This window comes from Amphibalanus amphitrite, unplaced genomic scaffold, assembly GCF_019059575.1.
Source record: "Amphibalanus amphitrite isolate SeventyFive unplaced genomic scaffold, NRLGWU_Aamphi_draft 000279F_arrow, whole genome shotgun sequence".
NCBI lineage: Eukaryota > Metazoa > Arthropoda > Thecostraca > Balanomorpha > Balanidae > Amphibalanus > Amphibalanus amphitrite.
Window position 1 is genome coordinate 367,991 of NW_024881774.1, and position 120,347 is coordinate 488,337.

The window sequence follows — 120,347 nt, forward strand, 5'->3', positions numbered from 1 at the left end:
ACACACTTACACAGAGGGCCTTATCGGGCCCTGCGGCGTCGGTGAGATAGGCAATCAGTTTCGTGGCCCGTATTGTGCTGCTGCAAGCTGGATCGTTTCAGACTGAGAGGGTGTAAAAAAAAAAAAATGCAGCGAGACGACGGCTGCCAACTATACATACTACACTGCCTACTATAGTTTATTTGCAGTATATACTATGGATACTCATATACTATGGATACACACGCATGGTATAGGTTACGCCGGTGACGTTCACTGCCAGCTGAGCTGGCTGTGTTCCCATGGACAGTCGGGGGCCAGGGGTGCCTTATCCCGGCCCGTCGCTCACGTCCCTTGGCCAGTCGCTCTGCGAGTGTGCCGTATCGTCATCGGCCAGTCGGCGCCGCGTGCTATCACGAACCAATTGACCACGGCCATCCTCCGGGCAACGGGAGATGACGCAACTAAATCGGACCATCAATCTGATGCGTACTGTGCGGCTCTTCGGCCGTAGAAAGTTACATGCATGCTTGGCAAAATGTGTGAATAAAGACATTCATTTCATAATATTTATTTTTTCTCTTCGCGAGGACTGGAAATGTTAAAGAGAGATTGAAATGTGAAAAGTTTGTTTTTGCAACGTAAGTCCAAACTTTTTGACTAGAAGAAAACGTTAGTTCATGACTATTGGTCTCAGCCAACTTCGCCCTAGTGGGGGGGGGGGGGCTTATGTTACCACCCACCTCTAACTCAAAAACTAAGAGGGCTAGAAAGACGCGGTAAAAAGCAGTCGATAGCTCTCAATGCGTACGTTTGAAAGTATTTCAGTCATTTTTCATCTTAGAGCAATATGGAGTCACTGGAGGTCATCAAAGGTCAAAATTTGCCAAATGTCATTATATTTCTCAGAAAACATGCATTTATCCCAGGAACTATGATAGCTAGAAAAACGCATGGAAAAGCAATCGATAGCTTTCGAACTCTACTTTTGATAAAGTCATAATAAAAATTGACCTTAGGTCAACGGTTTAGCCTCCAGAGGGCGTAAACTCCAAAAATAGCTGTTTTTACGAAATGTGTTTTTTGACAATAACTTTTGACTTAAAAAAAGCCACAACATTTATATTGCCAGAATCGTGTTCCTCTCGCCGAGACGCGTCGCATGAACTATAATTTGACTTTGAAAGGTCAACTTGAAAATTTGACCTCAGGTCAAGGTCATGACCTGACCGGAAAAGGTCATGTTGCATATCATTCGATGCGTCTCAACAAGACAAACATAATGAGACCATCCCCAGCGTCCTATTTCTTTCCAATCGAGAGTTATTGGCAACAATCTGTAGCCTCAATGACCTCGGGTGACCAATTTCTAGAGGCTATCAGCAAAAAAGACACCTCGGTCGTCACGGGTGGTCCAAATCATTGTGATTCTGAAATACTTGGACTGTTCCTATGCGTACGCACGGATCTAGAGGCATTTTCGTTTTTCTCCATTGATTTATAATGATAAGGTCACGCCACTGACCTGACCTTACGTCACGGATATAAAAAATCCGAGATATACAAATTGTAGGCGCCCATAACATCATGCAATCCACCAAGTTTAAAACCTTTCTGACAAACATTGCAGGCTAGACACGATTGCAAACTTTTTTAGGCTTGGTCAGTTAACTTAACCTGGTGACCTGACCTGACATGACCTGGGGTCAAAAATTTCACAAATTGTCCAAAATTGATGTACAAAAAGCTACCCTAAGCGGCGCGGCGCTACAGGCGCCGCGGTTTTTTATTCACACGCAAAAAACGCGACAGGGTGGTAACATATGCCCCCCCCCCACTGGGGCGAAGGTTAAGATAGCGTGATGGTGATTCGAATACCGTTTAGGATAGTTACGAATGTCAGCATTACCGTGCTGACTGCTGAACATACTTTTGTTCATATAGTCTTAAGTTTTCTGTAATAGTTTGTTTTCATCGAATGGGGCACATGTCACTCAATCCAGAATTTGCCACATCTGTTAAGATTTGTTGGAATTTGTGCATGCCGCCGGCTTGCTCGGTCATGTACCGGGGCCCCACCAAAATTTGCAATTAAGCTCACAATTAACCCTCGCCCCGTTCGGGGGGAGTATTTTGGCCCCCTTGTGGTTTTTCCTGAATAGCAAGAAAACGGTGGCGCGCAGCGTCGCAAAATTTTCGATACCTTCCCGGGCATCAATTTGACACCTTAACACTAAATTTCAAGTCTTAGCTCACCATATGTCAGGAGTTATTGAGGTCAAACTGAGGTCATGTTCGAGCGAAAATGAGCAAAAAACATTAAGTCTTGAAACGTTCACAAAAGCTACAGTTAGCAAGCCATTTCAAAGTTTTTTTTGTGTGGTCATGTGGAGTAAAGACGGCGCTACAAAACTGTTATCCCAGATTTTCCAATTTTGTGATTTGACCCTCAAAATTAAAAAAAAAAATGTTTTTTTTAATATGAAAAAGGAAAAATTACTCAAGTTTTTTTTTAATATAAAACCCCGTACTATATAAGATATTCCCTGTGCTCTTCTATCTACATGCCAAATTTTAGATCGATACCTCCTTGTTTGGCGAAGTTGTAGCAAAAAAACTTCAAAATGATGACATCAAATTTTTTAACTCAATTTTTAGGTAGTAATTCTAGACCACGTGCGCATAACAAAGACCAACATTAGCCTCCCCGTGACGAGCTGCATCGAATCGATACTCATTTTATGAAAAATATTAATGTGACGTCATCGGTTTGACCTAGGTCAACGAAATTGGGTCACAAGGTAGTTCCCTGATAGGGCTATCCAACACCGTTTGCCGCTTGTCGCTATGTTGCGTGGTTCTCGAGATCTTAGGGGGGGGGGGGCAAATTGCCCCCCCCTGCAGGGCGCGCTGCTCGGCAGACCCCAGCGGGGCGCGGGTCCCTTAAATAAAAAATCGGAAAAAATGACCCACCTGCATTTTAACCCTATTCCTGGGGGGGCCTCAGGAGCCCCCCCCCTGAGGTTTTTTGGTTATTTCTCCCAAACGCGTTGAGCTAGGAAGCTCAAATTTTCTGACTTTTCCTAAAAGGCTTCTACGCAACATGTCTGAAAATTTTGAGTTGATCTGACCTCAGGTCAGGTCACCAGAGGCGGTTTGGTGACCCTACCTCAGAAAAGTTTGCAATCACGCCAGAGCTAGAGTTTTTGACCGATCAATTTCTTCTCTTCAGGCTTTAGTTAGGGTACCAGTATGTGCAATTTGTATATCTCGGAATTTTGATATCGGTGACCTAAGGTCAGGTCAATTTCGCGACCTCCCCATTATAAGTCAATGGGGGAAAAATCAACTCCCTGTTTTTACCACTAAAACGGGTCGGAATGGCCCCATATACCATACATGACTTCATATACGATCAACCTTCACTACCTTGAGGTCTGTTTTGCTGTTGGGCAGCTGTGAGGTCATTTGACGTCATCAAAGGTCACCAAAGGTTTTTGGCCAATAACTCCGTACAGGAACAAGATACAGACGCGTGGATGGTCTCATTGTGCTCAGTTCGTCAAGACGCATCGAATGATATACATGATGACCTCGAGGTCACGTGACCTGAGGTCAACCTTTGACCTTGACCTTTCGAGGTCAACATATATATCATTCGATGCGGATTGACGAGAGGATCACGATGATGCCCTTAGTTTGTTCATGTCTTGACTAATTCGAAAGTTATTCGAGAAAAACTCTCCATATCTAGCGCCGCCATTTTGACTTTTTCGACCCCTGTGACGTCATCTTTGACCTGACCTGAAAATGACCTTTGTAAAAATTGTAGACCTTGTCCATGCGTATCCGATGCCGTTTACCGCTTGTCGCTATCTTGCTTCGTTCTCGAGATCTCAGGGGGGGGGGGCCGAATCGGCCCCCCCCGCCAGTTTCTTGTCCCGGCGGAGCCCGCCAGGAATAGGGTTAAGACTTCTTTCATTTGCGACCATTTGCAAAGCCGTGCTATGCACCGTTTTTCCGAAAAAGGTACACTGTGAATTTTGAGGGTTTTTGATTTTTTAACCCGCGCCCTGGTGGGTGGGGGGGGGGGGGCTATTTTTTGCCCCCCTCCAGACTTTTCGATATATCTCCAGAACCGCTGCGCCGATCGTCACCAAACTTTCAGTACCCTCCTGGACATCAATTTTACACATTGTGACCAAAAATTTTTCCAAAGGCTTTGATAGGTTGGCCGGAAATGACGTCAGAGTGACGTAATGTTCTGCCGTTTTCGACCCAAAAAAGGGTTTCGCGGGAAGAGCTGGGGCATTCCACGATAGATCGTACCACTTTTTTCCAATTTGACACCCTCATCTCTCGGATTTTAACGATAATTGGTCTAAGGGGTTATCAGGGGCTCTGAATCCTCCTGTAACAATTTCAGGCTCATCAGATGAGTAGTTTTTGAGTTATAGTGTTTTGGATCTTGCGTTGCAACGCCAAGTTTGGCGGGCTGCAACTCTAAGACGGATAATCCAAATGCCATATGCTATACGGCATTGAACTTGCATTGAAACAAAGAATAATATGCATTTTTAAAATTTTTAAATATAAACTATTTTTGATATATAACACCTCGAGTTCCCTTTCATTTGCATTTTTATGCCTTTGGGACCAAATTTTTTTGAATTTTTATTTGCTTAAAAACATTTTTGATTCATTATTAAGTAGTATGCAAAAAATTAGGAAGGTGTTCTTTCTATAAATGTACTTATTTTACGTCACCGTAATGGTCTCGAATAGTGATTTCGGAAGAGAGCCTACAAATGGCGTGGTAAAGCTGCCTAGTGACATCACTGATTACTGAAAGTTCAATTGAAGTCATTTTTGCCTCACTTTTGCATTGTTGACCTTGAGTGACGTCATTTGTTCGTCACTAGGGTCATAAGAGTTTTTCGTCAATAACTCTCGATCAAATTGAGCTAGAGTGACGGGAAAGCTACCAATGGACTCGGGAAGACCTTGCAAATCGAATGATGTGCAATATGATCTCATTCACCCAGCTTCGTGGCCTGACCCGACTGTTAACCATCTCTGTAGCGGCGCTGTTTGTCCAGCGCCGCGCTGGTTGGCTTTGCCGCGGACTCGGGGCGGTCACGTGATGCCCGGGGGCTGGCTGCCGGCTGGGCCGCCCGGTCGGGGCGCGGAGCCAAATGCACGGCAGTGTGCTGACCCGAGGTCAGCGACTTAAGCTGACCTCACGAGAACAAACAGTATACCATTCGACGCGCCGGAGCTAGGCAAACACAAAGATGCTAAAATCGCGGCTCTGCGACCATTTGTTGCTAAGTTATCTACCAAAAACCGGACCCGTAATTTGGGTCACTTGAAATGACCTCAGGGGTCACCAATGAACCCGAGACCTTAAAATGTGGTATCATTCGATGCATCTTGTAACGGCACACATGCTCGTTTTTTCCGCAAGCTTCTAGCTCCATTAGAGGCGAAACGGTGAGCTGGGGTCGTACCGACCCCCCGGAAACCCATTTTGTATACATTTAAATGAGGAACTTATAGAAAGAACACCTTTCTAATTTTTTGCATGTCGATTTTAAATGACCCGAGGTTTATTTTGAAGAAATAAAAATGGCAAAAATTTTGGTCCCAAGGGCCATTATAGACAATTTTAAAAAATACTACGACTTTTTTCAATATGTAAGGCTTTTCTTTCCAATTCTAAAAATACTGTATTAATCTTTGATTCATCGTTAGTTCAAAGCTGTTTACCGTTTGTTGCTTGCTTAGCTCGTTTTTGAGTTACAGCTCATCAAACTCACCCTTACAATCTGAAGTTGAAAAAATATTATGCAATGTAACTCAAAAAGTTTTCATCTGAGAAGTCTAATATTTTGGCAGGTGTTTTTGGAGCCTATGATTACCCCTTATACCAATTTTCATTCAAATCTGAGAGATGAGGGTGACGGGCCTGGTACGATCTATCGTGGAATGCCCCAGCTGTCAGGCCTATAGCTTTGCAAATACAGAAAAACGATAAAGACATAAAAGCTGTAGAATTCACACTTCACAGGGCTACTGTTGTGAAGTATATCAAATTAAGAGTTCTGTCATGCAGCTGTCACGCGCACGTATATATTTGTAATTGTGTGCTAGAAGACAAGAATACGGGGGATGTGCTTTGGAAGTTAACCCGCGCACCGACGGGGGTCTGCGCCAACTTCGTACCGACGGGGGGGGGGGGGGCGGATGACCGCCCCCCCCTGAGATCTCGAGAACGAAGCAAGATAGCGACAAGCGGTAAACGGCATCGGATACGCACGGCCAAGATCTACAATTTTTACAGAGGTCATTTTCAGGTCAGGTCAAAGATGACGTCACAGGGGTCGAAAAAGTCAAAATGGCGGCGCTAGATATGGAGAGAGTTTTTCTCGAATAACTTTCGAATTAGTCAAGATAGGAACAAACTAAGGGCATCATCGTGATCCTCTCGTCAATCCGCATCGAATGATATATATGTTGACCTCGAAAGGTCAAGGTCAAAGGTTGACCTCAGGTCACGTGACCTCGAGGTCATCATGTATATCATTCGATGCGTCTTGACGAGCTGAACACAATGAGACCATCCACGCGTCTGTATCTTGTTCCTGTACGGAGTTATTGGCCAAAAACCTTTGGTGACCTTTGATGACGTCACATGACCTCACAGCTGCCCAACAGCAAAACAGACCTCAAGGTAGTGAAGGTTGATCGTATATGAAGTCATGTATGGTATATGGGGCCATTCCGACCCGTTTTAGTGGTAAAAACAGGGTGTTGATTTTTCCCCCATTGACTTATAATGGGGAGGTCGCGAAATTGACCTGACCTTAGGTCACCGATATCAAAATTCTGAGATATACAAATTGTAGCTACTAATGACCGAATAATATCCTGTGAGTTTCAAAGGCCTCCAACATCTACTGTAGCTCTGGCACGGTGACAAAGTTGCAAAAAAGTGACTTGAGGTTGGGTCATTCAAAGTGACCTGGTGACCTGACCTTAAAAGGTAGGAGGTTCAAACTTGCATACCATGTGTAAAATTGATGAGGTTATAGTCATACCAAATTTCGCGGCGCTACGCGCCGCGGTTTTCCCGCTATTCGCGAAAAACCTCAGGGGGGGGCGGATATCCGCCCCCCCCGTCGGTGCGCGGGTTAAACACTGTTAACAATGCATTGATTATGCAACATATTATTGTTTATTTCTTATGAATAAACTCTCACTGTCATCTTAAAGCGCGTTAATGATCAGTGTAGAAAGCTTTCTAACATAAATAAACAATAATATTACTTAAAAACGGAGAGGATATCATGAAAAATTCTGCAAATCCAATGCAACTGGTGATCCCTCCGCTGCGAAGCGGGGATCGCATTGAAGAGTGGGAGACGGCATTTAGGGCAGCAACGTCTTCTTATCTGCTAGCCGAGAAGGTAGAAAAGTTTGTCGTAGGTCTCCTCCCAGCATTTGTGAATAGAAGGCCAGCCGAGGTTGCTCTAGTTAGAGAACTTGTGGCTACTGAAACGAGTTTGGACGGTGCCTTCGAAAGTCTAAGGACCTTGGACCCTCCAGTTGATAAGTTTTCGGCTATGCAAGTGTTATGCCGCACCAACTGGATGAAAGGCGAGCAAGTGGACGATTTTTTCTATGGCCTTAAAAGAGAAGCCAGACGTGCTGAAGCAGACCTCGACTTCGTGTGCTCCATCCTGTGCTCTCAACTACCCAAAGAGGTCCAAGGCAAAACCAAATGCTGGTTGGCGGAAAACACCGTGACCGATGAATCCGCAAGAAGTTTGCTGGTCAATGTGAAGGCATGGATGGTTGAGCGCGGCATACCACTGGATATCGGGTTTCACGGAACGGGATGCAGCTCTCCATCCGAAGTGCCACAGAGAGTGCTCACCTGTAATGGCGGGAATGAGCTCAGCCAGCACCCGACGTCGCGTCCACAGAGTGCAACGTCAGCAGGAGCAGACTCACCGCTGGCTGATGAGTCTGTCGCTCGAGTAGACATCAAAGAGTAAAAAAAGAAGTACCAACAGTCACGATCGGCAACAGGGACATTCAAGGGCAAGTGTTACATCTGTGGAGGCAACCATCTGATGAAATCGTGCTCAGCAAAAAGATATCCACGCTGCGGAGAAAAGGGGCATGATCTGTTCCACTGCACTGCCTCAAAAGTAAGTCAGAGCGCGGAAACGGATTTTGTGAATCGAGCGGATGATTCGTGCCAGACTAGTACAAGCTGCGCCGTGCTCCTGCCTGTTAAACTAGACGGTCACGATGCTTCTGCTCTGATAGATTCTGGCGGGGGCCCTCCGTGATTGACAAGGGGTCTCTTCTTAAGCTGAACCTTCTCAGAAAGATTAGACGAACCAAAGACAGGCATGTACTAGGGGTAGGAAACGTACAAGTGCCCATATATGGTCATGCGAACTTGTCTGTGACATTAGCTGACGGTCGGGTCGAAGCGTCAGAGTTCACGGTGATTGACTCGTATGATGAGACCATCCTACTGGGGCGTACCTTTCTGTGCAAGTTTCCGTCTCTAGAGTTCGACTGGGCCGGTCATCGCATCCGTCTGGGAGAAACATGGTACGATACTAGCATCATGTAAAGCGGGGGAGAAGTGAATGGTAGGGTTGATGTGGCACGTTTGGAGCAGCACGACCACATTGACGCTAGCCAGGCGTTTGACATAAATCCGCGTCTATCGGATGACGAGAAACAGAGAATGCACAAGCTGCTCTCAGCATATGGCTCTGTCTGGGCGACCAACCCTAAAAAACCGGCCTTATGCAACATGGGCAAACATAAAATTGAAACAGGAGACGCCAGGCCGGTAAAACAAAAGATGCGGCGGATGTCCCCTAGCGATACTCAAGAGATCAATAGGCAGGTCGAGGAGATGCTGGCCAACGGCGTTTGCCGTCCATCAGACTCGCCGTGGAGCAGTAGCGTAATTTTAGTGCGGAAACGAGACGGCACACAGCGGTTTGTAGTCGATTACAGACAGTTAAATAGTGTCACGAAAAAAGACGCGTACCCTCTCCCGAATGCAAAGGACCTCTTTGACAAGATGCATAACAGTAAGGTATTTTCTTTCATGGACTGCGCCAGTGCCTACTGGAGCATTGAAATGGACGAAAGCGATCGCTACAAGACAGCGTTTTCCGTTCCGAGGGCCCAGTATGAGATGAACGTCATGGCTTTTGGACTATGTAATAGCCAGAGCACATACCAGAGAACGATCGACAGCATTTTGAAGGGCGTAGAAGCTACAGTAGCGTACATTGACGACGTCTGTTGTTACTCTTCTGACTTCGAACAGCATCTTGTGGACTTGGAACAAACCCTGAAGCGCCTGCAGTCCGCCAACTTGCAGCTCCGAACAGATAAGTGTCGCTTCGGTTACGGAAGCGGCGCATTCCTGGGACACACCGTCTCGGTTGAAGGGTGTTCCCCTCTTCCCGAGAACGTTGAAGCTATTCAAGACTGTGCTAGACCGACCAGCAAGAAAGAGCTTCAGAGGTTCTTGGGTATGTTGAACTACTACAGGTCATTCATACCCCGCATGGCTGAGATCGCCTCGCCGCTGTATGCGCTCACCGGCGCGAACGCACGCTGGTCATGGTCAGAAGAATGTGAGAAGAGTTTCTGCACTCTAAGGGACATCCTGATCTCCGAAATGGTGCTGGCCTTCCCGCAGTGGGACAAATCGTTTTTTTATAGAGGTTGACGGGTCCGGGTCCGGTGTGGGAGCCATTCTCTCACAGGAAGACAGCTCGGGGAGACTTCGCCCGATCGCTTATTATTCATCTGGCCTCACCGCTACCCAGCGGAATTACTCGGCATCCGAGATCGAATGTTGGGCCCTGATATCCGCTACTAGGAAGTGGGAGGTATATGTGAGCGCAGCACCGGAGGTGATTCTCATAAGCGATCACAATCCGCTCACCTGGTTAAGACAACAGCGAGACCCACGCCGGAAGTTCGCGAGATGGATAGCCGAACTGGAATGTCTCAACTACACTGTGGTGTATCGCAAGGGCAAGGATCACGCTGCGCCTGACTTCCTCAGCAGGATCGACTCGGAGGTGGACAGGGTAGTGAACGATGATGTCGAACATTTTGAAAGACATGTTTATCCTGTTAGAGGTGCTAACACGCTCGACAGCATCAAAGCAGGACAGCAAGAGGACTCTAGCATAGCCTATGCCGCTCATCAGTTACGTACCGAAGGCAAAGTAACTAAGGGTCGATATAAATCTTATGGTGGCATGAGGCTGGAGAACGGCGTCCTAAAACGTAAGGGACAAATCGTGGTGCCAAACAGCATGCGTGGGACAGTTTTTGAAATGGAACACTCCGTGCACCATGCCGGTGTGCACAAAACATATTTGCTTATCCGGGAACACTTTTTCTGGATCGGAATGTTTAAATACATACAAACCATGTGCATGGCATGCGATACCTGTCAGAAGAGCAAACGAACTTACGCACCGAAACAGACGATGCAAGAGTACGAAACAGGCGATGTGTCACCTCGGTCAAGCATAGCCCTCGACATAGCCACCATGCCCAGGGCGCCAGACGGCAGCCGTTACCTTCTGGTCATTGTAGACATGTTTTCCCGCTACGTTGAGCTCGTTCCGCTCAAGGACCAGTCGGCAGAAAGCATATGTAACGCAGTAAGGTCCGAATGGATTCACAGACATGGGCCACCACTCCGCATCATTACTGATCAAGGGAAAAATGTAGATGGTCAGATGATGAGCCAGCTGTGCGAATCCTTTGGCATTGAGAAACGGAGATCGTCACCGTACCACCCAGAGGGGGACGGTCTCGCGGAACGCACTATCCAGACTGTGAAACAGCTATTGAGGTGCAAGCTGCAAAGTCAGCAAATGGTAACAGATCAGTGGCCTGCTTTGCTTAGTGAAGTGCGAAGTATTTATAACTCGCTGCCTAGCAACTCAACAAAATATGAACCCAACGAACTCATGTTCGGCGTGAGCGTTCGGACACCGGTGGGGGGCGGCCGGGCCAGGGACGGCATAGTCGCCGAGCAGAGCTTCAGCCCTGAAACCCACTCTGAGGAAACACAGTTCAGGCTGACGGAACTGCACAGTCAGGCAAAGAAAAACTCTTCAGCGGCACATGCCTCTTCTAAGTTTTACTACGACCAGGGGAAGAAGGATAGCGATGTTAGGGCGGGTGATTACGTGTATCTGCGCAAAGAGGTTAGAAACTCCTCTTTGGACCCTGTGTATGATGGGCCATTCCTGGTTAGCAGCAGACGTGGTGCAAATGTGCTCTTAAATATGCAAAGTGGGGAGCAAGTGGTGCATTTGAACCGCTGTAAAAAGTGTGTAAACCGGGAACAGTTTCCTGACGCGCCGCCTGTACCGACAGCCCCATCCGTAGCCGGCTCCTCTTCCGGCTCGAACGTTGGAACTGAGGACCGCTCCACTCAGGATCCTGGTCCCGTTCGTCGAGATGAAGAAGAGGTGTCACGGGGGGTGTTGCTGCACTGCCCACCCTCCTCTGTGGTCCGTCCGGAGGTCATGAGCGAGCTGGGCGACACGGCTGACTACCAGGTGGCTGCGGGGCGTCGGTACCCTACTCGCGCTCGCAGGCGACCACAATTCCTGCGGCTGTAATCTCCTTGTGGAGTGAGGTGTTCGAAGCTCGATGAAAGTAGCGCAGGGTTGAACGTTCTCAATGCTGTTGCGACGTGTGTTTTGGCGACGGGGTGATGTTGTGAAGTATATCAAATTAAGAGTTCTGTCATGCAGCTGTCACGCGCACGTATATATTTGTAATTGTGTGCTAGAAGACAAGAATACGGGGGATGTGCTTTGGAAGTTAAACACTGTTAACAATGCATTGATTATGCAACATATTATTGTTTATTTCTTATGAATAAACTCTCACTGTCATCTTAAAGCGCGTTAATGATCAGTGTAGAAAGCTTTCTAACACTACAAAACTGCTATCTCGGATTTTTGAAATGTTTGGATTTTGACCCCAAAAAATCAAAAAATAGGTTTTTTGAATATAATAGCCGAAAAATCCAAAACGTTTTTTGAATTTCGCAAAAACCGGAATATATGTGATAGTCCTTACCCCCTTCTATCCACATACCAAATTTGAGATTGATACCTCTTTTTTTTGCTGAAGTTATAGCGAAAAAACTTTAAAATTGATGACGTCAAATTTTCAAACTCAATTTTTAGCGATTCTAGACCCCGTAGCGCAAAACAAAGACCACCATTAGACTCCCCGTGACGAGCTGCATCGAATCAATACCCATTTTATGCAAAACTATCAACTTTAAGATTTGACCTTTTTTGACCTGACCTTGACCTGACCTTCACCTGAAAATGACCTAAGCCGTACCTGATAGTCTTATAACCAACACCATTGGGTTGGAAATGAAAAATTGGCCATAAAACATGCATCGCACAACCTTAGTACCCAAAGTTAGGTTCATGTGACCTGACCTGTGACCCTTGGTGACCTGACCTGTGACCTGACCTGGTATTGTCAGTGACCTCTTATAGCAACATATGTACTAGGCAACTGACGCCCTATTGCTGATTCTTGACAAAATGCGTTTTCTTCGGTGTTATAGCGCATTCCCTAGAAGACCCGTGAACGGTGAAACATTTCATTTTTGATCTGACCTGTGACGTCATCGGTGACCCCGAGGTCAATGAAATTTGGTTTCCTTCAACAAATTTGACAGGCCTTTCGAACGCCGTTTGAATTTTGCGGATCCGTCCAGTAGTTTCGGAGATACGAGGGGGGGGGGGGCAAAAAATAGCCCCCCCCACCAGGTCGCGTTATAAACAGACCCCAAGTTAAGCGGGGGTTAAGGGACAAGGGTCCCTTAAATAAAAAATCGAAAAATGACCCACCAGCATTTTAAGGCGTTCTTTCATTTGGGACCATTTGCAACGCCGTGCAATGCACCGTTTTTCCGGAAAAAGGTACACTGTCATTTTTTAGTTTTTTTTTAATTTTGGGGGTTTCCGTTCTTTTGATGGAATTTTAAGAGTCGTGACTAGCGTGGTCGAGTTGACCTATAACCCAGTTTTTATGGCTAATGCTATAGCTCAACGTTGCAAATTATGTTGTGTTGGATGTTGGCTAACTTCCATTGACCAAAACACGAGGATAAATCGTAATAAACCGTTCGTGGCAAGAACAGCTGATCTTTTCCCGGCTGGGAAAAGATCACTGGATCTTTTCCCGACCGGTACAAGATTAACCGTTTTTGAATATATGGAAGTAAAGAATTGAAGAATTTATAGCAACTAATACCTAATAGTGTGTAAGAAATAAAATTATGCATGGGTCTGCCGGGAAGATGAAAATTATCAGCACTCGTGCCATCGTTTCACTCGGGACAACGGTCATCCAATTCGCCGGTGAAAATTAGCTCCCGATCTAATAACGGATTGCAAAACTCGATAACGGGTACGGTAATTCTATGCCGCCGATGGGATTCGAACCCCGAACCCGTGATCTCAATCTTGTTAGAGAGGTCAAAAGTCATTTTCACGTGCGATCTTCCCGCTTTGCAAATCAAAGTTCTCATATCGATAGAAAACCCTGCATCGATAGTACAGTCCACAGCAGAAGTAATGTGGGGTTTCAGTCATGACCCATGACTCATGGGTATGTTCTGCTTCTGAAGCTTAGGAACGATTAGCCAGATTACAATGAAACTTTGAATGTAGCTTATATGTATCGTCACCCTTGCAGCTGCAGCTTTAGCTATTGACATCTTCTTTTCGATCACTATATATTACTGAACGGCTCTGGGAAAGAAAAATGGAAACCGAGGTCTTTGAAAAATTGTAGGCACGAGGCGTAGCCGAGTGCCGGAGATTTTTTGAAGACCGAGGTTTCCATTTTTCATCCCAGAGCAAGTTCAGTAAGATATTTCCCATACGTCGTTTAATATCTATTCAGAAACTCAGAATTTAATTATTGAAATCACATTTTTTAAGATTTTTATCAAAAAATCACCAGAACTGTAGGTCATCAACCCGTGCCGGAAAACAGTGCAGGAAAGATCACGTGCAAATGTTTCCCGCACGGCTAGGATAATGCTAAAGGGATATCTCGGCGCATGGGAATCCCCGCATTAAACAATCGCCAGTCAAAGTCAACCGTTGAGATTGGTAAAACCCTACATTACTTTAGCGGTGGGCTGTACTTTTAGATCGATCATACCAAATATTTAAGCCACCAATGACGTCATCAACGTGTCCGAGCATTGTGGGTAATCTCACGTAAATGTTATATGCATTCGTTCCCTAATAATGCATGAACCTTGTTTGTTTACAACAGAAAGCGACAGAAAGCAACGCGGCTCCACACACACTGACACTGTTGCCGATTGAGTTTCCTGAAAATTGGCACAGTAGTAGTACCTATGTAAATGTGCCAAGGATTTTTTCCCAACAGGTTCTTCATTCTATTCAGTTTTCCGTTTCTCGATGGTGAGGGTGTGAAGGGACATCTATATTCCAATTTCCAAGAAATGGTCATCCAATGCTGATGCCAGTTGGGCAAACTAGATCTTTGGAATCAAAATATGGAGGCATCAAAAGATTGATTCCTTTTGGGCATAAATGCAGACCATTTCTAACTTACCAATCACATAAAAATAAGAGAGTGTTTCAAGAAGGAGCATGCCTGATCTTGAACAGAAATGCTGGAACTATCTCCTAAGCAAAATAATATTGCTCCTATCATAACAATTTGAATTCTATAGTTAGTGAAAGGCAATCAAGGAATTGATTCACTTTAAACAGATAATCATAATATTGATTCCCCATCAGCTGGCTAATCATTATTTTGATTCACAGGTAATGTTAACAGATAGGCAACAATAACTTGCAGGAATACAGCATTTATCTTGTTATTATTCTCATTTAGTGGTATCCTCAGCACCACAACAGATACCTATAGCATTGTTGTACTTAACCTTCACTACATTTGATAACAATTCACAATTTTAACATGTCAAGAATACAAAAACTGAAGCAACAGGTAAAAACCATATAATGAATATAAAAGCACTACAACAATGATAATTAGGGGTTTGAAAATTTCATTTTGCCATTTTACACAAATACTGATTGTTTAGTATGCAATTCATGATACAGAAATAACATACAGTGTGATTTCCTCAAAACAGCTTTTACGTCATGGACAGTGGCTCTGTCTTTTTCCCATTCACAAGGCCAAAGGGACAATTTCTTAGTTTTGAGGTAACACTTTTTGCAAACCTACCACATTTTTCTACCTTTTTAAAGAAAAATCTCACCGTCATGGGCCTTTTTTCAACCGTAACGATACATTTGAAGTCAAAAGTGTACCCAAATGAATCAAAAAATTGATTCCATGCCCATATTTGGTCATGGCTCCTCCCACCAGAATCAAATTATTGATGCCTCCATATTTTGATTCCAAAAGTCTAGTTTGCCCAACTGATGCCCACTGGACACCCCACAATCCAATGGGGTGTTAAAGGGCACACAATCTATTTGTTGAAATGTTTTGCATATTCTGTCACAAAATATGTGAAGTTCATTCACCATTAATGGCCTTTTTAGGGACGATGGTGAAAACAGGGCGCCTGGGGCGATTTGATCAAGGTTCGTAATATTCACACGTGACGTTTAGCATCTAGAAGGCCCGTGGAGGGGAGAAGTCCCATATGTCACGTGACTAAAATTCCCTCCGGCGCCCTGTTTTCACCGGCGTCCCTTTTTAGCCAGTTACATGTAATACAGTCTACGCTTCTCAGTTCTCAGGGAAACTATGAGGCGAACGTCAAAAAATGGATTGGTCAATAAATGGACTTTTGATGACCATATATGGGCATAAATGCAGCCCCCGCTACTAAGGGTGGAAAACGGTATAACAAGCCGGTACTTGCGGTATCGTGTCCACTTATTGGAGAGAAAAGGGCCAAAAGGCTTCCATTTTTCACTAGGAATTGGTGTGATTTGAGTAAATTCGGCGAATTGACTCGAAAATGGCGATACGAAAACGGCTATTCTGCAGGTTCTGGGCGTCGCAATCAGCTGGCCATTCAATAAATGGATTGGTTTTATGAAAGAAAATTGTTAAAAGATTTAATTTAATTACAATAAACAAAAATATTTAATTCTAAAATAATAACTTAACTACAATTAGAAAAACCATAAACAAAATAATAAAAATAATGACATTTTTAAACCACCGTACTGCTTACATTTTTTTGGCGCGTCTGTTTCAATCCGCCATATTTGCCAAACACGGTTTGACCTTGCGTTGTAACTCTGCGATTTAGAGCCGCCAGTTAATTATGCACCGGTTGAGTGTAGGCCTTGTGTGGTTAAAAAACATTCTTATGCCTTATTTTTTCATTTGAATGCTAAAATTCATTGAAAAGATGAAGTTGTCTGATTTTATGACCATATATGGTCATCGCCCCGCCCACTCCAGCCGCTGATTGGCTAATCCATTTTTTGTTTGGCTCCTCGTAGTTTCCCCAACTGTTCTGGAAAATGTGCTCACCTTGTCAACTCACCTTGTCGGGTTCCATCCACTACCACCAGTCGGCAAGGAAAAGGCTCGATGGATGGAAGGACAGGAGGAACCCTGCTTCATATGGCGTGCCAGTTGACAACCTCAGGATACATCGTCGTAACATACACGCACATAACTGGAGTGTTGCGCCACCATTTAGACTAACATTGACTACATCGTGTTTTTACAATAGAATAGCAAATAGTAAAAAAGTGTTCATCAATGATCATACAACTTACATATACTTGACAAGTCTATCCGGAATAGCTCCTACTAATCCATGTTTAAATGACTGAAGGTCTGGGGCATTAACCCGCGCCCCACTGGGGGGGGGGCTATTTATAGCCCCCCCCCCTCCCGTTTTTCTGCAATAACTTCCAAACCGCTTGACGTATCGACGCCAAACTTTCAGTACCTTTGGCTGCATCAATTTGACACCTTGTGTCAAAATTTGAACTTCGTAGCTACCATAGGTCGGCCGGAAATGACGTCAGAGTGACGTCATGTTCGGCCGATTTCGACGCAAAACATCGAACCACTGCAATCGCTCCCAAGGGCTCAGTTTTTAAGCTAGATCCAATTTCTTTGCATGAGAGGACTCAGAATAGACTGCGCTATCAAACTGCTATCTCGGATTTTCGAAATTTTGAAAATTTCGAAAATTTCATATAATAAAATTCAAAATCTACAGTTTTACATTTTTTTCAAAAAGTTTTTGACTTTTCGAAAAAACTGGAATATATGTGATAGAACGCGTTATTATGACTAACTCTAGCAAGTTTCAGCTAAATATCTTCAAAAATGGCCAAGTTATACGCATTATTGCAAAAAATTCACAATTATTAATTTTTCAAATCAATTTTTCACCACGTATTTGACATCGTACGCCAATATAAATAGCACCATCGTGTTCCTGAGCTCAAACTGCATCCAATAGACACTTTTTCTGTTGAAAAATTATAACTTCAAAATTTGACCTTTTTTGACCTGAAAGTGACCTGACCTAAGCTAAATTCGACTCAAAATGACCTCCAATGACACAGACGACATCAAATTCGAAATCTTTGGCCTAAATGGACCATAAAACATGTGTCACGTGACCGACGCATGATACAATATTTTCGTGACCTGTGATGACCTGACCTTGACCTGAAAATCAAAGTACAAGTTTGGTACCCTCAGGGTATCTAGAGCATCTGTTCACGAGTGTGTGAACCAAAAATGAGCCTGATCTGACTTGTAGGACGGCGGCCAGAGCCCAAAACGTGAACAAGCCAAAATGCTAATAATTTTTACTTTGACCTGACCTGTGACGTCATCGGTGACCTTGAGGTCAATGAAATTAGGTTTCGTTCGACAGTTTTTCCGGGGCTATCAGACGCCGTTTGAATTTTGACGATCGGCCCAGTAGTTTCGGAGTTAGGAGGGGGGGCTATGAATAGCCCCCCCCAGTAGGGCGTGTTATACGCAGACCCCAGTGGGGCGCGGGTTAACAACATCTGGTGGTAGGCTGTTCCAGAGATGCACACATCTGTTTGAAAACGAGCGCTGTCTTATGTCTGTGTTGGAGTGAGCGACAGTGATCTATCATGGCGTGCTAATTATGGTATTTCATTTGTCTTGAATTGTCAAGATAAGGACCATTGAGGCACTAATAGAGGTCAATGATAAGGTCCAATCTACAATTGTGGCGCTGTTGATATGAATATGAAACAGCGGAAGTTTTAGGTTGTAGGTTAGGTTAGGTTGTAGGTTGTAGGCTTTAGGTTGTAGGTTTGTAGGCTTTAGGTTGTAGGTTTGTATGTTTTAGGTTGTAGGTTGGTAGGTTTGTAGGTTGTAGGTTGTTAGGTTGTAGGTTTGTAGGTTGTAGCTTGTTAGGTTGTAGGTAAGTAGGTAGGTTAGGTCAGGTTTGATAATGTTTTTTCCTTTTATTTGCGAGACATGTAAGTATCATTTTTGGATTCAGGATGTCATAATGTAAGAATATGAAAAAAATTATCCTTCAAATCTTTTGAGGACTTTATCTTGACATTTACCTTAATTATGTTTGCCCAGTACCCTAAGGTAAACAGAACCGAAAAGTAACCTGTCAACCATGAAACCCACTTTAAAGGAAATAATTCACTTTTAACATGGGGTTTTGAACTGAAATAGCAGTCTTGTAGCTTGCGCTGAGACTAGCACAAGTCATAAGCTTTTACGGCCCAACGATCACCCTAAGAAAAAAATGTTCAATTTCCCCTTCCAAAAAGAGTGTTTTACGCAGGAATGTGGTGTCTTAGAAAGGAATGCAGTCACATCATCGTCAGCCAATCAGCATGCTGCTTACAGCCAATGCAGCATGCGTAGGTTTGAACTACCTACGCAATGTGATTGGTCAACGCTAGAGATTGCAATCTCGGGATCGGGATCCCGGGATCCCGGCGGGATTTTAATTCCGATCCCGATCCCGAAATTCCGCCAATCCCGGGATCCCCAAAAATCAGTTTTTCACCATAAAAAGAATGCAGCCGCTGCACGTGTCTTGTTTACACTGTTCATGGTGCTGCGTGAGATAAAGCAGAGAAACTATTTAGCTCAGTGGTCGATAAAACTTCCAACGTGCCAACGCTCGTTGGAGCAAGATATTAGCAATACTTGGAAGAGCTGGAGACAGTCCGCCCGTCTACATGGATGCTTCCTTATGCCTAAAATACAGCATTGACTTATGACTTTCTAATCGTCCGGTGCTGTTATCGGCTGCTCGGTACCGCGTGTATGTTCCCTCATTCACTCCTGGTCAGTGGTCACCCTTCGGTCACCCCTCGCTGGGTCGGGCCAGTCGGCTATTTTTATCCTCTTTCCCGCTAGGCCACCCGCTGAGCTCCCGCCGTGCCGCGCCGTCTGCGAGGGACCTGACCCTTCTGCCGGCAGAGGTTTCTCCAGGTGTCTCCAAGGAGCCATCGTAGCGCTAAGGGTGTGCTCCGCATACACATACATTGATTTTCGCCCTTACTAGCAGGGCCGCTGGCACGCGTTGGCAGCGCCCTGCGGGCATTTTTTCGCTTAGGGTCATTTTGTGGTAAGGAGGATCAGAAAATCACCCTTCCAACTTTCTCCAGGCCTGGGTGTTTTATCGAGCGCGCCTGAAAACGCACAGTGGACCGAAATCACACATCGATTGCGTTACTTCGTATTAGGTAATACGATAAAAAGTCCGCTCTTTTCTCAATCAATAAGGACAAGTGCGTTAAGGCACACACATGAACTTTTAAATTAAAAGCTTTAAAATGCTAAATTTCAACATCTCTAAGCTGATGATAATCGTTAGTTGTTTCAGACTGGCGCGAAAACGTAGGCATTCAGATCCACCGTGCGACCGGTCACCGTATGCAGTAGTGTGATGGTGTGAGTTGGGGAATCAAGGCCGTATGGGGAGAAGGTGAGGAGATACCGGTGTGCCGACGCGGCGGATGGCAGTAAATTTTCAGGATAGGTACTAGGTAGCACAGGCACGTATCCAGGATTTCGCTCAGGGGGGGGGGGGGCGACAGCCGAGAAGGGCCCGGAGGTCAGCCAAAAGGGGCCCCACAGCGACTGCCTATCCTGGCGTGTAAAAATTCGAGAATGTCGAAAAAACAGCAAATTTACGATAGAATTTGGCATTGTAAATGAAAATGCATTGTCTTGCGTTTCTCGACCTTGATAACATGTTTGCAGTTAGCTTCCGTTGAAGTTCGTTTTTGCAGTTCACTTCCGTTGAAGTTCGTTAACCCGCGCCCGGCCGGGGGGGGGGGGCTGTTTGAACACCTCCTCCTTGCGGTTTTGCGTGGATATAAAAAAGAGGGATGAATCTTATCTACAGTCCAGATATGAAAATTTTACACCCAGGTCGCTCAAGGTCAGGTCACCAGACCACGTCAAGTGACCTCACCTCAGAAAAGGTTAGAATGCTCTCCATAGCAACACCGACTGAACGATCGGCTTGAAACTTTTAGCGATTGATAAGAGTAACAGTACCTATGTATAAAATGATTATCTCGAAATTTGCATACCGGTGGTGACATAAGGTCAAGTCAATTTTTGCGCTCTCTCCATTAGGTTTTATAAATGGGAGAAAATCGAAAGGTGCCTCTTTTAGGCAAACGTCATCCTAGGCACCCTCAATCACCTGGTTACATAAAAAATGACAACCTAAATCGGAAATTTGTACCCGTGACCCCTCCTTATGTCTATGGGGTCATCTCAGGTCACGAAACGTCTCCACAGCTTTTGACAATAGCATTTGTTAGAGACACGCTAGAGCGTTGAAAACACCTTAGATGTGTTCAGGCCTTATCGACGATACGGTTTGACGAATGTGCAACATGACCTTTCAGGTCAGGTCACCTTGAATTTAGTTCAAATTTTCTAAATGACCTGATAAGGTCAAATTATATGTAGCTCATTCGACGCGTCTCGACGAGAGTAACACGATGCTGACAAAAGAAATGTCGTGCCTTTTCCTGAGTCGAAAATTGTTAAAGAAAAAAAGTGTTTCATAAAAACGACTATTTTAAAAGTTTTTTCTCTCAAGAGGCTAAACCGTTAACCCGAGCACCGACGGGGGGGCTGTTATCCGCCCCCCCCCTTGAGGTTATGCGGGAAAACCGCGGCGCGTAGCGCCGCGAAATTTGGCATGACTATTTTCTCATTAATTTTACACATGGTGTGCAAGTTTGAACCTCCTAACTTTTAAGGTCAGATCACCAGGTTACTTCGAATGACCCAACCTCAAATCACTTTTTTGCAACTTTGTCACGTCGTGTCAGAGCTACAGTAGATAACGGAGTATGATTCGATGCGGATTGACGAGAGGATCACGATGGTGCCCTTAGTTTGTTCCTAGCTTGGCTAATTCGAAAGTTATTCGAGAAAAACTCTTCATATCTAGCGCCGCCATTTTGACTTTTTTTACCCCTGTGACGTCATCTTTGACCTGATCTGGAAATGACCTAATTAAAAATTGTAGACCTTGTCCGTGCGTACCCCATGCCGTTTACCGCTTGTCGCTATCTTGCTTCGTTCTTGAGATCTCAGGGGGCGGGCGGTCATCCGCCCCCCCCCCGTCGGTTCTAAGTTGGCGCGGACCCCCGTCGGTGCGCGGGTTAATCGCAGGTCAATTCTGAGAACAGTTTACGGAAAGAACGTTAAAAGAACTATTGAATGCGTTTTTTTGTGGCGCTGCAGCTCTGTTTGTACCCGGGTTATGCGCCGGAGTTGTCAAACAATGTTGAAATAGGCAAAATGTGACCTTTGCTGACTTATGGTGACCTGACCTTTGACCTGACCTAGAAAATGACCGAGTTACTTTCGGCATGATTTTTTACGCTCTTCCGAATGCCACGTACGCTTACGTGTCGCTGGGTGGCCCAGGAGCCGAGTTAGAGAGAGAGGGTGTTCAAACGCCTCCCCCACCGCCTGTCCCAAACGCCATCCGTGGCGCAACTATGGAGCTCATTTTGTTCGGAGAACTGTAAACAGGAGCAGCCCCATGAGGTCAGTCGAAAGGGTCCCATCATCGGCTGTTGCCTGTTCCTCGGGCCCCATGGCCTGGGCAGGGCCTTCTCAGCGGGCCCTTCCGTTTCTGGGGCCCAGCCAGGACAAGCTGTTTCTGAGACTGGGCACGGAAGTGTATATCTGGGCTCGCTTTCTTGATACGTTGTCGAGGCCGAGGGACCAATACTTAAGCTCAAAAGCCTGCTTCAAGGCTTTCTGAGCGGGCCCTTCCGCTTTTGTAGACCTCCCGGGCCCCCGGTTGTCATTGGCTTGGCCCGGTCCGCTTGTGGGGCCCGGCTAGGGACCCATATGAGCACCGGCAAGACCCTATGGGCCCTTTTTGGACCCGAAAGCCTGGGCAAGATCTTCTCAGCGGGCCCTTCCACATCTAGGGCACAGACAGGCCCTGTGACTGGGCACGGAAGAGGATTTTTTCGGATCCGCTAACCATAACTTCTCCGGGGCCAATTAGCTCAAAAGCGATACCTTTGGGCCCGATAAGGGACCCGTTTGGAGTCCGGCAGGGCCATAGGGGCCCTTCCTCAAGCTCGAAGGCTCGAGCATATCCTTCTGAACGGGTCTTTCCGCTTTTGGGGCCCTGCCGGGCTCCAAATTGCCCTCGCTCTGCCCAAAAGTGGGCCGAAGGGCCCAGTTACGGACCTGTTTGTGGCCCGGCAGGGCCCCAGGGGCCCATCCGCGAACCAAAAAATTCGAACAAATCCTTCTGAACATGCCCTTCCGCTTTTTGGCCCAGCCGAACCCAAATTGTTCCTGACTAGGCCCCAAAGCGGGCCCTTCGGGCCCGCTTTCTTGCTGCCTAGCGGGCCCTGCCGGGCCCGCTTTTGGGGCCCGGCAGGGCCCAGGGGGGGGGGCGACCGCCCCCGTCGCCCCCCCCCCCCTTGGATACGTCCCTGAGGTAGCAAAAGGCTCATTCCCAGACGTTGTGCCAAATTTTGCGGTGCTACGCGACACCAACTTTTACGCTATTCGCGAAAAAAAACTTAGGGAGGCTGCTCCCCCCCCCCGCCAGGCGAGGGCTAAGTTGGAGACAGTGATGGGACTAAGATGTTCGTTGGAGCAACTCCAAGCATTTTATCGACCTCTGATTTAGCTGGCACCCCGTATCAGCCTTCCACAATCGACCAGAAACTATTTAGCTGGCACCCCGCATCGGCCTTCCACAATCGACCGTGTTGGAGCTTCCGGGTATCACCCACAGCGGATAAGCCGCTCAAATGTGGACGAAAAAGGGTCCCGAACGCCAAAAAATGCAGTATCAGTGCTGCAACATCTTTATCAGGATCACGGATCGTTCAGCGATTCTGAGATATCCGTCCGTGGCCGGAACAAAAGAAGTCATCAAGACAGTCTTTGAGCTCATGTCGCAAAAAGATGTCACAGATGTCACGCAAGCAGGGGCGGAGCTTCCTATGGCGGCTGCCCCACCAACTTGCCATTTTGCCCCACCAATAAGCGTTTTGCCCCACCAACTTAAGCTGACTTTTAGGACTTTGTTGCATTAGCTAACCAATCTTTTCCGCATTGGGGAGCTTTGAAATGTCTAATGATGTCAAACATTATCTTTGTAATGAAAATAATAGATTCAGTGCTGCACTTCACCTAACTCAACAATTGGACATCGTAAGTTTGACGACTTTTTGCCCCACCAACTTCCCTGGAAAAGCTCCGCCCTTGCACGCAAGTGACGGCAGAGCTCACTGATTCAAACGTTGAAGACGGTAGAGTGGAGCTCTCCCAGTCAGTGACTCTGCTCTCAAAGCGACTTTGGAGCAAAGTCTGAGAGACATTAGTGATGAAAGCGGAACCGGAAGGAGGTGAATTGACCAAGCGTCGTCTTGGAATATTGTGAAATAGGGAGCTGCCAAATTTGGCGTACACTGGTCGCGAGTTTTAAAATAGACAGGACCTACCAGCAATGGCTTATAACTGTCGCGCTAACTACGAGAAGCGTAGACGAAGAGGTAGTGAGGCCTGGATGTGCTGGAACTCGTCTTTATGACGAGATAGTAAACGCACTGGTCGACGCACAGTTTTATTAAGACCAATTGGGAATAAATGCTAATCAAATCGAAACGTTTCCTTCGCAAAGTCAATCGTTTTTAAAGGTAGTGTGCCAGCTTTCCTGGACCGTATGGAGTTAATGGCCCAGATAAGGAGAACCGGATTTTTAGAACTTATCCATACCTTCAAAACTCATGGAAACGTCTTAAATTCTTCAAATTTTGAGTACCCCAGTGCGAAATTCGCCCCGACGGGTTGTCGGTCGTACCCCAACCACATTTCACACCACTATGAACAATAAATGCACACACTGAAATCGCTATTACCGATATGCTCATCCAATCAAGTTTCGATAAACCCGTTCATCATCATCTCCTGCGGTTTCGAACACGCCTGTTAGGTGGTGCGGTAGACCGCGCCCAAAGCCAGGGCCCCGGTAACGTGAGGTAGCCGAGTCGGGGCAGCGTGCGCTGACCCAAGCCGGGGCCGCGCGTCCTCCCGGTGTCATGTGATAGCCCGGGGGGATGCGGTAGACCGCGCCCAAAGCTGCGGCCCCGGCTTGGGTCAGCGCACGCTGCACCGACTCGGCTACCTCACGTTACCGGGGCCCTGGCTTTGGGCGCGGCTTCTGCTCATACTTTGTGGTGCGGTGGTGGTGCGTCGGGCCGCGCGCTCTGACTTCGGCCAAGAAAAATGCGTCAGCTGATCATTGTCATTTCTGCCACTTGCGTGTGGTGAAATGGGGTCATAACTTAAGAGACGGCTTTTTCATATCAATTATTTTACATAAAATCATATTTCAAACCATAAATAATGTTCGACAGCCAAATAAAAGAAACAATACCAATACAGGCTTACAGTTTAAGGCTCGACATTGTGTTGTCTACGATTAGACAGCTGATAACTCATTCCCGTACGTCGTAACTCTATAATGACCTTTGCTTATTGTCACATGTGCGCCGCATTCGCGATTGTTGCCGACGCCTGTTTGCAGCTCAGCCCACTACAGTTGTTATACATATCGAAAAACCGATAAACTTTTAGGCGAAAAAGGCACTATTCCAGGCCCATTTTTGATTTTTGTTGCGATATTAGGTAAAAACAGAAGCTTCTTTTCCTAGGAAAAATAAAATGGGAAATCTTTCAAAGGTGGCACACTACCTTTAATGCAAATGACATGGTCTAAAGATGGCTTTTGGTTGCCTCTTTGTTTGTGGTAAGCTAAAAGACGCAAAATATGTCAGTAGGAAATCATTCTTACGACCTTTAGTGACAAGACCGGGATCCCGGGATCCCGGGATCCCAAAATAATAACTTTCTGGATCCCAGGATTGGCAAAACGTTCCGGGATTGCAATCTCTAGTCAACGCGTAATAAGCTTCCGCGTCAAAACATCATTCTACATAGAATATAGTTCTTCCTATATTGAAATATAGAAAATAATTGTTTTACAGAAAGGTTTTATTTTATTTTCTGGTCATTTTGAGAATAAAAATCATAAATCCATAGCAAAATATTAATTTCAGGAAAGTGAACCAGTATAGCGCCTTTTGGGGCGACTAACGGAGCGAGCGAGGGGGTGAGTCTTGCACGTGCGAAATTTCGAGGGGGTACCTCCAACTGACTTGTGCACGGCACCCTACTGACCGGTTTCTAGCGATGTGCCGAATTTGAGCACAATCGGCCCAGCCGTTCTCGAGATCTGGGAGCGGCACCCTGCACGTGCGCACGTGCAAAATGGGTCCCAACTGACTTGTACACGGCACCCTACTAACTGGTCCCTAACTGTGTACCAAATTTGAGCGCCATCGGTCCAGCCGTTCTCGAGATCTGGAAACGACCCCTGCACGTGCGCACGTGCAGCAGCACCCCAACTCTGGCACATGGATATGCAGTGCCTAGTGGGTGCCTACCTACATACCAACTTTCAGCGCAATCGGCCAAGTAGGTACCGAGATATTGCAACAATTACAAAACTGACACCTCTTCGTTTTGCACGTGGCACGTGCATAAGGGGTCACCCACATGCATCGGGAATAGTCCAATACTTGGTAGAAGGAATGAAGCTGCCCTACAAAAATTACCGCATGTAAATCGGTCAAGTGGTTGCTGAGATATAAGCCTCGCAAAAGCGTCCGCACGGCCGGCCGGCCGGCCGGCCGGCCGCTCATACTCAGAAATTTCCGTTATTCTACGTAAGACTCCGCTCGCTTCGCTCGCTCCGTAACTATTTCCTTGAAAGCTAGTCACTGATCATTGTGTTATGTTGCCTTCTTTGTTTTGGCATTTTTATGAGGACAACATATTTAGGTAGGTACCTATAACCCACCTCTTCATTGACCCATCATTGCAAAACAGAATGTTAACCCGCGCCCCGTTGGGGTCTGCCGAGCAACGTGCCTTGTTGGGGGGGGGGGCAATTTGGCCCTCCCCCCTAAGATGTCGAGAACCACGTAACATAGTGACAAGCAGGAAACGGCGTTGGATAGCCCCAACAGGGAACTAGGTACCTCGTGACCCAATTTTATTGACCTAGGTCAAACCGATGATGTCACAGGTCAGTTCAAATGTCAAATTTTCAGCGTTTACAGGCGTGTGACGAAATGCATTGTAAAATCGAGTAAAATGAATTTCATTGAAAATCATTACCCCTGGGGTATTGTTCGTCAAACACATATTTTGCTATTTGAGGTCACTGATACCAGGTCAGGTCACAGAGGTCAGGTCACTGAGGGTCACAATATGAAAATATCATGTAATGCATGTTTTATTGTCCATTTTATATGCCAAATGCGATTATGTGGGTCAGGCAGCCTTTGGGGCCAGTTTAGATTATGTTCTGGTGAAGGTCAGGTCAAGGTCAGGTCAAATTAGGTCAAATTTCAAAGTTGATATTTTTGCATAAAATGGGTATCAATTCGATGCAGCTCGTCACGGGGATTTCAATGGTGGTCACTGTTTTGCGCTACGTGCTCTAGAATTGTCAAAAATTGAGTTAAAAAATTGACGTCATCAATTTTGAACAGTTTTTTTCACTATAACTTGGCCAAAAATAGAGGTATGGATCTGAAAATTGGTATGTAGATAGAATAGCGCAGGGCCTGTCATATATATTCCGTTTTTTCCTAAATTTAAAAAACCTTTGGGATGTTTTTCCGTTTTTCTAAAAAAAATAAACTTTTTAATTTATAGGGGTCAAAATAAAAAAAATTGAAAATCCGAGATAGCTGTTTTGTAGCGCCGCCTTTTCTATACATGACCATATGAAGAACTTTGAAATTGCTTAGTAATTGTAGTTTAAGTGAGCGTTTCAAGGTTTCATGTTTTTTGCTCATTTTTGCTCGAACATGACCTCAGTTTGACCTCAATAGCTCCTGACCTAAGGTGAGCTAAGACTTGAAATTTTCTGTGCAGGTGTCAAATTGATGCCCGGTAAGGTACTGAAAATTTGTTGGCGCTGCGCGCCGCCGTTTTCTTGCTATTCAGGAAAAACCACAGGGGGGGGGGAGCAAATTGGCTCCCCCAGCGGGGCGAGGGTTAACCCGCGCCCCACTGGGGTCTGTGTATAACACGCCCTAATAGGGGGCTCTCCATAGCCCCCCTCCTAACTCCGAAACTACTGGGCCGATCGTCAAAATTCAAACGGCGTCTGATAGCCCCGGAAAAACTGCCGAGCGAAACCTAATTTCATTGACCTCGAGGTCACCGATGACGTCACAGGTCAGGTCAAAGTAAAAATTATTAGCATTTTGGCTTGTTCATATTTTGGGCTCTGGCCGCCGTCTTACAAGTCAGATCAGGCTCTTTTTTGGTTTACACACTCGTGAACAGATGCTCTACACCTTTTTTCCTTCAGTTTGAAAAAGTTGAAGCGCAATTTGAAAAAGATGCAGTTCAATTTGAAAAAATTGTGCTTCAATTTGAAATAAGGTAACTTCAATTTGAAAAAGATGAAATTCTTTTTGAAATAGTTAAAATACAAATAGAAAAAGATGTAATTCATTTTGAAACGTATCGGGCTCGGATGAGAGCACACTACATATAGTGTGCTCGTACCCATGAATATTATTGATGAAAATTCTTGGATTGAAGCAAATACTAAAAATACATACTTTGCGCTTCAAAAGCGCTTATTTCTCCGATTTTCTGCCCTGAAAATGGATTGAAACAAGTCTTTGTTTGCCAAACATGAAGCGTAACGCTAAAACGCTGCCATTGTTCTATATTTGCGCCACCTGTCGAGTGGCCCATTTGCAATATGCACTGTGTAATGGGTAAAGCCACCAGTTCTGTATAGACAATTAGACATGCTCAGCAAATGGTTTCCGTGATTTGTGACGTGTGATTTTGGTCGCCGATTAGTTGCGTCCAGATGTATGGACAATTGGACACTACACCTTTAGGCGGACCCATTCTGGACACCTTGTAGAAGTGTCCAGAGAACTGGTGATGCTGTCATCAAAAGTAAATTACAAAAAATCGCCTTGCTTAATTTATGGATGCGGAAATCGTCTGTATTAACTTTTGAGGTGACTTAGTTATTCAAAATCTGCTTTTGAGAGAGATCTTTAGATGGTGGCGCAAATGGGGCAAGGTCTGGCGATTTTAGGGCAGGGGTGCCCTAATTGCGCCTTTTGCAAGGGTTTACTAGAAATTTAATATAAAATTCGCGGCTGATTTAAGAAGTGTGGTAAGGGCATTTTTTAGAGCAACTTTATCAAATTACGAATTATAGAAGACGTTAACCAGCTCTCCGCCCATCCCTTTACAAGAAATAGTTAATTAAGCTAAGCATGGCGCAATTTGGGCACCGTCCCCTACTAAGTTACTCAACATGGTTTCTTTCCAAATTGAACTTTATCTATTTCAAATTGAATTTCATCTTTTTCAACTTGAATTTATTTCATTTCAAAATGAATTTTATCTTTTTCAAATTGAAGTTCACCTTTTTCAAATTGAATTACATCTTTTTCAAATTGAGCTACAACTTTTTCAAACTGAAGGAAAAAAGGTGTAGATACCCTGAGGGTACCAAACTTGTACTTTGATTTTCAGGTCGGGGTCAGTCATCACAGGTCACGGAAATATTATATCATGCGTCGGTCACGTGACACATGTTTTATGGTCCATTTAGGCCATAGATTTCGAATTTGATGTCGTCTGTGTCGTTCGAGGTCATTTTGAGTCGAATTTACTTAAGTCAGGTCACTTTCAAGTCAAAAAGGTCAAATTTTCAAGTTAAAATTTTTCAACAAAAAAGGTGTCTATTCGATGCAGTTTGAGCTCAGGAACACGATGGTGCTATTTATATTGGTGTACGATGTCAAATACTTACTGAAAAATTGATTTTAAAAATTAATAATTGTGGATTTTTTTGCCATAATGCGTATAACTTGGCCATTTTTGAAGATATTTAGCTAAAACTTGCTAGAGTTAGTCATAAGCATGCGTTCTGTCATATATATTCCGTTTTTTTTCTCGAAAAATAGAAAAAATTGAAAAAATATAAAAAATATAAATTTTGAATATTATTATAATTTTTTCCCGAAATTTTCAAAATTTTGAAAACCCGAGATAGTAGTTTGATAGCGCAGTCAATTCTGAGTCCTTTCATGCAAAGAAATTGGATCTAGCTTAAAAACTGAGCTCTTGGGAGCGATTGCCGTGGTTCAATGTTTTGCGTCGAAATCGGCCGAACATGACGTCACTCTGACGTCATTTTCGGCCGACCTATGGTAGCTACGAAGTTCAAATTTTGACACAATGTGTCAAATTGATGCAGCCGAAGGTACTGAAAGTTTGGCGTCGATACGTCAAGTGGTTTGGAAGTTATTGCAGAAAAACGGGAGGGGGGGGGGGCTATGAATAGCCCCCCCCCGTGGGGCGCGGGTTAAGGGAGTTTTGAGATGTTTTGTTATATAACTTTAGATGTGTTAGATATAAAAGCATGAGCTTGCCAGCATTTTATGTTGAATTTAGTGCTTTCAATGCCTACGGAAAGAAAACTTAATAAATTATATTTAGATATTATTTTCTATTTTTTCTTCCCTGTCCCTAAGCACACCACTTCTACCGGCTACCCCAAAATATGCATGTAGGTATCTGGTAAAAAAGAAAGAGGATTATGAATGGTCTGATATTTATAACGTTTTCAGGAAACATGTGCATTACATGTGACATTACACTGCCTCTTTAGTGCCCTGATTACACCTATGCATTCATTTTCCCTGGACACCTATTATAGTTTCTGTGAGACACACAGGGTTTTGGAGATGTTTCAATTTTGTGAAAATGTAGGTAGCATGATTTTCAAAACCATTTTTCAACCAAATCACTTGCATGAAAAGCTGTGCCATTTTTGTCCTGTAGCCAAGAACAAAACAGTGTCAACCACCACACTCAAGTTTTTATTTAACCTTCTCAAATTAGGAACTTAATTTGACTCAGTTTTTCCAATGCAACTGTCCCACTCCCTTCCCCTTGTCACCCCGCTGTCCCTCAACATTCCGTTTTACCATCAATCATCATATCTTTATGCACCTATTTATACCAATACATTTCATCTAGATGTTAGCATTTAGGCATGGATGTAGATGTTTGTATGCATGTGTGTTTGAATGGACATGTGATTGTGTTTGTGTTTGCATGGAAACTTTTGACTCTAGGGGTTAGTGGGCCCTGCCCTGTCCTTGTTTTCTGATGAATTAATAAATAAGCAATTGCTGACTGTCATTCGAATAATTAATTGTAAATAAGTTAAAAGCAATGTCCTTGAGTTTTGTCACTTGCTGGTCACTGTCAACAAACCTGAAATTATACGACTATTCTCCTGTCTGCCTCCAGGTTAATTAGTCAAAGCTTCCAGAATTGTGACTCAACCTGACGGAACAGAAGATGGACAACAAGGAAGAACATATTGTTGCTTTAAAAGGTAGGAATGCATTTCATTATATGCCATTTCTGTTGGGTATCTTTGACAGTTATTTTCCAATGCATAATTTTTTCACATGTTACCCATTGTATTTTTTTCCAAATTTACCCATTCATATTATTTTAATCCTTCTCGGCTGAGGGCCTGCCTCCCCATGTATTGGTAAACCCCTTGGTACTATTAGTCTCAAGATAAGGGCCCAGGCGACCTGTAGTTTTGATGCGGTGAATGCCCTTACCCTCGCCACAGGTCGGGCCGAGTGCACCCCTCCTCCCACCCAGCGGCCACTCCCACTCGAGCTGTGGCGAGGGTAAGGGTATTCACCGCATCCGAACTACAGGTCGCCTGGGCCCTTATCTCGAGACCAATAGTACCATCCCTTCACTCTGTTCATTTTTAAATTTGTCCATTCTTTTTTAAACTTGTCACAGTTGTTGATGAGTTATGGTGAAGATTACATAGGCAGTCCAAATGGCAGCGCTGAAGCAGACTGGCCACAGCTTCCGAGGCGATAACGAACAGCTCGGCGTTGCCGTGAAAAATGTTTACAATGTAATTAACCCTTGCCCGTACTGGTGTTTTACTACCCGCGAACGTATGGGGGGGGGGGGGAGGGGCAGGTCCGTTGGACCCCCACCTTGCCGCTCGGCCCGTGATCGAGCTAGAGCTTCGCGTAAAAAATGAGCGTGTTGCCCGTGACGAGAGATAGTTGCTGATACCTAATTTTAAGGTCCTAGGTTCATTGGTTGACCTTCCAGGTCAGGTCAATGATGCAAAAGTCGGGAAAATCGGGACCTGTCAGAATTTCGTAAATTGAGGCTGTTATGTTTTTTTTTCGGGGTTCTGATCACGAATTTCATGTCAGTTTTGATCACAGATGATGTTTTAACCCTCGCACGACCAGGCCATTTCTCATAACACGAACGACCAGGGGGGGGGGGGGGGGTTGTTACGACCCCCCCCTGGCGTTTCGAAACGGAAGGTCGTAGAGCTTAGCGGAAAAAACCAACGGATTGCTCTCAACGAGATCTCGCGATTGGTGGTATATTTTTTGGTCCTAGGTCAACATTTGACCTACTTTTGACCGGTCAAAGGTCAAATTTTCGGAAAAATAGACTTTTTCAACTTTCGGCGGCGATTGCGGCAAAACGGTGGAAGATATCGACTTGAAACCTTCACCATTGTGTTCCTTGATCAATTCTCTATCGTTTGGTATGTATTTCGTTTCCCTAGCTCTAAAAATGGCGCGTTGGGAGCGCCGGAAGTCGGGAAGGTCACAGTCGGCGGCAGAAATTCGAAAAATCAAAATTTAAATTTTTGAAATCTAATTGTATTTTTGGATTTGGGAGGTCCATTTGCTCCCTATAGAAGCTAATATTGCTGCATATTCCCATTGAGGTGACAAGAATTAGCAAAATAGTGGTTCGGGCGCTTTTCAAAAATAGTACCGGACGCTGTTCCTCTTGTGACGTCATAGCTCCGTGACCTGACCTGACCCGGTCAAATTTCTTATACCATATGATAGCCAATACTTGCCCCAACATGCATGGGAAGTTTCATCACGATCCATCAACCGATGTCCGTACCACCGGCAGGAAACCTCGGGCGTTGGCACTCAGTTTGTGAAAATCCGGCCGGAGGCTGTACCTCTTATGACGTCATAACTCCGTGACCTGACATGACCCGATCAATTTTTTTCTGCAAAAGATGCGCAAAGGTTGCCCCAGAGGGCATTGAAAATTTCAGCCCGCTACGACAAGCCGTTTAGCGTGCACTTCGAAAAAAACCTCAGGGGGGGGGGTTGATACAACCCCCCCCTAGGCGTTCTAGGGTTAATGCATTTAAGCCAGATTGGGTAAGGTCATTTCAGGTCAACCAGTAGGGATCCTACCGGATATTCATAGTACCTAGGTGTCAACCACCACTGATAGCTCCTTGCCATCTTACGAAGTCACCTGTTCAGTTGTCACTTTGATCTGAGATGCTTCCGTAAGCAAGACTACATAGTTCATTGTCTTTGTTCATTGTCTACCAAAAGCAGTGCGTAATGACTGTTCCATGTTTGCTGATTCATCAGATATGTCGCCACACAGGCACACAGAGGCATTGTAAAATTCGCTCCAAAACGTTTTGCTCCAAATAATTCGTTTCCAAAAGGCCCATACCACTTTCACATGAAAATTGTCTTACATTCCAAAAGTGGCTTAATTGCGATGCATTGTTGCTGTCGGGTAAAGAGGTGACAAAAATATTGGAAACAGTGTGTTTTTTGCAATGGGTCAGTTTATTGAGCGAGATAACTTTGCTTGCAAATGCTGAAGCATCGTTTGTTTTCGAAACGGTACTTCATCTAACTCTATTCTCCGAAGGCCATGCTACTGACATTAATAAGTTTCTACTTACCAAAACATTAGAGTAGAATAGTACGGCTGAAAACGAAATATTACCTAAATGCAATATTTAGGTATGCAAACAAAACTCATCAACAGGTGACAACCAAAGTGGGGCGTTTTACAACACCCGTGATGTAAAACGCCCCGTTTGCAGAGGTCTTGCAAAAGCTCATTCTTGCCAAATGCATCATCCAAGTGCCTTGCGTATTATTTTTTCAATTGTCGGAAGATAAGACAAACAAAATATCTAATGACGCATGGTGAAATAACCTGTTTAGCGGTGACACGCCGTTTTTCCTAAAGGGGGGGGGGGGCGTTTTGGACGGTTTTCCCCTACATACATGTTACTGAATATAGGAACCAAAAATCAATTCCATATCTTCGTTCGGGACCGAAATATAAAAAGAGGTAAATCTTTCTACCCATCTGTAGCTTAGAGAGTAGCTTAGAGAGGAAACTGATGACCCAGAGTCAAGTGCCAAATTGAACGATATGCAACATGACTCAATCGGCCAACTTCTTGACCTGAGGCCAGTTTTATCAACAGAAAAATAGCCGCCTGCCGGAATTTTTTGCCTTAACCCTCGCCGGACCTATTGGTTTTCTACATACGCGCCGGCCGAGGGGGGGGGGGGGCGGGTACGACCCCCCCTCGCCGTTTCGCCCCTGGTGGAGCTAGCGCGTCGCGGAAAAAACGAGCGTGTGCGCCGTTACGAGACGCAGACATTGGTACCCGATTTTAAGGTCCTAGGTCAACCGGTGACCTCTGAGGTCAGGTCAAGTGCCCCAGGGTACGGTTCAGTTTTTGGTGAATAACTTCAAAAAACGGCCGCAGAGCCGCGATTTTGGCAGCATCGTGTTCGCCTCGCTCAGGCGCGTCGAATGATATACTTTTTGTTCGGGTCAGGTCAACTTAGGGTGTTGACCTCAGGTCAAGGTCAGGTCAGCACCCCCAGGTCACGAAGTTGGTCGAAAGAGGTCATGTCGCATATCATTCGATTCGGCAGGTCTTCCTGAGTCCATTGGTGGCTTTCGCGACTCGCTAGCTCAATTTGCTCGGGAGCTATTTACGAAAAACTAATATGACCTTGATGACGTCATAAATGACGTCACGCAAGGTCAACATTGCAAAAGTGACGCATCTAACCTTGCAAGGAGTGCATCAAATCACGATTCTGTGTGCTTGAGATAGTTGGAGATCGTTCCCGGCGCCAGAATAGCAGTTTTCATTTTCCCCCATTGACTTATAATGGTGAGGTCACGAAAATGACCTGACCTCATATGACCTTTAGGAAAAATCCGAGATATACAAGTTGTGAGACTCATAATGGATACTAGATCCTGCAAGTTTCATTTCCCTGTGACATCTCCTCTGGCAGTGAGGGCGTTGCGAAGTTGCGACATCTGAAGACCGTGCAGAGGTTCACTTATGACGTCATAGGTCAGTGACCTGACCTGACCCAAAAATGCGGTTGGTGTCAAAAGATGCGGCTTGGATCAAAGGTCAGGTATGCCAAGTTTCAGCTCTCTATCGCCAGCGTGTTCGGAGTTATCGCGAAAAAACCCTATGGGGGGGGGCGGCACCCGCCCCCCTCGGCCTGCGAGGGTTAAGACCGCTTCACATGCGGAGCGTAAGCGCGCTGGGCACGTAAGCGGATAGGGCTTTACCGTTTACGCTCCGTATGTAAAGCAGTCTTTAGGCAAAAAAAAAAAAAAATCCGGCAATGGGCTACCTTTCTGTTGGTAAAACTGGCCTCTGAACAGCTGCCCGTTTTGAGATACTTCACATGTTTTGGAAGGCTGTGCCTGTGCCGGTTTAGAGAGTGCGTAATTAGTATTCACTGTTAAATCGGTGCATGTGTCTTGATTTTGTGAATTGCGTTTTTGAATTGGCTAGAAGTTTGGCGGAGATGAACTAAAACTTAACCTATTTCAAAAGGCACTTGGCAAAATGTGATACCACTTAAGCATTACCGGTCTCATGAACAATCCTTTGTTGCGTTTCTTTGTATCAGCACAATTAGCTGAACAATGCACTCGTTATTGCAGTCGTGGCACAGCGATGGATACATTGCAGTTGTGTTGTGTAACATCCACAGTCCATTGCGGCCCGTCGTGAAGCTGGCAGTGAACGGCGATCGCTGTGTGGGTTGCTCAGCCAGGTCTGAGAAGTGCCGCACTGGGCTGGTCGGGTGTGCCTCCGCGGGTCGGCGCTGCTCGCCGGGCCGGCTCACCGTGTCACTCGGCGCCGAACGTCTCTCTCCAGTGGAGGTGGCGCTGCCAGTGGGCGGCGCCGGCCGGCCGGCACCGGCTCACCGCCGTCAGCAGGTCCTGCTCGGTGAGCGGCTCCGAGCGGGCCAGCTGGGCGCCGTCGGCCGCGCCGGCCTGACCCGCGCGCCCCTCCAGCCGCCGCAGCAGGGCGCGCAGCGACGCCATGGCTGCCTCGCGGCACACCAGACGAATGTCTGCCGCCGAGTAGCCTTCGGTGGCCGCGGCCGCGCCCGTAAACGACAGGCCTGGCGCCAGCGGCCAGTCGGCCAGACAGCGCTCGAACACGGCCGCCCGCTCGCGCTCCGACGGCAGCCCGACCAGGACGCGCTTCTCGAGCCGGCGCAGCAGCGCCTGGTCCAGCTGCCAGGGCAGGTTGGAGGCGGCCAGCACGAACACGGCCGGCGGCGCGGCGCCGTGGCTGCCGGCCGACAGTCCGTCCAGCTGCACCAGCAGCTCCGACTTGAGCCGACGCGACGCCTCGTGCTCGGTGGCCGCGCCGCGCTGACCCATCAATGCGTCCAGCTCGTCCAGAAAGATGGTGGACGGCGCGTGGGCGCGCGCCAGCTCGAACAGCACCCGGACCATTTTCTCCGAGTCGCCGTGCCACTTGCTGACCAGCGTGGCCGCCGACACGTTGAAGAAGGTGGTGCGGCACTCGGAGGCCACCGCCTTGGCCAGCAGCGTTTTACCGTTACCGGGCGGGCCGAACAGAAGCAGCGCGCGCCACGGGGCCACCAGCGGGCCGGCGAACAGGCGCGGGTAGCGCAGCGGGTACACCACCGCCTCGCGCACCACTCGCTTGGCCGACTCGAGACCGACGATGTGCTCCCAGCGCACGCCCGGCTCGTCGAGGAACAGGTCGCGCGACACCATAGCGGCCATGGCCTGCAGCTCGGGCCCAGCCGGCGGCGGCAGCTGCAGCGTTCGCCGCCGGCCCGGCAGGGCGGCTGTGTCCGTCTCGTCATGCTCCTCGCCCTCCCCGCGGCCGGCTGCGTGCCCGCGCAGTGCGAACTCTGCAGGCGCCGGTGCCGGGGTCGGGTCGCCGGCACGCCCCAGCACGGCGGCGCGAGGCCGGGTGCGCGGCTTCACTCGGCGCGGCTCGCCGGACGCGCCGTTCGGCTCGCCGCCGCCATCGCGCCTGGTCACTTTTGGTAGCCGACCGTAGCGCAGCTGGTAGTACGCCTCGTAATCCTGAAACACTACGTCGAGGTCGGTGTTGTCGCAGACGCGGTGTTCTCTTATGCCAGGCGGGGCCTCGGTGACTAGTGCGTCGGCTGCCTCGGTGTAGCCTTCACTGCGCAGGTAGTCCAAAACTAGCACCAGAAGGGCGCGACGCCGCTGCTGCAGCCGCTTCTCGGCTGTTTCCCGTGACAGCGTATCACAGCGGATGGAGCTGAGTGTCAACTCTGACATGATCAATCGCTGCTCACTCACTCCTCACTCCTCACTATGTAATGCAATGCACCGGAGCCCGTACGGATCTTGAGAATCAAAAATCAAAATGACTTGGTAATCCTTAGGAGAATCCGTGTATCCGGACTACGTGACGTGCGTCCGTTACGTCGCCAAATTCGTTCAATACTGCCCCACTGTACCCAACGTTTACTCATTCAGGCATGGAATCCACAATCCACCCCAACCATACCCCAGCTGCTATATTGCCTTGTGTTGCCATAGCAACCAGCTGTATTAATTCGATAGGGTGCTGCGCATTCCTGATCCTTCCGTTTATGGGTGACACCGGACACGCCAAGGTATACAGAATTCGAGTGGAATGAGCAGATTGGCAATCAATGTGCATTGCCTAAGCTAACTTGCAATCATCACTCATGAATATATTAAAATGGCACTCACATCGTACCGTGTTATTAATTGCTATAGTATCGTAGCAAGGACTGGCTCCGTCATTTGAAAAAAAAGAAATTATTCTGCTTTTTGTGATGCTTTCACCCATGATTTGTTCTTTGATTTGCTTGAACATGTCATCCAATCTCCCAAAGTCAAATTTAGCCACCCCTGGCAGCTAATTGAAATGGTTTATGACAGCCCGTGTTTTAGTGTCAAATTAAGTGCACTCAGAAAGCAAACATGAAAATGGATGGACATGAAAATGGATCAGAGAAAATGGATCTGGGATCTGATCCCACGGATCCTGATCTCTGATCCAACGGGATCATAGATCAAACTCTTAAATTTATCGAGAGATCCGTAGGGATCATGGATCAGAGCCTAATTTTTGGGTTGAGATCCAGTGAGGTCATAGATCCTCGTTTACTTTTTTCAACACAGAAATAAAAAAATCACTTAATGCAACTCAAAACGCTCGATATTAGTGATTTCATGCGATTGCGCGTCCCAATCCATAGTTTTGTGGCAATTAGACATAGAAACACTTGGAAACCTGGTTCCAAATGTTGTGCATGGTGGGATCCACTCAGATCAAAGATCCATTTTCTTGGTTAATCGTCAGATCCTTAGAGATCAAAGATCCAGAATAAATTTTTTCACGTCGGATCCGGTAGGATCATAGGTCCTAACCTGCAGTTTGCTTCGATATCCATTGAGATCATAGATCCATCACTCGGATCCATGCACATGTCTGTTAAGAAGTAATGTCGCCCAATAATATCAGGGTGACCGCTGTCTGTCAGCTGTGTTCCTGTGATTCTGTGCGCCCGCTGACGTGTTAGTCCCCCGATGGTTGCAGTGATGCGGCTGACGCGGCCGACGCTCTACAGTAACCCGGTGGTGTCGTGCGACCCGCGCGACCTGCCAGGCACCACGCTGTCGGCGGCGCCGGACGTGACGCGCCTGCCGCACCTGCCGCATCTGCAGCTCGGCGAGATGCTCCTCCTGCCGCAGAGCTTCGGGTGAGCGCCGCCTGCCAATCGTCGCAGACACCTCCCTCCACCAGACACATGACTAGCGAACCGTTACGGAAAAGTTGCCTATACGTCACCTCCTTTGTGTCGACACCCGTCTTGCCGACGGCGTGTTGGCCTTTCCGGCTCTGCCCGGTTCCGCCTCTGGCAGGAAGCTGGTCTAATGGACGCCGGTCAGCGGGGGGCACGGCTCGCCACCCCGGAAATCCTGCAGATACGCGGCCTGGCTCGCGTGCTCGGGAAGGCGGCGGGCTGGGGCGATTCACGTGGTGGTGACGTTTTTGGCCTGGGCAGGGAAAACCTCTGGGGTCGGGCACTGGGTGGGACGTGTGAAAAGAATCTGCTGAGTTAACTCTGAATGACTCTCTTCAGTCTAATTTTGTATATTCTATTTCATTGAAAATGTCGAATGGTTGAGGGTGCAGATGTTGACATTAGCTGCAAACTAAGATTGGACCGCGCGAATATGGCAGTGCACTGGAGCCTTTCGGCCCTGTATCTGTACATACACAATGCGTGCAGTCACCCCGCGCTTTGTGTCGGGGAGGGGAGTCCGAGAGCCGCGCATTAGCGGTTTCCGCCCGGGCCGGTCGATAGGGGTGCCGTGGCCGGGGGCGCTCCGCCCACCCCGCGCGCCGCCGGTGCTCGTTCCGGCGGCCCGCTGGCTGCTCCTGCCGGCCACCCCGCTGGTGTCACCCCACCCACTGAGGGTCGGCGCGGCTCGGAGCGAGCGACCGACACAGAGACATTATTGTACTTTTTCCAACTGTGCGGCGCTCTACTCTACATGGAATGCTCATTGCTCACGCACATACAAGTGCGACATTGCTAGAGCATATTATATATGATAACGTAAAAACACCAAAATTGGTTTCTAACGCACAATTACTTAATCATATTATCTGTTTTGCTTTTATGTTTTGTCCTAGCTATTCCTTTCACATATGTTCCCTTTGTTTTATTCCTTTACTTTTTCCGATTATCTACAGCGGTTTATCACGCGGACAAATCTCGTCTGACCCTGTCGTTCCACGTTCTCTCCCGCAGGAGTATCTACCTGGGCGAGACGTTCTCGTGCTACCTGTCGGTGCACAACCACAGCACGGGCGCCACGGCGTGCGAGCTGACGGTGCGCGCCGAACTGCAGACGGGCTCCCAGCGGCTGACTCTGACACCCACGGCCGGCGCCGACCGGCCGGCCAGCCTGGCGCCGGCCGCCAGCCGCGACCACCTCATCCAACATGAGGTCAAGGACACCGGCGCACACATGTGAGTCATCCGAGCTCGGTGGCGCGCGCCGTTCAAGAATGACGCCTGGTATGGAGTGCGCGCGTCGTACGAAGGATTGATCTTTTACAGAGCCCGCTGAGGCTGTTCTAACGGTCTGTTGGGCTACATCATGGTCCCTATTTGTTTTTGCTTCGTTAAGTCGGCAGGGTAGCTAAACCGCCTATCTTAAAGGGTTGTTGACATGATTTCCGACTTGCCGGTTCCTAACACCAAGTCAATGTTCGCCGGGACCGGCAGACTGTCCAACAGAGACGGTAAACTGTGTCCCTGTGCAGTCACCACTGGCACGACCTGACCCTCACTGCTGCCAAAAACCGTCCCCAGACTCGTGTGCGCCATCAACTACACCACCGAGGCGGGCGTCAACATGTTCTTCCGCAAGTTCTTCAAGTTCGAGGTCCTCAAACCCCTCGACGTCAAAACAAAGTTATACAACGGGGAGGTGAGCTGTTAACCCTCGCCCGCACATGGGGGGGGGGATGCCACCCCTCGCCAGGTAGTTTTCTGCTCTGCATTAAGCATTTTTAAAGCTACAAGCCTGATTTCTCGTATAGCTGCTTTTCTATGCCTTCCCAGCGTCCACTGAAAGTTTCAAGTTCCTGTGGTTTTTGGTTTCGGAGATATGACCTTGTTTTTCAGGTCATGTCATGACCCAAATGACCAATACTCAACATCTTGCGTTGGCTATGGGTCTTGTGAGCTTCTGACACCTTGATTTCGACTTTTTTGCCAGTCTTACCTCCCACCTATCATGAAACATCTTGTTCGACAACGTACAGATGTCAGGACTCAGGGTCAGGGTCAAGGTCCAGTAGCGGCGGAACACCTTCAATCAAAGGGGGACACTGCCGACTTTTGGTCCCATTCTTTCCATGCAACGCCCATAGGGCTAATGTTAAAATGCCAAAATTAAAGGGGGGCACGGTGCCCCGGTGCCCTCCCCGTTCCGCCGCCATGTCAAGGTCAACCTAGGTCTTTAAACACATTGCGTTTTTGGCAAGCTGAATTAACTTTTCGTGAACTTTCTTTGACTGCATTTTTGGTAAAAGCTTCTCAGTTCATGATCTCATGTAATAGGGACACACAAACCAATCGGTGCACACATCAGTATACACACAGACACAGACATACACATTACACCCCCTTGTGTGCGTTCTGGAATGGGAAAATGGCATGTGCTAGCGAGGGTTAAGCCGCGGTTTTCTACCTCCTATGCATATTGTTCTACTGAAATTAATCCTTCCTTTCCCTCTTATCGTAACGAAATGTAGGTCTAACGAGCTCACGAAAATAGCGAAAATAGGCGTGGGTACGCGTTCCTACGTCGACTGGATCATGAATCACAAATGTCATTAGTCTCAGCTCTGCAGTGGGACATCATTGATTGTCGTCATTTGCCTCAGTCGGCACATGTCGATGTCCTGTCTCATATCTAAGTCATGCCCCTCCTCCTCTGTGCGCACGTGCACGCACCTGGGTCCGTTCCCGACCAGCTGAAAGCGCACGGACCCCTCTCCCCCCCCCCCCCCCCACCGGAGCTCGATCGCCCGATCATTTAGGTCGCATGGTGGGCGCACCTGTTCATGACTCCATATGGATCATAGGAGCAGTGGCGGTGCGCGTAATTTCAAATTGCCAGCATGCTTATGAAGGGCAAAGTTAGGCGGTTAGCATATAAGCGGTGAAATATGAGCCCGTTTTTTTTTTAGTTTCGTGCGCTTAATAAGAATCCCATGAATCGTTGCAATAAGCCTTGAGACAGCAGAAGAGGCACTCGAGCACGTAATGGTGTGCTGAAATCCTCGACCATGTGCCCAGACAGCAGAAAAGGCACTCGAGCACGTAATGGTGTGCTGAAATCCTCGACCATGTGCCCACTTTATCACGCTCGGTAGGTGTGAGTGCGGTGGCGCCGCGGCAGTCCTGCCCGAGCCCGGTGGAACCGTGCGACTGTAAATCACGCTGCTCTCTTTGGAGGCTCTACCCTGTACATTGGCTTTCCCTTAAAAGCCACTGATTGACCACATTGATCTCTTTTTCAGTATGATGAAAACGCTGTCTTTGTAAGTGATGCACGTGTTTGACTGCATTGCTGGGGCGTTTGGTATGGATATGTTAGCTTCTGTACTCCAACGTGGACGCTCGGGTGCCAGTATGCGATTGTCGTATGTGTGGCTATTCAAAACGGTGCGAGCACTGCTTTTTCTGCCTTATTTCAGCATCAGTTGCTACACCTTGGCGGTGCATGAGCGGGATAGGACCGATTGCTGGGTATAATTATAGTTATTTCGGCCTCCGAGACGTTACTACGTGGCCCTAGTTGATATGAGCTTTCCTGGGAGATAGAGCCATGGCCCGTATTTCAGCAGAATCAGCTGCGCTTTCGCTCGCGGCTGATGTGCCTCAGTATGACTGGGCTGATGCTGTGGTGTGGTTGAGACGTGTCTGACCACCGTAGTGTGTCTCTGTTGGTGTAACTGAACTCGCGGCTGTTCGTTCCAGTCGGATGAGGTGTGCTAGTGTGACTGAGCCGCGGCTGTCCGTTCCTACTAGTGTGACTGAGCCGCGGCTGTCCGTTCCTACTAGTGTGACTGAGCCGCGGCTGTCCGTTCCATCTGGTGTGACTGAGCCGCGGCTGTCCGTTCCTACTAGTGTGACTGAGCCGCGGCTGTCCGTTCCATCTGGTGTGACTGAGCCGCGGCTGTCCGTTCCTACTAGTGTGACTGAGTCGCGGCTGTCCGTTCCTACTAGTGTGACTGAGCCGCGGCTGTCCGTTCCATCTGGTGTGACTGAGCCGCGGCTGTCCGTTCCATCTGGTGTGACTGAGCCGCGGCTGTCCGTTCCATCTGGTGTGACTTAGCCGCGGCTGTCCGTTCCATCTGGCGTGACTGAGCCGCGGCTGTCCGTTCCATCTGGTGTGACTGAGCCGCGGCTGTCCGTTCCTACTAGTGTGACTGAGCCGCGGCTGTCCGTTCCATCTGGTGTGACTGAGCCGCGGCTGTCCGTTCCATCTGGTGTGACTTAGCCGCGGCTGTCCGTTCCATCTGGTGTGACTGAGCCGCGGCTGTCCGTTCCATCTGGTGTGACTGAGCCGCGGCTGTCCGTTCCATCTGGTGTGACTGAGCCGCGGCTGTCCGTTCCATCTGGTGGGACTGAGCCGCGGCTGTCCGTTCCATCTGGTGGGACTGAGTCGCGGCTGTCCGTTCCATCTGGTGTGACTGAGCCGCGGCTGTCCGTTCATCTGGTGTGACTGAGCCGCGGCTGTCCGTTCCATCTGGTGTGACTGAGTCGCGGCTGTCCGTTCCATCTGGTGTGACTGAGCCGCGGCTGTCCGTTCCATCTGGTGTGACTGAGCCGCGGCTGTCCGTTCCATCTGGTGTGACTGAGCCGCGGCTGTCCGTTCCATCTGGTGTGACTGAGCCGCGGCTGTCCGTTCCATCTGGTGTGACTGAGCCGCGGCTGTCCGTTCCTACTAGTGTGACTGAGCCGCGGCTGTCCGTTCCATCTGGTGTGACTGAGCCGCGGCTGTCCGTTCCATCAGGTGTGACTGAGCCGCGGCTGTCCGTTCCATCTGGTGTGACTGAGCCGCCGGCTGTCCGTTCCATCTGGTGTGACTGAGCCGCGGCTGTCCGTTCATCTGGTGTGACTGAGCCGCGGCTGTCCGTTCCATCTGGTGTGACTGAGCCGCGGCTGTCCGTTCCATCTGGTGTGACTGAGCCGCGGCTGTCCGTTCATCTGGTGTGACTGAGCCGCGGCTGTCCGTTCCTACTAGTGTGACTGAGCCGCGGCTGTCCGTTCCTACTAGTGTGACTGAGCCGCGGCTGTCCGTTCCATCTGGCGTGACTGAGCCGCGGCTGTCCGTTCCTACTAGTGTGACTGAGCCGCGGCTGTCCGTTCCATCTGGTGTGACTGAGCTGCGGCTGTCCGTTCCTACTAGTGTGACTGAGCCGCGGCTGTCCGTTCCATCTGTTGTGACTGAGTCGCGGCTGTCCGTTCCTACTAGTGAGACTGAGCCGCGGCTGTCTTTTCCAGTCGGACGAGGTGTGTCTGGAGGCGCAGATTCAGAACGTCACGCCATCCGCCATCTGTATGGAGACAGTCACTCTGGAGCCGTCGCCGCTCTTTGACGGTGAGATGCCGCCGACAGTAGGATCACTTTCTTGGCACTGTGGAACGAATTCAGTCTAAAAGTGAGAAAAGTAATGGCGTGAGAACCAAATTCACTTCGAATGTGTTGTTTTTCCATGCGGTTATGTAATCAGTATAACTTTTTGCCCTATCCCCTATCCCAATTTTGCCGTTTTACTCTTTTTTACATGCGTACTTATTTCTTTTTAAGAAGTAAGTTTTCAAGTAACTGATTGTCTGTCCGTTTATCTATTTCTATCGTTGCACCGGCAGCTGTGGACCTGAACACGAGCGCGGAGGGGGACGGCTCTGTGTTCGGCGCCAGCGGCTGGCTGGGACCCCAGGACAGCCGGCAGTACCTGTTCTGTCTGCGGCCGCGGCCCGAGCTGCGGCTCGCCTCCGCCAAACAGCTCAAGGGCGTCACCAACATGGGCAAACTGGACATCACGTGGCGCACCAACCTGGGCGAGCGCGGCCGGCTGCAGACGAGTCAGCTGCAGCGCATGGTACGCCTCCTCTGCGGGGAGCGGCGGGGATGATATGCCTCCTCTGCGGGGAGCGGCGGGGATGCTTGCGCCTTGCAGTGGCTGATATGAGAGAGAAGGGAGAGTTTTTAGCTTTGAATGAGGGGATGCGTTGACAGTTGTAATGTGCAGGAACAAAGTTTGAATGAGCCATGAGGAGTCATGGACCGAGGTTCTCTCCATTAGTCAGGTCACATAGTTACCCTTACGGGAATGCCACGATGTCGAGCGTGTTTGAGACGAAGCCACTGTGGTTGGACGCCGTCCGTTAGCTGCATTTAGTGGGTAGCAGTGACGAATCTCGTCGCTCTTATGCCGAGAAAAATTCCAGTTACAAACCCTGCAATAATTAGTGTGTTTAGTTCAGCTGCAGCTGAAGACTGCAGATGCGTGTCAGACGTGAACTGTGATGGAGACCGCTGCCCAGTGCCCACTACAGTCGTGCTGTGTTCCAGGCGCCGACCTACGGGGACCTGCGGCTCACCATTGAGGACATCCCCAGTGTGGTAGCTCTCGACCAGACGTTCACGTTCACGTGCCGCGTGCACAACGCCAGGTCAGTCAGCGGCGCACTACCTTCCCACTGATTGCCGTATCGCTGCCAGAGGAGAGTATGTTGTGTAGCGAAATAGGAAACACTGCGACTCGTGCACTGTGGAATGGTGAATGTGATCGGCATTTTCTGAGCAGCAGGACAATTTGCCCAGGTCTCAGGTTAAAAGTACGATGCTTGCGTGCTTAATAGCCGATCCATCATACCACGTCACGATGATTGATTTGACATGAATTTGAGAGACGATCGGTGGTCCTCGGCTGGGTCGTTAGCGGTCGGTGTGTCGGTGTGTCAGACCAGGGCGGCCGTGACTGCGCCCGGCAGTACCCGACCGCCAGTCCGCCGATCGGCCCGGCACGTCTGACCGCGACCGATGTCCGCCGGTAGTGACCGTGTGTTTGCCGATAGTGATCGACTGCACTGGCGGCCGCGACTGACAGTGTCTCCGCCGGCAGTGACCGCACGCTGGCACTGGCGCTGCGTCTGGAGACTCCGTCGGCCGGTCTGGTATGGCGCGGGGTCAGCGGCCGGCCGCTGGGTCGGCTGGCGGCCGGCGCCAGCGCCACCGTACCTCTCACGCTCACGGCGCGCCGGCTCGGTCTGCAGCCGGTCACCGGTGTGCGGCTGCTGGACGCCGCGCTCAACCGGCCCTACGACTACGAAAACCTGGCACAGGTGTTTGTGGCGGCTCCGGCGCCGGCCGAGCGGCAACCGGAGACCGCGGCCTGCTGAGGGAGCGTGTCCGGCAGCCGGAGACCGCCGCCTGCTGAGGGAGCGTGCCCGGCAGCCGGGGACCGCGGCCTGCTGAGGGAGCGTGTCCGGCAGCCGGAGACCGCCGCCTGCTGAGGGAGCGTGCCCGGCAGCCGGGGACCGCGGCCTGCTGAGGGAGCGTGTCCGGCAGCCGGAGACCGCGGCCTGCTGAGGGAGCGTGCTCTGGCAGCCGGAGACCGGAGTTTGCTGGGGGGGGGGGGGGGCGGCAGCCTTAGTCTGCTGAGGGAGAGTGCCCTGGCAGCTGCAGACCGTGGTCTGCTAAGGGGGAGCGTGCTGCCCGGATCGGTGGTCAAAGATCTATATCCAATATCTATATATGTTGATGGAAGATGAATACATTCCCTATATGCTCTGTGATTGTCAGCGTTTGCGTATCCCATCAGCATTAGCTCATTCCAGTCCAACTAGCGAATCATTGACCTTTTGAACCCAGCATTCCTTGTGGGGGAAGAGGCGTGGATGTCGGTTTTCAACGATCTGCCATCGTTCGAATCCGATGAAAAATCGTTCCTTGGGCTTTAAATAATTACATGTTTTGAATGCTAAACCGGCATTTGGTGCTGTTTAAATTGTCGTACTGAAAGTTTCCCATTCAATTACCACGGTTTACAGAAAGGTATCCAATTATTCCTCTGCTACCGACAAAGGCTCTGGCTGGTTTGTAATTCGTGTTGACCAATAACACCATCATCATCGTTACACGTCTACAGTTTTCGGTTTATTCGTCAACGATCGTTTTTGTGCCGGTGGGCAGAGTCAATCACGTCCTAAAACAGTTCAGCGCCGGCGTTGACACGACAAAAGCGTGCGGGGCGCTCCGACGTCCGGCGGACACCAACACGTACAGAGAGGAGACACGGGCGCGCGGCGGGACGGCCAGCAGTGGGTGGCCGGCCAGTCGGCCTCCCCCGCCGGCCCGGCTCCTGGAGAAGCGAAGCATAGCGCGCGGCAGTCGGCTGTGCCACAATGAAAGCGCCAATAGGCGCGAAAATCAGTAGAAAGTAATACCTGGAAACAGAACAGCAGTATCCAATTAGTTACGGATCCATGAAAATCACAACGGGCAAAACATGGAAAGGGTTCTTCGGCCGATGCTGCATTTAGAGACAATGCATTTCGTCAACAAATAACAAATTCGTCTGATAGTAAGCAAAAAGTGATATTCGACAACCAGCTGCAACCAAAATTCACCAGTCAAAGTTACATAATTAGCGTCAGCTGGTTTTCCCGTGTCTTTTTGACAACGATCAAAGTATCAATAAAGCCGAGGAAACAGCAGTCAAAACAAATCGCGATGGAATAGAAATTGACATCCTACATTTCCAATTGGCCTGTTCGGGTTGAATTACACTCGGTAGGCAGGTAGAGATAGATACCTTTGTTAAAGCACACTGCATGACGACTTTTCGCGGAAGGGGTTGGCCTTCTGAGACGAGAAGCCCACCAGTAGGTAGTCATCCTGCTCGTGGTCGGTGATGTATTTCTGAAAACAGACCGACGTCGGGGTTGAAGAATGCCCAGTTTATCACCAACTTTTCGACGGCGTCAGCCAATCACCGACTAATTAACAGTTCCTTAAGTCGCATTTCTGATGGAAGATGGCATTCTTCTGCATAAACAATAATTTGGCAACCTCAAATGAAGTTACGAAGCGACGAGCTTATGTACCTTTGATCTAGACTGAAAAAGCATTCTAGCAGGAGGCGATAACAATAAACAATTAACTTAGCTTTGCAGATGCACTTCAAACGGAATCGTTCCAAACAAGTTTCGAGCTTGACAATTATTTGTTCATAGCATGAAACAAGTCCAATTTCAAGCCAAATAGTCATTGTCTTGTAGGAAGTATCATTAGAATATATGACCTCCTCGGAAAATGACCAAATGAGTGAAAATGATTATTTATTGATGAATTGATGATGCCAGCAAGCATGTATTTAGATGAATATGCTTTTGCCAATCTGGTTGTACCGAACTTCTGCTCATGTGTAAGTACCTTTTAGGGTGTAGCTATATTTTTGCTTTTTAATGTGCATGCTTTTTAAGTGCATAGGGTGTATGATCAGATGTTTTGTTGATGTTTTGTTGTTCGATATTGTTGTATACGATTTGATACGTTTATACGATTAAAGCGATGCGAACCTCGAAGTGTGATGTTAGCCCTGCATGACGACCACGAGACAAACGAATTTTGAATTTTCACTTTCTACAGGCAGTCGATAATTGTTGCGCATTTCACTCACTACTTTTGCCTTGTACGATTTAACGAATTCGATTTAGATGAAGGTCTGTGACCGAAATATCATCAATTCATCAATAAATAATCATTTTCACTCATTTGGTCATTTTCCGAGGAGAAGGTCATATATTCTAATGATACTTCCTACATTTATCATGCTCCTCGCAGCAGCTCTCAACGATATAGTCATTGTCTTATGACTCTTATCTAATGCTAGCGCGAGGCGGAAAGGAAGGCATCTCCCAGACCAACGGCATCACGGGCCGCGGGGGATTTGCGCCCGGCGGCGCCGTTCGGCCCGAGCGGCTGGCGCCGTACAGACCTTGATGTCCTCCACGGCGATGGAGACGTTGATGCGCCGAATGTTGGCCTCGCGGCGTAGCTGGTCCACCAGGATACGCTGCTGCTGTACGTTCGACATCTGCCACCAAACAGGACGATAAGCGACACGGACAGACGGGCAACGCACAATGCATCCGGTTCCCGGCAGCTACCAATGCTCAGAGCCGTAACTTTCCCGGACACTCACACCTACACACGGCGAAAACGAACACTTTTTTGAAGGGACATGATTAATCGCCTTTGCAATTTGGGCAGTGATGTTGGGACATCGCACGTCTTTAAACGAAATTTGTTAACATAATTTCAGTGATGAGAGAGAACTTTGTCGATTAACCCGCGCCCTGCTGGGGGTCCTGGATTTCCACGCCCTGCTGGGGGGGGGGGTGTTTGAACACCCCCCCTTGTAACTCGGCTCCTGAGCCACGTAGCGATACGCGGAAGGCGGCGTTCGAAAGAGCGTAAAAAATAATGACGAAATCACTTCGGTCAATTTTTTGGTCAGGTCAAAGGTCAGGTCACCAGAGGTCATTGAAGGCAAAATTTCGCCGATTTCCAGGTCGAATGTCGAAAATTTCCAAGAAGCCAACGCATAACTCGGGAACCAATAGAGCTACAGCGCCGCGGAAAAGCGCATTCGATAGCCCTATTAACGCCCTATCTGAGTAATTCTCTCAGATTTGACCTAACGTCAACGGTTTTGCCTGCAGGGGGCAAAAACTGCAAAAATAGCCGATTTTTTCGACAACAGTTTTTCTGCAATAACTTTTGACCCAAGCCTTGTACGAGCTTACTTTTACCGGCATCGTGTTCCTCTCGTCAAGACGCATCGAATGAACTATGACTTGACCTTGAAAGGTCAACTTGAAAATTTGACCTCAGGTCAAGGTCATGACCTGACCGGACAGGGTCATGTTGCATATCAGTCGATCCGTATCGTCGAGCTGAACACATCTAAGGCGTTTTCATCGCTCTAGCATGCCTCTATCAAAAGTTATTTGCGAAAAACTGTTAGATACCATTCGTGACCTAAGATGACCTCAGGGCATAAACAAGGGTCACGGACACCATTTTCAAGTTCAGTGTGTCTAAACCACTTGTAATTCGGTGTTTGGGAGTGTTTATAATGTCTTTCATCCAAAAGAGGCGCATTTCAATTTTCTCCCATTGACTTATAATGGGGAGGTCGCAAAATTGACCTGACCTTAGGTCATCGATATCAAAATTCTGAGATATACATTTTGTACATGCTATTGCTCTTAGCAATCGCTGAAAGTTTCAACGCGATCGGTCACTCGGTGTAGCTATGACAGACATTGAAAGTTTTTATGAGGTGAGGTCACTTCAAGTGACCTGGTGACCTGACCTTGAATGACCTTGGTCTGAAATTTTCACAACATGTGTAGAATTGATGTATGATAAGGTGTACCAAAAACGGCGGCGCTCCGCGCCGCCGTTTTTGAGATATTCGCGAAAAACCACAAGGGGGGGGGGGTGTTCAAACACCCCCCCAGCAGGGCGCGGGTTAAGCTACTCATGATTAGTAGTTTCAAGGGAAGATCAGCCCTCCGTTGTTGAATTCAGACATAAAACAGAAAACTGAGCTTCGTTAAACAACTGAATCCACCGATACTACCTAGGACCAGGAACGGTGTCAGCGGCGAGGCGTTGGCCACCACCATTCGCCGTCAGAACCTGAGGGACGCTGCCTGTGCAACACACCAACACACGCAGGTGGGCCCACACCGGTGCCTCTTTGTCCCGGCGACCCGTCCAGGTCCCCAAGGTGGCTGTGAAGAGTGTCCCGGCTGTGGCGGTGTGCGCACTTCGTCCCGGCAGCGGCGCACCGTGCGTGGGGAGGCGTGGGTGCCGAGCAAAGTGGCCAAGAAAGCCGCAGCTCGGCTGGTGTAACTGTGCTCGGAGGCGCGGCGACCACATCCGTCCCACCGACCACCACTGGCACAAATCACACGGGAAATAAAAATCCAGCGCCGTGTGCATTGTGTGCTATACTAGTGTCACTAAAAGCAGATATAATGATACAACACGGCTGAAGACCGGAGACGCCAGACAAAGCATTTTCTGTACCTATTACTGGTTGACAAATGCCTTAATGTCGCGCATCAGCATCGCGTAATAATTGGTGGGAAAAGCGGTGTCATTCGCCTGATCTTGCAATATGTGACTATTGACTTGTGTTCGATGAAATACGCTGAACGTTCCTTAGGTGCTTTTACGAGAGAGAGAGGGAGGCAGTGCGACCATGCCCATTCAGCCATGCTTGTGGCGATATGGTGCATTTCGGCAAACTGTTTACCTGCATACTTGGGAGTACTACAGCCATGATCCTGGAATAGTCCTATAACATCAACACATGATAGACAGAAAGATAGTGAAGCTGTTGTAAAGTGACACATGTATGCACATAAAAGGGTAAGTCACAACAGTAACTACCTCTCTTGCTTGCAGGGGATACAACAGTGAGAAAGAAACACATAAAGCTAACAGTAGATAACAATCAATTACATGAATAACCACAAGACAAAAGCACACAAATACAACATTATGACACTATTGTCAAGTATTCCATCAATATGAGAAGATCATGCAATAGCTGACACCCCACACTGGTAAGTGGTACAGCTACACATTGGCACACCTTTCACTTTTCAGTGATCAGTGCTCCAGTTTAAGTCCTTGGACATACAATAATGCATACACAGCCTGCTCTTGGCTATGGTATGAGTGGGGATATAATGTGTGTGTGTGTGGGGGGGGGAGGGGTAGCAATGTTTAATGGCAAATGTGACATACCAAACTTCACCGATAGACAATGCAATGTATCTGTTTTTGTCACTCCTATGGAAGAAATAAATGGGGAGGAGCTTGGATGAGTATTGAGTACTGTTTACAGACCTCAAGAACATTTCTGAGAGAACATTTCTAAGGTCGAAAAAACGCATGAATTATTATAAGTTATCTTGAGACAAAATAGTGGATTCCAAATGCCCAATACCAAGCACACTTTACAGGCGAAAGGCTATTCCACGTGTACAGAACTACAGAGGGGAAAACCAGGCCCAGCCACTGCCCACTGGAAGAAAATTGCCTTTTCACAAAACTGGCCAATACCTCCCGGGTCTCCCCTATCAAAAAAGGGAAGAATTTTAACTTGGGGAATTTGTTAAAGGTCCAGCCTCTTGAGCCATTTCACAGCATTCTTCTAGTGGTTACTAATTTGTTAAGTGTCAATGGAAGCCTCAACAAACTGCATTGCTTGCTTTGAAATTTGTTGATGATTCCTTGGACACCAAAAGTGCTCATAGCCACTTTTAGCTGCCAGTAGTGTGGTATGAAACAGTATTTCAGGGGGAATACATATAACATAAGTAAGGCAAAAGTTGAGCTAAGGGAAGCTGAGGAAAGCTGAGGAAGGAATGAAGTCCAAAGGAAGCTGAAAAAAGCAATGAAAACAGCATTTTCATGGGGAAGGTCATGGCTAGAGGGGCTTATAAAGGTTTTGAGAAACAACAGAACAAACTAGCCTGCTTTCATGGAAAGTACCTCAGCATTTTGAGGTCAGTTGGGCAAACTAGACCTTTGGAATCAAAATATGGAGGCATCAAAAGATTGATTCCTTATGACCATATTTGGGCATAAATGCAGACCATTTCTAACTTACCAATCACATAAAAATAAGAGAGTGTTTCAAGAAGGAGCATGCCTGATCTTGAACAGAAATGCTGGAACTATCTCCTAAGCAAAATAATATTGCTCCTATCATAACAATATGAATTCTATAGGTAGTGAAAGGCAATCAAGGAATTGATTCACTTTAAACAGATAATCATAATATTGATTCCCCATCAGCTGGCTAATCATTATTTTGATTCACAGGTAACGTTAACAGATAGGCAACAATGACTTAGAAGAATACAGCATTTATCTTGCTATTATTCTCATTTAGTGGTATCCTCAGCACCACAACAGATACCTATAGCATTGTTGTACTTTACCTTCACTACATTTGATAACAATTCACAATCTTTAAATGTCAAGAATACAAAAACTGAAGCAACAGGTAAAAACCATATAAATAATATAAAATCACTACAACAATGCTAATTAGGGGTTTAAAAATTTCATTTTGCCATTTTACACAAATACTGATTGTTTAGTATGTGATTCATGGTACAAAAATAACATACAGCGTGATTTCCTCATAACAGCTTTTACGTGATGGACAGTGGCTCTGTCTTTTTCCCATTCACAAGGCCAAAGGGACAATTTCTTAGCTTTGAGGTAACACTTTTTGCAAACCTACCACATTTTTCTACCTTTTTAAAGAAAAATCTCACCGTCATGGGCCTTTTTTTCAACCGTAACAGTACATTTGAAGTCAAAAGTGTACCCAAATGAATCAAAAAATTGATTCCATGCCCATATTTGGTCATGGCTCCTCCCACCAGAATCAAATTATTGATGCCTCCATATTTTAATTCCAAAAGTCTAGTTTGCCCAACTGAGGTGAGAGGTGGGATAAGAGCTGTTTTCATATTGCTCATACTAAACGCCGTTTTCCTATCGCCATTTTCAAATCAATTCGCCAAATTTAATCAAATCACGCTAATTCCTAGTGGATCATTCTCATTGGATTGGTAGAGCATTGGAGCGCTAATCCAAAGGCCCGGGGTTCAAATCCCATCCCCGTACAGCCCAAATCTTTAACGAGCTTGCAAAAGATGACTGATGTCATCACTGTCAACCGTGGAAGCCGTATGGCTACCCATCTATGCTGGAGTACGAAAAACATCATCTCATAATTCCTAGTGGAAAATGGAACTTTTTTCTCTCCAATAAGTGGACGTGATACCGCAAGAACCGGCTTGTTATACCGTTTTTCACCCTTAGTAGCGGGAGCTGCATTTATGCCCATACATGGTCATCAAAAGTCCATTTATTGACCAATCGATTTTTGGATCTTCACCTCGTAGTTTCCCAAACTGAAATAAGAAAACAGGCAGTGCGCTGATGTACAATACGACAATGCCGCAGCCCCCATTACACAGCAAAGAATGAGGGTGTGATGTTGCTTGACAAAATTAAGCATTTTGGCATTCAAAACTGCTTCCATCCAACAATAAACATTCAAAGTCCTCCTATATCCCATCACCCACACATCAAAATAGGTAATCCATCATTCCATAATCCATCTTTGACCACGCCCTGACCCAAAACAAACTTCCTCCAGCAAAAGACCTTGGAGCATCGGCACTGGTGATCAAATACACACATGTGACTGAGGAGAAATTACATGGAATTTATCAAAAAACATTCCTACCTTTGACGGCCCCTCCTTTTTCTCAATTGACCGAATTGAGTTTTTTTTTTATTTCCTTCAGTAAACAAGCCAAAGCGATGCGACGAACCAGGGTATCGACGAACTGCGCCAATTTCGTCCTATTTAACAGGGCGCAAGGTTTCAATAATTACAAGCGAACTTTTGATTAAAATACAGCGATTTCGGCGGGCGTCTAAAAAAACAGACAGCCATAAGGCTAACAAACGAGAACATACCCGGCAACTGTAAGGCCATTTTCAACATTTCACGGGCCATTCAACAGGAGAGGATAAGCCACCATGAAAGCGTTTTTTGCCATTGCTTTCCTCTAAGTAGACCAATCGGGCCAAGTCAACCCAAAACCATCGGATCCCTGCTTCCCAGTGGCGGATTCAGGGGAGGGCAAAATGGGCATTTGCCCTCCCCAAAGCTAAATCATGTGGGCAAGACTGTCCTTTTGCCCCTCCCAAAGCATGTAGAGATGATAAAATTGAATATGGCGTCGAGGGCTATCTGGACGTAAAGCAGGACTTTCGGTGACGGCCATTCCGAAGGAAGGAGCTGGACGTTCGCTGCTGATGACTTATGCCAGAATGCTGTAAATAGATCAAACTCCCTGAACTGATTGCATGTAGATAGTGTGGCGTTGTAAAGTCGCTTGGTCATCTCGGTGCTCAAGGGCAGCGGAAATCCGCGGATAGAGGGTGCAGGGGTTTCAGCTCCAGACCCATGGAAAAACATTGGAGTGCAAACATAGCTTTTTGCACCCCCCAAAAGCCGTATAAGAGGCCTGTCACACCACCAAATACATTTTCTCCCAAAGACCAGTGATCGGGAAACGAACGATCATGTGGGATCACCGATCATCAGACGTCCAGTTGTTGGTCAGGAGCGCCCTATGCTGGTCTTTGGGGCCCTCACCGGCTAGGAGTGTCCCGAACCGCGTTTGGTGCCCCATGACGGCATCTGAGGACCCCACGGAGACTCCAGGGGTTACGCTGCCTCTGAGGGCCCCCACGTCGGTCTCTGAGGGCCCTCGTGACACGGTCCTAGACCCATCTCAGGTCTGAGTGCCCATGGGCTTTAGATGACCCACGACGGCCTCTGAGGGCCCCAACACAACCAGGCTGCAGGAGCTATGCTGGCATCTGAGGAACCTGTGACGGTCTCTTGATGGCCCTAACGATGGACTCTGATGGCCTTACCACAGCCTCTGAGGGCCTTGCAAAGATATCTGAGGGCCCAGGGCCTATGAAAACCGTCATGATGGCCAAGGATCTTCATGACGACCTCTGATGGTCCTCTTGAAGGCTTCTAAGGGCCCTCACAACGACTTCCACACTGATTCCGCCCGAGACGGACGGTCCCTGAGGGCCCTCACGACGACCTCTAGGACCCAACGCAAGCTTCAAATGCCCACGCTGGCATCTGAGGGCCCCACGACGGCCTCTGATCGGGCCTCAATGCAGGCAGACTGCAGGGGTCATGCTGACCTCTGAGAGTCCTGTAACGAAGGCTCCAAGGGCCCACGGTGGCCTATGAAGAACCCTATGAAGAACTTTCAAGACTCGAGCCTACGCTGCTTTCTGAAACCCTTCAGCACCTTCTGAGGAACCGACCCTGGTCGGGGCTCATTCAATCTGAGAAGTCGTGAAGGTCTCTGGAGGAGCCTCCATTGAGTCATTCAGTTTCCAGAGGTTTTTGACGGTCTTGTATGTATGTATGTATGTATGTATGTATGATGTATGTATGTATGTATGTATGCATGTATTGACACCAAAAGCCTTCCACATATGGCGTGGCGATTACGGCTTGTAAGTAAGAGCGGACCCGTAGGGCTCTCAAAGGTCCACTGCGGATCCAGAAAAGTGGTTTGAGGCTTGCGGGTGGTGGTTAGCATAAGAAAAATCACCCAGTAAAAAAAAACTTGTCGCATTTCACTTATTTAGGTATGCTGTGATTTTGTGAGGTTCACTGAAATATGCAAACATTTTGGATAACTTCCTGTATGGATTGTTTCCTTAACCCGCGCACCGACGGGGGGGGGGCGGATATCCGCCCCCCCCCTGAGGTTTTTCGCGAATAGCGGGAAAACCGCGGCGCGTAGCGCCGCGAAATTTAGTATGACTATTCCCTTATCAATTTTACACATGGTGTGCAAGTTTGAACCTCCTACCTTTCAAGGTCAGGTCACCAGGTCACTTTGAATGACCCAACCTCAAGTCACTTTTTTGCAACTTTGTCACCGTGCCAGAGCTACAGTAGATGTCGGAGGCCTTTGAAAGTCGCAGGATGTTATTAGGTCATTAGTAGCTACAATTTGTATATCTCGAAATTTTGATATCGGTGACCTAAGGTCAGGTCAATTTCGCGACCTCCCCATTATAAGTCAATGGGGGAAAAATCAACTCCCTGTTTTTACCACTAAAACGGGTAGGAATGGCCCCATATACCATACATGACTTCATATACGATCAACCTTCACTACCTTGAGGTCTGTTTTGCTGTTGGGCAGCTGTGAGGTCATGTGACGTCATCAAAGGTCACCAAAGGTTTTTGGCCAATAACTCCGTACAGGAACAAGATACAGACGCGTGGATGGTCTCATTGTGTTCAGCTCGTCAAGACGCATCGAATGATATACATGATGACCTCGAGGTCACGTGACCTGAGGTCAACCTTTGACCTTGACCTTTCGAGGTCAACATGTATATCATTCGATGCGGATTGACGAGAGGATCACGATGATGCCCTTAGTTTGTTCCTATCTTGACTAATTCGAAAGTTATTCGAGAAAAACTCTCTCCATATTTAGCGCCGCCATTTTGACTTTTTTGACCCCTGTGACGTCATCTTTGACCTGACCTGAAAATGACCTTAGTAAAAATTGTAGATCTTGACCGTGCGTATCCGATGCCGTTTACCGCTTGTCGCTATCTTGCTTCGTTCTCGAGATCTCAGGGGGGGGCGGTCATCCGCCCCCCCCCGTCGGTACTAAGTTGGCGCAGACCCCCGTCGGTGCGCGGGTTAACTTTTGGTTTTCATAAATCGATGATTGGCAGCTTGAAAAAGTAAAGGGGCCCAAAACCTTCAGTGGGGCCCCTTGAGAAAATTTTGCATCCCCATTCCAAATTTATCTTGCATTCCTCCCAGTGCGGGGTGGATAGGGGTCGTCGGATAGGTCGGAAACTCTTGCCCTCCCCAAACGGATCGGCTGGATCCGCCCCTGCTGCGTCCTTCCTTACTTGAAGACGGGCTCTATCCCACCGACGGCCATGTAAACAGTAGGCTTATAAAGGGCCCATAGTCCATACAGCCAATCTTAAAAATTTATAAGTATTCGAAGCAGGCACGTACCCAGGATTTCGCCCAGGAGGGGGCCACCTGCTTCCGAAGGGGCCCTTAGGTCACCCGGGGGCCTCCAGGCCGCCCAGGCGACCAGGGGCCCCAGGCAACCAGGGGCCCCATGCGACCAGGCCCCGCTACCAGGGGCCCCCTTGGCGACTAGGGGCCCCAGGCGATCAGGGGCCCCCAGGGCCTCCTCTAAGGAATTTTCACTGGGGGGCCAGAGGCTCAGAAGCCAAACCTAGGGTACCCCCAAATCCGGTTTTCTCATCGGATTTAGGCCACTTATTTTTCGTCACAGCCCTGATGCCATGATTTTTATTTTTATTTTGAAAATAAAAATAAAGAAATAGTAGGCCGCCTGACCCTATACCGGTGGATCCAGACCGTCACAGGCAGGGTGACATTTGGGGTAAATATCCCCCGCGCAGCGTCCGAAATTTCCGGCTTTCCGAAAATGAAACAAAATACCTTTATTAAAAAGTACTAAACGGCACAGCAGTGCGTAAGGAATCTAACTGACCGCAGAAAGTGTGAGGGCTTAGGTATCGATTTCCCAAACGTTGCAAAACAGCTACCTGCCTGAAAACAGCTCACCATCCTAAAAAGCTACTTGCCTGAAAATGACTCAAGAAACAGGCCACAGGTCAATGAGAATGAGGGTCAGGGAACAGGGTAATTACAATTTCAGGAAAATGTGTATAATTGAAGTGAGGACGAGAATACCTACTAAAACTTTTGCCAGCTGGGCCGCTTTTTACGCGAGTTGTTCGCAAAAAAACCTAGGGGTGGGGTATATCATACCCCTCAATAAGTGAGAGGGCTTATCGCTGCTAGTCCCAAACACTGGGGAAAAAACTTTTATATCGTGCTATAAAGCTCAGCCGCACTCTTATTTGACCGTAGAAAAATTTATCTTCAAGAATAAACCCGTCTCCCGAAAAAACAATACTTCTCCGTGTTAAACCGTAAGCGCTTGACTGATTGAGACTAAAGAGGGCGACCGTTCGGCCTGTTTCCTTCTCAAAGTGATGCCCCGTTCGGGGGGTCGATTGAGTCGGCGTTCGATTGTAAAATCTGCCATGTCTGACCTCATTCCGCGGCTCATCCTAGGCGGATCTGTAAAAAAACCTGTAGATAAGAAACTAACGATATAAGGAAACTAAAATTAGTAACGTTGTGATCCAGGAGATAGTCTGGATTGTTTGTTTGGTAAGCTTATTGTAAGTAGGTATAATATTATTTAGTGGCCGAGAGCCGTGAAGGATGCACGGCTAAATCGTGTTCCCGGCTGTGGCGGGAAGCGGTCGCGCGTCGGCGCGCGAGCAGAGCAGAGCAGAGCGCTGGGCAGAGGGTGTGTGTGTGGAGCGCGGCCGGAGGCGCGGCTGGTTGTGTGTTGTGTGTTCGGTCAAGCTGAATGATGCAGACAATGGGGTGTCAAATGGTCCCAGCTCTGGCGCGGGTTCCTTGGAGGATTTGGTCGATCTGTCTGATGTGTCGCTAACGAGTCAGCAGCGGGAAAAGTTCTTTGCTCTGTTGCGCCGGTACCCCTCGTTGTTCTCAGACCAGCTTGGTCACGGCTCACTAGTTGAGCACGTAATCGACACGGGCACTGCCAAGCCGGTGCGATCAGCTCCCAGACGAATTCCCCCACACCTGGAGACAGAAGTAAAGCAGCGCGTGCAGGATATGGTAGATCAGGGGGTGCTGGAGCCGTCTGATGGCACTTGGTCATCACCGGTAGTCCTGGTGAAGAAAAGAGACGGTTCTGTGCGAATTTGTGGGGATTTTCGAAAACTTAACCGCGTGTGCCAGGTGCCAGCCTTTCCAATCCCAAGGGTTGATGTCCTACTTGACAGTCTGGGAGGTAACTCTTTGTTTTCGGTGCTCGATCTAAAAAGCGGGTACAACCAGATGAGCATCCGAAAGGAGGATCGATCCAAAACGTCCATCACGTTGCCGTTTGGGCTTTGGCAATACACAACGTGCCCATATGGCCTCAGTGGTGCCCCGAGTTCGTTCGCCAGACTGTTGAGTCTTGTATTGGGTGATTTGGCTCCCACTGATGCAGTGAGCTACTTTGATGACATTTTGGTTTTCTCTGGCGATTTTGACACGCATCTTTCACGTCTTGAGGTGTTCCGTCGTCTGTCGGCTGCGAATTTGACTCTCAACCTCTCAAAGTGCAAATTCTTTCAATCAGAGATCACTTACCTGGGTCACGTGGTGTCGTCTAATGGGGTCAGTCCCGATCCAGAAAAGGTAGACAAAGTAAAGGATTGGCCGGTGCCTATGAATGAGAAGGCATTGTCACAGTTCTTGGGATTGGCAACGTACTTTAAACGGTACATCAAAGATTTTGCTGCTATCGCGGCTCCGCTGCATCACCTCACCAGGAAAGACGTAGACTTCCATTGGGATGCGAAGGCTCAGATGGCTTTTGACTCGCTAAAGGCGGCGCTGTGCACGGCTCCGGTTCTGAAATACCCTGACTTTTCCCCGGGAGCGAGCGAATTCGTACTAGACGTGGATTGTTCAGGGTCAAAGATGGGCGCGGTTCTGCTGCAGAGGGATGGACAAGGTGAGCGGGCAGTGGCATTTGACAGTAAAAGCCTGTCTAAATCCCAGCGGCAATATTCAGTCACTAAAAAGGAGCTACTCGCAGCTGTGACGTTTGTGCAGCAGTTCCGACATTACCTTTTGGGTCGTAAGTTCACGCTCCGCACAGACCATGCCGCTCTGCAGTGGCTTGTGAATTTCAGAAACCCTGACGGGCTTCTGGCGCGGTGGCTGGAGATTTTGGGCGAGTTTCAGTTTGAGATTGTTCATCGGCCAGGTAGGCTACATGAGGCTCCGGATGCGCTCAGTCGGAGGCCGGACCCCACGCAGGAGGTGTCTACACAGACAGACACAATGGATTTTCAGTCGCCTCCCGTCGCAGCTCGCCACGTTCAGTCCATGTGGCCTTCTGATTTCATGTGTTCGGCGCAGAACTCAGACCCCGCCATGGCGGAGGTGAAGAGGCAGCTTGCTGGGAGCACACAGCGGCCCTCCCAGTCCTCCGTGTCAAAGGGCGCTCTGCCGTACTGGAGGCAGTGGTCACGTCTGCGTTTGATTGATAATGTTCTGTACAGAGTGTTCCGGGCTGGGCCGAGGGGGCACGACCAGCTGCAGCTGGTAGTCCCACCCCAGCTCGTGCCTGTGGTGCTGGGGTCGTTTCATGATGGTCCGTCGGGTGGGCACTTCAACGCTTCAAAGCTGGCGAAAGTCGCGCGACTCAGGTTTTGGTGGCCGCTCCTGGAGCGTACGGTGACTGAGTTTTGCGAACAGTGCCGCCGCTGTGCCTCGCGAAACTCTCCGACTCCCCGCCCATGTGCGAGTATGGGGCAGTTGTCTGCGTCCGAGCCGATGGAGCTGGTGTCCATGGACCTTGTGACCAACCTGCCGGAAACCGCTCGAGGCTACAAACACCTGCTAGTGATCACTGATCACTTCACACGCTGGGTTGAAGCGTATCCCCTCGCGGATGAAAAGGCTACTACGATTGCGAATGTTCTTGTAAATGAGTTTATTTCTCGTTTTGGCGTCATGAAACGTGTGCACTCGGACCAAGGTCGGAACTTTGTCGGTGCGGTGATGAAAGCTGTGAGCGAACTGCTCGGCATTCAGCAGTCTCAGACATCCAGTTATCACCCTATGGGCAACGGGATGACTGAGCGAGCCAATCGCACCATTTTGAACATGCTGGCTAAGTTTGTTGAGCAGCACACGGAGTGGGATAAGCATCTTCCGATGCTCATGCTCGCCTACCGGAGTCAGGTGCACGACAGCACGGGATACTCTCCGTTCGCCTTGATGTTTGGGCGAGAGCCCCGCCTGCCGGCGGAAGCCTCGCTGGGTGATCGGCCGGTTGTGGATCGGGCCCCAACCTTCCCCCAGTACATAGACGATTTGAGAGAGACACTCCGACTTACTTTTAAGGATGTGGTTAAGCGCGATCAGCTGTCCCATGACCGCAACAAAGCTTTGTATGAGCGCAGAGTGAACGAGTGGTCGTATCGCCCGGGTGACAAAGTGTTCTTGTTTCGCAATGTACCGAAGCGCGGTGAATATCATAAGTTTGTGAGGCCTTGGCGTGCGGCTGAGATCATAGAACAATGTGGACCAGTGAACTATCGAGTGCGCGAGGAGGGAAAGCGGCGCAGTCTGGTGGTGCACCACAACCGCTTGAAGCCGGACAACACAGTGGAGCGCCCGCCGGCTGTGAGTGAGGGGCACAGGACCGCGACAAGAGCGCATGGGTTGTCTCTCTGGCGAGATGTGCCGGGAACGCCCATTGCCCGGCCCCATAGTGTGCCTGGTATGGGTGGGGCGCCAATTGTATTTCCGCCCCAAGGTGTCACAGCTGGCCGCTATGTACCGCAGCCTGTTGTTTTGCCGCACGTGCCGATGCCGCGTCTGCCCGAGATGCGACCTGACTGTGTGCCGCCACCTGACCCTGTACCGCTCCATGACGCTGTGCCGCACCGGCCGGAGGTACCACATGTTCCGCCGCCGTCCCCGCCGCCGCCGTTCGATGCCGAGCCGCCGCGGGATGTGGATCAGCGGCCGCGAACTGTCACCCGTTTCGGGCGTGAAGTACGCCCCCCGAAACGGTTCGACCCTGCTCACTGGTCTTTTGATTAAGCGTTTGTTGTGACTGTCGTTGGCATATTGTTCAATAGGAGGGGAGGAGTGTAAGTAGGTATAATATTATCAGAGCTGGGCAAGTGCGTTCCTTTAGTGCGTTCCTGCGTTCTTCCGTACGTACGCACCGCCCTTTTTAGGAACGCAAGAACGCAGGAACGCAAAGTTTTTCAAAGGAACGCAAGTAAGAGGAACGCACCACCCAAAATTTTTTGAAGCGTTCCTGCGTTCTTGCGGAACCACCCGAAAAATTATATTGCTGCCAATGACCTCTGTGTCAAATGTTTGAATCTCGAGTACGTGTGTTTGCCGGTAGAGGCGCCACTTGTCGGTCGAATCGAGGAAGGCTTGCTTAGATTTAGTGGTGATGTTTACTATTCGATTCGGTTTCAGGCATTAAATGTGTAAAGATTTTTAGTGGTGATGTTTACTATTCGATTCAGTTTCAGGCATTAAATGTGCAAAGTAAATATGATAACTTTTACTAAGATACATCTTTTAACTTATTGTTTTTAGGCAGGTCGTATTTTTGTTGAAAACCCTACGGATGATATTGGTAAAACGTATTTCAGATATTCGATTCGGAAAAGAGATGTCGAGTTGCTTTTCGGCCCCACGTCGCCATTCTGGGTATTCTGTGATCGATTCGCCCCGTGTTTGGTTGGGCCCGCGCCGCGTGGTTCGGCGGTATTTTTGAGGGAGGAACGCAGGAACGCAGGAACGCAGGAACGCTAACGCACCGAACGAAAAAAAAAATTGAGGAACGCTATTCCAGGAACGCACTAACCGCGGCCGGAGGAACGCAGGAACGCTAACGCACTACCGAAAATCGAGGAACGCGCCCAGCTCTGAATATTATTTAGTGGCCGAGAGCCGTGAAGGATGCACGGCTAAATCGTGTTCCCGGCTGTGGCGGGAAGCGGTCGCGCGTCGGCGCGCGAGCAGAGCAGAGCAGAGCGCTGGGCAGAGGGTGTGTGTGTGGAGCGCGGCCGGAGGCGCGGCTGGTTGTGTGTTGTGTGTTCGGTCAAGCTGAGAACACAGGAATACAGAGACATGCAGTAAGACCGGAGGCTGTATCTGAAGACTGAGGTGTCTTACATTATGGTGAAATTTCCTCGTTTTTCTATGTACGTGATTTGCTTAACTGCGTGGCCCCCCCAGTGACGCGATTTCAGCTCCACTGGGGGGGGGGCAGTGGCATCACTGGGGGGCCGCGGCCCCCCAGTTAACATGTTAGAGGAGGCCCTGGGGGCCCCTATGCGACCAGAGGCCCCCAGGCGACCAGGCCTCGGCTGCCAGGGGCCCCCTAGGCGGCCCAGGAAACCGGGGGCCCTCGGATGGTAAACCTGCGCTCCGTTGGGCTATTGCCGGACCCCGACACCCGTTGAGGGCGGATGAGTGTTTTGGGCCCCTAACGTCTCGGAAAGTTACCGACCGATTTTCTAAATATTCAAACGGCATTCGAAAGGTGAAAGCCCCACCAAGGAACTACTAGGTGACCAAATTTTATTGACCTAGGTGCAACTGAGGACGTCACAGATCAGGCCGATCAGGCCAAAGCTCGCACTTTCCACCGTTTACAGGACCTTCTAAGGAATGCGTTCCTATAACCTGTAAGAATCTTGCCTACAACATCGAGTCTAAGACATTTTATCAAAAGGCATCGATAGATAGGGCGTTAATTACCTAATAAGTATTTAAATGAGGTGAATGATAGGTATCAGGTCAAGTCACAGAGGTCAAGTCTCTAACCCTCGCCGGCACAGGCCATTTTGAGTCCTTCGACGGCACAAGGGGGGGGGGGGGTACGACCCCCCCTCGCGTTTGGCCCCTGATGGAGCTAGAGCTTCGCGGAAAAAAACGAGCGTGTTGCCCGTCGCGAGAGGAAGCCAATGATAGGTACCCCATTTTAAGGTCCTAGGTCATCGGTTGACCTTCCAGGTCAGGTCAATGACCCAAAATCGGGAATATCGGGACCTGTTAGAAAGTCGTAAAGTGTGGCTGCTAAGGGGTTTTCCGGGGTGCTGATCAGTTGATCACGAATATCGTGTTAGTTTTGATCACAGATGATGTCGTGAAGCGTTTACACCAGGTCGGGTCAGGTCAGGTCAGGTCAACCGGTAGGGGTCGTGACGGGTATTCGTAGTACCTGTCATTCGCCTCTGACAGCTTCGTTACATGTTTGAAGGCACCAAAACTGCTTCGTAAATGTTCAAATTGTTGCTAAATTCGAATTCAGCTCCAAAAACTAGCCTTGAAACATGTAAAACTCGAAAAAGTGAACCGAGGTCACCAAAGGTCAATGACCTGACCTGACCTTCAGGTGACCTTGACACCCACCCTAATGCATGGGAGCAACATCAAATCACATGTTTGAGAACGATTGAAACCCCGAAAAGCTTGCAAACGCGTGGCTAATGCGAGCCGACATACGCCGAATCGCGATTCCGGCTAAACATGGTCTCGGAAAAGAGGTCATAGGCATAGACCCGGGAACAGGGGGGCAGCGGGGGCGCTTGCCCCCGAACTTGGGAGTCGAGGGGGCAGCGCCCCCTCAACATTGAGGCAGCGAGAAAAGGTCTTTCCTCCCTTTTCCGGACGGCGGACTTCTTTCCTTCTTGTTTCCTTTAGGTATATATCTAAACATCAACACACGGCATTTTCCTTGCCATCTGAATGGTTTCTGCTGATACAGTATCGATTTGACAACATCTGCTATTGTCATCCCGCTTTGATTTGGGCCTGACCTTGGCCATAAGCTTGGCAGGCCAGTTTTATACTGGATCATTTTGAGTCAACTTTGAGAAATGCATAACGTACAACGGTGGTAAAATCGTTGCTCTAGGTATAACACAGTTTACCCACTCCGGGTGTGAGGGAGGGGTGTGGGGCAATGAGTGCACTGACGTGGCGCCCTCGGTATGGGATGGGATGTATGGGATACATTGAGGGCCGGTATGGGATTAAAGCTCAGCGACACTAAGGGCTTATGTGGTGCCTTCGGTTATCGGTAGCACCCTCAGAACCACCGGCGTGGGGCCCTCAGAGCCGCCGGTAAGGGCCTTTATAGGCACCGGTGTGGGGCCGTCATGCAGGTGCCGGTGTGGGCGCTCAGAGGTGCTAGTGTGATTCTCTCAGAGGCGCCGATGAGGGTCCTTACAGGCCGTTGCTGTGGGCCCTCATAGACGCTGGTGTGGAGCCGTTACAGACGGGTACGGGGCCTTTAGAGCTGCTGACGCGAACTCTCTACAAGCCGGCAGGGGGTCTCATTGACCGGCAAGGGGTCCTTAGGCCGGCAGAAGAAGTCCTGTGGGGTCCTTAGGGACCGGCATGGTACTGTCACACGCCGGTGGGGCCCTCAGACTCACCGGTGTGGGACCCTCAAAAGTCACCAGTGGGTGGTCTTTAGATGCGCAGGTGGTGGTTGGGTCCTCAGAGCCGCCGATATAGGGCCCTTAATTTTAATAGGCACTGGTGTAAGCACTCAGAATTGTGGGTGTGAAGCCCTCAGAGACACCGGTGTGGGCAATCATAGGCGCCGATGAGGGCCCCACAGTTGCCGTTATGGGGCCCTCAGAAAAATAAGTGTGGGACCATCACAGGCGAGAAATGCCCCTAGAACTGGCCCCTCATAGGCCGGTAAGAACTCTCAGAGGCCAACAACGGACCTTTGGAGACCACCGAGGTGCTCTGAAAAGCCGCAAGAGGCCTTCAGAAGCCGGCGTGAGGCCCTTATAGAGATCTTAGTGTGGCTATTTAGGGCCCATTAGGTGCTCTAACGAGCCCCATGGGGCCCTTCTGAGTAGAACTATGGCCACCGTTAACATTCAGCGGTCAAATGGCGCCGCATGGCCCCTCGGACCCGAGGGTCCCTTTGAACCCGATGGGGGGTGGGGGGACTACGTGTCCGCTTAGACCCCTAGCTACGCCACTGTTTCATATGCATCATGTCAGGTATTTTAGGCTCGCCCCCCAACTTGAAAATCGTTCCCGGGCCCCTGGACTCACAGGTCAAAGGTCCTCAAAGGGTCAGGGTCATGAAATTTTCAGGATAGGCCTAAAATTGATCAATGCGAGAGTACTGAAAGTTCGTCGCGATCGGCCGCTTTTTACGCGAGTTATTCGCGAAAAACCTTAGGGGAGGGGTTGCATCAACCCCCCCCCCCTGTGCCGGCGAGGGCTAAGGGTCATATACCTATAGCTGATAGCGTTGTCATTTTTGGCACATTTTTGGCAATTTTTTTTTACGTGAAACTCTAGCTCCATTAGGGGCGAAACGCCGAGAATACCAACTCCCCCCCCTCGGCCGGCCCGTATGTAGAAAACCAAGAGGTTCGAAAGCATTAAAGGGACCCTCCCACCTTAACATTAGTTTTGAGTTGAGATAGCCAAGTTTGCGGCCAGGCTCAGAAACCACCATTTATCCTGGTCGCAACCCCCGCAGCTTTATGGTGTTCAAGAAATTTCTTCCCTTTACTTGCAGGGTGGGACCAGCGTGGTCCCTATCTCTTAACCATTACGGGAATCTGATGACGTCATCAGGCTTTCGAACGTCCGTTAAATGTTTGACTAAAACGTTTTGTAGCACGCGGTGGTATATGCTGCTTTGCGCGCAACAAATGCCGCACTTTCAAATAAAGTCGCTAGGAACAGCGGAGATCCCAAAAAGTAAACAAAAGTAAAAGTATAATTTCTTGAAAACCGGTGAATATTTTTCGATGAAATTTGGTAGATATTCGTTTTTGCTCTTTCTGAACCGAGCGACATCACTTTCATGCCAATTCATTAACTTTTTGAAGGTGGGAGGGTCCCTTTAAGTCCAACCGTAGAGCCCCGGATCTAGTCTGAGTCCGGCTTGAAAATATGAGTAGAAAATCGGATGCTGACGGACATAACCAATAAGCATTTTCCGTGGTCGTGTTTTACGTTTTCAAGTGGCCTCGACTCCAAATTGCAGTGCTTACGATATAATGTCAAACGAAGACCCATCTAACCAGATCATCATTTTATGTGGGGTGGTAGAAACCAGACATGTGCATGGATCCGAGTGATGGATCAATGATCTCAGTGGATCTCGAAGTAAAGTACATACAGATTGGGATCTATGATCCCACCGGATCCGGCGCTAAAAATTCATCTCGGATCTACATCTCGGATGTATGATAAAAATTCACCTCGGATGTATGATCTCATATGATCTGACGATAAATTAAGAACACGGATCTATGATCTGAGTGGATCCCACCATGCACAACATTTGAAACCATGTTTTAAAGGGTTCCTATGCTAATATGTGCCACAAAACTATGGATTATGACGTGCGATCACATAAAATCGCTAAAACAGAACGTTTGTGAGCTGAAACAAGTGTTTTTGGGGATGTATGTGTTGACAAAAAATAAGTGAGGATCTTTGATCTCACTGGATCTCAAGCAAAAAATGAGACTCGGATCTGTGATCCCTACGGATCTCTCGATAAATTACAGAGCTGGATCTATGATCCCGTCGGATCCGAGATCAGGATCCTTGAGATCAGACCCCAGATCCATTTTCTCGGATTCATGCACATGTCTGGTAGAAACACCCTTGTCCGTTGTTGTTCGCTCGTCGCTGCGCACAGCAGGATGGCAGGTTCGGTTCACAATTTGACTGCTTGTGCAAGGTTACGCCAGATCCTCGACCGAAAGACAGTAGACACAGCACAGGCACTTTTTGCATAAGGCGCCACATGCTTCCGCGTTTAACTCCGCCAACATGTGGTTGAATCAGACTTACCCCGCCGTGGACGATACCCAGCCGTTGCGAGTCGGCCGTCCTCGCCCGCGTCCCACAATCGATGGCTGCTCCGAGTCGACGGGCGCGACGCGGCGCCCCGCCATCGACCCGCGTCGGCGCGCCTCGTTCCAGCCCCCCCCCCCTCCCCCGCCTCCCCGTCCCCCGCGGCGTCACACCAGCCGGGGTGGGTGATTCACGGGTGCCAATATTTTCGGCTGATATTTTGGCAACTGCCAACTGGTATTGTTATGACGTAGTGTTAACCATATCATACGAATATGATAGGAAGAACATCTCACGAAGTTACATCGGCCACACTCGCAGGTGCAAGCAGTTAGGATTGACTGTTACCGGGAGTTCCGGAAAAAAACCATAGGATACAGATTCCGTCTGTTTTGAATACCATACCCCCCCCCCCAAAAAAAAGCCGTTGCACCCAACAATATGTAGCTTGTTTTATTCGATTGTATTTTGTGGTGTGGTACTAACGTTTTTGTTGCAGGCACGCTGCCGTCCGCACAGCATCTTCGATTGGACTAACGCTCCATGAGATATGACACGTGTTGCCTCTTTACGAACGAACTTGCTACTGACATGTAAGAAGTTATAGCAGTAAACGTATCTAAACAAACAGAAAAAGCGAAACTTCCGGTTCCACTCTTCCAGTTCCGGCGAGTCCCGACGTAACCCGGTGAACACGTGTGTTACTGTGGGCCTTCCCTGTTCGCTCTTCTCGAGGTGCCTATGCGGCTGTGACTGGGGTCGCCACTGCTCCGCCGCAGGCGGTTCAGGTCAGACGAAAACACAGTCGGTAACTGGCTACGGTCGTGTTCGGACCTCCCTATCGGTAGTGCGTGCACGGAGCGCACAGCGCGTTTCAACGTTACATGGTGGCAGCGGTGGGATGAGATATGGAGACTGTGGTGTCCGTCTCCGTGAGTGATTTCCCGACTTACGACAGATCAGGCCGGCCGGAGGACTTTCTCCAACAGTGCTCTAGACTGGCAGAATTGGGAGGCCTGCCGGACTCCAAGCTTGAAACTATCATCGCGGCCAGGTGTCATGGACGGGCCCTGTCGGTCGTCAACAGCACACTGGAGACACTGGAGGTCAGCTGTCGCTAGCACCAGTGACGGAACAACTCAAGGCACACTTCGGTGGTGCGAACGGCTCTGTAGGGCATGCGTCACAGGACCTGGCGACACTGAATAAAGGAAGTCTTCCCGCCCAAAGCTACCGTCTTCAGGTTCGTCAGCTGGTCCATCAGGCGTGTCCCGAGATATTCGGAGAGGACGGCCAAGCGAAGAAAATATGTGTGCCGTCTTATAACGCGGCCCTATATCGACACTTTCTGGTGACCTGGTCGGACCATCGGACTGTCCCATGCCGAGAGATGTCTGTTGTTTCGCCAGAAAGCGTCTACGTTTGAGCAGTGCCTCTCACAGAGCTGACACGAGAGGAGGGCCTGGAAGTAGCAGAGGTGGCCAGCGCGGTGTCCGGCCGCCTCGTCCGCTGGGATGAACTTGACCGGGACGGCCGCTACTCTGCACCCCGCCCGCCGATGATCCCCGGCCGCGGCCGGCCGCGGTGGCTGGTCGGATTCGGCATCGCCGGGTTCACCTGTGCGAGATCGGCACGGGTGGGAGGAGCCGGAAGACGAGGATGACAGAGGACGACAATCTGGCACCCCTGCGCGGAGGAGGGTGGAATCTGAAAACGGGCCAGAGGACGTATTAGTCAAGTGATTACTTAGAAGTTCTCTTCTCTAGTCCATCAAACAGGCGATTGTCACGTGACAATTTCAAGATCCTTGATCAAATCGCCCCAGGCGCCCTGTTTTCAGATTCCACCCGGAGGAGCCGGTGGAACTTCTCGGTGGCTAGCGGGTCACCCAGCGATGCCCGGACCTGGCAGCTAGCCGGTCCGGTTGCGGGACCGCCGGGTCAGTGGGCGCGGGACGCTGTTCCCCTTCACCGCGGGGCAGCCGGGGCTGGACCGACACTGGACGCGTCTGGACCCGGTCGTCAGGGGAGGGACGCGGCAGCTCTCCGCGCCGCGGACGGGGCGGGACCCAGCGGCCGCGCACCGGCCGCCGCACGTCGCCCCAGTCGGGAGCGGGGAGCATTCATTCTGGCCAGGGTTCATAATGTCCAGGGTACGCTATGCCCAGTGTCAAAATGGCCAGTGCCTTGAATGGGCCAGAGCTCATAATGTCCAGGGATTGCATGGTCCAAATGTGGCCAACTGGCTGCAGATAGGGTATATTCAAAGAGGCCAGGGTTCATAATGTCCAGGGCACGATGTGTCCAGTGTTCAAAATGGCCAGGGTTCATAATGTCCAGGGCACGATGTGTCCAGTATTCGAAATGGCCAGGGTTCATAATGTCCAGGGCACGATGTGTCCAGTGTTCAAAATGGCCAGTGCCTTGAATGGGCCAGAGTTCATAATGTCCAGGGATTACATAGTCACTGAAAGTGACGTCATTATGTAAAAAACACGGAATCAGCTCAATGCAAAGCAGTGCAGTGCCGAAGGCAATGCCTTAGGAGAGATTACAGGCAATAGTAAATCAAATATTTTTAGGTTAAGTGGTTATGTATCTGGCTTCAGGCCGAAGGCCTGAAGCCTGATATGTAGAGTTCAGTGTGGTATATGCTGCTTTGCGCGCAACAAGTGCTGCACTTTTAGCTGCCAAACTATTGCTTCCAAATAAAGTCGCTAGAAACAGGGAGATCCCAAAAAGTAAACAAAAGTAAAAGTCTAATAGGTATCTTGAAAACCAGTGAATATTTTTCGGTGAAATTTGGTAGATATTCGTTTTCGCTCTTTCTGAACCGAGCAACATCACTTCCATGCCAATTCATAAACTTTTTTGAAGGTGGGAGGGTTCCCACCTTCAGCGCCCGGCTGGGGGTCCTGGATTTCCACGCCCTGCTGGGGGGGGGGGTGTTTGAACACCCCCCCCCTTGTAACTCGGCTCCTGGGCCACGTAGCGATACGCGGAAGGCGGCGTTCGAAAGAGCGTCAAAAATAATGAGGAAATCACTTCGGTCAATTTTTGGTCAGGTCAAAGGTCAGGTCACCAGAGGTCATTGAAGGCAAAATTTCGCCGATTTCCAGGTCGAATGTCGAAAATTTCCAAGAAGCCAACGCATAACTCGAGAACCAATAGAGCTACAGCACCGCTGAAAAGCGCATTCGATAGCCCTATTAAAGCCCTTTCTGAGTAATTCTCTCAGATTTGACCTAACGTCAACGGTTTTGCCTGCAGGGGGAAAAACTGCAAAAATAGCCGATTTTTTCGGAAACAGTTTTCTGCAATAACTTTTGACCCAAGCCTTGTACGAGCTTACTTTTACCGGCATTGTGTTCCTCTCGTCAAGACGCATCGAATGAACTATAAGTTGACCTTGAAAGGTCAACTTGAAAATTTGACCTCAGGTCAAGGTCATGACCTGACCGGAAAGGGTCATGTTGCATATCAGTCGATCCGTATCGTCGAGCTGAACACATTTAAGGCGTTTTCATCGCTCTAGCATGCCTCAATCAAAAGTTATTTGCGAAAAACTGTTAGACACCATTCGTGACCTAAGATGACCTCAGGGCATAAACAAGGGTCACGGACACCATTTTCATGTTCAGTGTGTCTAAACCACTCGTAATTCGGTGTTTGGGAGTGTTTATAATGTCTTTTGTCCAAAAGAGGCGCATTTCAATTTTCTCCCATTGACCTGACCCATTGACCTGAATGGGGAGGTCGCAAAATTGACCTGACCTTAGGTCATCGATATCAAAATTCCGAGATATACATTTTGTACATGCTATTGCTCTTAGCAATCGCTGAAAGTTTCAAAGCGATCGGTCACTCGGTGTAGCTCTGACAGACATTGAAACTTTTTATGAGGTGAGGTCACTTCAAGTGACCTGGTGACCTGACCTTGAATGACCTTGGTCTGAAATTTTCACAACATGTGTAGAATTGATGTATGATAAGGTGTACCACAAGGGGGGTGTTCAAACACCCCCCCCCCCCAGCAGGGCGCGGGTTAAGGTGATCTTCAAGTACCTATGGGTTTGTCTCTTCCTTATTGTCGTTTGATAAATTCCATTTATCCTACACGTATCAAATTCCCAAGAAGCCATCGCAGTACTAATCAGTGGCGAATCCCGGGGGAAGGTCACATGGGATATGACTTAGGGCCTGGGGTCACCACATGCCTGCCAGGAGCACCACAGGCCTGACAGCCGACAGGGACACCAAAGGCCCGCCATGGGTACCACAGGCCTAGCAGGGGCACCACGGGCCTGACAGTCGCACCACAGGCCTGTCAGGAGCACCATCGGCCTAGCAAAAGCACTACAGGTCTTCCAGGGGCACCACAGACCTGCCAGGGGCACTATCGGCTTCGCAGGGGAACCACCGGCCTCGCAAGGGCACCATGGGCCTGTCAAGGGCACCACAAGCCTGTTGTTGGCACTTTAGGATTGTCAGGGGCACCACAAACCTGTCAAGGGCACCTGCGTTCTAGCAGGGGCACCACAGGCTCGCCAAGGACACCACAGACCTGCCAAGGCCCCTGGCCCAGGGACACCACAGGCCTAGCAAGGACACCACAGGCCTGTCAGGGGCACTACGGGCCTGTCAGGGCCCATGGGCGCCTAAGTCATGTGACGGCCCACCGTAGGCTTGTCAGGGGGCAGGGTAGGAAGGTACCACAGTCTTTCCAGGGGCACCAGCGGCCTAGCAGGGGCACCAGTCATCACATGACTAATCAAAAAAAAAAAAATAGATAAAAAACTGAAAATAAGGCACCACGGCCGAAATCCGTTGAGGTTTTAATTTTGGGTATAGGTAGGGGCACCTCTTCGATTTATGAGTCATGACCCTCCCCTTGGAATTTTCCCGAATCCGCCCCTGGTAGTAATACATCAAATTTAAGGGGGGCACCTTGCTATTGGTGTCCCCTTGCAGAATTCAAGGGGGCACGGTGCCCCGGTGCCCCCCCCCCGTTCCGCCGCCTATGAGACGCTAGACTGTGTATCAGCTTTACCGACACGCTAAAGTTAATGTAAAGCACGCACCTCATTTCAATCATCCGTACGCACTACGCCCTCCCCCGACTCTCCGCCCGACCGGAACAGTCGAGGCGCGCCCCTCCAGGCGGTTGGGTCATGTAGCCGCCAGGGGCGCTCGCATCGAGAAGCGCCCAGGGCCTTCTGGCTCAGCTGCCGGAGCTCAAGGCCGCGCCGCGGCGTAGAGTGTTTGGCAGGGGAAGGGGTATGGCGTAGTAGGCGTCGGGTGTTGCGCGTGTTTTAGTGTCTGGGTGTCTCCAGTCTGGTGATCGTACTGTGTGAGGTTGTGCCAGGCCGCCGGTATGACCATCCCGGGCGTGTATCGGCATGAGAGCAGCGAGAACTTGGACGCCTTCTTCTCGGCTGTCGGTAGGTCTGCCTAAAGACATAGCATGTGGGTCTACCTAATCACTGTATGACATCTAAACCCTGTGTGTGGGCCTGCCTATGCACTATGGGACTGCTTACCTACACTGCGGGTCTGTTTCTACACTGTGGACCTGCCTATGCACTCGGTCTCCCTACAGACTGTGGCGTCTGTGGCACATTATATAGGGCCTTGGACTGTGGGTCTGCAAATGCACTGTGGGTTTGCTCTCGACGATCAGCTGTGCCGGCAACCAGGGATGCGGAGTCGATGGATTTTCGGCGACTCCGACTCCGACTCCGACTTCGGCTTTCAAAAACCAGCTCCGACTCCGACTCCGACTCCGGGCAGAATTGTCGACTCCGACCGACTCCAACTCCCGACTCCGACTCCGCAGACCTAGCAGGGCTGCGGAGTCGACAGATTTTCGGTGACTCCGACTCCGACGCCGGCTCGGGTTTCTAAAATCGACTCCGACTCCGACTCCGACTCCGGGGGCATTCCACGATAGATCGTACCACTTTTTTCGAATTTGACACCCTCATCTCTCGGATTTTAACGATAATTGGTCTCAGGGGTAATCAGGGGCTCTGAATCCTCCTGTAACAATTTCAAGCTTATCAGATGAGTGGTTTTTGAGTTATAGTGTATAACATGTTTTGGATCTTGCGTTGCAGCCCCAAGTTTGGCGGGCTGTAACTCTAAGAAGGATAATCCAAATGCCAAATGCTATACGGCATTAAACTTGCATTGAAACAAAGAATAATATGCATTTTCAAAATTTTGAAATATGTACTATTTTTGATATATAACACCTCGAGTTTCCTTAAATTTGCATTTTTATGCCTTTGGGACCATTTTTTTTTTGAATTTTTATTTACTTAAAAACATTTTTGGATCATTTTTAAGTAGTAGGTATGCAAAAAATTAGGAAGGTGTTCTATCTATAAATGTACTTATTTTGCGTCACCGTAATGGTCTCGAATTGTGATTTCGGAAAAGAGCCTACAAATGGTGTGGTAAAGCTGCCTAGTGACATCACTGGTTACTGAAAGTTCAGTTGAAGTCATTTTCGCCTCACTTTTGCATTGTTGATCTTTCGTGACGTCATTCGTACGTCACTAGGGTCATAAGAGTTTTTCGTCAATAACTCTCGATCAAATTGAGCTAGAGAGACGGGAAAGCTACCAATGGACTCGGAAAGACATTGCGAATCGAATGATGTGCAATATGATCTCATTCACTCAGCTTCGTGGCCTGACCCGACTGTTAACCATCTCTGTAGCGGCGCTGGTTGGCTTTACCGCGGACTCGAGCGGTCACGTGAAGCCCGGGGGCTGGCTGCCGGCTGGGCCGCCCGGTCGCGAGTTACCTAAGTGTGGAACTACCCAGCGCCGAGCCGGCCGGATGACGTCACATCACGGCCAGTGCCGGCGCGGCGGCAGACTGGCCGAGATTGGCATGGTCTTAACTTGGCGAAGAGGCATCGGACGCCAAACTTCTGCTGCAGCTATAATTCACATTTCATGTGTTTCTTCCATGTGTATGAGCTATTAAGTCCTTCGAATACCTAATGTGTAGGTGAGCGTACCTGCATTTAGCAGTGTGTGCTATGCTATGTGGATTGAAAACTGGGGGCACATCCGACACACTGCGCAATGGATTCCGATATTGCTTGGCTGATTCTGGCTTTGTGTCTTCGCACGAACCATTGAAAGGGAGTACGTCATTTTTAAAGGTTGTCAGGTGCACTCAAACGTTTTAATAAGCAACTGCTGATTGAATTTCTGGCGAGGGGTGGTGGAACGTTCTGTTCACAAATGAGTATCTACCTACCTAGTGCCTACCTGCATTGGCAAATAACTTGGTCGCGGTCAATTAGGCATGATTCACGAAGTCCCTTATCTTTTATTAGACTTATTTTGCGTCTTTTCGTGTTGTATCGGGTAGCAAATGAGAAAATCTGCCTGTTCTCAACAACCCTCAATTCAAGAAACCGTCCTTTTCCTTATCACATCATTCCATAACATAATTTTCAAACATGGGTATCCTCCCCACAAAAAAAAAAACTGAAGCAGTTTCCTTCGGCTCCATGCGCCGCTCGCCCAGGGAGACGGAAGTGTTATATTCTCGGCGGTCCAGTCTGCATTCTGCAGCACACTTAAACTTGGCGGACCCCCAGCGCACGACTGAACGATTCGTATTGCTGTGAGTGACTGTGACGACAGCAAATGAATTCACTGGTGGTTTCGGAATAATTAACAGGCGGCGCAGCCCAGTGCCTCTTACAATGAATTACAGTGGCGAATGCACTAGTGCAGAGAAGAAATGGATTGAGCAGATGCCGAACCTCGCTGTATTATCAACTAAACATTTGATACGTTTTACATTTTAATCAGGCAATCATGGAAACAAACGACTTGCGAATTTCGACCCTTCCGCCTTACATAACTCGGCAGAATGCCCCTGAGTCGGCTAAACTACACTGCAGCTCTTCAAACCCTAAGTATTTTACAATTTACCACTCAGCTATGCAACAGGCTTATAATTCACTGCTCAAGTCTCAACTCCTTTTCCCCTATCATCTTTTTGGCACCGTCAATCGCCATCTGCGCTGCCCACTGTCCAGCAAATAATCCGGCCGTCTCCAGTTCTCTGGCAGGGGCTTCCAAACTCAAGCGAACTCGCCGAAGTTTCGCCATTCAATGCGCAGGATCTGTACAATTGAGTTTGAGAGCCTCTGGGTTGGCTCGGCGCGCCTGCGCCGCGCCGTTGGTCCGGCCAAGTACGCGAGTGACGTCATGCTATAAGCGTCATCCCCCGACCAAAGTCACCAATCAGAGCCCTAGAATCAACTTGTAGTTCCACACTTAGGTAACTCGCCGCCCGGTCGGGGCGCGGAGCCAAATACACGGCAGTGTGCTGACCCGAGGTCAGCGACTTAAGCTGACTTCACCAGAACAAACAGTATACCATTCGACGCGCCGGAGCTAGGCAAACACAAAGATGCTAAAATCGCGGCTCTGCGACCATTTGTTGCGAAGTTATCTATCAAAAACCGGACCCGTAATTTGGGTCACTTGAAATGACCTCAGGGGTCACCAATGAACCCGAGACCTTAAAATGTGGTATTATTCGATGCATCTTGTAACGGCGCACATGCTCGTTTTTTTCCGCAAGGTTCTAGCTCCATTAGAGGCGAAACGGCGAGCTGGGGTCGTACCGATCCCCCCGGAAACTCATTTTGTATACATTTAAATGAGGAACTTATAGAAAGAACACCTTTCTAATTTTTTTGCATGTCGATTTTAAAGGACCTGAGGTTTATTTTGAAAAAATAAAAATGGCAAAAATTTTGGTCCCAAGGCCCATTATAGACAATTTAAAAAAATACCACGACTTTTTTCAATATGTTAAGCTTTTCTTTCCAATTTTAAAAATACTGTATTAATCTTTGATTCATCGTTAGTTCAAAGCTGTTTACCGTTTGTTGCTTGCTTAGCTCGTTTTTGAGTTATAGCTCATCAAACTCACCCTTACAATCTGAAGTTTAGAAAATATTATGCAATGTAACTAAAAAAGTTTTGATCTGAGAAGTCTGATATTTTGACAGGTGTTTTTGGAGCCTATGATTACCCCTTGTACCAATTTTCATTCAAATCTGAGAGATGAGGGTGACTGGCCTGGTACGATCTATCGTGGAATGCCCCTCCGGTCACAACTGTCGACTCCGACCGACTCCGACTCCGACTCCGACTCCGACTCCGACTCCGACTCCGGTCACAACTGTCGACTCCGACCGACTCCGACTCCGACTCCGGTCACAACTGTCGACTCCGACCGACTCCGACTCCGACTCCGCAGCCCTGCCGGCAACAACCGGCTGCATCTGGTACTATGTGAGGCGAGCTGTAAGCGCGGGCCCCCTAAATAACCGCGCCCCGCTGGGGCTCGGGTGGCCGGCGGGGGGGGGGGGGTGGAGTGGGGGCGAGGGACCGCTAATTCTAATTAACTATAGTCTCCTGAGCCACGTAGCGGCACGGCCACGCCGTCGCCGTAGGCGGCGTTCGAGAGAGCGTTGAAATTAGGACATTGTTCCGGTTACTTTTTTTAGGTGAGGTCAAAGATCAGCTCACCAGAGGTCATCAGAGGTCGCCAATTTTCGACAATTTTCGATAAACCGGCGCATCACTCGGAAATGAATAGAGCTACAGCGCCGCGGAAAAGCGCATTCGATAGCTCTTTTAATCCGCTCTTTTAACTGTGGTTTTTCGCAAATGTCTAAAAAACGCGGCGCCGTTTTTGGCACACCTTATCATACATCAATTTTACATATGTTGTAAAAAATTTCAGACTAAGGTCGTTCAAGGTCAGGTCACCAGGCCACTTGAAGTGACCTGACCTCATAAAAAGTGTCAATGTCTGCCATAGCTACACCGAGTGTCCGATCGCTTTGAAACTTTCAGCGATTGCTAAGTGCAATAGTAGGTATGTACAATATATATATATATATATATATATATATATATATATATATATATATATATATATATATATATATATATATATATATATATATATATATATATATATATATATATATATATATATATATATATATATATATATATATATATATATATATATCAGAATTTTGATATCAATGACCTAAGGTCAGGTATATTTGCGATCTTATAAGTCAATGGGAGAAAATTGAAAGGCGCCGCTTTTGGACGAAAGCCATTATTAACACTCCCAAACACTGGATTAAAAGTAACTAAGACACACTGAACATGAAAATGGTATCCGTGACCCCTGCTTATGCCCCTGAGGTCATCTCAGGTCACAAATGGTACCTAACAGTTTTTCCCGAATAACTTTTGATAAAGGTACGCTAGAGCGATGAAAACGCCTTGGATGTGTTCAACTCGACGATACGGATCGACTGATATGCAACATGACACTTTCCGGTCAGGTCATGACCTTGACCTGAGGTCAAATTTTCAAGTTGACCTTGTCAAGGTCAAATTATAGTTCATTCGATACGTCTTGACGAGAGAAACACGATGTTGGTAAGAGTAACCTCGTGCAAGGCTTGGATCAAAAGTTATTGCAGAAAAACTGTCTCTGAAATAATCGGCTATTTTGGCAGTTTTTGCCACATGAAGGCAAAACCGCTGACTCTAGGTCAAATCTGAGAGAATTGCTCAGAAAGTGCGTTGATAGGGCTATCAAATGCGCTTTTCCGCGGCGCTGTAGCTCGATTGGTTCCCGAGTTATGCGTTGGCGTCGGAAATTGTCGACATTTGACTTGAAAATCGGCGAAATTTTGCCTTTAATGACCTCTGGTGGCCCGACCTTTGACCTGACCCAAAAAGTGAATGAAGTAATTTCGTTATTTTTGGCGCTCTTTCGAACGCTGCCTTCCGCGTATCGCTACGTGGCCCAGGAGCCGAGTTAGACGGAGGGGGTGGGGTGGGGTGGGGGGTTATAACCCCCCCAGCAGGGCGTGGAAATCCAGTACCCCTAGCGGGGCGCGGGCTAACGTTCTTCTCATAGTGCATCCTCATATTTGACCTAAGGCCAACGGTTTAACCTGCAGAGTGCAGATGGCAATAAATCTAAAATAGCCGTTTCACGAAAAATGTTTTTTTTTCTGCAATAATTTTTGAATCAAGAGAGTCACCTCATTAATACCAGCCGTAGTGTAATGTTCCTCTCGTCGAGACGCGCACTCTGTAGTCCTGTTAACGCACTTTCTGAGTAATTCTCAGATTTGACCCAACACGGTCAGCGGTTTAGCCTGCAGGGGGCAAAAACTGCCAAAACAATTATTTTTAAGCGAACGTTTTTCTGCAATAACTTATGACTGAAACCTTGCGTGTGAGCTTACTTTGACCGGCATCACGCTTCTCTCGTCGAGACGCGTTAAATGAACAATATTTTGACCTTCAAAGGTCAATTCGAAAATTTGACGTAAGGTCAAGGTCATGACCTGACCGGAAAAGGTGGTGTCAACATTGATCTGTATCCTTGAGCTGAACTCAGACGAACGCTCGGGGCAGTTTAGGCATCCGCCCCCTGATAGCTCGAGAACGAAGCAAGATATCGACAAGCATTAGACGGCATGGGGTACATACGGATAAGGTCTACAATTTTTACTGAGGTCATTTTCAGGTCAGGTCAGAGATAACGTCACAGGGGTCAAAATAGTCCAAATAGCGGCGCTAGAAATTCGAGTTTTTCTCGAACCAGTATAGCGCCTTTTGGGGCGACTAACAGAGCGAGCGAGGGGGTGAGTCTTGCACGTGCGAAATTTCGAGGGGGTTCCTTTATTTATTTATTTATTTATTTATTTATTTACGATCTTAAGCCTCCACATGGTGGGTTTTAAAGCTTGCGTCAATGTACATTGAAGCATCATGTATGGTATTGGTACCTACATACAAATTATGGTCACATGGTTTCTACATACCTACATATTATTGTCACCGCTCAAGAATCACAGCCTATCTATAAAACACTGTACCTCGCGACGCGTTCTACAGATTAATACACAAAGTTGATACAGAGTTAAAATGCAGTCATCACAGTGCAGAAGCTCACTTTGATCGCAGTCTCGCACGACACGTGGCGACAGTTACTGGCTCCCTGACAGCATCAGAGGCATCGTTCCAGCTCATAGCGGCCCGGAAACAAAAGTGCCGCCGGGCCCGCTCAGAGCGCACCTGGGGCAGCTCCAGGTGACCCGCCTCCGTAGCCCGGGTACAGCGGCTTGACACCTCACTGCGCCGTGTTAGCAGCTGTTTCAGTCTGACAGGAGCCAGATGCGAGTGTGTCAGCTTGTGGACGGTAATGATATCTCTCTCGCGTATGAGGGAGTCCACGCTCTGACAGTCCAGTTGGGCTAGAAGTGGCGTAACGTGCGTCCGACGTGAACATCCTCCAACTAACTTGTGCACGGCACCCTACTGACCGGTTTCTAGCGATGTGCCAAATTTGAGCACAATCGGCCCAGCCGTTCTCGAGATCTGGGAGCGGCACCCTGCACGTGCGCACGTGCAAAATGGGTCCCAACTGACTTGTGCACGGCACCCTACTAACCGGTCCCTAACCGTGTACCAAATTTGAGCGCAATCGGTCGAGCCGTTCTCGAGATCTGGAAACGACCCCTGCACGTGCGCACGTGCAGCAGCACCCCAACTCTGGCACATGGATATGCAGTGCCTAGTGGGTGCCTACTAACATGCCAACTTTCAGCGATATCGGCCAAGTAGTTACCGAGATATTGCAACAATTACAAAACTGACACCTCTTCGTTTTGCACGTGGCACGTGCATAAGGGGTCACCCACATGCATCGGGAATAGTCCAATACTTGGTAGAAGGAATGAAGCTACCCTACAAAAATTACCGCGTGTAAATCGGTCAAGTGGTTGCTGAGATATAAGCCTCGCAAAGCGTCCGCACGGCCGGCCGGCCGGCCGGCCGCTCATACTCAGAAATTTCCGTTAATCTAAGGAAAGACTACGCTCGCTTCGCTCGCTCCGTAATAACTTTAGAAGTAACTAAGCTAGGAACAAAGTAGCACCATCGTGATTCTCTCGTCGATCCGCATCGAAACATATAGTATTTATATGTTGACCTCGAAAGGTCAAGGTCAAAGGTTGACTTCAGAGCACGTGACCTCCAGGTCATCATGCATATCATTCGATGCGCCTTGACGAGCTGAACACAATGAGAACTTCAGCGCGGCATTATCTCGTTCCTGTAAGGAGCTATTAGCAAAAAACCTTTAGCCTATTAGCCTAACCCCTGATGACGCCACATGACCTTACAGTTGCTCAAGAGCAAAACAGGCCTCGGGGTAGTCATTAGTCAAGGTTGATCGTGTATGAAGTCATTCAAGGTATATTAGGCCATTTCGACGCGTTTTAGTGAAAAAATCAGACAGTAGGGTTTTCCCCTATTGACTTAGGTATGGGTATAATAGGAGGTCAAGAACTTCACCTGACCTTAGGTCATCGATATCGAAATTACGAGGTATACAACTTGTAGCTACTAATGACCTCATTACATCCTGCAACGTGTTTCAAAGGACTTTGACATCTACTGCGGGCAAAGTTGCAAAAAGTGATTTCAGGTCGGGTCATTCGAAGTGACCTGGTGACTTGACCTTGAAAGGTAGGAGGTTCAAACTTGCACATAATATGTAAAGTTGACGGGGGAGTAGTCATGCAAAATTTCGCGGCGCTACGTGCCGCGGTGTTTCCGCTTTTCATGAAAAACTTCAGTGTGTGTGTGTGTGGGGGGGGGGGAGTGGATATCCGCCCTCCGCGGTCGGTGCGCTGGCTATAAATATTGTCTTGTCATGCTGCCATTACCTGGTTGCAATCATTGACCTATAGGCTATAATGGAACTCCCGGAGAGATTCTGAATCTGAGTTTGTATTTGTTGAAGTGCTGTCGACGCCAACTTCACTGACAAGATAAAAATCATATTCAACATCGAAAAATGTGGAGGGGGTTGACACCCCCGGTTTTCAAGAGTGGGGGTCGTGACCCCCCTCCCCCTCCCGACCCCCCCCCCCACCGTCGGTGACTATACCATACCACATGGTGACACGTTTCTAATATAAAAAAGTGTGGGTACACATATGCGCTGACTTACACCGAATCGCCGTTCTGGCCTGCATTGCAGTCTTGAGAAACAAGGCCATTTGGTTCAGGATCATGGTGGTGGTGGGGGTGGGGGTCCGTTTACCCCCCCCCCCTCCACCCTATAACTGCGAGGGCTAAACGGTCTTTCAAATGCGTTTTGTGCGACGTTGTAGGTGATCGATTAGTTTAGCAGCTGTAAGCCAGTTCGCCAATGAACGTCAGATACAGCGTAATTCTACGTTTGATGACCACTGAAGACCGAAACTTTTAATTTTGCCTCGCATAAAAATGATCGAGTAATGCTTCATGATACATATGTGAAGCCCTTTCGAGCGCAGCTTATCGCTGGTCGCCATGTGAAATAGGAGCCGAGATAGAGGGGAGGTGTAACAACGCCCATCCCGCCTCGATGAATTGCGACCGGACCCCCGCGACCGGACCCCTCGCCGGCACGAGTGGGGCTACCTTCGTATTACGCTTTATGGAGCATGACAGATCGGCGCAGGTGATACGTTTCTCAAACATGTGAAAACATTGTTCTGTTGCAGGCGTGCCATGGGTTCCTCGGAAAATCATGTGCAACTCGCATCCTTGCGTGGAAGTGACCGATGAAGGCGATGATTCGTTCCGCATCAAGACGGTCACTATGCTTAAGACGCTCGACATGAAGTTCAAACTTGGTGAAAAGTTTGAAGATTCTCTGATGTCTGGAGATAAGACTGAGGTGAGTAGCATTACATAGTAGCGATGTTGTTGAGAAGGCGCTCAGACTGGACTCGGTTGCTTCTGTCTGTCAGGGCTTAAAATCTAAGCCCACTGTGCATTGCGCACTGACCAGGTGCAGCATTAACCCGGCAGGCGGTGGGCCTACCAGCCACCTTCCGCGCGATGGGGGGGGGGCAATTTTTTGCCCCCCGTATCTCCGAAACTACTGGACGGATCCGGAAAATTCAAACGGCGTTCGATAGCCCTGTCAAATTTGTTGTGGGAAACCAAATTTCATTGACCTCGGGGTCACCGATGACGTCACAGGTAAGGTCAAAGATAAAATGTTTCACCGTTCACAGGGCTTCTAGGGAAAGCGCTATAACACCGAGTAAAACGCATTTTGTCGAAAATCAGCGATAAGGCGTCAGTTGTCTAGTACATATATTGCTATTAGAAGTCACTGGTCATACCAGGTCAGGTCACAGGTCAGGTCACCAAAGGTCACCAAGGGGCCCACCACATGAGCCCAACTTTACTAAGGTTATGCGATGCATGTTTTATGGCCAGTTTTTCATTTCCAACTCAATGGTGTTGGTTATAAGACCATCAGGTACGGTTAAGGTCACTTTCTGGTGGAGGTCAGGTCAAGGTCAGGTCAAAAAAGGTCAAATTTCAAAGTTGATATTTTTGCATAAAATGGGTATCAATTCGATGCAGCTCGTCACGGGGAGTCTAATGGTGGTCTTTGTTTTGCGCCACGAGGTCTAGCATTGATAAAAATTGAGTTTGAAAATTTGACGTCATCAATTTTGAACAGTTTTTTCGCTACAACTTGGCCAAAAAAGAGGTATCGATCTCAAATTTGGTATGTAGATAGAAGGCGGTAGGGGCTATCACATAGATTCCGGTTTTTTTCGAAATTCAAAAAACTTCTTGGATTTTAGGCAATTATATTCAAAAAATATATTTTTTGATTTTTGGGGGTCAAAATAAAAAAAATCGAAAAAGCGAAATAGCAGTTTTGTAGCACATTAAATTCCACACCTTTTATGTCTCAAACATTTTTCTCTATCTCTAAAGCTGTAGGCCTGACAGCTCTTCCCGCGAAACCTTTTTTGGGTCGAAAATGGCAAAAATGACGTCACTCTGACGTCATTAGCGGCCAACCTATCATAGCCTTTGGAAAAATTTTTGGTCACCATGTGCGCTAGCTGCTCCCGGGAGGGTACTGAAAGTTTGGTGACGATCGGCGCAGCGGTTCTCGAGATATATCGAAAAAACTAAAGGAGGGGGGGGGGGCAAAAAATGCCCCCCCCCCACCGCCTGGAAGGTTAAGCAGCATTGCGAGGAGCGACGAAAACGGTTTCATACAAACTTGACATATCGGTGCCTCCTCTGGGATCTCCTGACGTGAACCGATCTAACCTGGAACCTGGATCTAACCTGGCTTTTGAGGTGAAACCAAAAATCCAGTTAGCGACCATTGTTGACAGCTTCATGTTTAAAACTACGACTGTCATATTTCATGTTTAAAGTGACCATCCCACCTTAACCCGCGCCCTGCTGGGGGGGGGGGTGTTTGAACACCCCCCCTTGTGGTTTTCGCGAATATCTCAAAAACGGCGGCGCGGAGCGCCGCCGTTTTTGGTACACCTTATCATACATCAATTCTACACATGTTGTGAAAATTTCAGACCAAGGCCATTCAAGGTCAGGTCACCAGGTCACTTGAAGTGACCTCACCTCATAAAAAGTTTCAATGTCTGTCATAGCTACACCGAGTGACTGATCGCTTTGAAACTTTCAGCGATTGCTAAGAGCAATAGCATGTACAAAATGTTTATCTCAGAATTTTGATATCGATGACCTAAGGTCAGGTCAATTTTGCGACCTCCCCATTATAAGTCAATGGGAGAAAATTGAAATGCGCCTCTTTTGGACGAAAGACATTATAAACACTCCCAAGCACCGAATTACAAGTGGTTTAGACACACTGAACATGAAAATGGTGTCCGTGACCCTTGTTTATGCCCTGAGGTCATCTTAGGTCACGAATGGTATCTAACAGTTTTTCGCAAATAACTTTTGATAGAGGCATGCTAGAGCGATGAAAACGCCTTAGATGTGTTCAGCTCGACGATACGGATCGACTGATATGCAACATGACCCTTTCCGGTCAGGTCATGACCTTGACCTGAGGTCAAATTTTCAAGTTGACCTTTCAAGGTCAAGTTATAGTTCATTCGATGCGTCTTGACGAGAGGAACACGATGCCGGTAAAAGTAAGCTCGTACAAGGCTTGAGTCAAAAGTTATTGCAGAAAAACTGTTTCCGAAAATCGGCTATTTTTGCAGTTTTTGCCCCCTGCAGGCAAAACCGTTGACGTTAGGTCAAATCCGAAAGAATTACTCAGAAAGGGCGTTAATAGGGCTATCGAATGCGCTTTTCCGCGGCGCTGTAGCTCTATTGGTTCCCGAGTTATGCGTTGGCTTCTTGGAAATTGTCGACATTCGACCTGGAAATCGGGGAAATTTTGCCTTCAATGACCTCTGGTGACCTGACCTTTGACCTGACCAAAAAGTTGACCGAAGTGATTTCGTCATTATTTTTTACGCTCTTTCGAACGCCGCCTTCCGCGTATCGCTACGTGGCCCAGGAGCCGAGTTACAAGGGGCGGTGTTCAAACACCCCCCCCCCCCAGCAGGGCGTGGAAATCCAGGACCCCCAGCCGGGCGCGGGTTAACATTAGTTTAGTTGAGATGGCCAAATTGGTGGCCATGGCCTGAAAATACCGGTTTGGGCACTCACAAGTCACAACATCAAAAAATGCTTCAACACGGAGATATGGAATTCAAACTTGCAGTTTTCGGATTCTAAGGGGCTAATGCATTGGAATGCCCCTGAGAATTTGTGACGTCAGCGGAGATCTATGATTTTTAAATCTTTTACTAAAACGTTTGGTTGCACGCGGTGGTATATGCTGCTTTGCGCGCAACAAATGCCGCACTTTCAAATATAGTCGCTAGGAACAGCGGAGATCCCAAAAAGTAAACAAAAGTAAAAGTCTAATATCTTGAAAACCGGCGAATATTTTTCGATTAAATTTGTCAGATATTCGTTTTCGCTCTTTCTGAACCGAGGAACATCACTTTCATGCCAATTCATTAACTTTTTTGAAGGTTGGAGGGTCCCTTTAAAACTACACCTTTTCACAGCAAATTTCCAAACAAATATGCATACAATACCTCTGTGAATTCGTTATGTGTCAGTGTCGTACAAAGTATGCCGCTAGTTGCACTGTCTGACCTGCGGCGACTGGTTTGCACGCCGTACCGCAGAACGTGATCCGCAGAGAGGGCGACTCGCTGATTCAGGAGCAAGATAGCGTCAAGGGCAAGATTGTCATCACGCGGGCCTTCACCGAGGCCGGCATGGACATGGTGAGGGCGACGACTGAACGTGCCGGCTCGTCCGGCCGCCCACGGCCGCCCACAGCCGAGTCCGCAATGCTCCGATGTACCAGAGCATCTTGGTGATGCTGGAATTCATATGGTGCTGTTGTGCTATTGATCGTATTGATTATTAAGTTCTTAAAACACTTTGCAGATCTTGTTTCGGAGGTTTGAATGTTTATTCCGTGTTAAGAAATGTGTTATATCCCATTCGTGTTCTATGTCGTTATTTGTTTTATTTGGAAAGAAGGCAAAAATTATGTTCTTTTTCTCTAGCAAAATATTATATCATTTTGTTAAAATTAAGGACTTAATCTGATCAAATACATTGAAGTATATTATCGCTAACTAAATATGCCACGGTAAATGTCAAAGTTAGCAGCAAAATAAAAGACGAGTGAAGTACCCTTCAGTTGTCCCGCCTGCCTTTTTGTGCGTAGATCAGTGTACCGCTGTTTCTGTAAGCTTACCGTTGCTGTTCTCAGACGCTGGAGCACAAGGACTCTGGTGTGAAGGCGACCCGACACTTCCGGCGCCAGACCACCGCTTGATTGGGTGGATGGGGCGCGATTTGACGGCCCGGCCCGGCCCTGCAGCGGGCGGCACCGGACCGTCACACTCGCCCTGACACGGACCATGCGCCGCGAGAGAGCTGCACGGCCCAACAGCTGCTACCTAACACAGACCCCGCACATTGGCGCACTATTTTTAAAGGGTGTAAGGGACGATTTGTTGTATTCGTTTTTCGTTGATTTGTAAACTTTAATGGGAGTCCTCGTCCCTGCACAAAGGCTACTGAGGGTATACCGTTGCAATGCGAGTCTATGTGATGTAACAGTCAAACTGTCCTGGCGAAAGGACCTCCACATAGTCTTTCTCAGTCTCCGAATGTTCATAGTCCGGTGTAGTGGGGTTTGGTCTTTGCTACGGAGCAAGCTGTTATTCACTGAGCTCTCATAAAAAACATATATTAGTGGCATAGCCTACCCGGCCAAGCTCCGTACTAACTAGATCGGGCTCCTGTCATCTGAAGCCTTTGTGTTTTCAATGAAAAGGGAGGCCGAATATGAAAATGCTTGTAAGATGCTATGAAGCGACGCTTCGTGAACATGTCATGCTCTGTCCTATAATATAATGGTATGTATAGGCTGGTATACGTTTGCACGTAGGTTTCATACTTTGTTAAATATAATGGGTCAAGTTACGCACAATATATCTATATGTACGTGGCTTATAATTTTGTATATTTCCAGCTTGAGGGTGAGCGCCAAAGGTGTTGGGAGAGGGAAAACCATTCAATCGACGAACACCTTTTCGGCGCGGCTCATGTGGATATGCAGTGTATGTGTGCTACTCGCTAATATCTTGCAACCCAACGCAGTTAGCGAAGCCGTAATAGGTATTTGCGCAGCGTTGTGCCGCTGCAGAGGGCGTTGTTTGATAGGAGTATGGTTTGACCGAAATTCGCCACGGCCCACCTCTGCATCTCAGTGCGGCTTTACCAATTGTTTTGGTCGGCTGGACCGATTTTTCTTTTTTTGCTTCGCTGTAGGGGACCATTTGGATGGTGGCTATCGGCCATCGAATTTAGCGAATTCAAATTACCTATTTTCAATATATTCAATGTAAATATGTACGCATAAGTTTGTACATGTGTACAAATAGAAATAAGTTTTATATACTCGACTCGTATTACGTGAGGCAATATTTTTATGTGAGCTGAACGTTTATGGTGAGGCTGCGAAGCAGTCCATTCTAGTTAACCCGCGCCCGGCTGGGGGTCCTGGATTGCCACGCCCTGCTGGGGGGGGGGGTGTTTGAACACCCCCCTTCTACCTCGGCTCCTGGGCCACGTAGCGATACGCGGAAGGCGGTGTTCGAAAGAGCGTCAAAAATAGTGAGGAAATCACTTCTGTCAATTTTTTGGTCAGGTCAAAGGTCAGGTCACCATAGGTCATTGAAGGCAAAATTTCGCCGATTTCCAGGTCGAATGTCGACGATTTCCAAGAAGCCAACGCATAACTAGGGAACCAATAGAGCTACAGCGCCGCGGAAAAGCGCATTCGATAGCCCTATTAACGCCCTTTCTGGGTAATTCTCTCATATTTGACCTAACGTCAACGGTTTTGCCTGCAGGGCCGGGGGCATAAACTGCAAAAATAGCCTATTTTTTCGGAAACAGTTTTTCTGCAATAACTTTTGACCCAAGCCTTGTACGAGCTTACTTTTACCGGCATCGTGTTCCTCTTGTCAAGACGCATCGAATGACCTATAAGTTGACCTTGAAAGGTCAACTTGAAAATTTGACCTCGGGTCAAGGTCATGACCTGACCGGAAAGGGTCATGTTGCATATCAGTCGAATTCGATCCGTATCGTCGAGCTGAACACATCTAAGGCGTTTTCATCGCTCTAGCATGCCTCTATCAAAAGTTATTTGCGAAAAACTGTTAGATACCATTCGTGACCTAAGATGACCTCAGGGCATAAACAGGGGTCACGGACAGCATTTTCATGTACAGTGTGTCTAAACCACTTGTAATTCAGTGTTTGGGAGTGTTTATAATGTCTTTCGTCCAAAAGAGGCGCATTTCAATTTTCTCCCATTGACTTATAATGGGGAGGTCGCAAAATTGACCTGACCTTAGGTCATCGATATCAAAATTCTGAGATATACATTTTGTACATGTTATTGCTCTTAGCAATCGCTGAAAGTTTCAAAGCGATCGGTCACTCGGTGTAGCTATGACAGACATTGAAACTTTTTATGAGGTGAGGTCACTTGACCTGGTGACCTGACCTTGAACGACCTTGGTCTGAAATTTTCACAACATGTGTAGAATTGATGTATGATAAGGTGTATCAAAAACGGTGGCGCTCCGCGCCGCCGTTTTTGAGATATTCGCGAAAAACCACAAGGGGGGGGGTGTTCAAACACCCTCCAGCAGGGCGCGGGTTAATTACGTATGTACCGGTATACCGATGCAAAATGTCTGCGGTCTACCTCTGATATATTTATACTCTAGAATCCCTCGGAAGTCTACTCGATGCATAAAAGAAGCAGGTTGTCTTTGTAAGCTACTGCAGGATATGATGATCGTGCGCTGCGCTACAGCGAACAACTGACACCCACTACGGGCCGCTCCCGGCGCGCCCGCCCGTGAGCCTGCGGCGGCAGCAGCCGCAGAGAGCGGGCCGTCGCGCCGCGCTGCCGCGCTGCCGCCGCTCCGTCCCGTTAGGGCGGCGGAAAGGAGGTCGCCTCGCGAGCCGTACGGACGACGACCGCGGTCAGTAGCCCAACAGGTGATCGGAGAGGGAGTGCGTCCGGCGTCAGTGCCGCGTCAGTCGCCAGGACAGGTGAGTAGGTCAGTGTAAACTTATCTTCATAATTTTCTCTGTTTTGGTGTGCTATTTTTATGTGTCTTACGTAACGTGGCGCGGTCCGTTTCATGCCCTTCTCGATCGTCGGAACGATTTTAGGAAGTGAGGAATGGGCTCGATACAATTTAACTTGGTAACGGATCAAGTGACTTTCGTTATCTTTGCGGGCCGTTCATACGGTATAATTTACGCCGCTCCTCCGTTTAGACGCTGCACGTTACTTTTGGTCATCCGAGCACGCTGGCCTACCAATTAGCCTGGGCTTATTGGTTTCCACGCCCTGCTAGGTGCGAGGGGAGGGTTAACACCCCCTTAGTAACTCGGCTCTGGATCACGTAGCGACGCGCGGTAGGCGACATTCGTACGAGCGTCAAAAACTATAAAATCATTTAACATTTTTTAAGGTCAAGTCAAAGGTCAGGTCGTCACAGATCATCCAATGACAAATTGCGTCTACCTATTTCGAAGTTTCCAACAAATATGTGCATAAATCGGGGACGAATAGAGCTACAGCGCCTTTTCTGCAGAACATTGTTCTCAGAGATATGAGCAAAGGTCAACGGTTCAGCCTCAGAGGGTAAACAGAGGATAAAAGCTGAAAAAGTCAAAGCTGACTTTTTCGCCGGAAACTTTTTTCCTGCCATGACACTACGCAAAACTCGCACGACAGTGCCTAACATTCCTACCGGCATTGTGTTCCGCTCGTCTACCGCGCCGAGTGAACTTTAATTTGACCGATAAAGATTACATTACCTACCCAAATCTAATACCTATGCCTATACCTATTAACCCGCGCCCGGCTGGGGGTCCTGGATTTCCACGCCCTGCTGGGGGGGGGGGGGGGGGTGTTTGAACACCCCCCCTTGTAACTCGGCTCCTGGGCCACGTAGCGATACGCGGAAGGCGGCGTTCGAAAGAGCGTCAAAAATAATGACGAAATCACTTTGGTCAATTTTTTGGTCAGGTCAAAGGTCAGGTCACCAGAGGTCATTGAAGGCAAAATTTCGCCGATTTCCAGGTCGAATGTCGAAAATTTCCAAGAAGCCAACGCATAACTCGGGAACCAATAGAGCTACAGCGCCGCGGAAAAGCGCATTCGATAGCCCTATTAACGCCCTTTCTGAGTAATTCTCTCAGATTTGACCTAACGTCAACGGTTTTGCCTGCAGGGGGCAAAAACTGCAAAAATAACCGATTTTTTCGGAAACAGTTTTTCTGCAATAACTTTTGACCCAAGCCTTGTACGAGCTTACTTTTACCGGCATCGTGTTCCTCTCGTCAAGACGCATCGAATGAACTATAACTTGACCTTGAAAGGTCAACTTGAAAATTTGACCTCAGGTCAAGGTCATGACCTGACCGGAAAGGGTCATGTTGCATATCAGTCGATCCGTATCGTCGAGCTGAACACATCTAAGGCGTTTTCATCGCTCTAGCACGCCTCTATCAAAAGTTATTCGCGAAAAACTGTTAGATATCATTCGTGACCTAAGATGACCTCAGGGCATAAGCAAGGGTCACGGACACCATTTTCATGTTCAGTGTGTCTAAACCACTTGTAATTCGGTGTTTGGGAGTGTTTATAATGTCTTTCGTCCAAAAGAGGCGCATTTCAATTTTCTCCCATTGACTTATAATGGGGAGGTCGCAAAATTGACCTGACCTTAGGTCATCGATATCAAAATTCTGAGATATACATTTTGTACATACTATTGCTCTTAGCAATCGCTTAAAGTTTTAAAGCGATCGGTCACTCGGTGTAGCTATGACAGACATTGAAACTTTTTATGAGGTGAGGTCACTTCAAGTGACCTGGTGACCTGACCTTGAATGACCTTGGTCTGAAATTTTCACAACATGTGTAGAATTGATGTATGATAAGGTGTACCAAAAACGGCGGCGCTCCGCGCCGCCGTTTTTGAGATATTCGCGAAAAACCACAAGGGGGGGGGGTGTTCAAACACCCCCCCCCCCAGCAGGGCGCGGGTTAAAAAGGTTAGACCTTAACACACGAAAATACGACCAAAGGTCGAGATCATGATTTGACCGGAAAAGGTCATAGTGCATATTATTCGACCCATATCGCAGAGCGGAGGACATCTAAGATATTTTCCTCATTCTACATGCGTCTATCAAAAGTTGTTGTCAAAAACTGCTGGGAACCTTTCATGACATAAGGTGATCTCAGGGGCATAAAGAGAGGTCACGAGCGTATTGTTCCGCTTTTATACTCCGTGTAAACCGCCACCCCGCTTGGGCAGCGACAGTTGACCAAACAGACCAGACGAGAGAGTCGGCAGAGCAAGGGCCGGCCGGGCTTGTGCCTGTTTTGGGTTATGTTTTACCTAATATAGCAAACATGTGATTTTGATATCGGCTTCGTTATAAAAGACTAAACCGAAAGGCTACACTAGAACGTTTTTTTTTTCGAAAGAAGACTTCCCGCTTGTCTGGACTCTTGCTCACTAGTCGTGTGTATCTATCACTACGTTTCCTACATGCCGGGGTATGTCTTAACCCTCGCATGTGTAGGGGGGGGGTTGGATGGACCCCCCCATGGTTTTTCGCGAATAACTCGCGTAAAAAGCGGCCGATCGCGACGAAACTTTCAGACCCTCGCATTGATCAATTTTACACCTACCCTGAAAATTTCATGACCCTGACCCCAATGACCTTTGACCTGTGACCTCTTTTCCGAGACCATGTTTGGCCGGAATCGCGATTCCGCGTATGTCGGCTCGCATTAGCCGCGCGTTTGCAAGCTTTTCGTGGTTTCAAACGTTCAAACATGTGATTTGATGTTGCTCCCATGCATTAGGGTGGGTGTCAAGGTCACCTGAAGGTCAGGTCAGGTCATTGACCTTTGGTGACCTCGGTTCACTTTTTCGAGTTTTACATGTTTCTAGGCTAGTTTTTGGAGCTGAATTCGAATTTAGCAACCATTTGAACATTTACGAAGTAGTTTTGGTGACTTCGTAACATGTTACGAAGCTGTCAGAGGCGGTTGACACGTAATAATAATACCCGTCACGACGCCTACTGGTTGACCTGACCTGACCTGACCCGACCTGGTCTAAATGCTTAAAGACATCATCTGTGATCAAAACTAACACGATATTCGTGATCAGCACCCCGAAAAACCCCTTAGCAGCCACACTTTACGACTTTCTAACAGGTCCCGATTTTCCCGACCTTGGGTCATTGACCTGACCTGGAAGGTCAACCAATGACCTAGGACCTTAAAATTGGGTATCATCGGCTTCCTCTCGTCACGGGCAACACGCTCGTTTTTTCCGCGAAGCTCTAGCTCGATCAGGGGCCAAACGGCAAGGGGGGGGGGGTCCAACCGACCCCCCCCCCTACACATTAGAAGCTGGAAAACGCCGCACACATGCGAGGGTTAAGCACAGCACGAGCCGGGCAGTAAAACTATGACCAAGAAACTGTCGGTGTCAAAATGCCATGTTATTTGATAGGCCGGGCAGGAAACAAAAGTTTACTGCCCGGGTTTACTGCCCAGGGCAATGACCTCTAAACTACAGTTTATCGCACTAGCCCAGATGTATAATTGATAGGGAATGTATAATTGACATCATTATTGCATATTTGCCGCATACAATTAGAAAACCAACATTTTTTGGTAAAAAAAATATCTGCTCTGCTTATCAAGGGGTTTGAAATACTTTGTATTGGTTACAAAGCCGAAATTATGGCAAGATATGCTTCTATTAATCGAAATCCGTTATCGCTTGTTTCTTACTTCGTTTGATATGTCCACTGATACCTTGGGCGTAAGTTATTGCGTTATTATTTGACAGTTGTAGTCCTTTCCTCGAAATAAACATGTAAAATATGGAAAATATAATGTATTTCACGAAAGTTTAGCCATAGGTCATCAACAAAGTACGATTACATAAATAAAGAAAAGATTCTTGCAAGAGCACTGGAAAATTCACGTTTAATCACTAGGAATATTATACTTTCTACCTTCTTCTTGTTCTTATGTCGTGGCAAATTATTCATGTATGATGTTCCTTGGATATCCAATTGTTGTGCCATTCTGAGTTGATATTTTCAGACGCGATTCTTTTTGAAGTGAGGTATTTTGATGCATTTTCTTCTATAAATTTCCTTTAAAGTTTTATCCACAGCAGTAGCGCAATCACTGTTCGGAAATTATGGACAAAACAATTGTATAAAAGTGTTACCAAAACCTGTCGAAACTACTTAGCAGGTATGCGGCATGTAGGAAGCCGTACGAAATTATTTGGAAACTCGGTTTGCAAAATTTGACTCCGGCCCTCGTGCTTCGCACTCGGGCCTACGTCAATTTTGCAAACCTCGTTTCCAAATAATTTCGTCCGCCCGGTCAGTAATATATATTCCATGACACGTCTAAATCGATTTAACGAAATTTCACGTGCGTTTTTCTCGGAAACTATTTACCTTATGCAAATAATGAGCGTATGCGTGGTTTTAGCTAGCACCTAATCCTATATTTTCATTTTTACATAATGCCTAAATGCTATGATGGAGCAAATCCATTTTTCAAAATCGGCTTAACTTGTGCCATGGAAACGTAGCCAGTGGTGTTGTCTACTACACCTTTTTGCACTCAAAATAGGCATCTTTTCATTCAATTTCGGCGAATTGCATTCAATTTTAGCGATCTCTCATTTGCTTCGAATAGAGAGATCGCTAAAATTGAATGCAATTCGCCGAAATTGAATGAAAAGATGCCTATTTTGAGTGCAAAAAGGTGTAATTAATACGACAAAGCTCCGTGGATGCTGACCCGTGACCGCGCTGAGCCCTGACCGCCGCGTGCGCACTCGTCTCGCTGTGGCCGGCAGGTGGATGGGGGCAGCTGACTGCTGACGCTGCGGCCCGGCGCGGCGCCCGATGTGGTGCCCGCTGACACAGCCGGGCGGCCCGGCCGTGTGTCGCCAGTGGCGCCGACTGGTGCCGGCGCGGCTGGTGGCCGTGGTGCTGCTGATGACCGCGGTGGCGGTGCTGCAGCTCGGCGCCGTGCTGCTGATGGTGGACCGGCGGCCGTCCCCCAGCCGGCCGCTCGCTGTCCGGCCGCCCCCCGTCCGGCGGCCGGCGTCCACTGCGGAGCGCCGGAGACGCGCCGCGCCCCTGCTCCACCTGCACCTCGCGCAGGTGATGCGCGACCTGCACGGCAGCACGGACATGGAGCTGGTGCGCGCGGGCCGGCTGCCGCGGCCGGCCTCCTGCCCGGAGCGCGCCGTCATCCCCTGGGCGGGCGGACGCGCCGGCAACATGCTGTTCGAGTACCTGACCGCGTGGGCGGTGGCGCTGCGACACGACGTGCCCTTCCTCGTCCCGGACGTGATGATCGAGACGTTCGAGGGCGTGTTCGCGGGGATGACGGCTCAGCGCGGCGACCTGGATCTGCTGCTGATGGACTGCGCCCACCTGTGGCACGGCCGGCGCAACATCAGCGTGGCCACCATCCAGGATGTCTGGGAGGACCTGGCGCCCATCACCGGCTGGCTGGAGCTGGTCGGCTTCCCCACCAACATGACGCGACCCATCTACCGGCTCTGGCACGCGCACGAGGCCGAGATGCGCGCCGAGCTGCGCTTCAGCGCACCCATCTCGTCCATCGTGCACGAGTACCTGCGGCGGGTGCGGCGCGCGCTCGGCCCCGACGACGAGCCCGTCATGTTCATCGGTGTGCACGTGCGGCGCACCGACTACTACCAGGCCACCTACAACCTGGACGGTGTGTGGATGAACATGCCCGGTGCTGCGTACTTTGAGCGCGCCGTGCGCCACTACCAGCGCCGCTACCCCAACACCGTGTTCGTGGTGGTGAGTGACGACATGCAGTGGTGCCGCGAGCAGCTGGCGCCGATCGACGCCGTGATCCTGTTCCCCGGCGACGCGGGCAACCCGCCGATGCTGGACCTGGCGCTGCTGGGCCACTGTAACCACACCATCATCACGTTCGGCACGTTCGCCCTCTCGGCGGCCATCATGACCGGCGGCGACGTGGTGGTGCCCAAGGACCTCGGCATCACCTGGAACTCGTACGAACGACAAAAGGACTTCTGGCCCGCCCAGTGGACGGAAATATCGGTGCTGTGAGATAAAGTGAGGCGCGTCAGCAGTTTCCGAGCTCAGTGATTCGCCCACACAAAACAGCGTCCGTTTTTCCATGGGAACTCTCTCTCTAAGGAGTTTAGTGGAGGGAACTCGGATCTTACACAGACAATGTGCTTTTTGCACGTAGTTAAATACGACGCTATGCTACGTTGGATGAAACGGCAGGGAAATCGTCATTATTTAAAGGGACTATCCCACCCTCTAAAATGTTGTTAAAACCAGTTAAATTGTGCCCGACTTTATAGATTGGATGACCAGGAACACGGTTCTGGCATTTATTTTTCATTAAACATCTTAGGCTTCCCATATTCCAAACACAAACTTTCAAATGTGACGTCACAGCCCAAAATTACCTCCTTCCCCAGGCCACATTACTGTCATAAAGCTGATTCTTTTTACTCTGTAGGCACCACAACAAAGTTCAGACCAAATTTTAAGCGATTTTTCAACGAACAAACCCATTTAAATCAGAATGACTAAACGAGGTGACGTCACACTAACGGTCGCTCCATGTTGAAGATAGGGCCTTGTACAAGGCCCATTTTCAAATAAAGGGAACGAATTTCTTCAACACCAAGAGGCCGCGAGGGTTGCAACCTAGATAGATAGTGGTTTCTGAACCTCGCCGCAAACTTGGCTATCTCAACTCAAACCCCATGTGAAAGGTGGGATAGTCCCTTTAAGCTCCAAGAATATTGGTGTTATCCACTTTTATGTTCGAACTGCTTCAATATGAAGGATGCTTACATTACCTATATTTGCCGGGGTGGAGCATGCTGAAAGTGTGATGTTTCTTATTCGTATAGGGGAGAGTGGGGAAAGATGCCCAGGGGCTTGTTATGTCATAATTTATTCGAAAATGACAATCGGAAAGAAAAACTTGGAGTTTCAACGGAAGCCAACATCATTTTTCTTCACAAAGTACCACACTTTTGTCCTTGAAATATGATAACTTTTTGCTATTAATCATTTTCCTGAAGAAGTGCAAGGGGGCATCTTACCCCACAGGGTGGGAAAGACGCCCCCTGGGGTTGAGTAAGGTGCCCGTCCGCACTATACAGGGTGTCTCAAAAGTTCGTTTACAGGTACCAGCCATGCTTTTTTGTCAATAATTCTGAATCAACAATAAATAAACAGTCGAAATTTTGCATGGGCATTGGTAACAACCTTCCTCAAGCAGTTTCATTGTTTTCAAACGCATTTGACCCTTCATGAGCCCACAAAAAGGGTTCATCTCTGAGTTCTGACCATGGGTCAAGCATGAAAATGGAGGTCGCAAAATCGGGTCGGCTGAGAAACTCTCTGTTTCGGGAGTAATGGGAATGGTTAAGTCGGAAATGACACATGGCAAAGTGTCGGCGAGGATGAGTACAACATGATGATCATCTAATAAAAACAGTGGCTAAAATTTTTGAAGGACAAAACCATGCGAGACTAACAGCGTTTTGAACGACCCTCGTACGGCAGCAGACTCGTGCTCCGGAAAGCAGCTGAAAATGAAGTCATAACTATTGAAAACTGACAAGAAGCTCACAGACAGAGGTTACCCTGTTTCAAAAATTGCAGGTCATCGTAAAATAAAGACAAAGTATCATTTGAAATTGTTTATAATATCTAGAACGCAAAATTTTTGGGGAAAATAACACGAAAATCATCAGTACCAAGGACAACTGACCCTCCAAAAGTGTCAATTAACGTAAAGTTTTATCTTACGAAGTTTCAAGAGGCAGATCTGGAGCGAATAGCTTTCTTTTAGACACAAAATCCCGACAAAACCACACGATGGACAGGTTTTGGCCGTTTACAAAGCAGAACCTCTCCTGAGGAAAACACTCCGCAACCCAGCGAAGGTCTTGGCATGGGGAATGACGAGCGTTTGGGATTTGCAAAATTTGCACAATGTGTCTAAGAAACAGATGGCCGACACATTCTTCTACGATATGCTGCGAAAAATTTTCCCCTGGCACTTCCCATTTGTTCAGGAATGGGGTTGTTTTGAAAAGGAAAATGGTACTTGGGAGGTCGGCGCCAGTCATTCATGAAGGAGTTAGCGCCAGAGAAGACCTACAAAATACTCACGGATGGTGTCGATGCACGCTGTCGGCTTTCAGGGAGAAGCGGATGTTGCCGGGGAGCTCGTCAAACCTAATTCTGACCAGAAACTGCAGGGGGTTCCCTTACAAGAGCTTGAAAGCTGGTAACCTTTTATCAGCCTCCGGCAGCTGACGGAGCGACGAAAATCGGTATGGGCAAATATTTTTGGAGATACAGCAAAGGGTTTTATTTCCAACCTCCCGAATCAGTTGTCAAAGCATGCATATTTGTCTAGTGGGCACACATACACAAAAACCTTAGATTTTTGGTATGCTTTATGGGCATGGGAAATGTGTATGCGAACTTTTGAGACACCCTGTAGGCTGTAAGTGACATAAATGGGCACGTGAATTGCCTGAGGGAATCGGTTCCATCCGAGCCTACGGTAGACACTTAAACGCCATCATAAGGGCCCTAAAGAGTTGTCGTAAGGGCGAGCATGGCGAGCACCTGACCGTATTGGACTCTCAATAGTCCCAAATCGGCTTTTGTCTCTCTTCACAAGTATATGCTAAATGATTCGACGAGTCCCTTGAAGGGCAGCCCACGGATTTAGGGGGGCGTCTTTCCCCATCAAGTCAGGGGGCATCTTTCCATAAGGTACCGAATTAACATTTAATCAGTACAATTTGTTAGCATTAAAACTACAACCTGAAACAAACTAGTTGGGACAAAGTAAAGTACATACACGCATATAGATGTACCACGACATTAGCAAGGAACTTAAAAATTATATATTTTCTTTGATATTCACAATGTTTTGACACTAAAACATTGCTTGAAAGCTGCACATATAAAAGAAGCAGCCACCAGCCCACCACTGCCCAACTAAGCTTGGCAAATTTTTGTGCAGTAAACAAGGAAGGTTTCCGCTTTACGCTAAGAACAATAATTTCCAGGTTCGATTTTTTGTTTCGCCGTTAGAGGGGTGGGCGTCTTTCCCACCCTGGGCATCTTACCCCACTCTCCCCTATTTTGAACTTAGACATGGGTGATATGCAATATATGACGCCTACCATACTACATACGAGTACATATGCAGGGTGTAGTCTCTCTTGAAAGTATCGCAACTCCGAGGGAAGGCGCAACCTGTCCCAGCCGCGGTTGAGCGGAAAAAGTTTGAGAGCCGCTGGGAGCACTGACCGAAGCCTGACACGAGGAGACAGCCAGCGCGGTTGGGCGAAGGGAGTCGTTGCGGACTGCGGAGTGCGGAGGGATAGGGGGAGGTGGCAGTCGCCGTCCAGTAACTCGTGATGGCAGTAAGCATGTGGTCAACGGAAGCCAGCCCTACTCGCACAGGATTTGTTGAGCTTTGTTTCATTGCAAAATTAACAGTTTGACCCGTCATCGGCACGAATGTTACAGATTTTTGGTTAAATCCGGAAACCCGTGCCCGAATACGAAAAAAAAATCATAAGTTGCACCAGCTAACAGAATGGATCTGTGGTTGCAGATGCAACCCCAAGTCGATCCAAATCTCTAATGTATTATCTCTCTAGCCAATTCACATATTCGCTCTCTAGCCAAGTAGTTCTATATTTGAAGTTCTCTCTTTTTAATGGGCCGTTAAGTGAGCGGCGACAAAAAAAAAAAAAAACGTTCGGCCGTCTTCTTTCAAAAGCCCTATTTGATGTCAGGCTGCCCCCCCACCCCCACCTCAAGACCTGTTTACGTCGTTCAGAAGGCCTCTTCACAGTAGGGCTATGGCGGAACTTTGCTCCGTTGTGATTTTACGCGTCAGGCACTCTGAGTGATTGGCCCCCACTAAGGCAGACTAATGAACGCCCGACTACTTTTTTTTTGAAAACTTAAGAAATCTGAAAAAAACATGGGCCATCCGAGCCATGCTTTTACATTAGTTTGTTCATCGTACAGCCTCGAAGGCTAAACTGTTGACTTGAGTTACAATTTAACCCATAAACGCCCGTAATTCCCCAGCGAACGCACACGAATGCCCAATTGCCGATTTAGAGGTAATGACTAATGGTCCCCTAAGGGTACCATGTGAGTTTGGTAAATGTGCGAAATCCAGAAATATACTTTTTTGAAGTGGTACCTTTTGGTACCACTAACGCCGCGCGGTATCCACCAGTGACGTCACGCTAATGCTTAGCGACCGGTCCATTGGAAATTGCGGGATGATTCTACCTCTCTTATACGGCCTTGGATCAAGGGCTCAATCTTACCAAATGCCGTGAATGCGCATTCACGGCATTTGGTAACATTCAGAACTATTCCACCTTCACCTATTCATTCGTTCAGGCAACATTCATAATCATTGACGCTATCAAAATCATTGGACAAGATTAGCTGGATGTAAATAAAAAGGATATCTTTGATATCAGTGCCGTAAACTCCGGCCAGTGCTGCCAAATCCTATTTACGGCATTGGTAATATTGGGCCAAGGATGCGCGACGTGCCCAGCCTTTGAGGGGTCTCAGCTCGATCGGATCGATAGGGAGCGCGTATATACATATATACCTATAACATAACAACTCTTAGAACACTCTCTTACACGTTATAACTTATAACATCTCAACTCAAGACGGGAACGAAAGTCCGAGGCAACTAACATCCGTGATACTAATGCCTCGTCTCAAGCATTCCAGAGAATTATCCCATGGACTTATAGGTAATGGGGAGGTGGCAAAATTGACCTGACCTTAGGTCACCGGTATCGAAGTTTCGAGGTATACATTTTGTACAAACTGTTGGCCTTATCAACCGGTGAAATTTTCAAAGCAATCAGCCACTCGGTGTGGGTATGACAGACATTGGTACTTCAATCGTTATTCGTGAAAAAAACTGTCTACCTTACATAAACGCCGCTATTTTGACTTGTTTACCCCTGAGACGTCATTCTTTACCTGACCTGAAAATGACCTCAGTAAAATTGTAGACTTTGTCCGTTTGTATCCTATGCCATTTACCACTTGTTTCTATCTTGCTTCGTTCTCGAGATATCACGGGGAGCAGGTATCCGCCCCCCGTCGGTGTGAAGTTCGCGCGGAATGCGGACCCCCGTTGGTGCGCGGGTTAAACCATGATATTTTGGACCAAAAGACTATTTCGCCACTCAAAGCCAAACTTCAGGACGTCCGGAACCGAAAACCCATTGACGTGGCACGAATGCGTCGATGGCTACCAAATGCTGCTGTCTGGTATAAATAAAGCGAAAAATTGTGTCCATTTTTTACTAGGCATTCTGAGGTACGCTAATTAGAGCAGGGGCGCGGGAGCTAGTTCAGACTGGGGGGGGGGGGGGGGGCACACCATAATTGAAATCAACCTAGGGTGCCCCCAAACCTAGTTTTCTCGCCGGGTTTAGGCCACTTATTCATCAAAAAAGAAAACATTTGCAAAAAAGTGCGATATTCCGTCTTAAAGCTGTGGGGCACCGCCCCGGGCGTCTCGGAGAATGTCATCCGCGTCTCCGGGCGGTGGCGGGGCTCGTCGTACCTGCGGTACATCCGCGGGCCGCGGCTGGCCGTCTGGAATGCATGCAGGGCCATACTGTAAATACAGACCTTGGGCAGTGTTTGGCGTTTCCGGGCTCGGTTACCGAGCCAAAACAAAAGTGGGATGTTCGGTTGAACGGGGTTGAGGCCTATCATAGCCAAACGATGCGAACAACGGTCCGATCTTACACAGGTTTAGCGGTAGGTAAGACGCGGGAGCACCAGGTTAATGGAAAATTCACGGCCCACGTGCAATTTACATTAACCCGCGCCCCACTGGGGGGGGGGGGGCTATTTATAGCCCCCCTCCCGTTTTTCTGCAATAACTTCAAAACCGCTTGACGGATCGACGCCAAACTTTCAGTACCTTCGGCTGCATCAATTTGACACCTTGTGTCAAAATTTGAACTTCGTAGCTACCATAGGTCGGCCGGAAATGACGTCAGAGTGACGTCATGTTCGTCCGATTTCGACGCAAAACATTGAACCACGGCAATCGCTCCCAAGAGCTCAGTTTTTAAGCTAGATCCAATTTCTTTGCATGAAAGAACTCAGAATTGACCGTGCTATCAAACTGCTATCTCGGATTTTCAAAATTTTGAAAAATTTGGAAAATTTTATATAATAATATTCAAAATTTATATTTTTATATTTTTTCAAAAAGTTTTTGACTTTTCGAAAAAACCGGAATATATGTGACAGAACGCATGATTATGACTAACTCTAGCAAGTTTTAGCTAAATATCTTCAAAAATGGCCAAGTTATACGCATTATTGCAAAAAATTCACAATTATTAATTTTTCAAATCAATTTTTCAGTACGTATTTGGTATCGTACACCAATATAAATGGCACTATCGTGTTCCTGAGCTGAAACTGCATCCAATAGACACCTATTTTGTTGAAAAATTTCAACTTCAAAATTTGACCTTTTTTGACCTGAAAGTGACCTGACCTAAGCTAAATTCGACTCAAAATGACCTCGAATGACATAGACGACATCAAATTCGAAATCTATGGCCTAAATGGACCATAAAACATGTGTCACGTGACCGACGCATGATATAATATTTTCGTGACCTGTGATGACCTGACCCTGACCTGAAAATCAAAGTACAAGTTTGGTACCCTCAAGGTATCTAGAACATCTGTTCACGAGTGTGGAAACCAAAAATGAGCCTGATCTGACTTGTAAGACGGCGGCCAGAGCCCAAAATGTGAACAAGCCAAAGTGCTAATAATTTTACTTTGACCTGACCTGTGACGTCATCGGTGACCTCGAGGTCAATGAAATTAGGTTTCGCTCGACAGTTTTTTCGTGGCTATTAGACGCCGTTTGAATTTTGACGATCGGCCCAGTAGTTTCGGAGTTAGGAGGGGGGGGGGGCTATGAATAGCCCCCCCCCCCAGTAGGGCGTGTTATACACAGACCCCAGTGGGGCGCGGGTTAAAGGGACACTCCCACCTTAACATTAGTTTTGAGTTGAGATAGCCAAATTGGTGGCCATGGCCTGCAAATACCGGTTTGGGCACTCACAACATCGACAAATGCTTTTATTCGGAGATATGGAATTTCAAACTTGCAGTTTTCGGATTCTAAGGGGCTAGTGCATTGGTATGCCCCCTTAGAATTTGTGACGTCAGCGGAGATCTAACGATTTTTAAATCTTTTACTAAAACGTTTGGTAGCACCACAGGGGAGCACTGCCGCTTCAATCCTATTGGCCGTGGTGTCTAACGGTGGCGGCCATATTGCGCAGACCAAGAACCGGCCGCCACCTGTGTTGAGGAATAGGGAATTCGGGACCTCGATTTACGTTTGCGGCCGCCGCATCCGTTACGTTCAAGTTACGTAGATACGGAACCCGGCATCTTACGCAGAATTGAGTGGGGAACACGATCGTATCTTCAGAATTCCTTAAATTCACTCGCCGGACCTACATTTGCCCCGGCCGAGGGGGTTGATTGAACCCACCTCGCTAATGCGCCGCTAATTTAACTAGAATTAAGCGGTAAAGTGGTCGTATGCGGCAAAGTATAATGCAGAGTGACTGGTAGGAACCCGCTGTAAAGGTCTCAGGTCAACCGGTGACCTCTGAGGTCAGGTCAAGTGATCTAAGGCAAGGGTTCGGTTTTTGGTAAATAACTTCGCCAAAAATGGCCGTAGAGCCGTGATTTTGGCATCATCGTGTTCAGCTAGCTCAGGCGCATCGAATGATATACTTTTTGTTCGGGTCAGGTCAACTTAGGGTGTTGACCTCAGGTCAAGGTCAGGTCAGCACCCCCAGGTCACGAAGTTGGTCGAAAGAGGTCATGTCGCATATCATTCGATTCGGCAGGTCTTCCTGAGTCCATTGGTGGCTTTCCCGACTCGCTAGCTCAATTTGATCGGGAGTTATTGAAGAAAAATTGTGACCCTTGTGACGTCACAAATGACGTCACGCAAGGGCAACAATGTAAATATGAAGCATAGAACCTTGCAAGGAGTGCATGCAATCATGATTCTATATGCTTGAGATAGTTTCAGATCATTCTCGGCGCCAAAATTGCAATTTTCATATTTCCCCATTGACTTATAAGGGTTTAACGTATTAGTTCCTTATATCTGAGGATTTTTCAGGATTTCATCTTGTTCTCCACTCAATTCTGCGTAAGATGCTGGGTTCCGTGTCCACATAGCTTGAACGTAACGGATGCAGCGACCGCAAACGTAAATCGAGGTCCCGAATTCCCTATTCCCCAACACAGGCGGCGGCCGCTTTCTGGTCTGCGCAACATGGCGGCACCGTTGGACACCATCTGGCGGCCGATGCGCATTCCACATTATAGAGTTCAGTGGGTAGCACGCGGTGGTATATGCTGCTTTGCGCGCAACAAATGCCGCACTTTCAAATAAAGTCGCTAGGAACAGCGGAGATCCCAAAAAGTAAACAAAAGTAAAAGTCCAATATCTTGAAAACCGGTGAATATTTTTCGATGAAATTTGGTAGATATTCGTTTTCGCTCTTTCTGAACCGAGCGACATCACTTTCGTGCCAATTCATTAACTTTTTTGAAGGTGGTAGGGTCCCTTTAACCCTATTAGTGGCAGGCTCCTGGCTACCCCTATTAGTGGCAGGGGGGGGGGGGCTGTAATGAATTCAACACACACAAACGATCTTCTCCTGCTTTCCCTTCTATTCCGTTCAAACCGAGTTCAAACGAGAACGAACGAGCGAATAACGAAATAGGCAACGAGACACGTGCCAGGGAACGAATAAAGCGAATGATTACTTATGCGGCGCACAGCGAAGCTTCTCGAGACTTTACGACACGAGGCGAGACTACGATCAGCTGATCGCCCGCGCACCGCACACTGCGACGAGCGCACTTAGTACTTAGCGCCCGCCCGACGGGGAAATAATTAACAACATCTTCCCCCCTGTTGGAGTAGGCAACCCCTGTTGGATACATGCCACTCCAACCCAAGTACACTCGATATGCAACACAGCTTATCACTAAACGATCACTAACTACGATCACTGATACACACGAACACAGTCACAGAGCTCGATCGCGCGCGTCCTACCTACCTACACCTCTAGATCATGGAGCCTCTGTACGGCTCTTGTACGGACACCCTTGGCCGTACGGAGGTCCACCGCACGCACAACCCCGTCAGACCCCGGGTGTAGCCGGGTAACCACGCCCAGCGGCCACATCAGCCTGGGAACGTTATCCCCTCTGATCAGAGCTACTGATCCGACCTTCAACTGTCCCTGCTGACGGAACTTACGGACCGTCACCGGAAGCTGCCGCAAATACTCTGCCGACCAGATGTCCCAGAACCGATCCAGACGCTCTCTCCGGAGCCTGGCACGAATCGAGAGCGAGTCACGTGACACTCCGGTCGGCTGCTCCACCGGCTCGGACTGGAATCCCGAGGCACGTCCGATCAGGAAGTGACTGGGTGTGAGCGGAGACGACGAGTCAGCGTCATCACCAGAGTACATGAGAGGACGCGAATTGACACACGATTCGATTTCTAGCAACAAAGTCTCGAGCTCTGTCTTACCCAGGCAGCGCCTGCCAAGGGACTTCTTTAGTCCCGACTTGACCGTCCGAACGAGACGCTCCCACCAGCCACCCCACCAAGGCGACTGTGGAGCGATGTACCGCCAAACAGGAGCGAGGTGACCGAGCTGAGCCTGAAGGTAGCTGTCTGCACCCTTCAGAGTGGCGGCATTGTCCGAAAATATCTCTGACGGCATCCCTCTCCGAGCTGCGAACCGCCTCAGAGCCAAGAGAAAGTCAGAGAGCGACATCGAATCCATCAGCTCTAAATGGACAGCACGAGTTACTGCACACGTGAACAGACAGATGTACAGTTTTTTACGGGGCTGGTCGAGACAAAACACCGGCCCAGCAAAGTCGAGCCCCGTCACAGCGAATGGCGGAGCCTGCGTCACTCGCGATCGGGGCAGAGGCGCCACAGGCGCGTTGCAGGACCGAGCGTCCTGCTTCTGGCACGAGACACACTGACGTTTCACCCTTTTCGCGAGCCGTCTGACACCAACGATCCAAAACGAGCCTCTTAAAGCAGTGACCAGAGTCGGAACTCCGGCATGCTTCATCAGCAAGTGTTGCTCACGCACGAGAAGCTCACACACATGACAGCTCGGAAGCAGCACAGGATGAACCTCATCATCAGACAGGTCTGCCAACTGCAGCCTGGTTCTCACTCGAACAAGTCCGTCGTCACCCACAAAGGGGTTCAGACGGCACAGCGGTGAACCCTTGGGGACAGGCCGTCCCGACTGCAAAGCTCTCACCTCCTCAGGGTAGGCGTCCCGCTGTGTCAGCGCCCATAGCTGTCGCCTGGCCTCCGAGAGTTCCTCAGACGTCAGCTCACCTCGGAGACAGCTCGCAGTAGACTGTCTCGTCCTCCGACCGCGCGTCCCACTAGCGCGGCGCGCATTGTAGATGAAACGCCGCACCCAGCCAAGCACTCGTACAGCACGTGAAAGAGAGCTGTACCGCTCGAAGTCCAGCGGGCTCTCTGTAACAGACAATGTCGTGGTGAGAGCAACTGCGACCTCCTCGGCAGCTGCTTCAGAGTCAGCTCTGTCGGGTGCGTTTGGCTCGTCAGATACGACAGGCCGTCCAGCTTGCTCAGACAGCCAGACCGGGCCCGACCTCCACAGACGAGAGGTCACCAACTCCTGTGCAGACAGCCCCCTGGTGGTCAGGTCTGCGGGGTTATCAGCACTGGGCACGTGCGACCAGCTCGACGGGCTAGTCAGCGACTGAATTTCTTCGACTCGATTTGCCACAAACTGTTTCCACTTCCGTGGACTGGCTCTGATCCATGCTAAGGCTATCATCGAGTCACTCCAGCAGAGGCACGGAGTGACGTCAGACAGGCGGAGTGCCTTCCTCACAAAGACAACCAGCCGAGCAGCGAGCATACAACCCAGCAGCTCCAATCTCGGCAGACTTATCTGCTTGAGAGGAGCGACACGACCCTTCGCCATGACCAGCGACACAGTGTACGCACCATCGGGCTGGAGAACGCGGAGGTAGACTGCCGCACCATACCCTTTGGGTGAGGCGTCGCTGAAGGCGTGAAGTTCGACGGCATCTGAGCTCTGCCACGCCCTCTCCGAGTAGCGGCGCGGAAAGTGGAGGTCCTTTAGGATCTCCAGGCCCTCCAGCCACAGGTCGAAGACCTCAGCGCTCTCAGCAGGCAGAGGGTCATCCCACTGCAGCCCCATCTGCCACAGTTCCTGGAACAGGCATTTAGACGTCATCACAAACGGCGTGAGAAATCCCATCGGATCGAAGAGACGAGCCATAACACTCAGCACGACTCTCTTTGTCGGCACAATATTCGATGGGAGCGTCACACCCTGGAAGGAGAAAACATCCTCGTTTGGAAGCCACGTGACTCCCAACACCTTCACGCTCTCTCCCTCTCCACTGATTGAGGCAGAGTGTGCCTTGTCAAAGAGCACACAGCTGTTCGACTGACACTTGGTCAGTGCCATGCCAGCTTCTGTCATCACGGATTGTGCCTGAGACAACAAAGCCCTGGCCTCCTCCTCTGAGTTGGCTCCCGACAAGAAATCGTCCACGTAGAAATTCTCCCTCATCTCGGTAATGAGTGGGGAGTCCGGGTACTGCGACAAGTGGTAACGAATGGTCGCGTTCAGTAGGAACGGCGAGCTACACACTCCGAACATCACCCTCTGGGACCGCATCACTCGCGTCTGATCCCCACACGCCCACAAAAACCTGTGAGAGTCCTGGTCCTCTCTGCTCAGTCTAATCTGAAGAAACGCCTTTGTCACATCTGCGGTAACCGCGACAGGCCATCGTCTAAATCTAAGGAGTACCTCGACTAAGTTCGGCAGCAAACAAGGCCCTACATCTAAACAGTCATTCAGTGACACACCGTTTGGTCCGCGCGCAGAAGCATCGAAAACAGGTCTAACCTTCGTCGTTGTACTGCTCTCTCTGACCACAGGCCTATGTGGCAGATAGAAAGTCGGGTACGGACTAACTAGCTCCTCTGCAGGAACCTCGACAACAATCCCTGCGTCCTCCATCTCACGGAGAGCGGCATTGTACCTCTCTCGCAGGTCGGGCTCCTTGTCCAGTTTACGAACCAGTCCAGACAAGCGCGCCTCAGCTGCCTCTCGGTTGTCCATGAGGTCGGAGGCGGCACCCTCCTTCCACGGCAGCTTCACCTCGTACCGGCCATCCACCATGCGCACAGAGTTGTCAAAGTCAGTCAGGACAGTCGAATCAGTGCTTTCATCCTGACTAATACCTATACCCTCGAGAGACCACAGATTCCTCACCACTGACTCATGCAGATCCCCCAGTGTGAGCAGTTGGCAGCCCACTGTACAGCCGCTTCCCTGCACCAGACCCGACAGAACCCACCCGAACACGCTCAGCTGGGCCACAAGCCCCCCAGCGTTCTGCACTCGACCTGGAACTGTCAGTGCCCAGAACTGATCCAAACCTATCAGTATGTCCACAGACACCTGGCGGTCAGAACCATAGCTGTCCGCCAGCTCCAAACCACTGAAGAATTCCAGTACATGAAGGGGAACCCTCGGTCGCTGTAGCGGCGCACACAAAATGGGAACCTCCATCGCGGTCACCTGGTGCATGGCAGAACCAGTAGTCATTGCCCCTGTCAGCCTAAGTTCGTACACATCACGGCTACAGGCACCAGATTTTCCACCCCCAAACGCCACATAAGAACTATCTTGGGAACCCACCCACTTGGCTCCTACTTTCCGCACTAGGGATGAGCTCACATAGCTCTTGTCCGAGCCACTGTCAAAAAGAACAGTGGCCTCCACAGGCCCATTGGAGCCGTGTACCACCACACGTGCTGTGGGCAGCACGGTACACTCCTTCCCCAGAACACATGACAGAGAGGCTCCTATCGCCACTGCTTCCTTTGCCCCCACACTGTCAGCTTGAGCCTTATCACAGTTCACAGGGGTAGCGACACCATGTTCTCTGAAGCACACAAGTTTATGATGCCTCCCTTGGCACACTGAACACCGAGCAGAACAAGTTTTGGCAACATGACCTCTTTTCAAGCAAATGAAACAAAGGCCAGCGGCCTTTATCCGCTGATGGCGGTCACTCACGGTCATTGAGTCCATGCTGGAACACTTCCCTGCTGGGTGTGGTCCTGCACAGAAGCCGCAGCTCTCGGCCACAGCCTGAAGAGCAGCTGCTGACGGCTGGCGTCTCTTGAAGCGCTGCAGCCTCTGCTCCTTTTGAGATGGTCCAGCGTCCGGACCAGCCAGAGCTCCAGACCGCTCACGGCGGTCCACCTCCTTCGACAGGAACTCCAGCAGGTAGCTGAGGTCAGCCTCCTTTCCTGCTCCTTCTCTTGCCCACTCAAGTCGAACACCAGCAGGCATCTTGGACAAGATCAGTGGGGTGAGGAACAGTCCATACTTGTCCCCACCATAACCAAGTCCTTCGAGACTGCGGACATGCACTAGCAGCTTATCCTGCAGCCTTCTCAGGTCAGAACAGTCAGCACTTCCAAATGCCAAGAGACTTTGAACATGTGCAAACACTATCTGTTCTGTTCTTCCGAATCGTGCTTTCAGAAGCTCACAGGCAACTGAATAATTTGCACTGGTCAGGGGTAAGCCTTCGATACATCGCTTGGCATCACCAGATAGCAGAGATCTCAGGTATGTTAGCTTTGATATCTCAGGGAGATCAGAGTTGTGCACAGAAGCCGTAAATGACTCCCAAAACTCAGGCCAAGAAGTCACATTACCTGAGAATCTGGGAAGATCCAGTTTCGGCAGCTTGATACACTGGCTCAGCTGAGAGCAATCACTCTGCGGTGGTGCAGCTTGGCCCAACCCAGTCAGACGTAGGCGGGCTGCTCTGTCTTTCACTGCCACACAGCTGTCTCTGAACTCACCAGCAGCTACAATGTCATCTTGCAACTCTGCCTCACCGAGTTCGAGCTCAACTGCCTCCTGCGCTGCGTCCCAACTGTCAAGCCTCTTTTGAAGCTCACTCACTGCTCGCTCGACAACAAACAAATCTGGCTCCTTGTCATCCAGCAAGCTCTGGAGCTTGGTAACCTCCCTCTGTAGCCAGCTCCTACAAGAGGCTCTGGAGCGTTTGAGCTTGACGAGGTCCGCCATAATCAGTCACAAAAAATCAACAAAACGAACGATCTTCGGCAGTTCAATGATCTTCCCCGTGTTTCGGCACCATATAATGAATTCAACACACACAAACGATCTTCTCCTGCTTTCCCTTCTATTCCGTTCAAACCGAGTTCAAACGAGAACGAACGAGCGAATAACGAAATAGGCAACGAGACACGTGCCAGGGAACGAATAAAGCGAATGATTACTTAGCGGCGCACAGCGAAGCTTCTCGAGACTTTACGACACGAGGCGAGACTACGATCAGCTGATCGCCCGCGCACCGCACACTGCGACGAGCGCACTTAGTACTTAGCGCCCGCCCGACGGGGAAATAATTAACAACAGGGGCTGTTTACGACCCCCTTGATATCTCGAGATCTAACGGGCCGATTTTCAAAATTCAAACGGCATTCGATTTCGCTCAACGTGATTTACATTTCTAAAAAAATAGAAATTAAAAAATGTCAATAGGGGGGGGGGGGTAGAGGGGGGTAAAAACGGGCAAATTGCAGATACATTTTATACTGTTTATCACGGCCAGGTTTCTGAACCAATCTTAACGCAACTTTTGCCGATCGTTAGAGAATGAACCAGGAACTCACATGGATCCTAAAAATATGCATTTTCAAAAATCATAGGCGGATACAGATCATTGAGATTGGGGAATGGGGGTACACAAAAAGTATAGTAAATAAGGTTTTTGTTGGTACTGTTTCTAAAAAGGGTGGTAATGGTCTTGTTATGTTACAATTTTCTTATGAGAGAACGACTACAATTGTATTGGTCATGCATAGGCGGTGTCAGGGCACCTATGTTGGGAGGTAAAACATAACCCCCCTTTTTGGACGCCTGGATCCGCCTATTATAGCAAAAACGTGTCAAAAGAGGATGCACAATAACTGTATATGTTATCACATGATACCTTTCATTCACTGTTCGTAAAACTGGTGCAGCATCGTGATCTTCGCCCAAATGACTCGCTTCACGAATAGGACCCCCCAATTCCCAGTGCTCTGGAGCCGCCCCTGGTAAAGTTATGAACTTGAAATTTTCAGGGAATGTGCCCAATTTAGTTTTAGGAAAAGTCAGAAAATTTCAGCATCGTAGCTTCAGCGGTTTCGGAGATATTCCCGAAAAACCTGAGGGGTGGATAAAAACAACCCCCCCTGCCACTAATAGGGTTAACCGCAGAGGCGAACGAATTTTCACCTCTAACTTCGTACTGCTGATCTTCCCTGGCCCCCTATAGTGACAACACAAGTACAGACGTCCGCCAACAGAGGACGGCAATGAGGGCAACGGTGATAGGCCTGTGAAAAGGTGAGCAAAAGTAAAAAATACATTTTAAATAAACGCAAATTAATTAACAGTAAAGGCACTTGAACTAGCGCTATCTATTTGTAAGGAGTAATTAATATTTCCAACATTAATATAAAAATTGGCAACGCGGCTTTCCGCCATTTAGACGCCCAACCTTAAAAGAGCAACAACGCCATTTCCCGCCCCCGCCCCCCAACCGCCACGCTCTCTACCAACTTCCCCATAAACAACAGTCTCCCCCGGTTAGCTGGCATCTCATATGTTGGCTCGGTACCGAGCCAGTTTCCGGGCTCGGTTACCGAGCCAAAACAAAAGTGGGATGTCCGGTTGAACGGGGTTGAGGCCTATCATAGCCAAACGATGCGAACAACGGTCCGATCTTACACAGGTTTAGCGGTAGGTAAGACGCGGGAGCACCAGGTTAATCGAAAATTTACGAAGAAGTACATACAACAGGAGCTGGCAAGGCTCCTGCATTGGTCTATCCGTCATGAGTGACACACCGGGGTAATGTGTCACGTCAGGGCAGAGCCGTGATCTATGCCGGGTCTGGATTCGGATCTTGATCGGTATCGGTGAGCACGGCAGCCCTGGCCGGACTGCCGGCGCCGCTTCTGCTCGAAGGGTTGGATAAACGGCGCTTGATTTATATAAGTAGGTACTCCGGCTATTGTCTCTACTCATGTCTCACTTCATCACACTGTCAGGGTGGCCACACTGTCATTCCCGGACATGCTATGTTTTCTTTCGACCTGCTAATCCAAGTTAGCCTGGCGTCGATTCTGCGGCTTCAACGATCTAACCTGACCTCAAAGGCTGCCTGACCCACATAATCGTATTTGGGATATAAAATGGACCATAAAACATGCATCACATGATATTTTCATATTGTGACCCTCAGTGACCTGACCTCTGTGACCTGACCTGGTATCAGTGTGTAGCGTCTGACCCGGTACTCACCCCTAACTTTTTCAACCATCGCTCGCCTCACTGACCGTGCGCGGCGCCACGAACTCTAAACATTCGAGTCACGTACCAGCTGTCACCGAGACCAGCCCGCTCCGAAACTATAAACAAGTCGAGTGACGCATACCTACTGTCACCGAGACCAGCCCTCGACCCGACACGGTTTATCACTGTGACAGGTTCGTAGTTGGCTCTCGTCAGACTGTGACACCTGTATCTGGCTATTTTCGTAAACAAGTCGAGTGACGCATACCTACTGTCACCGAGACCAGCCCTCGATACGACACGGTTTATCACTCTGTGACAGGTTCGTAGTTGGCTCTCGTCAGACTGTGACATCTGTATAGGAAAAAGCGAGCACAGGACATCTGGCTATTATCAACCAGTGACAAGGGTATGCAAAGTATCCGTGGAGACTGATGGTGCGCGACTGTGCAACGACGGGCGAGATCCGCCTCTTGCATAAGTGACGGCGTTGCGTTTATGTTAAGCGGCTACGGTATTGCATCAGCAATGTACGCACAAAGGAGTCACGAGGCCAGCAACGTGACTCGCGCGTATAAAAGCTGACTGTCGCGAGGTAGGTTAGTTCAGTTCGGACCGAGGCACTGTACCATCAAGACCTCTGTCCTAGGGCGGCGCAAGATCCACCGGGTCGTCATGTTAGCGTGTCCCCTGCTTGGCTGAATAGAAGAAACAACTGACATCTGAGTTTTCTTCGAAGCCGAGTCTGCTTCACCAACACCGAGAAGCTCGAGGGGCGCCACGTTACATTGGTGCCGTGACCCGGATTAAGTGACGTCAACGACTTCGATGTCACTGCCGCCGCCCAGCCCTGAGGTACGTTTTACCATCCCCGTGCTACCAGCACCGCCGAATAACGGGCTTAGAAGACCAAACCTGGGAACTGGATTCAACGATATTGATAACCCCAACGGCCAGTGTCTCTGCTGGGATACGATCATCCAATCGATCTACTTACTACAAGGCCCAGACCTAACATCAGCTAAAGTCTGCGACTACCACAAGCAGTATCTTGCGAGACGTTACCACCTCAGCCAGACCCACGAGTGCCAGTGCCACTACCACCCAGACGTGCACAGGTGCCTCGATTGCGGGTACTGTCACCACTGCGGTTGTGACCTGGTAACAACATCAGCACCCGGCTTCCATCGCTGTTCTTGCACCTACTGCCTGGAGAGGTGTTGCCCACGACATCCATCGCAGCACATCTTCTTGTCGCGAGCAGTGTACCTGACCCACCTGGTCAAAAGCAACCGGCACGCCGCCATCCGCTGCCCTCCAAACACGCCACCCTCACCGAGAATCTACGGATATCGTGCATCCGTCGAGGCCCCTGTAACCCGGCTGGAACTACGTACCAACATCAACCAGCCCCTAAAGCCGCCAGTCAACAACCGCTGGCCCAGCCGCTTCAACTGCGCCACTCTGGTGGAGGAGGACCGGACAGAAACAGGCCTCGGGGCACCGCAACAAGCCCAGCCTGAGGACCATTCAACGACGACCACTGAAGACATCGAGATCAACTCCACAGCAGCCGACATCGGAGACGACTACGACATCGACGACGTCATAGTATCTGACAGCGAGGGGACCACAGTACAGCCGCCAACACCGGTGGCTATAGTCCCACCATTCCTCGAGAGAACCGGCCAGTGAGGGAGGCGACGCCGTCGCAAAGCACCGATCGCCACAAAGCAGGTACGTGCCTCACACCAACAGCAACAAAACGTAAAATTCAGTCAGAAATAATTTTGTCAAAGTCAGATATAGAAAAGTTCAAGCAAAATATCAACATGGAACAGGCAACATTCGTAGAGCTTGCACGATCAGTTCAGCGGTTGGGAAACAGTCAAACTATCAGAGATGCATTGGACATCGGAAAAGTCATATTTGATGGATCGAGTGCCGATACTTTCGCAAAATGGTTAGCGATGATGGAAGAAGTGTGTGACGAATTAGAGCATGATGACGTTAGGATCCTAAAAGCCGCATCCCTCACGCTGAAAGGCACCGCTCATGACTTCTTTCGTGATATCAAAAGACAGTGCACGACATGGTCCCAGCTCAAAGACGCTCTTACCGCTCGCTATTCCCACCTTAATCTCGCGCCCCGTTCAAAACAAAGGATTAAGACTGCCGTCCAACAAACAAACGAAACCGTGTCAGACTTTGCCGAAAGGATCAAAAAGCTAGGACAACAGGCCTATTCAGACCGACTGGAGGAGAAAGAGGTAATCGAAACTCTGACCAATGCTTTTATCAACGGACTCCGTGATCGCCGTATCCAAGAAAATGTAGCGAGAAAGATGCCGAAAACTTTAGACGACGCCTTCAAACTAGCCATTCACGAACAACAGGTAAGGGACCATCTCTCCCTCTTCAAAAATCACTCGACGGTACAGGAACCAGAACCCATGGACTGCGACATTGTGTCCAAAGAAACCAGCAGACTCACGGACAGTGACGTTAAACGCATCTCCGACGTACTCATGGCCCAAATCTCAGCACAGATGAGGCCACAGATACCAACAACAGGTCCACCACCACCGACAGCTAACCAGTTTCAAGTCCAGCCACAGGTAAGGCAACAGTACCAGCAAACGCCTCCACGTTTTCAGACCCCGCAGCGACCCCGTAACGCCAACAGAAATGTAGCAGGACCTAATGGACGGTCACAACGTCCAGAGTATCGTTGGACCGACGACGACAGACCCATCTGCTATTACTGCGGAATAGCCGGACACACCCAGCGTATGTGTCGCAAAAGGAGGGCTGACAACGAAGCACCCCGTCAGCAGCAGGGAAACTAGCGAAACCTCACCCTCGGGAGACAAAACAGAAAACTCAAGAAACAAAGCAGGAAATTCAAGTACTACAGGTAAGCCAGGATTGCCCCTACATAGACATTCACATAGGTACACACCCATTTAGGACCCTTTTGGACACTGGTGCACAACTCTCCCTGGTAAGCAAAGAATTCCTAGAGTTATGCGACCCAAAGCTTATCAAATCTTCCCAAAACGCACCCAATGTTTCTCTGCGATCAGCAACCGGACATGTATTAGAAGCAGCAGAAAGCGTCAAAATCCGTGTTACGTTAGGCAAGGTCAGAATGTATCATGACTTCATCGTGGTCAAAGATTTCAAGCATGATATGATCCTTGGCGTAGACTTTTTGAAAGCCCGCAAAGCTGTCATTGATTTCGAAACTCAAATCCTCAAGATGGGAAAAGTCGTGCAACCGTTGAAACAAAAACCAGATCCAAGCAAACCAGAAACCAACCTTGTGAGACTAGCGGAGGACGTAGACGTCTTCCCACGTTCAGGGGTACAAGTGAAGTGCTTCATGTCAAAAAGGAAGCAGTCGGACAAAAATTTTGTGGTCTCGCAACTAGTTTCATCACCGTGCTTCGAAAACGAACCAGGTCTTCTACTCCCCAATGCGTTAGTGAAAGTTTCAAAAAGCAACCATGTCCCATGGGTTATAGTAAATGAAACAGGTAGACAAGTTCATTTCCGAAAAGGGCAAGTGCTAGGAACTGCTACAACAGCCCAGGACCCAGTACCCAACATCTCTACAATATCAGATGAGGAAACCGGGTCGTCACAACCAAAAGAAAGTCCTTCAGACATTCTTTCAACTTTCAATCTGAATCATATTCCGGAGGATCAACGCGAACCTCTCACAGAACTTTTGAAAAGGAACCTAGATGTGTTCGTGCAAAAAGATTCAGAATTAACAACTACTAACGTAACGGAAATGACGATCAACACTCAAAATCACCCACCTTCATATCAAGCTCCACGTAGACCGCCACTAGCCTATCGAGATATTTTGGAAGATCAAATTCAGGAAATGTTAAAAGCTAACGTAATTAGGCGAAGTAACTCCCCTTGGCTATCACCGGTCATCATGGTACCCAAGAAAGATGGAACAATGAGACTTTGTGTAGATTTTCGAAAAATCAATGCTATCACAGTGCGGCCCGCAGCTAGTATACCGTCAGCAGAGGACATCTTTTATGCACTAGGCAAATCTAAGTTCCGGACTTGTTTGGATATGAAACAAGGTTTTTGGCAGATCCCCATTAAAGAAGAAGACAAAGAAAAGACAGCTTTTGGAACAGCATCAGGCGTATATGAGTTCAACAAGATGCCATTTGGAACTACGGGAGCGCCTGCAATCTTTCAAAATTGCATGAATGCTGTACTAGGAGACGTTCGTCATTTTGCCCTAGCGTTTGTTGATGACATCATTGTCTTCAGCGAAACGTTTGAAGAACATATCACGCATCTGCAGGAAGTTCTGAATCGCCTACGAAAGGCCAACCTCAAACTCAAAATCTCTAAATGCGAATTCATTAAAAAGGAACTAAATTATTTAGGTCATGTCATTTCAGATCAAGGCATCTCAGTGGATGCTGAAAAAGTCGCGGTCATGAAAAATCTCAAAGCGCCCGAAAATATCCGCGAAGTTCGCAGTTTTCTTGGAATGGCATCGTACTATCGCAAGTATGTACAAAATTTCAGTAAGATCGCACGACCATTGACATCCCTCACCAAGAAAAACGCTCGTTTCAAGTGGTCGGACGAAGCCCAAAATGCGTTTGAAACATTGAAAGAAGCCTTGCTTCAAGCTCCAGTTCTCGCGTTTCCAGACATCACCAAACCCTTCAAATTATACACCGACGCATCACAGTATGCGATGGGTGCAGTTTTAGTTCAAGAGCAAGAAGGCATGGATCGAGTCATCCAGTACATCTCCCATCAATTTTCAGATCAAAAACAGAAGTGGCCCACCATAGAACGCGAAGCGTTCGCTATCATTTATAGCTTGGAAAAATTACGCCCTATTCTGATTGGAACCGACATCACGGTATACTGATCACAAACCTCTGAAGCATTTGTTCACAAGTGAAATGAAAAATCCGCGCATTCAAAGATGGGCTATCATTCTTGGAGAATATGCTTGTAAAATCGAGTATATTTCTGGTCCGAAAAAACGCAGCCGCGGACATGCTTTCTAGACTCCACCATACCCCAGTAGCCGGCGAATTAAACGACAACTGTCACTTAGATTGGCAAGGAGGTCAAGCTGATGTAAATGTGGTAGACAATGCCGCCAGTCGTGATAGTACTGAGATTGCCATTGACAACGAAAAACCTGAACCACTAGACTATCACAATTTTAGCATGGAATCATTGCGAAAAGCTCAAAAGAAAGACGAAGAACTGCAGGATATCCTCGGTCAACTGGAAAATGACACAGCTAAATCGCAAAATACCCAGTACTTTGTTGAAAATGGTTTATTATACCACCTGGAGAAAGGCACAAAAACACGACCCCTCGCTAAAAAGCAGCTTGTCATTCCGTTAATTCTGAGAAAAACTGTCTTAGAAGGAGCCCACGACGGGTATCTCGGTGGTCATTTAGGCATTGAAAAGACCACAGACAAAGTCTTGAAGTCATACTACTGGCCAAGTGTTTTGAAGGATGTTTTACAGTACGTCCAGTCATGCGAAATTTGTCAACGGAAAAAGCTGGTGAAGGAAAGGCGACCAATGCAGGACATGCCTATGCCTTCAGCACCAATGGAAATTATTGGTATCGATACGTGTGGACCTTTTCCCGTGTCAGAAAGGGGAAACAAATATGTGTGCACGATTGTGGATCATTTCAGTGGATGGCCAGAGGCGTACGCCATCCCAGACAAGTCTGCAAATACCATCGCACGTATCATTTTGGATCAATTCATTCCACGTCATGGATGCCCTCGCCTGGTGATCAGTGATCAAGGTACAGAATATTGCAACGCACTAGTGGATTTAGTTCACAAAGAATTAGGCATTTCTAGGATCCACACTTCTAGCTATCACCCACAGTCAAATGGGAAAACCGAACGCTTTCATCGTTGCATGAATGACATGATTCAAAAACAAATCAGTGAAGATCAGACAAAGTGGGACGAGATATTACAACCATGTTTAGGAGCGTATCGTATGAGCAAAAATGAATCAACCAAATTCTCGCCGTATTTCATTATGTATGGCCGTGACCCTGTACTACCTGTTGACACACTCCTTCAGCCTCGTCACCGCTATACTGGAGAGGAGTACGTGCCAGCCATGTTTGAACGTTTACACAACGCATACACAGAAGTGGCTAGCAACATCCAACAGGCTAGGGAGCACAACAAGTCACTCATCGCCAGCTCAGCCACCCCCTCTAACTTTAAACCCGGTGACCTGGTATTCTATTTTGACCCCTCGATACCACCAGGTGACTCGTCTAAATTGTCACTACCATGGAAAAATCACTTCCGTGTCATCTCCAAATTGGGAATTGAAAATTATTGTATTAAGAACATGATCACGGGCAAAACCAAAATAGTGCACTCAGAAAATTTGAGGATCAGGGACTCCAACGACGTATGGGACAGGTCGTATCAGTCAATCAGACGCCCTGTTCAGGTAAGTAGTATGCCGGAGGAACAGCCAGTTCGACAACAACCTCTCCGCGCTGCTCGCCTTCCCTACAGCGATCGAGATTGGTTTGCAAGTTACGAGCCAACACCGGTTGAATTCCCGGATGCACCCCTCGTCACCAATCCACAAGTGGAAACCCAAATGGACGAAGAGAATGCAGAGCAACAAGGTCCGCTACAACCTTCGACGATAACCGCCAGTCCCGCTGTTAACTCGCCATACTTACCGGAGAATGGTGAGCACGGTAAACTGACACCATCGTTAGAGAGGAGTACACAGGAGGAACAGCCGCAGCATGGATATGCTCTACGATCACGGGGCCCGGTCACTGACCCCGTTGATACTCAGCCTCCTCCAGAAGGTTTTAGTTATGCAACTTCTCGGTATATACCAAAGAGACAACGTGACCCATCGACCGAGCGGACCCCTGACAAAAGACCACGAGTCCAGTTTGATTTGGATTGCGTGTCCACCGGGACACCAAACCCCAGTGTTGCCATGATCCAACAACCAGTTGTGAAAGGGGACAAATCTTATGATCTGTTCCAAAATTGGCACTCGATGGTATCAAATATGTTGCTATTTTGTGTAGAACTCATGTTTCCCAGCACTGGCTGATGTTGCATTCTCTATGACTCTGTTCCTGTTGAGCAGCTTGAGCTTGAGCATTCAGTTGACCAGGACGCAGCGCCACAACGAGGTGCCGCTCCAAGTTCACCGTTGACCCGAGTCGCGTTCGTGCCACCGGGCACTGGACCGACCACTGTTTTGTCGCCTCTGGTGTGAGGTACAATTACCGCTCTTCCATCGCTGCTTTCCGACATGGCTCAGCCCTCCAGCCATGGTCAAGGTGCCTCGGCCTTCGCCGTGTGCACGTGGTCTAGCCCAGTTGTGCTAGATGCGGGTAGGTTAAGTTTTAGATTATAGTTTTGCGCTAGATACCGTGATAGCGTTTCGCGTGTGTTTTGTTCATGTACTCTCTCAATGTAGTTACCCTCGCGTTAGATTAAGTTTACTGGCGTCTGTTTTATGCAACACTCGATGTATTCTACTATATATTATCCTAGCGTTAGATTAAGTTTACTGGTGTCTGTTTTATGCTAATCCTGTGCCCTTCAGGCTCCGGTTTCGACGCAATTTTCGCGTAAATTGCTTTGTTTATAAGGGGGGGAGGTATTGTAGCGTCTGACCCGGTACTCACCCCTAACTTTTTCAACCATCGCTCGCCTCACTGACCGTGCGCGGCGCCACGAACTCTAAACATTCGAGTCACGTACCAGCTGTCACCGAGACCAGCCCGCTCCGAAACTATAAACAAGTCGAGTGACGCATACCTACTGTCACCGAGACCAGCCCTCGACCCGACACGGTTTATCACTGTGACAGGTTCGTAGTTGGCTCTCGTCAGACTGTGACACCTGTATCTGGCTATTTTCGTAAACAAGTCGAGTGACGCATACCTACTGTCACCGAGACCAGCCCTCGATACGACACGGTTTATCACTCTGTGACAGGTTCGTAGTTGGCTCTCGTCAGACTGTGACATCTGTATAGGAAAAAGCGAGCACAGGACATCTGGCTATTATCAACCAGTGACAAGGGTATGCAAAGTATCCGTGGAGACTGATGGTGCGCGACTGTGCAACGACGGGCGAGATCCGCCTCTTGCATAAGTGACGGCGTTGCGTTTATGTTAAGCGGCTACGGTATTGCATCAGCAATGTACGCACAAAGGAGTCACGAGGCCAGCAACGTGACTCGCGCGTATAAAAGCTGACTGTCGCGAGGTAGGTTAGTTCAGTTTGGACCGAGGCACTGTACCATCAAGACCTCTGTCCTAGGGCGGCGCAAGATCCACCGGGTCGTCATGTTAGCGTGTCCCCTGCTTGGCTGAATAGAAGAAACAACTGACATCTGA

General features: G+C 48.6%; 5 protein-coding genes across 10 annotated transcripts; 3 read left to right on the top strand and 2 right to left on the bottom strand.

Moving 5' to 3' along the window:
• The first annotated feature begins 14,389 nt into the window (after positions 1-14,389).
• On the top strand, positions 14,390-46,250 carry LOC122387263 (trafficking protein particle complex subunit 13-like). Of its 4 annotated transcripts, XM_043377324.1 has the most exons (10): positions 14,403-14,531; positions 30,994-31,081; positions 38,453-38,615; positions 39,675-39,896; positions 40,242-40,359; positions 41,960-41,980; positions 43,950-44,046; positions 44,319-44,551; positions 45,025-45,125; positions 45,578-46,250. In XM_043377324.1, exons 2-10 carry the CDS (start codon positions 31,045-31,047, stop codon positions 45,852-45,854), a joined length of 1,269 nt encoding a protein of 422 aa, XP_043233259.1. In that variant the 5' UTR covers positions 14,403-14,531; positions 30,994-31,044; the 3' UTR covers positions 45,855-46,250. The 4 variants fall into 4 exon arrangements, with proteins under 4 accessions (XP_043233260.1, XP_043233262.1, XP_043233259.1 ...); XM_043377325.1 differs by lacking the exon at positions 41,960-41,980 and having other exon boundaries at positions 14,390-14,466; XM_043377327.1 differs by lacking the exon at positions 41,960-41,980 and having other exon boundaries at positions 14,390-14,420.
• Positions 35,320-37,502, bottom strand: LOC122387262 (katanin p60 ATPase-containing subunit A-like 2). Its single transcript, XM_043377322.1, has one exon. It carries the CDS (start codon positions 37,156-37,158, stop codon positions 35,713-35,715), a length of 1,446 nt encoding a protein of 481 aa, XP_043233257.1. The 5' UTR covers positions 37,159-37,502; the 3' UTR covers positions 35,320-35,712.
• Positions 46,251-46,548: 298 nt separating the features above from the next.
• On the bottom strand, positions 46,549-67,676 carry LOC122387264 (guanine nucleotide-binding protein subunit gamma-1-like). Of its 3 annotated transcripts, none has more exons than XM_043377328.1 (5): positions 67,619-67,676; positions 50,789-50,819; positions 48,455-48,553; positions 47,270-47,376; positions 46,549-46,901 (listed from the first exon to the last, which is right to left on the bottom strand). In XM_043377328.1, the coding sequence occupies exons 2-4, from the start codon at positions 50,813-50,815 to the stop codon at positions 47,275-47,277; spliced, it is 228 nt and encodes a 75-aa protein (XP_043233263.1). In that variant the 5' UTR covers positions 50,816-50,819; positions 67,619-67,676; the 3' UTR covers positions 46,549-46,901; positions 47,270-47,274. The 3 variants fall into 3 exon arrangements, 2 of the variants coding, with proteins under 2 accessions (XP_043233263.1, XP_043233264.1); XM_043377329.1 differs by having other exon boundaries at positions 46,549-46,849; positions 67,619-67,649; XR_006257536.1 differs by lacking the exons at positions 50,789-50,819; positions 67,619-67,676 and adding an exon at positions 53,813-53,924.
• A 5,077-nt stretch (positions 67,677-72,753) lies between these two features.
• LOC122387265 (fatty acid-binding protein-like) lies at positions 72,754-87,116 on the top strand. Its single transcript, XM_043377330.1, has 4 exons — positions 72,754-73,061; positions 82,268-82,443; positions 85,766-85,867; positions 86,365-87,116. The coding sequence occupies exons 1-4, from the start codon at positions 72,995-72,997 to the stop codon at positions 86,428-86,430; spliced, it is 411 nt and encodes a 136-aa protein (XP_043233265.1). The 5' UTR covers positions 72,754-72,994; the 3' UTR covers positions 86,431-87,116.
• Positions 87,117-89,140: 2,024 nt separating this feature from the next.
• Positions 89,141-95,690, top strand: LOC122387266 (galactoside alpha-(1,2)-fucosyltransferase 2-like). Its single transcript, XM_043377331.1, has 2 exons — positions 89,141-89,234; positions 94,112-95,690. Exon 2 carries the CDS (start codon positions 94,161-94,163, stop codon positions 95,370-95,372), a length of 1,212 nt encoding a protein of 403 aa, XP_043233266.1. The 5' UTR covers positions 89,141-89,234; positions 94,112-94,160; the 3' UTR covers positions 95,373-95,690.
• The last annotated feature ends 24,657 nt before the right edge of the window (positions 95,691-120,347 follow it).

Excerpts from the sequence above, each read along its gene's own strand:
- LOC122387263 (XM_043377324.1), top strand. The coding sequence starts at position 31,045 with ATGGACAACAAGGAAGAACATATTGTTGCTTTAAAAG. Across the intron at positions 40,360-41,959 it reads CAAAGTTATACAACGGGGAG|TATGATGAAAACGCTGTCTT; the intron begins GTGAGCTGTTAA and ends TCTCTTTTTCAG. Across the intron at positions 41,981-43,949 it reads ATGATGAAAACGCTGTCTTT|TCGGACGAGGTGTGTCTGGA; the intron begins GTAAGTGATGCA and ends TGTCTTTTCCAG.
- LOC122387262 (XM_043377322.1), bottom strand. The coding sequence starts at position 37,158 with ATGTCAGAGTTGACACTCAGCTCCATCCGCTGTGATACGCTGTCACGG.
- LOC122387264 (XM_043377328.1), bottom strand. The coding sequence starts at position 50,815 with ATGGCTGTAGTACTCCCAAGTATGCAG. Across the intron at positions 48,554-50,788 it reads TAGTACTCCCAAGTATGCAG|ATGTCGAACGTACAGCAGCA; the intron begins GTAAACAGTTTG and ends GTTTGGTGGCAG. Across the intron at positions 47,377-48,454 it reads TCGCCGTGGAGGACATCAAG|AAATACATCACCGACCACGA; the intron begins GTCTGTACGGCG and ends GTCTGTTTTCAG.
- LOC122387265 (XM_043377330.1), top strand. The coding sequence starts at position 72,995 with ATGACCATCCCGGGCGTGTATCGGCATGAGAGCAGCGAGAACTTGGAC. Across the intron at positions 73,062-82,267 it reads CGCCTTCTTCTCGGCTGTCG|GCGTGCCATGGGTTCCTCGG; the intron begins GTAGGTCTGCCT and ends GTTCTGTTGCAG. Across the intron at positions 85,868-86,364 it reads CCGAGGCCGGCATGGACATG|ACGCTGGAGCACAAGGACTC; the intron begins GTGAGGGCGACG and ends TGCTGTTCTCAG.
- LOC122387266 (XM_043377331.1), top strand. The coding sequence starts at position 94,161 with ATGTGGTGCCCGCTGACACAGCCGGGCGGCCCGGCCGTGTGTCGCCAG.